This window comes from Petromyzon marinus, chromosome 46, assembly GCF_048934315.1.
Source record: "Petromyzon marinus isolate PM22_M1 ecotype Great Lakes invasive population chromosome 46, UKy_Petmar_22M1.pri1.0, whole genome shotgun sequence".
Lineage (NCBI taxonomy): Eukaryota > Metazoa > Chordata > Hyperoartia > Petromyzontiformes > Petromyzontidae > Petromyzon > Petromyzon marinus.
This window is the reverse complement of record NC_133712.1, coordinates 7710410-7844771: the sequence shown is the minus strand read 5'-3', so window position 1 is coordinate 7844771 and position 134362 is coordinate 7710410. Positions and strand designations below refer to the sequence as shown.

Genomic DNA, 134362 nt, shown 5'->3' with positions numbered 1-134362 from the left:
TACCTGGTAAAATAAAATAAAAAATAGTTTTAGTTTAGTTTCAAAAGTCACCTTCAGTTGTTTTTGTTATGTGAATCACTATTATGTTTTGCGCGTGCAGCTCTTCCACACCCAGGCACGAGAACATTGGTGGAGCATTTCAGGGGTTAATTTGTGCGACGCTGGGTTCGCGCGGATTTCCCAGTCGCTCCTATCGTTCCGCAACAGATGGCGGTGGCTTTGTCTATTCCGACAGGGGGGAGAACAGCCCAGCAAGCTGCAGCTCGACGTCCCATCGCTGTGCCGTGTCCACCTGTCATCCTCCTACTACTCTTCCCCCCTCCCGTGCCAACCATAAACCCACTGATCATTAAAACACACCGCGCCTGTGACCAAATCACCCAGAACGCGCCAGACCTCGGCAGACCTCCGCTGCTAAGCAGGCTTTGAGCCTGCTGCAGTGCTGCTTGGGACGGGCAACTGCCACCAAGCGTAACAACGGATGCCGTGGGGCTGCTGAGAGTTGGCGCGGATCTCACACAAACGCTGGAAGACTTCCCTTCCCGTGGGAGTCGAGGTTGCCGTACCCTGGCTTGCTAGGAGAAGGCGATACACAGCAGGCGTGGACTCATCTCCATCTGTTACATCTGTGTGGGATGGAGCGTTGCCCCCCCCCCCCACCCCCTTCGCGTGAGTTTTCTCCGGACGCTCCAGTTTCCTCCTGCACGCATAAGCATCCATTGATTGGCCGATAATTAACACCTTCACGTATAAAGGACCGCAGAGCTTGGGTGAGAGTTTGGTGCCAGCTCACGGGCCTTCCTGCTGCTGCCTTTCCCGCTCGACTGCGGCTCCTCCTCGTGCTCACCGAGTCATCCTCTCTCTCCTCGAGAGCGAGCGGACGCGGTGCTACTTGCGGCGACGGCACGTTACAAGCTTCCGTTTTTATTGAGGGCGGAGCACAAACCATGACTTGTCCCATACCCAAGTGCGCAAGGATTGGACTGGCACCAGGGCTGTAGCGGGTCCATGTACTGCAACCAGCGGGCGCAACGATCTATTTCAACGTGGGGGGCAATGCAAGATCCGACTGTGGGGCCCCCTGCTCTCTCCCGACTCACTTTGACTGAAATAGCTACAGGATGTTTTTTTTAACCCGTATACAATAATGTTAGGCTATAACTATATTTTAATATTATACTGGTAGGAACGAAGTTGTAAACTGAGTGTACCAGCCTGCAATAGATTAATGTGTCCGTCCGTCCGTCCCCTTTCAATACTTTAACGAAGTGAAATCTCGTGCTGTTGGGTGTAAAATCAGCAATAGACAGCGCAGAGACTTGGTATGTCTTATTGCACCCAACATTTGGAAGTCGCATTATCTCATTTGCGAACTTCTACCAGCCCACCCTGCAGGGACCTGTTTTAAGCTGCACCGTATATTGGGTTTAGAGGAGGACAGTCCCACAGTGACAGTATTAATTATAGGATTTGCATGTACAATACTCACCATTAAGTTATCGGTCGTCTTGCCTTCATGCGCATGTCAGTGATCAAGCAAGCCTGGCGGTCCTCAGTGACAAGCACCAGCAGGAGCGCTCCGAGATTTTACGCTGGGTGCTTTTCGGCAGGCGCAGTTCGTCCACTCGGGGCGTTAGGGTGCCGCCCCATCAAGCAGCTGGAGATGGGAAAACATTTTTCTTATAAATTGTTTCGGCCTCGCTGTGCGCTGCGTTGCATCACAATCCGAGTAGTTAACCTCGCATTCAATAAACTTTCAGAGCCAGGGTGAACAACCCAAGCGAATAAGCTACTGTGGTAAATAAGGTCACTTTGTGTAATCACCATACTGCAGCCCAAATGTACAGCACTGCACATAACACTGAACTGTGGATGAGATACTTCTTCATCCTTGCTCTCAATAATGCATTAAAGTTACATGGGCACAAGTCTGGCTTGACTTATCCAACTACAAATAACATTCACAATAATGCAAGTGGCAGGCTTCGTTGTTAACTATTCCTCATATTCATAATAACAATTTAACAGCATCATAAAGGCATTTACAGCATTATAACGGCAATCCTAACATAACAGCATTCCCAATACATACTTCGCCTGGAATGGAACTTTCTACAAACAAACTGAGGGCACCCCAATGGGCTGCCCCCTATCACTGGTTGTAGCCAACGTTTTCATGGAGAAATTTGAGACTGACGCCATCCAGACTGCCACTCTACGCCCAACCTTATGGAAGAGGAACGTGGATGACACTTTTGTCATCTGGCCATATGGCCGGCCTGCTCTAGACCAATTCCTCGACCACATCAACTCCATACACATAGCCATCAGATTTACCATTGAAGTCTAAAAAGATGGCAAGCTACCTTTTTTGGATGTCCTAATAAAAAAGAGACCTGATGGTTCAATGAGCCACTCTGTCTACAGGAAAGCTACCCATACGGATGCTTACCTAAACCCGGATTCCCACCACCATCCATCCCAGAAGAATTCCCTCATCAAGACTCTACACCATAGAGCTCAATGCATCTCCGAACAGGAACACATAGCTAGTGAACTCAAGCACGTACACCAATCTCTCAAGGTTAATGGTTACTCCGACTACACAATCCGCAAAGCCATCACTCCAACCATGAAGGACCCTCTTGAGGAGCCATTCAAAACCATCACCTTACCCTACATTGCGGGGGTCACAAAAAATATTTCCAAAATTTTGAATAAACACAAGAGCCAGGTCCGATTCAACACAGTACATAAAATCCGTGATCTGGTTCCGTCTGTAAAAGATGTGGTTCCAGACACACAGTACCCGGGCGTCTACAAACTAAGTTGCCTCTGTGGTAGCAGTTACATTGGAGAAACCAAACGACATGTCTCGGACCACATCCGTGAACATAAAGCAGACCTAAAACACGGTAGGACCAACTCCTCAGCCGTGGAAAACCACTGTTATAATTCAGTGGGCTCACATGACATTGACTTCTCTGCAAGCCATCTGGCTACCATGAGAGATTCGTTCATGAGGCTATCCACATATACAAACACAGAGACAATTTCAACCGAGAAGATGGATTCTGGCTTAGCAATCATTGGAAGGATTTGATACACCATTTCGGGTCTTAATTGATTGTGTTCACGCTTACGGTGACTTTGAGACCGCATTCCATTCTTTTTCTATCTCCCCCCTCCTCCGTTCCGAGCATAGATGGACTCGTCCGTCTGAACAACCGCCAGTTGCTGTCCGTGGTGCTAACGTTAAGAAAAAAACCGCCACTTTTTTCAAATTTTCTTGCTGTGGTTTTCACACCTGATGATGATTTCTTGTGTTGCAATAGAAACGTCGTGAGAATTGTGTTGTTTTATTTGTATTATTTTATTATTTCCCTTCTACGTGGCTTTACCAAAAGAACCCAGAAGATGAGTGTTATATCACTTTCACGGGATGGCCAATAACATGACGAGAATTTTCTTAATTAGAACACCATATATTCAGAGCTCACTCACAACAGCCCCTCCCCCCCTAGTGGAAATTTCATGAGCTGACACTGCTTTTCGGAAGAAATTTTATTTTTTATTTGTAACAACATTAATTTTGCCATTTATCGTTATGTGTTGGAATTTTTTTTGGAAATTTTTTTCTGAACATTTTTTGTTACTTGTTTATTCGGGCCCCCCCCCCCCTGGTGGCCGAATGGGCCCCTACGCGTCGCATAACATTGCTGCATACCCCCAACTATAGTTGCACCCCTTACTGCAATCTAAGGCCAGAGCATTGGTTCAGGGCACAGGGCGAGCTGCCGGAACTCCTGTCACCAGCCACACATGGCTGTTTCACATATGCTGAACCTCGCTGTACCGTATTCTGCTTCGCGTTGGGTCCGTTCAACTCGTGTTGAAATGCACCGTCCGCAGATGCGGTACGTAACGCGCAAAATGTTGCGCCCATGACTAAATGGTGAGATGCTTTAAAAGCCAAGCGGGGTTGAGCCTGCATAGTGCTCCGATGGGTGACCAACGTGAATAAAAGATGTTATGGACTGCGCTGTTTGGTCTTCAGGTGAACAGTAAAGGGCAGTGCAGCAAAATCCATCCTTGTCATTTGCTTCCATGCTCACCGCTGCCACCAACCGCTCACTGACCATTGATTCAATGTTTCTGCAATCGATTAAATCAGCAGTGGTGAAGTATGGTAAAAAAAACGCACACGCCAAACCTGCACGTTGTTGTCGCCATTTCACTTTCACGTCGAGGGGCAAACGTTGGTCTTGGTTATTATTACGATGACTCATACCATCGTTGCCAAACACAACATTGTTGAGGCCATTCGACTGCAGTACGGCACATTTGCTGAACGCCCCTCCTTCATATGTGCGCAGCTGCCGGCATTGGCAGCGGCGTCATTATTTAATGAACCGCACGATGCCTTCCCGCCTCCCAAACCCGCGCCTCCCCTTGTAATTGTCGTCACCCCTTCGCCGCCATCTCCACAGATCGTCTTCCACACTTTCGTCTGCCTCCTAGGCCAAGGGGGTCAGCAAACCTGCGGCTCCGGAGCCCGCGGGCGGCTCTCGAAGGGACCGTCTTCATGTCGTTATTCTATTCAGGACCACCACCGTGTCGTATTCACCATGTTCATTGTGGCTCTTGAATATTTAGGGGGTTTTTTACCGAATTGTAACAAAAAAATGTCTGTTCTGATTGTTTTCGTTTCCGACCCCTGCTCTAGGCGCGCGGCTTCATCTGCCGCGTCCCAAGATCTATTTTTCATGCACGGCTTTTTGGTTGCTCTTTTTGCCCTGCTTGACTGTTAAAACTATAATTGATTTATTTCTCTCTCATCTCAGCCGCATTGCTCTTTTGGCATTCTGCGGCTCCCTCTCTCACTTCGGAGCAACCTCAATGCCATCATCTCGTGGGCCGCTTCTCGTATCCTCTGCTTGCCCGTCAGTGCCGTCTGTCCGTGTTGTCCGCTTCTGTGAATGAGCAGCGGCTAAAATACGACCTGTGCGGCCACACGTTTAAATTAACAGAACTGAAACAAGCCGAATTAAGTGAAAACTCACTTTAAATGTGAATCTCGTAGGGAAGTCGTTGCTCATCAAGCTGAGACCAACTCTCACTTCACCTCAAGAACCTGGTTTAACCACGGACAACCGAAAACCTGGACTCGAATCCGGGTTCTCAGCGGTTGCCGGCTCAGTACCTCTATCACAGTATCAGTACCCTGTTTTTTGCGGCAAACTTTTGAATCCAAACGCATGGACTAAAGATGCACAGCGAGACTCGGTACAGAGTTACAGTACTTACATGCACACACAACGCAACGATCCCATGTAAAGCCTTATCATACTTCATAGAGGTTTTTTTTGGGTTAGATCGATCTAACCCAAAAAAACCTCTATTGTGGATATTGGTCGCGAAAGCATTCGTGTTAAACTAACCTTATCATACTATAGGAACAAGTGCTGTTAGCGAGCACCTATTAAGGCTAGCACGGCACACCAGGAAGTGGGTGAACAGCACCACGCTCGGCCGCCTTTGTCTCCCTACTGGCGATGTTTACACACCGCAACAGGCACTCACTTGAGGCTGAGACGATCTAGGGGGAGGCCCTAGGACCGGTTCGGATAATCGTCAGTGGTGTTGACCGTGAGCGGGAATCGCCGGAATTCGTAGCGCGGTGCCCAAACGCTGCACCCACCGCTTCCCCAAACTCGCACGGTTTATAACCCCGTATTCTTGTACAGGGAAATCGAGTTTTCAGGTCCATACGGAGTACAGCCGTTTTGTGGACGGGCTTTGTAGGATGAACGTTGAGATTTATAAGGGGCACGGGGTGACCAATAAGGTCTGAATTGGTCTGTAAAAACGTAGGCACTGGTAAGGGGTTGACAGGTATGCTGTACACTACACTATACACTACACTATTATACCCTACACAAAACACTACACTATACAATACCTGTCAACCCATACGGTTTACCCGTAACCTTGTACAGGGAAATTGAGTTTTCAGGTCTATACGGCGTACAGCCGTTTCGATTGGGCTTTTTAGGATGAATGTTGAGATGTATAAGGGCACGGGGTGACCAATAAAGATTGAAATTATGTAATAAGGTGGACACTGATAAGGGGTTGACAGGTATGAACTTATATGAGAGTCCATATCTGTCCAAAGTGTGAAAAACGGTTAAACTTGGGTGAGTGAAGTCACGAGCAAACTCGACCACTCAGAGCTCCGCTGCTAAGTCGTCTTGCACCCCTTCTGCCGCAGTCTTCATCGTCCCCACCAGCCGGTCCACCTCCATTATTCACCAGGGGCTGTTTAGGGCCCCAGAGACACCAACACACACAGTAGCGAGGCATCGCATTGCCAAATCCATCACTGCCCCACGATGGAGGTTTCTCATTGTTTTAGCAGCAGTCCTTCGGAATAGAGTAAGTAAACTAAACTATTATTCAACTGAAACGAAACTTATGTTGTTGTTTTGTTTTGTTTACCAAATGCGGCCCACTGAGCTGGAAAGCTCTTTTTCAGAAGCGACTTGGCGATCACAATTGAGGGCTCGAAGGAGCGGTAGTAAAATACTCTGAACGAATGTCGATTCTACACGTGGAGGGGAAGAACCGGAGGACCCAAATAAAACATTCCACGCGGCCACGGGGGGAGAGACATGGGGAAACTATATCTGCATAACTAATGTAACGACAAAGTTTGTCGAGATACAACCAATGTACGCAGACGCAGTGAGATGGTGAGAAACAAATACCCGAGGGTACGCCGCCGTGTTACTGTATCATTCCGCGTTGCCGCATCACTCCGTTCGGCCGCGCAGCTCAAGAACGCAGTTCGACGTCGACCGCTCAGAGACCGCGTTGCAACGGGGTGCGCGGTCCGCGTTATAACAGGCGCGTGCCGCGTTGTGCCAAAAGTGTTCCTTCATGGAAGAACCGCATTGTAGTGAAAACGCGTTATGTGAACACGCGATAAGTGAGGAATCACTGTGTATATTTTAGGGCACTTTGTCAATCCACCGCTTGGTTACGAGGGGCTCCCCGCACGCAGTAGTACCAAGTTATTTTTGGGGGTGGATTGACCATATCTCAGCAGACCGGCCAGTGCAGTTGACTAAAGAGTGATGGACGGATGGCGCAGGACCCGTTCAGATATCGGTCGCCACTGAAGTTTACCGTGGCCGGGAGTTGAACTTTGGGTTTGCCAGGTTGGCAGTGCGGTACGCGCTCGATTAAAAAACCATCAAACGCTCTACCCATATTTAGATTCAAGTCCAAGCGTGTTCACCGTGTACGTGGCTGTGGCAGCATCCCAACTCCAACCGGCAGTGCTGTGCACGTACAGGCGTTCCCCCCGCACCTCCGATGAGCACGTGTGGCTACGTTAAATGTAATGTCTGCGACGTGATCTATCTCCTCCCTATTGTACAGCAGGCCGAGGTGAGATATAGAACGGGCACGCAGTGTGGATGGTAATTGTGTATACGCGCATACTAGCGCTCGTGCACAGATGACGCCGCTCCTTGGCAATGCTCCCAGAATGTTCCGTCGGTTTATCGGCGACGTTTCCATCCATCTTTCGATTGGCGCGGTTGGCTACGTACGGCGAGAAAGAAGTTAAACGTAAATTCTGCCACCCACCCCTCCAAATAAAAGATGTAGGTATACATTTTAGCAGGCTCTTTTGCGCGTAAAAATACTTAACCACAGCATTGGATAGTCGGATAGAAAGAGGGAGGAGTGGGAGAGAGATGGAGGAGTGAGAGAGAGAGATGGAGGAGTGGGAGAGAGATGGAGGAGTGGGAGCGAGATAGGAGTGGGAGAGCGAGGGGGGTAGAGATGGAGTGGCAGAAAGATGGAGGAGTGGGAGAGAGGGGGGGAGTGGGGGAGAGAGGGATAAGCAGGAGAGAGATGGAGGAGTGGGCGAGGGGTGGGAGAGATGGAGTGGGAGCGAGATGGAGGGGAGTGGGACATATACTAAGGACATATACTAAAATTGGAACGATACAGAGAAGATTAGCAAGGCCCCTGCGCAAGGATGACACGCAAATTCGTGAAAAAAAAGGAGAGAGGGGGGAGGAATGGGAGAAATGGTGGTTGTGGGGGAGAGAAGGGCAGGAGTGGGAGAGAAAGGGTGTAAGGATTTAAACCCTGAAATGCAATGAATTATCACGATTCAGAGCTCTGATTTCATTCAAGAATTAGCTTTTCGTCTCATTTCTACTGCCTCGTTTGTTTTGTTCCAGTCACGTTTGTACCATTTTGTGTCGCTCTATTAGGATAAATTTAATGTAATATAGTAGTCATCATTGTTTACCATTCATGTACATAGATAGCTATTTCTCAATCCACTGCCGGATGAAGGCATCCCTACGCACCTCTCTCCATGTGTGAGCGAGATCGGAAAGGTGTGCGATGGGAAGAGCATTGAGACGCGTGGATGGCGGTGGAGTGGTGGGGGGAGGATTGGGAGAGAGAGAAGAGAGGAAGAAGCGGATGTGGACCCGCGTTGTCGGCAATTGATCGGTGAGCGCTGCGTCCGTGTTAAGTGGGCGGTGGTGCAATATGTCGTGGGAGGGCGGGCGTGATGTGATGTCACGGGGATGCTCAGCACCAGTCTGGCGGCTGGCGGGGTGGGGGTGGTAGTGGCGGAGAGGATGGAAGACCCCACCCTCGGTTGTCATAGCGACATCCATCTCTCCTCCCCTCCTGCCCCCCCATCTTCACACGTGTGTGCATGTGTGGGTGCGTATGTCTGGGGAACGGGAGTGTAGCGGTTAGCGCGCTGCGCTACGAAGCCGACGACCCGAGTTCGATTCCCGCTTATGGCCAACACCGGTGACGATTATTTGAGCCGGTCATGGGCCTCGCCCCCTAGGTTGTCGCAGCCTCAATATGAGTACCTGGTGCGGTGTGTAAACATTGCCAGTGGGGAGACAAAGACGGTCGGGCGTGGTGCTGGCGACCCACCCCATCTTGTACCGTTCTGGCCTTTATAGGTGCTCGCTTCAGCACTTGCCCCAACAGTCTGTTAAGGCTATACGGGGAATCTTTGTCTTATGTCTGTCTGCATGCCGCAGCGATAATTAGCGAATTAATAATAGTGATATTCAACTCGTAAACATTGTGATTCTTGAATTACGCAGCCGTTTGTAATGGTACAAATATAGTATATCGTGTTGTTCCCGCATTCTCCGGATTATTAACACACTTTTTGACCCCTGTATGTCAAGCAACACTTGGCCGGAGTAGGGGGGGGCTTATAACCTCAAACTAAATTCGAAGCTTTCGTGACTGCAGAAATTACTCTTTGGTTCTTTCGGTAAAGTCACGTAGAAATAAATTAAATAATAATAATAGAATACGACGTTTCGATTGCAACACAAGCAACCATCATCAGGTACGAAGGAGCTGTCCATAAATGACGTCAAGCGATTTTGGACTATTGTTTTACCCCCTCCCCCCCATCGTCACACAATTGTCATTGTAGTGCGTATTTAATATGCCGCTGCACTCTGATGTAGGAGAAAACATTTATTAAAAAGTCTATTTAAGTAGAACGTGTTGTCTATATTAATGTAAAGTTGCGCATTTTAATGTGACGTAACATTTCTAAACCCCCCCCCCCCGTCACACATCTTCACAAATGTCTGACCCCCCCCGCCCCGGGTGCGTGACGTCATTTATGGACGGCCCCAAATTATTGTTTTTCTTTCTACGTGCTTATAACCTGGCAGGTGTCTGTCTGTGCGTGTGGGAAATAGACCATATTTGGACACAGGGACTCCGATACTTACGAACTTTCAGAGACACGAACAAACACGTCCGCATGTCCAGTTGCTTGTTCGGACCGAGAGGCGTAAGTTCAAACCCCGCGCAATAGATGGCGGTGGTGGCATTTGCATCTGCAGAGTAATAACCAGTGGCATCGACATTCCCAGTGTTTCGTGTACATGCCGTACAACATGTTTGGAATCGTCGGAAATAAAGTGGGACTGCGACTTGTGAACAGACCCCTGGAGTCCCCTGTAACATTCTTTGACACTGGGCACAAGTTTGGGGTGCGTCTTTCCAGAACGCAGAACAATCTGGAGAGGACGCCCATCTAAAATAAGGCTCATTCCTCAATCGCGCCCCTCAATACGCTCGCAGTAGTTCATAGTTTAGTTCATAGTTTCATTTATTTGGTAGAGCCCTGTGAGCCATTCGACTCTTGAATCGGGTGCAACCGCAACAAACAAAAAACATGAACAAGAAAACATCTTAAAGTGATTATGTGACTGTGCAAACAGAAAATCCAGGAAAAAAAATCAAAATATTCCTGAAATAGCACCGTACACCAACGCTGTGTGCAAAAATCCCAGTGGGATGCAAGTCAAACAACAACAACCACAAGACAACTAAGATTAAGGCGTGGCGAAAGCCCGCGATTAAATAAATGCTCAACGCGAGGCCCCGATCTTGGACGCTGTCGCGTTTGTCTTGGACTGCGAGTGGCAGCCAAAACCCTTGGTGGGAAATTTTTTTTAAAGTGTCGTTTATCCAGATTCCACAGGGTTGTAGTGGGTTTGTTGTTGTTGTTTAGATAAAATGCCACATGGCAGTCCTCGGCATCCATTTCTACCAGTCGTGACGAAATTCACGAGCTCGCAGGAACAATGAAAGGAAAGAGTGCGGTAAATTAAGGCTTTTGGTCAGCAGTAGAGAGTTATATTACAACTATAATAGCCCAGAAGTGTGTGTGTAACGCGCGTGACGTCACTCCACATGCCGCACCCCCCGTCATTAATAATAAAATAATCATGAGCGGGTGGATTTTTACACTCACGCGGAAGAAGGTCGATCGGAAATAATTATTTTTTTACGCAAATTCGCTTTAAATTTGACGTTTCTTTATTGAAATGTAATCAAATAAATATTTATACGCAGCAAAATTTCTTGCTGTGGTTTTCACACCTGATGATGATTGCTTGTGTTGCAGTCGAAACGTCGTGAGAATTTATTTTTTATATATTTTTTTTATTTAATTGTTTCCCTTCTATGTGACTTTACCGAAATAACCAAGAATATGAATCCTTGCAGTCACGAAAGCTTTAAATCAACATTTGTGTTTGGTGTATTTATTTCGTGAGCACGTAAAACAAAAGGTAAGTCAAATTTTTGCTTCTAAATTATTATAAAAGTAGCCTATAGCCCGTCCAAGGACGGGTGTATTGCAGTTCATCTGAAATATTCAATCGAAAATAATAACCCGCTCTTGATTATTAATGAGGTGGGGCCGGGGTTCACATGGGTGACGTTATCAGCTCATGATTATTGATGAGGGGGGGGGAGCTCCATGTGGTATGACGTCATCTGCTCTTGATTATTAATGAGGTGGTGGGGCCGGGGTCCACATGGGTGACGTCATCAGCTCATGATTATTGATCAGGGGGGGGAGCTCCATGTGGTATGACGTCATCTGCTCTTGATTATTAATGAGGTGGTGGGGCCGGGGTCCACATGGTGACGTCTTCAGCTCATGATTATTGATGAGGGGGGGAGCTCCATGTGGAATGACGTCATCCGCTCTTGATTATTAATGAAGGGGTGGGGGCGTGGTCCATATGAATGACGTTATCAGCTCATGATTATTGATGAGGGGGGGAAGCGCCATGTGGAGTGACGTTATCTGCTCATGATTATTATTGAGGGGTTGGGGGCGTGGTCCATATGAGTGACGTCATCAGCTCATGATTATTGAGGGTTTGGGGGCGTGGTCCACATGGGTGACGTTAGCAGCTCATGATTATTGATGAGGGGGGGGGGGAACTCCATGTGGAATGACGTCATCCGCTCATGATTATTATTGAGGTGGTGGGGCCGGGGTCCACATGGGTGACGTTATCAGCTCATGATTATTGATGAGGGGGGGGAGCTCCACGTGGAGTGACGTCATCTGCTCATGATTATTAATGAAGGGATGGGGCCGGGGTCTACATGGGTGACGTTATCAGCTCATGATTATTGATGAGGGGGGGGAACTCCATGTAGAATGACGTCATCCGCTCATGATTATTATTGAGGTGGTGGAGCCGGGGTCCACATGGGTGACGTTATCAGCTCATGATTATTGATGAGGTGGGGGAGCTCCACGTGGAGTGACGTCATCTGCTCATGATTATTAATGAGGGGGTGGGGCCGGGGTCCACATGGGTGACGTTATCAGCTCATGATTATTGATGAGGGGAGAGAGGTCCATGTGGAATGACGTCATCCGCTCTTGATTATTATTGAGGGGTTGGGGGCGCGGTCCATATGAGTGACGTCATCAGCTCATGATTATTGATGTAGGGGGGGAGCTCCACGTGGAGTGATGTCATCTGCTCATGATTATTAATGAGGGGGTGGGGCCGGGGTCCACATAGGTGACGTTATCAGCTCATGATTATTGATGAGGGGGGGGGGAGCTCCACGTGGAGTGACGTCATCTGCTCATGATTATTAATGAGGGGGTGGGGCCAGGGTCCACATGGGTGACGTTATCAGCTCATGATTATTGATGAAGGGGGGGGGAACTCCATGTGGAATGACGTCATCCGCTCATGATTATTAATGAGGTGGTGGGGCCGGGGTCCACATGGGTGACGTTATCAGCTCATGATTATTGATGAGGGGGGGGGGGGAGCTCCATGTGGAATGACGTCATCCGCTCTTGATTATTAATGAGGGATTGGGGGCGTGGTTCATATGAATGACGTCATCAACTCATGATTATTGATGAGGGGGGGAAGCGCCATGTGGAGTGACGTTATCTGCTCATGATTATTATTGAGGGGTTGGGGGCGTGGTCCATATGAGTGACGTCATCAGCTCATGATTATTGAGGGTTTGGGGGCGTGGTCCACATGGGTGACGTTAGCAGCTCATGATTATTGATGAGGGGGGGGGGGAACTCCATGTGGAATGACGTCATCCGCTCATGATTATTATTGAGGTGGTGGGGCCGGGGTCCACATGGGTGACGTTATCAGCTCATGATTATTGATGAGGGGGGGGAGCTCCACGTGGAGTGACGTCATCTGCTCATGATTATTAATGAAGGGATGGGGCCGGGGTCTACATGGGTGACGTTATCAGCTCATGATTATTGATGAGGGGGGGGAACTCCATGTAGAATGACGTCATCCGCTCATGATTATTATTGAGGTGGTGGAGCCGGGGTCCACATGGGTGACGTTATCAGCTCATGATTATTGATGAGGTGGGGGAGCTCCACGTGGAGTGACGTCATCTGCTCATGATTATTAATGAGGGGGTGGGGCCGGGGTCCACATGGGTGACGTTATCAGCTCATGATTATTGATGAGGGGAGAGAGGTCCATGTGGAATGACGTCATCCGCTCTTGATTATTATTGAGGGGTTGGGGGCGCGGTCCATATGAGTGACGTCATCAGCTCATGATTATTGATGTAGGGGGGGAGCTCCACGTGGAGTGATGTCATCTGCTCATGATTATTAATGAGGGGGTGGGGCCGGGGTCCACATAGGTGACGTTATCAGCTCATGATTATTGATGAGGGGGGGGGGAGCTCCACGTGGAGTGACGTCATCTGCTCATGATTATTAATGAGGGGGTGGGGCCAGGGTCCACATGGGTGACGTTATCAGCTCATGATTATTGATGAAGGGGGGGGGAACTCCATGTGGAATGACGTCATCCGCTCATGATTATTAATGAGGTGGTGGGGCCGGGGTCCACATGGGTGACGTTATCAGCTCATGATTATTGATGAGGGGGGGGGGGGAGCTCCATGTGGAATGACGTCATCCGCTCTTGATTATTAATGAGGGATTGGGGGCGTGGTTCATATGAATGACGTCATCAGCTCATGATTATTGATGAGGGGGGAAAGCGCCATGTGTAGTGACGTCATCTGCTCATGATTATTAATGAGGGGGTGGGGCCGGGGTCCACATGGGTGACGTTATCAGCTCATGATTGTTGATGAGGGGGGGGAGCTCCATGTGGAGTGACGTCATCTGCTCATGATTATTAATGAGGGGGTCGGGCGTGGTCCATATGAGAAACGTCATCAGCTCATGATTATTGATGAGGGGGAAGCACCATGCGGAGTGACGTCATCCGCTCATGATTATTAATGAGGGAGTTTGTGATCCGCGCGTGACGTCACTCCGAATGCCGCGCCCCCCATCATTAAGAAGGTCGAGTGGAAATACACTTTTTTCGCAAATTCGCTTTAAGTTTCAAGTTTCTTTATTGAAAGTGAATCTAATAAATAATTCTACGCAGCAACAAAGTGGATTTGGGGTCTTTCTTTTTTTCTTCAGCACTTGAGACAAAAGATAAGTATAATTTATGCTTCTACATTTTGGTTAAATAGACATTTCTCGGTGATTTTCCAGATATTGTATTGGAATCCAATTTATTTGAACCCCAGCGACCGAAAGCAGAAGAGAATAAGTATCAGAGCAGTGAATTAGAACAAATTGAAGGTCAGTTATATACAGTGCTACAGTGAAATGCAGTGAAGTGTTTGATGACGTAGTTTCGTGCAAGATTCACTGCCATTCAATTTACACAAGATACAATTAAGATACTCTGCTCATTGTTTTCGTAAATATTACAGCTTCCGTCCTAGGACGGGCAAAGAAGCTAGTTGCACATAATAGTACATTCTGTACTCAATGTCTGCATCATGAGCCTTAACAATCCTTGTGCAGCCCTTTGATTAAATCCACAGCTGAAGGAAGGCCTCCCCTCACCGCGCGGCTCGTGGGGGTTTATTTGGCCATACTTCATCATGCTGGTCAGTGCGAGGTTTTGATTAGCACAGTTGGCTACGTACGGTGCAAAAGACGTTCAACATACATACAATTATAATGTGCTAGCTTTACTACCAGGCCTACGCGGAGGGTGGGGAGGCGGATGCGTGACGTCAGCAGGCACACTGCGTCACGCTGCCGCGGTGACATCACGGGTGACATCACGGATGTGACGTCACTGCTCACTTGCCGTGCAAAATATATCCATTATTGCGCCCCCCCTCCCCCCCAAAATACCAAAGTCTATTTTTATACTTTTTGCATTGTGTAAAGTCTGGAAGCTACCCACATGCCAAATTTCAAGTGTATTGCGTGTTGGGAAGTATGCTAAACATTTTGAACAGAATTTCGATTTAAAGCTTTCGTGACTGCAATGATTCATCTTCTTTGGTCTGGTAGGACAGCGCTGTCCTACCAGACAGTCTCGTCCCTTCACCTGATGAAGGCCGCTTGTGTTGTGGCCGAAACGTCGTGAGAATATTATTGTGTTATTTTATTTTATCAATTTATTATTTTATTCTCACTCTACGTGACTTTACCGAAAGAACCAAAGAAGATTTTGAACAGACACACATAATCACAAATTTCCCTTTTATATACTGTATATAGTTTTGTCTGCTCGTGAGATATGTATTGAATGATTCGTGTGAGAATTCTTTTTTGTTTTACAATTAATGCAAATCATATTCAACCGTTAGTGTCGGGGCAAACAAGACGATACGTGAGATGCAACGAATGGGAAGCAATACAAATGAGAAAGTAAAAATGAAGTTGAAAAGGCAATTCATGAATCAAGTCGTGACCCTGACTCCCCGATCTAATCGCTGGGTTCGCTGTTACATGTCAAACCAATCCAATTATTATACAGAATTTTTTTAAAAAACGGTAACATTTTTATATTCATGTATACTTCAATAGTGCTATCTAGATTTGAAGTTTTCGTGACTGCAGGGATCCATACTCTTTGGTTATTTCGGTAAAGTCAATAGTGCTGTTTATTGCTGGCCACTTGACATCTTGGGCCTCTGCTGAGTAAATGTGATTTTTTTTTTAGTAAATGGACAATTTCACGAAAAAATATTATTTACAACACACAAGCATCATTCATGATCAATCCACTGCTGGATGAAGGCAGCCCCAAGCCGTCAACATCGCCTCCTGATCCCATGATGCAACAATGCACCCAGCACCACACACACACACGATATGATTCCATCGCTCCATGTACGCACCAGACGTCACTTTGGACTTAATCCATCCCTCGGCTGCCACCCATGAGAAGAAAATTATTTAGCATTGCTAATAGCTTCAACAACACCAAGTAAATCACATTTTTATTATTACTTTTATGTAGGCTGATCTGAATATCTGAAATTAAATAGAATGCATACCTTTTTGCAGTTGTGCTACTGTGCATCCGATGCGTGTTTGGTTGTACCGGGTGCTGTTAGGCACGGTGTCCGACGTTTCGCTCTGCGTGCCGGGACCTGCAGTTCCGGAGAGCTGTACAGCACGTCCGCGAAAAACATACACAGCGGGAAGCAAAAACCGTGTGGTTAGGAGCTCAAATTACTCGGTTGGGATTATGCACAGCAATCAGCGCCCCCTACTGGCAGGCCAGGTGCTGATTAACCTTGTGCCACACAGAGACAGCTGCCACTAGGGGTGCCCTAGGTTAGACCACACAGCAATCGCCCCCTACTGGCAGGCCAGGTGCTGAGTCACCTTGTGCCACACAGGGGCAGCTGCCACTAGGGGTGCCCTAGGTTAGAGCACACAGCAATCAGCGCCCCCTACTGGCAGGCCAGGTGCTGATTAACCTTGTGCCACACAGGGACAGCTGCCACTAGGGGTGCCCTAGGTTAGGCTACAATTTTCACTCAACGTGTTGGGAGCTTCTTTTGAAGAAGCTTCCAAGGGTGTGGAGCAAAACCGTCGGACGTCATCGCCGAACGAGGGTCCAACCCGCGCGCACGCAGCGGAGAGCAATGCATGAATTGAAACCCGCTCTAAAACGTTGCATTTAAAATTCCGTGGGGACGGGTAAACCCCTTGGTGCCACTCTTAGCTCGAGATGTGCTAATCGAGACCTTGCTTACCTGAGGCTTGCAGTGCCACATCACTCTAATTTGAGGGTGGTTTACTCTGAGCGATGGGATAATTGTGGTGTTCCATCACATGCAAACGTGCCAAAAGCAATAACCACATGGGTTGTTGTTTGTATTGATGTGTTAATGTCCAGTAACGTAAACAACGCCAATTTATTGCACATGTTACAGCCTTGTTTTGCCATGCCGCTACTAAATGAAGGCCTCCACACGCCCTGCAGGCCCGTGGTCTATGCGCGTTGGTGAAGGTCGGGATCATAGTAGTTGGATCACAGTACAGTACAACAATGGCGTTGCCGCACTGCCCGCTGCTGGAAATGCAGCTCCGCAGCCACCTATAACACCCGTTTTATACACGATGGTTGCCTCATTAAATACATACATCATTGTATTATTTTACACACACACACGTATGCATAATTAAAGACCGTGGACTTAAAAAGCACAAGAGGCTTGCTTTCATTTACATGTCCCCCCCCCAAGGATATTTTACACCCACGTGGGGCGTTTAATTTTGTGCCGTGCCTCGGCTTTCATCATCGCTTGTCGTTAGGGCCTCCGGTTGCCATGACAACAAGATGTGATTCCCCCCCACCCCCTATCCGCCCTCACTCGATATTGCTTCGTACGTCGATATACCCCCTCCAAGGACCACCGCCCGTTCCTCAGCCTTCCCTATTGGACCACGCAGGTTGCAGTTGCAGTCTCCTAGCAACCAGTGAGAGGATGGAGAAATGGCCACGTGACCTCAATGACCTGCGCAACCCTGCGTTAGAATATCAACGTGAACTCTGCTGCGGTTGAACGCCCCTGATCCCTCGTGTCGCACAAATTATTTAAAATAACAACAACAACACATACTTGGATAATTAAATACCCAACATAGAGACATTCAATTTGGAGTTGTGGAGAGGGGTATTAGTATCCCAAGTGTATAGGAATAAAACTACTGTATATATACAATATATTTTTTTACTCTGGTGGCATTATCTGCCCATATTAATCCAGTGTTGCCAAAATATTTTCCAAATGACACAATTCTTCTGTTTAAATCAAATGCCCATCAGAAATAAGATATTTTGCATTTGTAATGGTTGTGGAAAGAGGGTATGAGTGGATACGTGTGCATGAAGAATTGTGTAAAAAGAGTATTTGTAATATTTTTTTAGCTCTCGAAGGATGGCCTGCCCCCTAATCCTATGTGGCACAAATTTTTCCCGAATCACACAATAATTTGAATCATCAAATGCCCAACAAAGAGAGATTTCAATTGAATTGGTTAACATAAGTGGGGAGATAAAAATGAGTGGTTATAAAGTGTGAACGTACATACTGTGTTTGTGTTTTAGTCTTTGGGTGGATTGGCGTACTGTACCCTAAATCAGTGTTTTCTAAAAATCTTCAAGGTGAAAATTAATTCTGTTGCTCATCAAATTTCCCATCACGGAGAGAGAGAGAGAGCACGTTTTATCTTACTGTAGATGCAGGGAGAGAGGGATGGGTGTGTGCAGGACAATATTATATAAATATATACTGTATAAAATGTATTTTTTTATCTCTGGTCGGGCTGGTTACCCGTAATCCAGTGTTGTTCTCAATATTTTCAACTGAACAAATTTATGCTCATAATCAAATACCCAAAAGAGTCATGTACCCTTCACTTCAAGTGGTGGTGAGAGTGTGTGAGTGTTAAAAAAGTGTGCAGGAAATTCATGTAACATGATTTTATTGGTTTTCCGTTTTATTGTCTTGGCCCATATTTACCCCACAATCCTGTGTCACACGCAAATCTTTTCAATAGAACGCGATTTTGGTGGCAATCATCTGCTCATCAAAGAGAGGGAGTCTCTTGCTTGCTTGTGATGTTGGTGGTGTTGGAGTGAGGAAGGAGTGTGGAGGAAGGTGGTTTTGAATAATTCAGTCCATTAGCGATGATTCCTTAACAGTGGCGAATCAGGTTGTGGTGGAACAGCAACGGAAAATCACTGGGCAGCGTTATCGGCGCTGTGGACTGCGTGAAGTGTCCCTTTGTCAATTAGGGATCACGAGAATGACTTATCAGCTGAGAGGGGAGATGGGGAAGATGAGGAGGTAGATAGGGAGGGGGGTGGGAGAGAAGGGTGTTCCTCAGTTATGGAATAATAAAATTGCATGACCGTGTAAGAATGCTGACTGGCCCATACAGGCTCAGGCAAAATAATCAGAATCAGAATCAGATAAAATACAAACTCGAGAAAATATTATCATGACCACTGCAGTACGTGCTCCAGTTCACTGGCTAGGTGGTGATGGTCGGAAATACATCGAGCTCTATGATGTAGAGTTTTGATGAGGGAATTCTGGGATCGATGGTGGTGGGAGTCAGGTTTTCGGTCGGCATTCATATGGGTGGCTTTCCTGTAGACAGAGTGTCTCATTGAGCCATCAGGTCTCTTTTCGATTTAAACATCCAAGAATAGTAACTTGCCATCCTTTTCCACCTCCATGGTGAATTTAATGGCTGGGTGTATGGAATTTATGTGGTTGAAGAATTGGTCCAGAGCTGGTAGGCCATGTGGCCAGATGATGAACGTGTCATCTACATATCTCTTCCACAAGGAAGGGCGTAAGGTGGATGCCTGGATGGCATCTGTCTCAAATTTCGACATTAAAACATTGGCTACAACTGGAGATAAGGGAAAACCCATTGGGGTACCTTCAACTTGTTTGTAGAATGATGTGGCGGTGGCTCTTGCCAAGCTCTCTCCGATTTTACATTTACATGCAAATTTCTTACATTGACATGCTAATCACTCACAATACAATGGCCACCCCCACAGCTTCGTTGCCGTGGGTATGGCTCAGCTCTCCGATCTTATATTTACATGCAAATTTCATCTCTAGCTCCACCCATTTACCTTTGGGCGACACCCATCTCAAACCTTTATAATATTCTGCCTTAGCAGCTCTCCCGCCATATATTTTTCCTGCCTCAGCAGCTCTCCCGCTATATTTTTTCACCTGATGATGATTGCTTGTGTTGCGATCGAAACGTCGTGATATTGTTATTATTTAATTTAATTATATATTTTTGTTATTTGCTCTATTTACGTGGCTTTACCGAAAGACCCAAAGAATATGAATTCCTGCAGCCACGAAAGCTTTAAGTCAAGATTTACTCTAGTTGTGGTCGATTACTCGGTCCCTTTTAATAATGGTGGCCGCCCCGACATCCTGGATGGCGAAGGCAGGAAACCCCCTACAAACCACACCCAACACGACAGAGATGATGATTACGTCACTAAGCCAAGATCATCACCTCTCGTCCAGCGGCACAAGTGAGCACAAAGGTTCGATTCCTTTTTGTTTGTTGTGTTATCCAACTGTGCAAGCAACCAAACCAATAAAGGGTAGAATAATTGATGACTACAATAATTAATTGGATCGCCCGGGAGTGCATTCCTCAATGGGCAGAAGGCACTCCTGAGCGCTTTTTTTCCTATTGAACGACCTATTGGCCCAGAGCGCATCATCGTTAAGGAAGAGCTGCCTTGCCCGAGCGTTAGGTCTGCGTGTCCAGTGTTCGCCAATTCAAAGGCGATTGGCTCAGCTGGGCGTGTGACATCACCCCCTCTAATAGAGTTATTTTTGGTTTAGATCGCGTAAATATATAAACGTGTCGTTAAAACCCGCCACCACCCGATACAGCCAACTAGTCAGGGTTGTCACGTAAACAGAACGTGCCAATTCGTCACTAATACAGCACACCGGTGTGTTGGAGAGCCAAGCCGCAACATTTACAATCTGAGTACGACGTTTCTCCAGTAATTACAACTAGCTTCATCAGGCGACAGCCAGATTTGTGGAGAAGTCTAACTGTTTCGTTTTTTGTATAGAGGCGTAGATGTGGTGACCATGCTTTTGTGCTCTTGCGCCACGTGGGGGGGGGATTACTGAGGCAACGTACATTACGTCCTTCCTGTCTATTGTCTGTATTAAAATAACCGTACCAACAGTAATCCCTATTGAAGTAAGCTGCCCTTTGTAGGTTTGCATTTAAATAATGTATTATTTGATTATTCTCTTCCATGCAGCACTAAAGCGGTAGCTATCTGAACAGTTAAAGTTATTTTTATTTCTTTCAATTTCGATAGATTCTCCAATTAGTCTTGGCCAGTAGTAGCTAGTTTCGCACACTTCAAGATCAAAATCAATTGAGTGTCCTTGTTGGCACGCGTGTTCTGCTCCTGCTGACAGTTGTATTTGGGAGAATTTAATATTTCTCTGATGTTCTTTTAGTCTCGTGCTGATCATTCGTCCTGTTTGCCCAATATAGCATTTACCACACGTGCAGTTAATCCTGTACACACCTTCTGTTGATAGCTTCGTGAATACATCTTTTGTACCAGATATTAATTTCTATATTTTATGCACCGTGCCAAATCTGACTCAGATGTTTTGTTTTTCCAAACATCTGGCTAGTTTATCAGTTACTCCCGCAATGTACGGTATTTTGATCGTTTTAATTACTTTGGCAGTTTCACTGCTCGTGTTATTTGATTTTGTTTTGGCATTCAAATGCCCTGTTGATTTGTGCATCATTGTAACTGTTCATTTGCAGCGCTTCTTGAACATGTTGAATTTCACTTCTCACCCCCCCTGCCGTACGATAAGAGCTGACGGCCGCCTCGTAGCGCGCCACGGCAGAGCGCTCTGCTCGTTGAACGCACACCACCCAGAGCTGCACGGCAGGAATTGTATAAAGCGACATCTTGCCTCGCTCGTTAAATGTTCATTTGTAATCAGCCTGCAGCCATCATTATACAATTAACCCCACTGTGGAGCACTTAACGCAATTGTTTATGAATTTTTACAGTTTTGCAAAGCTCTTAATTGAAACCTGCCTAAACGATTAATTTTACGATCAATTTAATTCAGGGGCAGCAACATTATAATAAGTTATGTATATTTATTTTCTTTTACGATTTCATGTGGAACATTTTGAGTCAGGATGAGAACAAAACAAAACGGAAATGACTCATTGGTTTTGCGGTAAAGTCACGTATGTAGAAATACAATAAAATTATATTAAAACAAAACAATCACGACGTTTCGATCACAACACAAGCGATCTTCATCAGGTGTCAAGAACAAATGAGTAATTTTATGCAGTCACGAAAGCTTTCATACTTTATTAAAACGGAAATGGTTCCCCGGTACGATCACGGAAGGTTCTCCAAGCAGAGAGTTGTTGCTGTGTTCCCCGGTATGATCATCCGGAAATCACTGAAGGTAATTTGAATGTCAAAATGATAGCCAAGTTGTCAATCCACTGCTGGATTAAGGACTCCCGAGCCATGTCAGTCACAGGGATTCTTTAAACATATGTAATGGGTTCAGCTGAGTCGCAGACGTAGACTTGGAAGCAACACATTTATTAAGTTCCAACACACGGGGTAACTTTCCCCTTAACAGAATAACAATCTATGGTGGTGACCACCAGGCTAACTACACTAGTTACAACGTAACTGCTACTATGGACCGGGACCAACAGCTTGGGTCCAGGTCCACGTGTTGGAGACTCGTTGAACAGAGATCATAGATGAAGGGTTTCTTCCAGGATGAACAACAACCCTGGTCCCTCTCGGGACCCGGCTTTTATTCTCTTTGGCGTGGCCGGCTCCGCCCTTGGCCACGTCCACCTTCCAGAATCCTCAGGAAGGATCTGGGTCCCAATCACGTGACCACCCTTAGTCCCTTCTTGGGGCCCCTTTGTTGACTTAACTGGTCACGTGTCCTCCCGGGTCAACCAGAGTGCCATGGCCTCGAGTAACCTCATCTTTCGGCCGGCACCCACACACCCTGTCCTGTCGGATCGGCACGGCACGCAAAGCGTGGTGCCATCCAGCGCTCTCGTTCAGCGCACGCCGTGCCCCTCTAGGGCCGGCACTGCACCCAGCATGTTGACATACAGTGATGTCACTACACATACTTCATCACGCTGGTCACTGCAGGCTGTAGAAGAGAGTACAAGCCAAAGACCGGTTTAGATATCACTCACCACTGATGATAGCTGTCGTCAGGCATCAAACGTGGTCGCTGGGTTCATAGCTCCCAGTCCACTAACCACGACATCACCGAGATGGAGTGAGACAAGAGAAGAGAGAAGCAGACAAGATATATTAATTTAGGGTATTGTAGTAATAGGCTACTGGGCATTTGGAGGCAGTCGCCCTCCAACAACCAAGGATGGCAGAGGAGCGACGCTCACAACAACGAGCGGAGTGCCGGGCGGCAAAAACACAGCAAGTTGTCACAGTAGGTAGCACAGGTGGTGGTGCATCAGCCAGTCATCTCTATCAGTCAACCCATGGCACCTGGGTCTGTCCCGTGACCTTCCTGCCAGCGGGCGTTCGACACTTCACGCGGCCTTAAAGTGCACATTGCCTGGTACAAGTACCGTGGTGACGTGGCTAATGGCGGTTGTTGTTTTAGTAATGAATCAAGTCAGAGTTCAACCTATTTTTTTAGTAAGCTCGTGTGGTTGCCTACAGTAAAATCGTCTTCAGCCATTGTCAATCCACTGCTGGATGAAGGCCTCCCTGAGCCAGCGCTAATGATCCTGTGATGTAATAACCCACCTTGCTCCTGCATACAGACTGATGTCGCCGCTCCATCTCCTCAGCAGATATCATCTCCCAAATTACTGCATCTCAATGGTCATTTTAAGTGTATTTGTGTTAACCAGGTGAGAACTCAAGAGTTCCGGAATAGGCAATTTGCAAGAGTGATCCGTATCACCAAAAGTCCAAAAGCAAAGTAAAACATTTAAGCAAATTGCATTAAATTGTAATGACATTTACGATGTATACCCGGATTTATCGTTTGCATTCATGCCAGGTGTCTTATTTCCAAAGGGACACCATCGTCCCAAGGCACCATCGCCTGATAAAATAGCGGCTGCATGGATGGATTGATTTACTAGTGCGTGGTTGAGGAACTTGTAGTGCTGTGGTAAAAATAAAAATATCATAATATGGGTCTCTCTGTTGTTCTACAGCAGCTCTCTGTGATCACACTGAAGGTCACAGGGGACAGACGTGTCAAACGGCAGGCTTGGCAGAGCGGGCCGAGCTATGATTTTTCGCAGAAAATGAATCTCGATGTATAATCCGCGCGTGTGTCTGTGTGTACGTGTGTCACTTTGTGTCGCGGTTGGTGAGCTACACTACGAACCCCGCCACCCGAGTTCGAATCCCGCTTACGGCCAACACCGGTGACGATTATCTGATCCGGTCCTGGGCCTCCTCTAGGTCTACTCATTCTCATAATGAGTACCGAGTGTTCTGTATAAACATCGCCATTGGGGAGACAAAGGCGGCCGGGAGTGGTGTTGGCCCCCCCACCCACCCCCTCGTATGCCGTTCCGGCCTTCATAGGTGCTCGCTTACAGCACCTGCCCCAATAGTCTGTTAAAGGCTATGCGGGAGATCTTTGTCTTCTTTACTGCTCCATGCACTTCATAGGTGCTCGCCAACTACACTGGTCGCAGTATTTTGGTCTGTGTGGCTCTACAGACTCTGTGTGAAATGTGAAGAAGGGTTCATTGCCCGAAACGTCGCCTATTGTATACATTTTTGACATACCTTTTTTATTTTTAAAGCCACTGCATTATCACCGAATGTATTGAGTTTGTTGTTGTTAATTGTGCTTGTGCACCACTGCCAACGCAGCAGCGGCATCACCAAAGAAATAGTTTCAAGATACAGACAATAAATGGAGATCTCGTGAGATGCAGACAAGGGAGAAATGCAGACAAGGGAAAGATGAGAGATAATTGCATTGGCTTGTGTTCGCTTACTTGCATTAGGCGTTAGGATTACATGAATCTGGGGCTCCCTTAGCTACTTGGGGTTCTAAGTTCTTGCTAGGTTAGTTTATGCCTAGCGCAGCCACTGTGCATATATATTCTTGTAGGTAGTGCAAATGAATGTTTCCACATTTTATGAGGGTGCATGTGCCCGTGTCCGCGAGTGTGCCTGTGCATAGAGGCAATGCAATTTGTCTTGTGCATCCATGCTTGTGTGCGCTGCGAGCACACTTATGTGTGCGTGCATGGCTGTGCATGTGTGTCTTTGTGTATGTGTAGTGGGTCTAACAGAGTCGCAGACGTTGTTCCTTTTAGAGGCAACACTTTTATTTGTAACACCGTAACACCATAACACAAAGGGGTAACTGCCCCTTTACCAGACTACAGCGAGTTACTGCTACGAAGGGTCGATCCCTCATTCGGGTCTCCGACCACGTGGTTGCCTCGTAGGACGGAGAGCTTCAGCTTGAGACGTAAAGCTTCCAGCTTGTAGATGTTGAGCTTCCAGCTTGTAGGTGTTGAGCTTCCAGCTTGTAGGTGTTGAGCTTCTAGCTTGTAGGTGTTGAGCTTCCAGCTTGTAGATGTTGAGCTTCCAGCTTGTAGATGTTGAGCTTCCAGCTTGTAGACGTTGAGCTTCCAGCTTGTAGATGATGAGCTTCCAGCTTGTAGATGTTGAGCTTCCAGCTTGTAGATGTTGAGCTTCCAGCTTGTAGGTGTTGAGCTTCCAGCTTGCAGGTGTTGAGCTTCTAGCTTGTAGGTGTTGAGCTTCCAGCTTGTAGGTGTTGAGCTTCTAGCTTGTAGGTGTTGAGCTTCCAGCTTGTAGAGTGCAGCGGCCCCGGTCCCTCCCAGTGACCCGCCTTATATCCCTCTACGGTCGGGGCCGCTCCGCCCTCGGCCCCGACCACCTTCCCGAACATTCTCGTTCCCTCTCAATCCTTCTCAAGAACTCTCTCCGGACACGTGATCACCCACTAGCCCCTCCACCTGGGGCCCCTTGTGTGGACACTCCGGATCACGTGTCTACGGGGTCAACCAGAGTGCCATGGCCCGGGGCAACCCTGCCCCTGGGCTGACACTCACTCCCTCCCCCCGGGGGAGCCCCCACCACACGCTGTGCGTGGTGCCCGCACTATCCCAGTGCTCGCCAAGCCCCGCTAAGGCTGGTATTACACACAGCCACCCACACGGTGCTGTCCACGATGTAGGAACAACGAACAGCAGGACCCTTCCGGGCTGGCACCATACAGTGACATCCCTGATGTCACTACATATGCATTACTATGTTTGTGTATAAATATATCTGATGAAAGTTTCAGGAAATAATTACGTCATCGCTTGCAGCTGGGATTAGCATCGTCTCCCTCCTCCCTATGCCAAGGGGAAATAATGGGTGAGATTTAGAACTGTGGCTCATGCAGCTGAAATGGCTGCTTTGAGTATGCGTTTCAAACCTCCCCAGAGACTCTGGCTGACAGAGAAGGTGTTCCGACGAGCTGAGAAAAATCGACAGGCCAAATCCCACCGTCTACAGCATCCCACACCGGAGAATGAGGCTTGCCGCAGCCTTCGTTTGGAGGTTCTGAGACCTGTGCGGCGCTGCCAAGGATGGCTGGTGGTCGCGGATTGCCGAGGAGATTAAATCTGTCTAAGTAGCCCATGATCACAAATCACTCTTGAATTCCATAAAAAAAGTAACTTGCAGCACCACACCTATCACCATTCTAAGCAATAGAACGGTGGTGCAGTGGCTGGTGCACCGTGCCATGAGCCCAGTGAACTGAGTTCGACCAGCGTGGTCAAAATAACCCCCATGACCCGCATGGTGTGCGGAGACCATATTTTAGCTGCATTCATTCATTATGCATGCCATGCAATACTTGCAACCCTATCGATTGCAGTGCTGGGCTGACGATTTTTTGTGTTGGTTTGCCACGTACCGATTTTTCAAAGCTAATGACACTACTTTAAATATTCTAGTGACTTTACCAAAATAACCAGAGTATATATACTTTAAATGTTTTGTATTACGAACAAAACACGTTTCAAACTACATTTGCATTGAAAACAGGGTCCGTGGTAAAGGAAGCGCTACCTCTTAACATCGGCAGCCTATCGCGTTACATCGTCCGTGGAGTTGGCAAGTAAGTCCGTGTTGGCGGTGGGTTGGCAAGAGGGATTGCTGTTACACGTGCACTGTGATGCCGCCGGCTGACCAGTTAGCACCACCCGCCGATCTCACGTCCTCTCTTTATCACCCGGTTGTTACGATCACCAGGGGCCCAGGAAATGTGGGCATCGACGCACCATCAAAAAGACACGAAGATCCCCCGTATTGCCTCAACAGACTGATGGGGCAAGTGCTGTTGACCAGTAGCACCTATGAAGGCTGGAACGGCACACGAGAGTGTGGGGTGGCCAACACCACGTCCGGCCACCTTTGTATCCCCAGTGGTGATGTTTACACAACGCACAAGGTACTGATTTGGGACTGAGTCGACCTGGTGGGCGGGGAGGCATGACCGGTTCAGATAATCCGCACCGGTGTTGACCGTTGAACTCGGGTCGCTGGGTTTGTAGCACAGCTCGCTAAATGCTCCCCTACCCCCCCCCACTCCACCACCGTCCCAGCCAACAACCAGCACCACCAGCACCTCCGGCGCCACCGCCACTCCCCCGTGCCGCAGCTTGCTCTGCAGATCGAGTAATAATAGCCTGGTTAGGCCACTGGCTCACCACTGTCATTATCTAAAAATAAAGCCATGGCCCCGTTTAGAATTATACACGGGAACATGACCATATGTTCCTTTTGAGTTGTGCCAGGACTTTTCAAATGATCCATTGCTCATTGCCAGTTGCCCGGCTGGTGAACCTCATACACCCCGTTTACGCGGGCGATTTAAAGTATGGGCGGTATACGTCGATATGTACACAGGTATTTTGAATGTAACGGTCCTTTTGACAAACCATTCCTGAGTGGCAGGTTCTCTTCTACCGTTGTCTCCGGCCCTGGTTGTATGTATGTATGTTGAACTTCTTTTGCACCGTACGTAGCCAACCGTGGTAATCGGAGGTGCTGTTGTATTCCCAAGACATCAAACGTCCCGGTGTTTGTCCGCTGTGTACTAATACACCATGGAAGATGATGCAATCATATGTGTTCATCCTCTCTACCGGTAGTGCGAGATGCTCTTCTTCGCACAATATGTCCTGGGTCTGGTCTTGTTTGTCCCCAAAAGGCTATGAGGGTCATTGGGGTTATTTGACCATACTTCACTATGCTCGCCAGTGCGGGTCGGTGAAGGCAAGCAGCAGAGATGTGGGGGCATATATGTGCAGTACAACAATGGTGTTTGCTACACTGCCCACTGCTGACAACCGTGCAACCCATCCAAGCACGATCCAGGATCGAGATATGATGATATTGAGGACAATCCGCGATGTTTGGCCAATTCCTAATGAAATAATTACTGCAGACCAGATAGGGGCAAGCAGGGTAGATCAGCTGTAAATTCAATGCTGAGTTGGATCGGAGTCAGAGCGCTGAGCCGGCATTCCTGCAATCCTGGCTTCTCATCTAGACATCTGCTGGTTATTAAACCAAATGTAATGAGTTGATGGGCCCAACCCGGTAACCAATGAATGAATGCAACAACAAAAAACATCACCTTCTTTGGTTCTTTCGGTAAAGTCACGTAGAATGAGAATAAAATAATAAAATAAAATAAGACAATAAAATTCCCACGACGTTTCGGCCACAACACAAGTAGCCTTCTTCAGGTGAAGGAACAGAACTGTCGGAACGACAGCACTTCAGTGAACGCTGCTAAGATTCGTAGCGTCTTTTGAGCTAGGTGAGAGAAGTAAATTGCGTTGACAAAGGAGTTTACATATCAAACAGGAGAATTTAGCATTGAAATAGCTGAATGATTAGCTTGTGACGTCCCAGAAATAGCTATGTTAAAGTCAAAGTTTACATATCAACAGAGGCATTTAGTATATGGACGCTAAAGGGCTGCAACTACCCAACTATCATACAGTAAACCGATGTGAAAAAACTAAGTAACCATGGTGTGAGAGGTATTAAGAGGCAATGCCAGCGAAAGAGCTGCGGTATTAAGGTCACCGTAAAATACAATTAATTAAGAACCGAAATGGTTTAAAACATCTTTCCAATGGTTACTAAGCCAGAATCCATCTTCTCGGTTGAAATTGTCTCTGTGCTTGTATATGTTGATGGCCTCATGAACGAATCTCTCATGGTAGCCGGTTGGCTTGCAAAGAACCTCCGTCTTGGAGAAGTCAATGTCATGTGAGCCCACTGAATTATAACAGTGATCTGCCATGGCAGAGGAGTTCGTCCTACCGTGTTTCAAGTCTGCTTTATGTTCGCGGATGCGGTCCGAGATATGTCATTTGGTTTCTCCAATGTAGTTGCTACCACAGAGGCACTTTAGTTTGTAAACGCCCGGGTACTGTATGTCTGGAACAGCATCTTTTACAGATGGAACCAGATCACGGATTTTATGTACTGTGTTGAATCGGACCTAGATCTTGCCATCTTTTTCGACCTCCATGGTAAATCTGATGGCTGGGTGTATGGAATTGATGTGGTCGAGGAATTGGTCTAGAGCAGGCTTGCCATGTGGCCAGATGACAAAAGTGTCATCCACGTACCTCTTCCATAAGTTCGGGTGTAGAGTGGCAGTCTGGATGGCGTCAGTTTCAAATTTGTCCATGAATACGTTGGCTACAACCGGAGACAGGGGGGAGCCCATTGGGGTGCCCTCAGTCTGTAGAAAGTTCCATTCCAGGTGAAGTATGTATTGGTTAAGCAGTGTCTCACAAGGGGGGGTACCTCCGTATGTAGTCCTTGATGAACCAGGTCTTCAATGATAGCGATGGTGTCAGGTACCGGAACTTTGGTGAATAAGGACACCACATCAAAACTGACAAGCAGGTCGTCTGGGGACAGGGAAATGCCTTTGATTGTCGATACCAGGTGAGTAGAATTTAGTACCGCAGAGGTGGGTTTTTCCAGTGAAAGGTCGCAGTATATCAGCCAGAAAACGTGCCAGTTTATAGGTGGGGGAGTTGATATTAGAGACGATGGGACGAAGGTGTGTATCTTCTTTGTGTATCTTTGGAAGGGCATATAATCTTGGTGGTCTGGCAGCAGAGGGTTTCAACGAGAATTGTTTGGTCTGATCAATTAATGCTATTGAATCAGAGATGATTTTGTTCGTTTTGGTAACCAGGCTGTTGGTGGGATCTCTTTTTATTTTTGTATAGCTGCCATCGTTGAGTAGTTTTTGAATTTTGTTGTTATATTCTGTTTTGTCCATGATGACAGTGGCATTGCCCTTGTTGACTGAGAGGACGACAATATCATCTCTCTTTTTTAATTGAGATAATTCAAAGCGTTCATCTTTGTTGATGTTGCTAGGTGGCATCATAGCGTTTTTGAGGGTTGCAGCGATTTCAGATCTTGCTACGTCTGCAGAGATGTGACTCAAGCCCTTGAGTGCAACGTCGATATGGGCAATGATATCATTAACTGGTATGTGTCTCGGTGTGACAGCAAAGTTTAGCCCTTTAGCTGAAACGGATTTCTGGCCATCAGAAATGGAACTGTTACTGCGATTAATTACGACTTTGTTAACGTCTATCTTTTCGGTGTGTGGATCCGATATTTTGTTGGAGAGGCGATTGAATTTGGAAATCAAATTGTCCCTACATTTGGTCGACATAGTGGCAGCGGACGAGGTAGTCATATTGTCTACATGTTCCCAATCCGATGTAGACATTGTTGCTGTCAATGTTAAGTCAACGCGATTTACTTCTCTCACCTAGCTTAAAAGACGCTACGAATCTTAGCAGCGTTCATTGAAGTGCTGTCGTCCCGACAGTTCTGTTCCTTCACCTGAAGAAGGTTACTTGTGTTGTGGCCGAAACGTCGTGAGAATTTTATTGTCTTATTTTATTATTTTATTCTCATTCTACGTGACTTTACCGAAGGAACCAAAGAAGATAAATCCTTGCAGTCACGAAAGCTTTAAATCGAAAAAAAACATCACGTTAAATTTTGTTTTCTACTTAGTTCAACTAAATTCTGGCTGTGGAACTTAAAATTGTTGCTTTGATTGAGATGCGACAAACACTCTTTGCATGGCATATGAAAGGTGTTCCTCCCGAGCGATGCTAAAGAAGCCCGTTGAAGTGACCTCAGAAGTCGTCTGTGATGTCATCTTCCAGCGCCGGTTCTCGAACGGGCTGTTGCACTGCGAGCTGCAGAGTTACGAATGGACATTTCTTCATCTCATGCACGTAACCCCCGATAGCACGATTGCAATATAATTGGGGGAGTTGAAACAAACAAAAAAGCAAAACATTTAAAACTAAATTCCATGTACTGTAGATTCAAAGCAAACATTCTACAATTCTTTTGCATCTCACGGTCGCGAGATGTTAACTACCTCGCTTGGTATACAGAAGGTCGTGGGTTCGACCCCGACCCTGACACCTGCAGGTTCTCCTTGTGGTCGCGTGGATTTTGCTCTGGTCCTCTGGTTTTTCCCTTCATATTTAAAAACGTACGTTTAGAGTATTTGGCTGATATACATTTCCACATGACAAGCCATTTCGTTGAGCTATCATTTGTGACCAGGACGCTTCTGAAAAAGAGCTACATATCTCGGTGGGTCTTACCTGGTAAAATAAAAATGTTTTGTTTAAATCAACCTTCACAATAGTTTTTACATTAACTGTTTTGCAAGTGATGCAAGGACTTAGCTTAGTATTCACCAACCATTCCAAGTTTGGCTGTTCTACCGCGGCGACGTGATTACGGATGTGACAAATTGATAATATAGATTGTGGGTGGCCGATACAAGCCTGCTTAGAACAGCAGAATACGCTACAAATTGTCAATGGCATGTCACAGGTGATGTGGTTCGATGCGCTAGGATATAGCGCTAGGCCAGTGTTCCCTCACCGACACAAAGCGTTGAATGATAATTATCGTTCACATCTGCCCGTTGTTGCTGTGGATCTGTTGTTAATGATGTAGTGACGTCGCCTTCAGGTAATACCAATAAGCTCTGTGGTTGCGCGCTTATTTATCGTGAAGCCCTTTATATGCCTGGCAAAGCCTCACCAAGTCTCAAGGACGGCGTTTTAATGGAGGCGTCCTGTCACATTGTAATGTAAAGCCAATTCCATTGTTTGGCTTCATGTGGGAGGAGAGTGGAGAACGCTGGTTAGTACGGATTGACCCGCGCGGTGAAGTATGGACTGTGAAATATACATTTTTTTGGGTTAAATCGCGTAAATATAAATGTACTGTTATACCCGCCACCACCCGACAGCCCAATAGTTAGGTCTGTCACGTAAACAAAACGTGGCAATTAGCTACTAGTTCAGCACACCGGTGTATTGAGAGTAAACCCACAGCATTTACAATTTGAGTAGGACGTTTCGCCGGTAATTACAACCAACTTCATCAGGCAACAGCCAAAATTGATTTAACGACACATTTATATTTACGTGATGTAATCAAGAAAACCCTCTATTATAGATATTGGTTGCAAAAGCGTGGTAAACTGACTGTAAAATAGTTTTAAAGCATGATAAAATGTAGCAATAAAAAAAAAATTTAAGTGGCCGGGTGGCTTAGAGGTCAGAGGAATGAGTTGGCACCATTGAATGTAGGCAAACGCCTGGGACTAAACCCCAGTACAGAGAGTTGTTGGTCTCAGCCCATTCACCAACAACTTCACAACAACAACAACATCACATGAACTTCAGGTTTACACTTGACCCGGCTAAATTCTGTCTCTGAATAACAAAATATTGGCTCGACTGGCATGCGACGAACATTGCTGTAAGTGGCAAGGCAGGTGAGGAGAGTGCTGCTCCCTACTGTGTGGACTAGATGTCACAGGAAGGGATCTCAGAGGCAGCTCTGTGGTATCCGCTTCTGTGGGGCGGTTATCTAACCCGAAGAGTAATATACGGATACCTCGTCTCGTGACATGACGTTGGTGGCACACTCGGGAAGAATTTGAGGAAAAAAAGATAACGAAATATAATGTAAAAAGTACTTTGGAAAATGGGCAAATTAAAATAGAGTAATAAGCTCTTTACAGTTAATGACTCCACAAACTGTGGGGTCAAACCAGTTCAAGTGAAAATGGTAATCTGCAATTCGTTGAGTCAGACGTAACCTGCAAGTCGATTAGGATACGCGTACAGTCAGCTGCCATGGTGTAATAGTTCGTGATGCTTACTGCAGTAAGATACCAGTATTGCATGTTCAGTCTGTGGTCATCATTATGAGCCACAATGGTTTATCCACTGCTGTATGGAGACCTCCTTGGTCAAGCCTACCATATGTAAAGCATATGTATACAATATATCACACTTTAGAATACCCCAATTACTTCGCTGAGTCGGTATCTCTACTCAACAAGTGGGATTGTGTGATTGCAATGATTCTGCTTGTACTATATATTGAACTTCTTTCCCACCGTACGTAGCCAACCGTGATCATGAGAGGTGCGGGGGAAGGACAGTTTCAGTTTATTTATTTTGGTATAGCCCTGTGAGCTATTCGACTCTTGAATCGGGTGCAACCACAACAAACAAAAAAACTAAAAACACGAACAAGAAGGCATCTTAAAGTGACTGCGTGACAACACACAAGTGACTATGTGCTAACACACAACTAAACGCAACATGCAGTTCCAAATGATTGAGTTTTCAATTTATTTTTAAAAGTGCATCGCTCCGGTGGCTTCTCAATATCGGAAGGAAGAGCATTCCAGACGGCCACAAAAGCGCATGTGAAAGCGCGCGATGCGGTGCCTATTTTTGTTCTGTGGCTCGCCAAAAGCCCCTGCGAGGATGACAGGAGTTTGTGTAATGGTGTATGTTCCTTCAAGAGATCAGCAAGGTTTTATGGTTCATTTACGGCATGCACTTTTTGTGTAATGAGTGCGTTCGGCAACCGGAAGCCAGGGCAGCTCGGTAAGCACTGGGCAGACAATGGCCTGATCTTGCAGTACCCGTCACGACACGTGCCAAACACTTTTGTACACGCTGTCGCTTGGAAATATATTTTCCAGACGTCCCGTAGAGTAGTGAATTGCAATAATCGAGCCTTGCCCATATATTATGCAACACGCCGCCGTGTTGGCTTTGTCACGACTCAGTGGTCGTCGAATGTGTCGTAAAGCCCTGATATGAAAATTGCAGGACCTGACTACATTTTGCACGTGGTAATCAAGTGACATTCTGGTCGAGTATGGTTCCGAGGCTCTTAACATGCACGTTTTGTTGCTTTTCTTGTTTAAAACCTCGGGGAAGCAGCCGGTGAATCCGGAGGAAACCCATACAGAACAGGGGGCAAAGAACAAACATACTCCACACACAGACGGGACTCTGACCAATTCACCCATCATGCAGATGTAGTGGATAACGCGCGCGGGGTTTTGCAAACAGTGTGCACGCATTGTGTGAGCCGCGGACAGTGAGGTCCCATCAAGGCGAACAGGTGCTGCGAGAGAAAGCAACGAGAGACTTTTAAACAACTTTTATTGCCGCCAGCAGCAACAGCACCGGAGGCGATTCCGATATGAAACACACAAAGTCACCAGCAACACAAATACACACAAAGTCACCAGCAACACAATCGCTATAAATTCTCGCGCTGCGACGCTAAATGCACCGCGCACAACACGAAAGAAAAGTCACGTGGTGGTGGTGGTCATCGCGCACGTCACGGTGACGAGCGAGCGCTTCAGAAGGTGAACACGTGGGGTGGTGCCGTCCACGCTGGTAACAGAGAGGGGCTTGTCCGGCTCCCCAGCGTTCGAAGAAGACGTGCACATCACCGACACGTGTGTGTGGTACGTGGCGTGCTCCAGCGGGAGCCGCGCCTTGAGCAGGCCCCTGAACACGAGAGACAACCAATAAAGATGCAGAGCCGTGATTGGCTGGCTGCAAATGCAGGCGCGGGACAAGCGGCAGGTTGGCGAGAGATTGAGGCGATAGCAGCAGAAGCCACGGGAGTAGGCCAGCTTAATTAGGGCGTTTAATGAGGAGCAGGATAAATAGGGCAAAGTGTGAGGCAGACAGGGAGACTTGCAGTGAAGAGAAGAGGGGAGACAAGCTAGCAGTAGAGAGGCTAGCGGAATCCTAAGTGTGAGTGCGCGAAGGCTAGCAGTAGAGAAGCTAGCAGTGGAGAAGCTATCAGAGTGTGTAGTGATAGGCTAGCAGTGGAGAAGCTAGCAGAGTTTATAGTGAGAGGCTAGCAGTGGAGAAGCTAGCAGAGTGTATAGTGACAGGCTAGCAGTGGAGAAGCTAGCAGAGTTTATAGTGAGAGGCTAGCAGTGGAGAAGCTAGCAGAGTGTATAGTGAGAGGCTAGCAGTGGAGAAGCTAGCAGAGTTTATAGTGAGAGGCTAGCAGTGGAGAAGCTAGCAGAGTGTATAGTGAGAGGCTAGCAGTGGAGGGGCTAACAGAGTGAGAGAGAGACAGACTAGCAGTGGAAAGACTAGGAGAGTGAGAGAGAGGAGGCTAGCAGTAGAGAGGCTAGGAGAGTGAGAGAGGTTGCACCGAATTGTCGGGGCCGCTGTCCCCCGACTCCCCCGTTATGACCTCGCTACTGCGGGGGCTGCTGCCCCCCGCCTCCTCCGTCCTAATCCCGCCATCCCCGTCTCCTCCGTCGCAGTCATACTACTACCCCCCGACTGCTCTGTTGGGTTCGGGCTACCGACTTCCAACTCTTCGCCCCCCTGTGCCCCCGCCTTTGCTGCTGCCCGCGTAGGCGTGCTTCGATCGGTAGGGTCGACGGCTTTACGCTTACGACGCGCTGCATGGGCTTAGTAGTGGGCGTGCTGCGGTGAGCGCGCTCGCGAAGTAAAACCCCGTCTCGTGCGCGAACGAAAGGGTACAGCGCGCCGACGCGTGACTCTGCGGCCGGCGCTTAGCCCCCGGGATCCGTTCGCACACACGCCCTACGTGCTCTGGCGCTAACGAACCCGACTCCGCTACCTGCCCGACTCCGTACCCCAATCACACGCGAGGGACTTGGGGTCAGGGGTTAGAGGGCAGGGGTACCCACCTTGCGCACGCCACTGATTGGAGGGAGTCACTCCGCCCCGATTTAAAGACCGTTTAAACAGCCACGTGTGTGCGCGAACACCAGACGCTACACTCTCCTATTTGCCGTAAACGGCCGCGTATGCACGCGAACACAAAGCACTCCACCCCCCTATTCGCACTCACAGCGACCACACGACACAGTTTTATCCTCTACCGGTGGTTTTATTCCCCACGAATAACCCGCTAAACTACGTGCGTTTGTGTGAGTCAGCAGACACTACCTAGCCTATACCTTCGGGGATTCTGGGCTCAATTTATCCTGCCTGGAGCTCCACTTTCTACCCTCGGATTAATTAGCTCAAACTCACCTCTCTCTTACTTACGCATACTTCCACTCTGATGCGCCGGAAGCTGTAGAAGGGCGATGCTGTGGGTTGTCTCCATGGAGGGTTGTGCCTGGCTGCGTTGAAGCTCGTCACACGGACGACTCGAACGGCTGACTCCAACACCCCGCAGCTCTTGATGTCTTGAAGAACTCTAGTCTTTACTGCCTGAATCACCCTCCTTTTATCCTACCAATAACAAAAGGCATTCTGCTGCGGCACCCTCTTTGGCCTCCTGTCCAATCAGAGGCCTGGATTTTCCCGCCCTTTTGATACTCGGATCCCAGCCCTGGTGACGTCACCGCAGTGGTTCCCTCGACGTCCGCTTTCTGTTCTTCCCGCTATCAGCCTACTGACCCGTGTTGTGTGTGTGTGGTTCCACTCGCGGTGGCTCAACAGCCCCTGCCGTGACCATGCAATTACAATACCAGGTCACGGCGCCGCGGTGCACGTCAGCCTCGGGGGTAGGTCGCCCAATTTCCCGGCCGCAGGAAACCATGAAGCTTGATCCCGTTAGGGGCTTCTGGATGAAAACCTGTCGGCCAGGTGACCTTCCCTCCCGGCTCTACGTGGGGCGTGCATTCATGTGGGGGGCGCAGCGTCGGCGTCGTCACTCTCCGGTGGCGGCGTCACGGCGGTGGGCACGGCCCCGACGGAGCGGCTCCGCTGCGGCGGCACCAGAAGGTTCTGCGGTAAAGTGGAGACAGTGGCGCACCAATACGTGGAGTGCAAGAGCCTGGACTCGTCGTTCAAGGTCCTGAGAAACATCCTCCTAAGGTTCAGCCTCCACTTCTCCCCGACGGTCCTCATCTTTGGATACCCGAAGGGCGACAGACCCCAACATCTTCAGGGGCTGGTCAACGTGCTCTTCGGCTACGCCAAGCTCGCCATATACAGGGCGAGGAAGGTGGCCCTGGAGGGGAAACGTCCGGCCAGCAGCCTGGGCATCTTCTGCGCTCTGGTCGGAGCCAGGGTGTGTGGGCTGGAGTTCCGGCATGTGCGGCTGACCCACGCCATGCCGGCCTTCAAGGAGCAGTGGGCGCTGGAGGAGGCCGTGTGCTCGGTGGCAGATGACGGAGAGCTCTACGTGCAGATATAAGCTACCCGTCGGAGGCCGTTTGACTGTGAGGAGGGCTGCGTGCAGATGCAGCACTTGTCGTAGTTATAAAAAAGCGAGAGAGCGAGAGCGACATGGAGTAGGAAGAGAGGGGGTAGAGAGAGAGGGGGGGGCAGAGAGGGGAGTAGAGAGAGAGGGAAAGGGAAACAAAAATAATTTTGGGTCTTTCATTTAAAAAGGGGGGGGGGGGGTCTACATAAAGCAAAGCATAAAAAAACAAAAAAAACCGAAATGATGAACGGAGCAAAGTGCCGACTACACCAAGCATCTTTCGTGTTTCCTCTGATCGTAAAAAAAGAGAGAGACAGGCTAGCAGTGGAGAGGCTAGGAGAAAGAGAGCAGGCTAGCAGTGGAGAGGCTAGCAGAGTGAGAGAGAGAGCAGGCTAGCAGTGGAGAGACTAGGAGAGTGAGAGAGACAGGCTAGCAGTGGAGAGACTAGGAGAGTGATAGAGAGAGACAGGCTAGCAGTGGAGAGACTAGGAGAGTGAGAGAGACAGGCTAGCAGTGGAGAGACAGGCTAGCAGTGGAGAAGCTATGAGAGTGAGAGAGAGCGCAGGCTAGCAGTGGAGAGGCTAGAAGAGTGAGAGAGAGAGACAGGCTAGCAGTGGAGAGACTAGGAGAGTGAGAGAGAGACAGGCTAGCAGTGGAGAGGCTAGGAGAGTGAGAGAGACAGGCTAGCAGTGGAGAGACTAGGAGAGTGAGAGAGACAGGCTAGCAGTGGAGAGGCTAGGAGAGTGAGAGAGAGAGACAGGCTAGCAGTGGAGAGGCTAGGAGAGAGAGAGAGACAGGCTAGCAGTGGAGAGACTAGGAGAGTGATAGAGAGAGACAGGCTAGCAGTGGAGAGACTAGGAGAGTGATAGAGAGAGACAGGCTAGCAGTGGAGAGACCAGCAGAGTGAGAGAGAGCAGGCTAGCAGTGGAGAGACTAGGAGAGAGAGGGAGCAGGCAAGTTGCGACGGAGTCACGTGGTGTTGAACGCGAGGAGTTCTGTTCGAATAAAGTGACAGGAGAAAAAATAGTTGTTCGTGTGAAATAACGCCACGACACAGATATTAGCCAAACATACAAGGAAGGCTATTGACGCGATACGAACCAATGGGATTACTCGATCCATGGATCGCGTAGCAACTAATCGATGCAGTGATTAACCTTGGATTAGTCTGTGATTCAGAGCCTGCATTCTGTGAGTGCATACTTAGCAATGGTGTTCTGATGTCCGTTTTTATATTAACCTTGATTCTGTGAGTACAATCGTATTCTGATCTTGATTTAAAGCTTTCTTTCTCCTCTCTGTGTTGCAATCGAAACGTCGTGATCTATTATTTTCTATTTACGTGACTTTTCTGAAAGACCCAAAGAGTATACAGGGTATACAGGGTGTTTAAAAAAAGATTGACCCGATTTGAAATCGCTGCAACCACGAACCGCCCATGAATGAAACTCTTACCACTTGAAAGGGCGTGGCATAGAGAGGGCGGGGCAGAGAGAGGGTGGGGCATAGAGAGGGCGGGGCATAGAGAGGGCGGGGCAGAGAGAGGGCGGGGCATAGAGAGGGCGGGGCATAGAGAGGGTGGGGCACAGAGTTTCAAATGATGACCGCTCGATGCCTCTCCCAGCGCACAAACAGCCCCTATCCTCAGTCATTCGCAAGACACGCTGCCTCAACGTTGGATAGGTCCCACGGGACCCCAAGACTGGGCGCAACACTCTTGACTCCCTAGATCCCCAGACATCACCACACCCTGCGACTTTTTCTTGTGGGGATACGTCAAAGGCTCGTGGTGTTTTTGTGCCACCATTAGCGACTAATCTGGATGACCTCAAAAACAGAATCACGGCAGCGGTGACTTCAGTGGAAGAAGACTTCACTTTGAGAGGCGTTTGGGACGAATTCAACTATCGTCTCGATGTTGTCCGTACAGCAGGTGGAGGGCACATAGAGCATTTATAAAATGGTTAGTAAAAGTTTATAACTCGTGAAACCGTTTGTAACTTTTTTATGTAATTGTAACATGTTGCCATCGTGAAATATACTGCTTTGAAATTGGGTCCATCTTTTGCTGCTCAGTAATTTGATTGGCTGTCCAATTTTATTCAACGAGAATTTTGGCAGCCTATGGCCTCCCCCGTCGCCCCCACTGATGTCCTCTTCCCCCCCCCCTCCCCATGTGTGCAGATACTACCGACTAAAATGTCGATACTACCGACTCTATTGTCGATACTGCTGACTCTATTCTGTATGTAGGGTGCATAGGCATATATGCCAACAAAATGTATTTTTTTTGGATGGGGTGTCGACAATTTTTGTAAACCTGTTGGATCAACTTTTTACCCCCACATCTGGTGGTGGTTCCACTTTCTATAACTTTTTGACTCAGGCCTTCTGAAAGGCTCTTTTAATTTAGTTGACAGACAAACGGAACACCGGGCTTATACAATAGATGTACAGTAGCATTAACGTCTCGCCCTTTTGGTGTAGTTTCGCAAACACGTCGTCACATTATTAACGCCGCTACCTGATTTGCGTCGCCTCAACCCCACACGTCGCCGACAGCATCGTCGTCCGTCCTTTCTCGTTATCCGCCGCCTCTCTCAGCCTTCGCCTCCACCACCGTACCCTGTGCATCGCTTTGACGTCGTTTCGATATGCGTCGTCGTCACACCTTTCAGGAACGCATTCCCCCCCCCTCCACCCTCCCGACGTTAACCGGGGTGGGGTGGGGGGGGTGGACAGTCGCCTCGCGTCTTACGCACGTTTCCGTGATGCGATGTTTAAATGGCGCGTTACATTAATATAGTTTCATTTTGTTGTTATGCGCCCACTATTGTTGAAGTAACGTGCCCCAGCACGTTGGCCACGGTGTGTGCGGAACGCGTTCAGCAGCGGTGCTTCCCGAGGTGCAGCGGCAACAACCACAAGCGCGGGCAGCTGCATCAGTCGGCATCTCCTTGTCGCGTGCCATTTTGAAGACCTGGTCCGCCTGCCCCTTGTCTTGTGCACACATTTGCCTACCAAAGTCCAGGAAGCAGCTCACGACGTGTTAAAAAAAATATTTGAGTTTCACTTTATTTACTTACTATATTTATGTAGGGGTGTCAGGGGAAGGATTCCCACCAATAGGAGGGCTGGTGGGACGGTGACAGGAGAAGGGGGAGGGGTAATCGAGGAGATATAAGGAGAGAACTGGCAGGAAGAAGGGGCCTTGGGCGGGAGAGAGATTGAGAGACGGCTGGAGAGACGTGTGGATGACAACAAAGGAATAAACACCGGACCCCCTGCAACCCCCCTTGTGTCCGCTCTCCTTTACATTTATTTAAGTAGGCTGTTACCATACCTGTAAACCCCTTATGAGTGTCTACCGTATTACAGACCAATTCAGACCTTATTGGTCACCCCATGCCCTTATAAATCTCAACGTTCATCCTGCAAACTCTTAGGGGCCGTCCATAAATGACGTCACGCGATTTTGGACGATTTTTGACCCCCCCCCCCCCCCATCGTCACACGGCGTCACAAAAGTCAGACCCCCCCTCAAATATGACGTCACAAAGCTATGCCCCCCCCCCCCAATAAAAAAACATGCTTCAAATCGCTTTAAACTATTGTCATGGTAGTTCGTATTTAATGTGGCGCTGCACTCTGATGTTGTAGGAGAAAATATTTATTATAAAATCTATTTAATTAAGTAGAACGTGTTGTCTATATTTATTTAAAGTTGCGTATTTTCATGTGACGTCACATTTCTCACCCCCCCCCTCGTCACACATCGTCACAAATGTCTGACCCCTCCCCCCCTCCTGGGTGCGTGACGTCATTTATGGATGGCTCCTTATCATATGGGAGAAACACAAAAAATAGACAACAAAAATTGCCCGTAAAAAAAGTTTTTTAAACGGCTGTACGCCGTATGGACCTGAAAACTCAAATTCCCTGTACAAGAACACGGGTAAACCGTATGGGTTGACAGGTGTGTGTTACTATCTCGAATACGTGTATGGTAGTATTGTAAATGTTACTTTAACCAGTGAAATGTGTAGACGTAAGAGTGAGGTTCCAAAGCGTGCTCTCCCAACCCCCCCCCCCAAACCATTTCCTTTACTTCTTATGGTGAACATTTTACCTTTTATATTTACCTTTTATATTTTACCTTTTAACTTACGCGATCTAGCGAGTTACGCCGTGAGTCTTTCAAGAACGCAACCCCCCTCCGCGTAAAACGAGTGGTGAACCCACCCCCTCTCCCTCCATCACAGTGGGGACCCACGTGGGAATTAAATCGCCTCTACCGACGTCACAAGCGGATGGCTGCCCGCTCGCTCGCTCGCTGTGTTTGTGCCGACGGATGCACGCCGGGCTGTAGGGAGGGAGGGAGGAAGGGGTAGGGCGTCGAGGCAAGGCTTCCGTGGTGACGTTGGGAAAATAAAAAAAACCGAGCGATAAGAATTTGGCATCCAGCGCACGGGCGACAGGGGTGGGGTGGTTTTGAGGGCGGATTAGGGCGACGAAGCGGTGGCGAATTCGAGACAGCAGCGTCCTCATACACACGAAGCGCGCACACTGCCCACACAGCCACCCACTGCAGCAGCAGCAACAACAACAACCAGCAGCTATGGATGTGAATCAGGTGGGATTCGATGGTTCCGTGCGATACAGTCGCAGCAAATGTAACGCGTGGAAGGAAAGAGAAAAGCTGAGGCAGAGAGGATGACGAGGGATGGTTGGAAAATAGGATTCGGTTTTTGTGTAACAGCAGTAGTGTCAGCGGTCGTTTCTGTGATGTTACCGCAAATGTGCTGCGTTGCTGCAGGTTTAATATACTTACATGTGTGCGTGCGTATGGAAGCTCTAGCCAGTGGTTGGATTAATATTGTACGGTGTTTTTAGATTTTAAAAAATGTTATTGTCCGCTCGATAGATGTGTTCGTATGTGAGATGGTGACACAATGCAGCGCCGTTCATTGTAGCTACGGAGAGAGGATCCTTTGGCCAGTCTAAAGATATTGAATGGCTGTTGAATTTTTTTTTGATCACGTATACTAAGGCTAAGCGACACAAATTACCACGTGATGTTTGACAACGTCGATGCAGATCTTTTTTTTCTTATATCTGCAAGACCAATAATCATCAATATTATGACACGCATTGGTTTCCTTATTCGATATTACAACATGCAATGTTTACTTAGCGCAATCGGTTCTATATTTCTCTTGGATGGTTGCAGATGATTAAAAAAATGTTATCGATTCACGCTAATAATTGTAGCGACGTAAACCACCGAATTGGATCGTTGTAGATTTTAATGTGTACAGTGCACACATTTATTGGACTATTATATGCTAACTACTGTTATCTGTGTTTTTTGCCTTGTGTCTTTAATTGTATAGTTAGTGGCTCAGGGTCGTTTTCGAATCATCAAAGAACCCTTGGGTTTTATCAAGGTCCTACAATGGGTGAGTCCAAATCATATTCCTCTTGTTTATATTTACACACACACATTGTCTTAATAAATTGCAGGATTAGGAGTTGAGTGTAACAGCAGTCGAGATAAAAATGTCCTTCATTCGCTTCGTCGTGGTGGCAGGCAAGCGTGACGAGACTGCCTTCTACGGGGATGTGTTGAACAAAGCAATTAAAATATTGACGACGACGGAACCCTAGCAAGAGTCCGCGCGAGCAGATGATGTTTGTCGTGTTCTATTCACTGGGGACGGATGGAATTGGACAGGTTTGTGTGGAGGAGTGAGGATGATGTGGCGTAGTTGGCGGTGGTGGTGATGGGGCGTGGTAGTGACGGTGGTGATGGTCGTGGTGATGATAGTGGCGGTGATGGTGGTGATGGTGGTAATAACGGTGGTGATGACTAGTGGTGGTGGTGATGATGATGGTGGTGGTGATGGTGGTAATAACGGTGGTGATGACTAGTGGTGGTGATGATGATGGTGGTGGTGATGGTGGTAATAACGGTGGTGATGACTAGTGGTGGTGATGATGATGGTGGTGGTGATGGTGGTAATAACGGTGGTGATGACTAGTGGTGGTGGTGATGATGATAGTGGTGGTGATGGTGGTAATAACGGTGGTGATGACTAGTGGTGATGATGGTGGTGGTGGTGATGGTGGTAATAACGGTGGTGATGACTAGTGGTGGTGGTGGTGATGATGATAGTGGTGGTGATGGTGGTAAAAACGGTGGTGATGACTAGTGGTGGTGGTGGTGATGATGATGGTGGATGCCAGATGCTGATTTCCTTGCTGCACACAAAAAATTCGTTACTCCGCTGCGTGGCCATCCATGCCTTGGGTGCAGAGCATTTTAGTAGGGCGGTGCAGAATGGGGGGGGGGGGGGGGAGAGGGTGCAGAATGGGGGGGGCGGTGCAAAATGGGGGGGGGTGCAGAATGGGGGGGGTGCAGAATGGGGGGGGGGGGTGCAGAATGGGGGGGGTGCAGAATGGGGGGGGGACCTTCATCCAGCAGTGGATTGATCGGCGCTGATGGTTATTTTGATGGTTGCTGCTGCACACATCCATCGCTCACATTTGTTGAGCTCATGGTTAAATTCGATTGGTTTTCGGCGTCAGACTTACACGAATACTATTTCACCTTCACCATCGGAGTATGTAGTCGTGTTTTTTTTTCAATAATAACACTAAGAATTTCCGTCTCTAATTTGTATGATTGTATTACTGCGGTAATACCCGTTATGTTTTGGGGAAAGGGGAGTGGTGGCACAGTGGTTGACGCACTGCGCTATTAACCTAGCGACCCGAGTTCGATTCCTTGTCACGGCTAGCGTCAGTGGCGAGTGATATCTGAACCGGCTCTGGGTTAGCCCGCCTTCAACCCGCATTGGCCAGGGTGGTGAAGTATGGTCAGGCAGTAGATTGACAGAGGGCTGTGAATGAGCGTCATGAAGTGTCACGTTTTTTTAAACATTGATGTCTTAGATTTGTTCACTCTTGCGTCAGTATTTTACAAGTGGAGATCCTTCACTCGATTGCATTTGGACGGGATACCATGTCCGATGTTACATTTGTTACAGTACAATAGGTATTTTTGTCAGTCCACTGCTGGATGACGGCCTCCATACACACCGTGCTGGGTCGTCGGGGTTATTTAACGCCATACTTCACCACTCCTGGGTCCGGTGCGGGTTGAAGGCAGAGAGCATAGACGTCGGAACATAGCCATACAGTACAGCAATGTTCATTAGCTGTTCCTTGGGGTCTAGCCACGTGGCCGCCGCCTGTTTTCATTGACTTCAAAATTTGGGCTGTGCATATTAAGAATATGACGTCAAAGGCACACAATGGGCGACACCCCATTTATGATGACGTCATAGTATTTAATGTCCCCTGCACAGCAAATGGAGCACGCTTTGGTCATTTCCATGCAAACAATTGCTAGACCAGACAAAGATCACCCGTGATTGCCTTTAACAGACTCTTGGGGCAAGTGCAGTTTGTGAGCACCTATGAAGGCCGGCACGGCACACGAGGGGGTGGGTGGGCAGCACCACGCCCGACCGCCTTTGTCTCCCTAGTGGCGATGTGTACACACCGCGCCAGGTACACATTTTGAGGCTGAATCGACGAAAGGCCCAGGAGCGGTAATCCAACCTGGATTGTTGGGTTCTTTGCGCAGCGCGCTCTCCGCTGCATCACCACTCACCAGACACGCACAACAACATACAAGTACTACTCTATCATAATAATCAGCAGGCATGGTTTATCCACTGCTTGATGAAGGCCTCATGCTGTTTTCATCATAATGAGCCGTTGTCTTATCCGCTGCTAGTTGAAGGCCTCCCCAAGCATTTATCATCTCACAGTCCTTACGATGTCACAATCCATCTCCGCAGGGGACATCCTCTGGGATGTGATCTCACCTGAGGATGTCATCTCAGTAAACACGTGGCTGGAACCATCATCCCTGTCTGGAGCCCACCCCTTGTAGCAATATGTTCTACTTAATATTAAGTCAATTTCATGTAATTCCAAACACACCTCTCCAGATTGTATAAACTGTAATACAGTAACGCTGCACATGAAATATGAAACCCATATACTATTCCGAGTGTGTACAAGGGAAATGTGTAGTTTGACACGTACACTTTACTATAATTGTATCCAATGTATTTAACGTACTGTTTAAATCTGTACGCATGGTGCAATATAACAGTTCCTTACATCTGCCTACCCAGCCGCATTGCAGTATTTTGATTAACATGCACTCCTATGCATTGTAGGTGTGGCTTACAAATTCCTATCTAACAAGCAAAACTGGCTGCCAATTGAGGACAGAAATAAACACCCTCATGGTTGGTCTACGTCTTTTAAAAGCATAGATGCCAAGGTCGTACTGTGTAGTGGGCAGCATTTATACTATAAATGTGAACCAAGTCTCATCACGGCGGTTTGTTGTGTGGACATTGGTAGCCGGTCTAAAACCATCAACTCCGATACACCTGATAAAGAATCTGGTTTGATCGTGAAAAACTGAACAGTAACACCGCGTAAAAGAAAAAATATACATGCTGATTTTTTTTCGCACAGTACGTAGGCAATGGTGCTAATGTACAAGAGGCGACGTTTCGGGCAGTGGTTCTCCTTCAGAGCTCACGGAAAGCCCAGGGGAGTGAGTAAAAGGTCCATTGTCCAAAAACTGTCGCCTCTTAATATACTTTTTTCTTTCCAAGGCCACAGCGTTATTGAAGAACGTTGTTGTGGTGGTTGTTAATCGTGTTTGTGGACCACTGCCAATGTAGCAGCACTAGCAGCAGCATCACCAAATTATTCTGTTTGGTTTATGGATGGATTGGCTTAAACCCGGACTCAAACCCATATACTACCAGCAGTGCTGGCTCGGTGCTCTGACACAGTTTGCTCATCAGAATCCGAATATTTATTTGTACCGGATGAATCCGATGAGCTCTAAAGCTATTTTTTACAGATGTCTAGTAGAGAGGGGGGGCAGATGGGAACATTCCATGAGCAGTCAGAGTTTGCCACCACCTCGAAGCCTCCTAGGATCACGTCATTAACGACAACAGAGTATTTTACATCAAGTGAATGTTGCTGCATGGCAAAGATTGATTTGATGCCAGCATAATAATAGTTGTGCGTTGAATGTGTGACGTTGGCTGTCAGCTGGTAAAAATGTTTAAATGAATGAACATTTGAATACACAGCAGGAGAACAGCTACATCAGCAGTCCTCCTGCTGTCTTTGTTTCACACCTGATGACGGTTGCATGTGTTGCGTTCGAAACGTCGGGATCTATTAATTTTTCTACCGACGTGACTTTACCGAAAAAAAGACAAAGAGTATGGATTCCTGCAGTCACAAAAGCTTCAAATCAAGTACTAGCATAATATACAAACCCCTCAACACATTAATCAATAACACTGTGTGTGGCCTTAAAATGTATAATAGGTGACGTTTTGGGGAATATCCCTTCTCTAATAGCGCGTATATACCCGTCCATCATTGATTTATGTGCGATGGGGAAGGGATATTACCTGCATCGTCGGTTATTGTGTATAAGTATATTTTCCTCTTAAGGCCACGGTGTTATGAACGAGTGTGTTGATTTTTGTTGTCATTTGTGCTTATCCACCACTGACAACGCAGCAACAGCATCTCCAAATAGATGCGTGTGGTATACAGTACTGTACTGTGCCTTATCTGGGGGATGCTGCGGTGGTTCGATGGTGAGCACACGCTTGACATACAGCACAGAGTTTGTTTGTCCTTCCCCCGTACCTCCGATTGGCTACGTACGGTACAAACATAAGTTCAACATACATGCATAGAGACCTATAGAATTACACAGAAACCCATAGACTCATCGGACGAACCCATGGACTGGCACACCCCATCACGCACTTTCGGATGCGTTTCTGCGGCCATCTGGAACGCTCTTCCAGTATTAGGAAACCACTGGGAGCTTTGCACTTTCATATCATCGAGATTGACAAACTAATTTCTTTAAAAATATATATCTTTGTGTTTAGTTTGTTGTCCTTCCCCCCACACCTCCAATTAAAGACGTTCAACATCACCGGTTTGAACCCATCCCTCCTCCATCCTGACCCAGCAATTGAAGCAATGGGTGGCAATTCTCTTCAATGCCTCCCTTGCACTCCCAGCAGTAGGTTTATAATAATGTGGACGCACCACGGTGAAGCCAATCGGCCAGGTTTACGTTGCAGTGGGGTCAATTGTGGGTATTCCTTACCCCCTTCCAAGATGCTTTGGGCAGCATTGAAAGTAAGTGTAGGGCCACAACAAAAATACCCTGCCTCGAAATCTGTTGTAAGAGCGCCTTCTTCTGCGAGCATTGGCCTGAGCAATACCTTAATAATCCTCGATTACCTGCCAGCAGTGGCCTGGGCAATACCTTAATAATCCTCTACAGTATATATGACCTTCCACTGCAATGCGGCAAGGTATACAATACTCTATGATCTTGTGCACACGTGTGTGCAATTATTAATCCCATCGCAGGCACATTTTCAAACAATGCGTCCTATGCCGTGCATACCACCGATGATTTTTTGTTGGGCGTTGTATCTCTGATTTATGAAATTTGCAGTGCAATATACAACGTGGCACTGTCGATTCTGCATTATAGGACTGCATTGTTAATGCAGTGATGGTATTTGTTTCATTAACAGTACTGTGTGTGTGCATCTACCAGTCATCTAAGTCGGCCAACCCCACAGCACCTGCAGGGTCTGTCCCGAGACCTCCCGTCAGCGAGCCTTCGACACTTCACTTGGCCTCAAAGTGCACATGCGCCGTGGTGACATCACCGTCACTTAGTGTCGAATGGCAGGGTATTGATATTGGTTATACTGTATACAAGTTGTGTTTTGACGGCGTGTATTTTGAGTGAACCATTCCGCGACGCTGCACGTGCGTACAGTCGTACGTAGGGCTAAGTCAAGGTCTTGCCGATACACGTGCGTGGTTGTAATCTTACCACTGCGCATTAACATGCACGCACAATGTGTCACCGTTTACAGATTTCGCCCCATTGTGTTGGTGTCCAAGGCGAAAGATACAGTAAAAATCATTAAAACAGATACAGTAGGTAGTTTAATGATTATTATGGAGGACACACCGTTAGATGGAATGATGATGGCCAATGGCCAAGACTGCAGCCAAATGGAGCAAAACACACCCCAGAGGCCTTCATCCAGCAGTGGATCGATGGTGGCTGATGATGAGAGTACAGTAATACTGCAATGTTGTACACCCATAATGAGGTCTCCTTTGCAAATGTTAGTGTCTGGGATAGATTTTAAAAATGCCATTGTTAAAAACGTGACATTTGCTGTAACTACTCTACATAACACAGTACTGTTAGACAATCATGACCGATTTAAATGATCATGTCATCGAAGGACTTGAAAGCTTAAATTTGTCACAAATACTCTATTGTATGATATATTAAAATCTGTCCTGTAAATTTGGAACATCTGAAAGGCAAACATTTATAATTTTGGACTCCCAATAATTATGGTGTAGAGGTTGAGTGGTTTCATTTATAGGAGTAACCTAGAGTACACTAGTGCATTTAGTGTCATGCTAAACACTTACATATGATCCCACATGATCAGCAAACCATGTAATTGAACTCCCACGTGAGAGTGGCCCTAAAGCCAACAGAAAGCAGACAAAGCCTGCGAGAAGTTACTGCACCGTATAATAGTAAAGTCTCGTATAATTCATCGTCAGCCATCGTCAGGAAAGTGCCAGATGAAGATTTACCCAAGCCACCGCCATCCCTCGTGATCCTGCGATGCAAAGAATCCAAGCCAACATCTTAGGCCCAACCTCATTTCATCGCTCCGTGTCAATAGTGCGTAACTGTCGTACACATTATAAAGTATAGATTATAACCTTAAAATGAAATGTCTGTGTCACCACGGCGTTACAAATTGCACACGAACGGATGCAATGAATATCACGTCGCGCTCTGCTGTTCGCTTGCAAGTTTCAGATTTACTGCAATACACCCGTCCTCGGACGGGAAAAAGGCTAGTAATAATAATAACAACAACAACGCATTCAATCGAGCACTCTGAGGTGTGGAGCCAAGTGCTGCACTATAAACATGGTGTCCTGGTGCTGTTCACCAGCAAATTTAGTTTTTACCTGACTACTGCACGGCGATATACAGTACAGTATGTATAATGCACAATGCAAGATAAATAGCCGGTTCCTATTACCCGCGGGTAATCCGCGGTAAAGGATGTCATGTCATTATTCTTGTCCGAAATGTTATCGTGGATAATTAATACTGTTTTCTGCGGGATCATCCGTGATTTCTCTTACCCCGTGGATAAGAGGGGTAATATCACGGGATAACCCCGCGGTTTACGGGAATCCGTGATACTGGTCCCCCCCATATCACCACGGATAAGAGTTGTTCTCTTGCACTGTACATGTACTTCACGCCATAAATGACTATACTGCATAGTACATTTAATTTAGAAATCGTGTGGTCGTTGGATCTCTATTCAAAAGACTTCTTGCGGAACAACATCTTGAAATGCAGTTTAATTTCGATGATAAATATTGCGAAGTAAATTTTGCACTGTACTGTATTGGTGCAGTACTCCAGTATAATTAACAGTGCATTTTGTGTGCCTCAAAACCATTGCCTGCTACAGGAGTAATATTTGACAGCACACAGGGGTTGTGGTCCACTGCCAACCATGCAGCTATGGCTATCGTGACTTAGGGGTGACCTCTAGAAATGAGGCATTGGGCTGGGTGGCTTGGAGGGATGCCTATTGAGGATTTTTTGCAGCCGCATTGACCGGATCTTGACCACAGTGGATTGGCACTTGGGCCACAGCCGAGTTATCAGTCAGGCCAAATTGATCATTATAATTATCCGTCTATTTAGTGTTAAATAAAAAAAAATCCCATTGTTTTCCCGGGACAATCCTGGTTTCCGCAAATGCCGTGCCGGTGTCCTGCAGATTTAGCGGGGGGGAAAAAATGTGGATTTCGTCCTTGTGTGATATTTTCTGGCCTCGTGATACAGGCAGGGCCACCATTGTCAGCGCTGCTCCACTATGTGGGCAGCGCTGGTGATGGAGTGCATTGTAGTGCTGCGGTTAGCGCTACGCTGCACTACGAACCTGGTGACCCGAGTTCGATTCTCGCTCACGGCCAACGCCGGTGGCGATTATATGAACCGTTCCTGGGCCTCCCCTAGGTCGACTCAGCCTCAGATGAGTACCTGGTGCGGTGTGTAAAAACATTGCCACCAGGGAGACAAAGGCACCCGGACGTGGTGCTAGCCACCCCGGCCTTTGTAGGTGCTCGCAAACAGCACTTGCCCCAACAGTCTGTTATGGCTATCGGGGGGATCTTTGTTGCTTTGTAAAAGTGGATGGGGGTGATGGATGGAGGGAGGGACTGGCAGCTCACCAAGCTGTCCTGGTTAACCCTCCCAAAAATGTGTGCTTTTGCTCTTTAATGTGTTTCTCTTTCTCCTTGGCGTATCATGTTCTGTATGACAACGTGAACGTGCACTGAATGTATAAAATGATAAGTATAGAATTGTACCACAATACTCTTTCTGAATTATTTGTGTTAGTGTAGTCACATGGTAAAAAATAGGCATGTAAAACGTCACCCTGTGATTTAGATTCAGCATGTTTGGTCACATAAACCATTACAATCCGTACGGCAAGGGCAGGCCCTTATCCAGCAGTGGATTGACAAAAAGGCTGTACATTAACATGTTAATATCATATTGTACTATACTCCCAAATGTACTGGTTTACCTGGGACAGTCCCAGTGGTTTCATAATGGCTGTCCCACTATCCGCGAAGCATTTGTTTGATCCTGCATTTTATCCCGGATTTAAATTGTATGGTCGACTCGCCAATACTTTACTCGCCAATATTTGACTGACTCACCAACTGAGTCACAGACGTTATCTTAGGGGCAACACTATTTATTTACAAAACGGCTCATGACATAACACAATCTACACTCGGGTCTCGAATGCCCATCTAACCACGCTACGGTAGAACTATCCCGGTCCGGACCACAAACCGGGTCCTGGGCCGCGTGGCTAGAGGCTTCTTCTCCCCGACGTGGATCTTCGTAACACCAGCACACGAAGAGCCTCGAGCTCCTCACGGGGCCCTCCTTATATGCCCCCGGGCTGGGGCTGGCTCCGCCCTTCGCCCCGCCCACCTTCCAGGTCTCTCGAGCTCTTTCTCGAAGGTTCCCGAGAGCTCTTTTATACCACGTGACCGCTCCGCAGGCCCCCGTCCACCGGTAGCCCCCCTCCAATATCATCCGGTCACGTGACAGCAGGTCAACCAGCGTATCATGCCCCAACGTAACCCTGGCTGGCTGACGCTCACTCACTGGGAGCCCGCACCGCACACTGCTCGCGGTGCCTCTGCGCTGACCAGCGCTCACCCAACCCCCGCTAGGGTTGGTACTACATCCCAAAACCCGGGCTGCCCATAATGACAACACATTACCCACCGTGGCTTCGTAAGCCCCGGCACCATACAGTGACAAACACAGTCACTACACATGTGTAGAGTAGTGAAATACGCGGTGCGCACAGTTAACCGAGGACAAACAGGTGCGCGGGAGGTTTGCACGGACAAACCGCCAGTTGTAAGGGGCGAAGCAGGTCCAAACGGAGTCGACCGGTTGTGCCTGGAGGTGTTGCCAGAGAGACGGGAGATGACGGTTGATTGATGGGTCAACAGGCGCCAGCTTGGCGAGAGCCTAAAGAGACGCACGGGAGGATTCGGATAATTAGCAGAGGAATATACGGGCGTGTGCGTGAGCGGAGCAGAGAGTTGTTGCCGGGGGCCAAGTGTGAGGACATCTCGCTGCTGCCGCTCCGGCCGTAAACGAGACCTCAACCCTCACGCCGTCGCTGGGGGGGTGTTGGCTGATCCCCCCGCCGGGACAGACGGGTGAGCGGGTCAGAGGGAGCGTAGGTGAGGACAGCGGTGGAGATGCAGAGACGCTGAGGGCGAGGACGCTGTGTGCGCAGTCGCCGAGTGCGAGGACGCTGTGTGCGGAGTCGCTGAGAGCAGACCTGCTGAGTGCAGGATAAGGGAGGTGAAAGGTAGATAAGAGTGGGGAGAAGTTACACATAAGTGACCATGTAGCTAGTTATAGGAGTGCCTACAACTGGTGCAATAGGTGAATAAAGTGTAAGCAGGTGACTTGTTACAGTGTGTCAGTGTGAGTAATTTTTGAAGACACTATACATGACTCACCAATACATGACTCACCAATACTTGACTGACTCACCAATACTTGACTGACTCACCAATACTTGACTCACCAATACTTGACTCACTCACCAATACTTGACTCCCAATACTTGACTCACCAATACTTGACTCCCAATACTTGACTGACTCACCAATACTTGACTCACCAATACTTGACTCACCAATACTTGACTCACCAATACTTGACTCACCAATACTTGACTGACTCACGAATACTTGACTCACCAATACTTGACTCACCAATACTTGACTCACTCACCAAAACTTGACTCACCTATACTTGACTGACTCACCAATACTTGACTCGCTCACCAATACTTGACTCACCAATACTTGACTCACTCACCAATACTTGACTGACTCACCAATACTTGACTCACCAATACTTGACTGACTCACAGTACTTGACTGACTCACCAATACTTGACTGACTCACCAATACTTGACTCACCAATACTCGACTCCCAATACTTGACTCACTCACCAATACCTGACTTACTCACCAATACTTGACTGACTCCCAATACTTGACTGACTCACCAATACTTGACTGACTCACCAATACTTGACTGACTCACCAATACTTGACTCCCAATACTTGACTGACTCACGAATACTTGACTGACTCACCAATACTTGACTCGGTCACCAATACTTAACTCACCAATACTTGACTGACTCACCAATACATGACTGATTCACCAATACATGACTCACCAATACGGATAATGAGCGAAGCTTACCTGAGTATTGGGCGGGAGGTTTTTCAGAGGAGCAGATGGGGCCCAAGGTCACAAAGAACGAGGGCCCCCTCACGGCGTGGCGCAGTGCTAGCGATTGGCTGTCCTGTTCACCGCATTGAACACGATGGTGAATGGCATGCAATCCCTACCCTCTCCCTGCCTTGCCCATTGCACTCTGGTGTTTGCTCCAGATTTACAACACTGTGCTGATCTCATTAAGGAGCATGAAGCATCACGCGAACTCCAGTCATCTTTGCAACGGCTGTTTGCTAACCGTCAAACAAAGACGGCCACTGCATCGTGCGCTTTCAGATGCGTGTCTGCAGCCGTCTGGAATGCTCTTCCGATATTAGAAATTCACTGGAGTAATGCACTTTTAAATATAAATTCAAAACGAATTTCTTTAGAACAGTTTTTTGCATTTAGTTTGTTGTCATTCCCCCGCACGTCCGATTAGCACAGTTGGCTACGTATGGTGCGAAAGAAGTTCAACTTACATACATATATTACCGTATTGCTTGTAACTTACAGATGAGTAGCCACCAGAGCTGTTGGTTGCCTCCATTAAACATATCTGTTTATTCTTCATCATTTGCTTCACGCTTTCGTCAAAAACGAATGCACAATTTGAAAGAGGGGGATTCTGTATTTGCCTATCATTGGCCATTGCTCATCCGATGGTTCTCAGGCACGTGGAATTGAAGGACAAGCATCTGTCAATGCATCGGGTTCTGTTCTTGCGCATGACAGCAGCAATGTGTTCAGGAGCTGGATGCCAACGTCGATGTCTGCTGGCCACGACGAGAGGGCTTCAGGAGCGAGAGTTGGTGTAGTGTTGCTATTCATCCTCCGTTGGACGAGCGCAGACTACAGTGGTTTATTATACGAGCCATAGATTTGATTGCATGGCCACATATTCACTGCGGTTTGTATAGAATTTTCCATTTGTTATATCGAGAGTACAGCGACATGGTTATGGGCATGTATGAACAATAACGGCATTTAATTTCAAATGCACTCGGATGCCCGCTTCCAGTCTGAAGCGCTCGCTTGCATAATCAAGCCATGGCCCGGAGCGCAGCCGCACGTGACAGTCGCCATCACGGTGCAGGCAGAGCGCCGCGCACACGACTCGGCAGATGCGCAATGTTAAGGACACGCAATCGCACGGCCGTGCATGAGCAACCCTTCCATGTAGGGCTATTCTAAGACGCTTTCGCGCAAGCACCGCGCACACGGACGCGCGGTGCTTTGCGCGAAAGCATTTCGGGGTCGGTGGAACGGTATTTGCGTCCGTACTAACGAGCACCCTCGCCAGCGATTGAGAAGGAGACAAGGGAGCCATTGGGAGCCGTGTTGGGAGCCGTGTTGGGCCACACAATACGACTTCCATTTTAGAGCGTCGCAAGATATTAATTGGCTGAACATTTAGTGTAAATCCTGCCGTGCGTTCGTTTTTTTTTTCAAGAACAGATCTTGCCCTCGCTCACAATACCCACTCACTCCCTCACCACTCACTCCCTCACTCACCCACTCATTCACTCACCCACTCATTCACTCAACTACCCATCCGCTCACCCACCCCACTTGCTCACCAACCCACTCGCTCGCGCTCACCCTTCACTTACTCGCTCACCTTGGCGAATGCGCATATTTAACATAATTCCACTGCATATTGTTTTGATTTTTGAAACAGATCTCTTCGTCGGTGCTAAATGCGCTAAACCGTGTTGGGAGTTCTATATCTGTGAAATGTATTTTGCATCCTCTGGAATGATCCTTAAAAAAATACAGGACGATACATTTACAGTGAGGGAAAAAAATATTTGATCCCCTGCTGATTTTGTACGTTTGCCCACTGACAAAAAAATGATCAGTCTATAATTTTAATGGTAGGTTTATTTGAACAGTGAGAAACAGAATAACAACAAAAAAATCCAGAAAAACGCATGTCAAAAATGTTATAAATTGATGTGCATTTTAATGAGGGAAATAAGTATTTGACCCCTCTGCAAAACATGACTTAGTACTTGGTGGCAAAACCCTTGTTGGCAATCACAGAGGTCCGACGTTTCTTGTAGTTGGCCACCAGGTTTGCACACATCTCAGGAGGGATTTCGTCCCACTCCTCTTTGCAGATCTTCTCCAAGTAATTAAGGTTTCGAAGCTGATGTTTGGCAACTTCAGCTCCCTCCACAGATTTTCTATGGGATTAAGGTCTGGAGACTGGCTAGGCCACTCCAGGACCTTAATGTGCTTCTTCTTGAGCCACTCCTTTGTTGCCTTGGCCATGTGTTTTGGGTCATTGTCATGCTGGAATACCCATCCACGACCCATTTTCAATGCTCTGGCTGAGGGAAGGAGGTTCTCACCCAAGATTTGACGGTACATGGCCCCGTTCCATCGTCCCTTTGATGCGGTGAAGTTGTCCTGTCCCCTTAGCAGAAAAACACCCCCAAAGCATAATATTTCCACCTCCCATGTTTGACGGTGGGGATGGTGTTCTTGGGGTCATAGGCAGCATTCCTCCTCCTCCAAACACGGCGAGTTGAGTTGATGCCAAAGGGCTCCATTTTGGTCTCATCTGACCACAACACTTTCACCCAGTTGTCCTCTGAATCATTCAGATGTTCATTGGCAAACTTCAGACGGGCATGTATCTGTGCTTTCTTGAGCAGGAGGACCTTGCGGGCGCTGCAGGATTTCAGTCCTTCACGGCGTCGTGTGTTACCAATTGTTTTCTTGGTGACTATGGTCCCAGCTGACTTGAGATCATTAACAAGATTCTCCCGTGTAGTTCTGGGCTGATTGCTCACCGTTCTCATGATCATTGCAACTCCACGAGGTGAGATCTTGCATGGAGCCCCAGGCCGAGGGAGATTGACAGTTCTTTTGTGTATCTTCCATTTGCGAATAATCGCACCAAATGTTGTCACGTTCTCACCAAACTGCTTGGCAATGGTCTTGTAGCCCATTCCAGCCTTGTGTAGGTCTACAATCTTGTCCCTGACATCCTTGGAGAGCTCTTTGGTCTTGGCCATGGTGGAGAGTTTGGAATCTGATTGATTGCTTCTGTGGACAGGTGTCTATTATACAGGTAACAAGCTGAGATTAGGAGCACTCCCTTTAAGAGTGTGCTCCTAATCTCAGCTCGTTACCTGTATGAAAGACACCTGGGAGCCAGAAATCTTTCTCATTGAGAGGGGGTCAAATACTTATTTCCCTCATTAAAATGCAAATCAATTTATAACATTTTTGACATGCGTTTTTCTGGATTTTTGTTGTTGTTATTCTGTCTCTCACTGTTCAAATAAACGTACCATTAAAATTATAGACTGATCATTTCTTTGTCAGTGGGCAAACGTACAAAATCAGCAGGGGATCAAATACTTTTTTCCCCTCACTGTACGTAGCTACCCTTCTGATTTCTAATGACCCTCTGTTCTCTAATACCCTCAGCTTATGCATCATTGAGTGCTGTAAACAACTCATGCTGACTGTTTTGGACAAAATTTACCAGGCTAGTGCTGATTTTATAAATGTATTGCGATCAGTTGAAGACAAGCTCTAAAGGAGATGATGTTGTTTTCTCTGTACTGTACTGTAGTTTCTATCTACAGTACTATTTTAGTGGGGTCATCTTTAAATGGATCAGCCTATACGCCGTGTCACTGTACCTGTTAAATGCAAGTAAACGTAATAATATTGGAGATGATGTAAGTAGAAGAGATCTCACCCGGACGTAAATTGAACAAGATGCTGAGTGTAAAATTAGCTTCGAAGCAAGTATGATTTTGCGTAGTATGTTATAGTGAAATGAAAAAAAACCTGCCTAAATTTCTGCCAATTCTCTTTCGCCCAAATGTTAGTCGTGTGCTGCAGTGTTCATTGTGTGAAAAATGGATCCGCAAATGGCTTCACTCAGACCGCCGTGGACTTTTTACTGCATTCTGATATCACGCTGCGCATTTAATCTCTATTTTTTAAATTATATTCTTTGGGTGTTTCGCTAAAGCCATGTAGATAGCAATTTTTTTTTAAATATCACGACGTTTCGATCGCAACGCAAGCAATCGTCATCAGGTGAAAAAAATATTATTTCATGACGCATCACGAAAAAAAGTGCCAATGACACGCCGTTTCAAATGTGCCATTGATGAGTCGTGTAAAATGGTGCCTCTCTTGACATTGCAGATCTATACAGCTATACCCTGCAGTATAATACTATAATATTCGTAATTTAAAGCCCTTCATCAATCCACTGCTCGATGAAGGCCTCCCTGCAGATGAGATTTTAAAAGAATATGGATGATACACCGTACTGTCATGTCTATTTTATCAGGGTCCTTTATCTAACCTTAGAGTAATCGATAATCAGTCTTTTCCATACATGCAAAGCCGTTTTTGTTAATCCACTGCTGGATGAGGGTCTTCTATCGCCGTGCGGGACATGATGGGGAGGGGGGGGGACCATTCTTTTTTCACGCTGGTCAGTGCGAGTTGGTGCAGACTCAGCAGGGGGTAGGTTGGAGCAGGTCCGTTTCAAATATCACTCGGCCACTGATGTTCAGTCGCCATGGCGACCGCGACGTAGGGCCGTACAGATTTGAGGCATTCGAAGTCAACAAGCATCTTCCGTTACACGTGAGCAGTGGGATGCAGTGTAAGAGTACGATAACAGAAGAGATGTTTTTTTTTACAATAAATATGTGGTGGATTTGAGATGCGATTACTTATTCATTATTACTGGGGTCGGTAGGGCTCATGAGCAGGGGAAGGAATGCAAACATTTATTAGCAGTCGACTACAGTACCCATTTACTGGTTTAATGTGTGCATGAACCCGGTGAGCCGAGTTTGATTTCGGGCCACGGCCACTATCAGTGGATAGTGACATCTAAACTGGTTGTGGATGTCCCCCAACCTCAACCAACTTACTCTTATCAGCTTGGCGAAGCATGGTCTGGCAAAGATCCCCCGTATAGCTTCAACAGACTGTAGAAGCAAGTGCTGTCAGCGAACACCTATGAAGGCCGGCATGGCCGGTGGTCAGCACCATGCCTGGCCGCCTTTGTCTCCCGAGTGGCGATGTTTCCCCAGTGGCGATGTTTACACACCGCATCATTTGAGGTTGAGTAAACCTATGGGAGGCCCAGGACCGGTTCAGATAATTTATTGTCACTGGTGTTGGCCGTGAGCCGGAATCAAACTCCGGTCGTAGTATGGCACGCTACCCGCTACACTACCCGCTACACTACCGCTCCACCCATCCAGCAGTGGATTTACTCAAGGCTGTAGATGTAATCTGACTTGTGTGCAGTGTAGGTTTGTCAGAAGGATGTTTGTTCAAAGGATCGTAGCTGCTTTTGAGTATTTTCAAAAGAGTCAATAACCAATGAGCAATTACACCAGGACATTATAGAGCAGTGTTATTCACTCATTTTCAGAGGGCGGGGCACTTTCAGCCATAAGACGTTACTATAAGGGCCGCCACACATTTGAAACCTTTGAGTTTGACAGCACTATGGGTATTTTCACATTTGTCTATTGTCAGGGGCCGCACTAAAGGCCCCCACGGGCCGCCAGTGGCCCGCAGGCCTTGCAATGAAGAACACTGTGACAGGGTGTGGTGTTTATAGCAATGGCGTTATAATTCTGTAAGGCGGACACAGCACATGAAAGGGATTGTATGGCCAGTACCACCATGCACACCTGGCCATCTCTGTTTCTTCCACCATCGCTGGTACACAGGAGGTTCATGGGTTCGATCCCTACTCTGATGCCTGTATATATGTATTTTGCATGTTTCTCTCACCGTGGTCATGTAGATTTTTCTCCAGGTTTTCCCCTCATTTATAAAAATGCGTTTTAGAGTATTTGGCTGCAATACATTTCCACGTGATAAGCCACTTCGTTGGGCTATCATTTGCGGCCAGGTCGCTTCTGAAAAAGAGCTACATAGCTCAGTGGGCCTTACCTGGTAAAATAATAGTTTAGTTTCAGTTTAATGATGATCATACCACCACAGTCGGTAGTCTTTTAAGGCCGAGTTAGCCTATCTGTAGGCCAGGATAAGGAAGCTATTACCATTGCTCGTTTAATAGATAATTAAACCTGGGTTAGGAATTGAAGTTGGTTTGCGGTGTCGTCTGTGCATTGCTGCTCAGCTGCTCCCACGCATTCGCACCAAACGAAAGCCACCATATTTCTGGGAGGCAACACGCAGCTCCGGAGCCGCATGCTGGCTCTTTGGCTGCCCCCTTTCGGGCTCTTTGGCTGCCTCCTTGCGGCTCTTTGGCTGCCCCCTTTCGGGCTCTTTGGCTGCCCCCTTTCGGGCTCTTTGGCTGCCCCCTTGCGGCTCTTTGGCTGCACCCCTTGTGGGCTGGCGTTTTTTTTACTTAAATCTTAAACGTAATTATACATAACGATAATTTGTTTAAATATGGCAGGGAATGGGTCACTATGGAATTTCTTGGTGAAAAAAATGTACAGCAGTCAAACTGTGTTGTTATAGAATAATCAAGGGTGGGGGGGGGGGCGAACTAAATAGATGCAGTTCATTCCATCACCTATTTTGTTTGTTTAAGTCAGAATGTGTGTTGTCATCTGCTGTGTATACCTGCTGTGTTTGTGTATAAGTAGCTCTGCGTGTGATGCGGCTCTCAGAACAATTTTGGTCAAAGACAAACAAAATGGCTTCTTCTTTAACAGGTTTCATCTGACCCCCTCTTATAGATGGTATTTTCGTCCACTCTTCCATGCTGGCCAAACGTCTTGGAGTGGGGGAAGGATACGCACTTAAAGCCTCACTCGACATGGCGACTGATATTGACAGTGCTGTTTGTTGCTGGCCGCTCACTTGTTTTTGGGCCTCTGAGCCTGTGCTCAGCAACAGGGTGAGAATATGTTTTTGGAGTGGCTAAAATAGATTATTTCGTGTTTAATGTCCCAGAATAAGAGGGCGCAAGCTTGCCACGAGCAGGGCGCCATGGTGGCGAGAGTGGGTGCCGCGGTGGCGAGATGTTAACTACCTTGCCTGGTATATAGGAGGTTGTGGTTTCAATCCTGACCCTGATGCCTGTATATTTTAAGTTTGCATGTCTCTCTCTTCACCCGGTCACGTGGAATTTTCTCTGGGTCCTTCGGTTTTTCCCTCCACATTTAGGATCAACATGCATTTAGAGTATTTGGTTGCTATGCATTTCGACATGATACGCCACTTCGTTATGATTGCTAGGTCGCTTCTGAAAAAGAGTTGTATATAGCTCAAACAACTCTTTTGGGCCATACCTGGTAAAATAAAATTGCTTCTAAATTGTTTTAAACAACATGGTGGATCGACGCGGACCCAGGTTCCCCGGGTGCGTGAGGCCGCGACGCGCGCAGCCAGTGGCGGCCTTGCTCCCTCTTAGTCTCGCCGCGTCTGGCGTCAAGAGGTGCCCACTCTATTCGGGGTGCGTTGTGAAATAATCCGAGCCGGTAAATGTGCGTCACGAGTCCTGCCGGTCGACCGTGAGCTGCGGCAAAGGGCCCACTTCCCTGTGCTCGCGCTGCCTCGTGTCCACAAGCCCATCTTAGGTTTCCCCCACAATGAGCGCAGAGATTCACCTTTGCGCAGCTTGATTAGCGCACGGATGTTGTTCCGGCCTCCCGGCTTTTTTGGTTTATGTTTAAACAATTATTTTACTTCACGGAAGCCCTTCCAGCTTATGCCAAATTCCAGCAGCTTAGTCGAGTCCGGCTTCTTAAGAGGGTTTACTGTACCTCAGTTTAAACTGCTGTCATATGAATCATTAAATACTGTGAGAAATTATTAATTTCAGACAGCATGTGGCAATATTTAACAGAAGGCTTTTGCAACCAACATTATCCATAATAGAGGCTTTCGCGTAAATATAAATGTGGTGTTAAATCCGCCACCACTCAACAGCCAATTAGTAAGGTTTGTCACGTAAACAAACATGCCAATTCGTTACTAGTACAGCATGCCGGTGTGTTGAAGAGTAAACCCATGACATTTACAATTCGAGTACGACATTTCTCATCAAGACGCTCGTACATCGGGCTGAAAAAGTGTCAGATGGTGAAAGTCTTGGGAGTGAGATTAAACTTTGGCCTAAGCAAAAGGCGTTTTATAAATCCAAAATAGAATAGACTGTTAAAGCGCTGCAAGTGAATGGTTACAGTGATGCACAAATCAACAGGGCACTGAATGCCAAAACCAAATCAAATAGCACAAGTGTTGAAACTGATCAAGCAATTTAAACTATTTAAATACCATACATTGCAGGAGTAATTGATAAAACTCGCCAGATTTTTGGAAAAACAAAACATCCGAGTGAGATTTGGCACGGTACATAATACACAAAAGTTAATATAAGGAATTCCCCCACTTTCATTGAGCACATCAAATTTGATTAATTCCGGGGTAAAAATAATGAATTTTCTACTTTTGAGTGCAAATAAAAGGGTGTGCATTCAAAAACGTGTGTTTTTTTCACCAATTTTTGTGTCTACTTGTTGCTCTCGCGCTGAGGAAGAGGGAAGCACAGTGGCCGCTCTGGCGCCATGACGAGCGGCGATATAAGCGCTCCTTTCATTGGTTATAGTCTGGTCAGCAACAGCTGCTGTCATTGGACCAGGCATTTGCCATTGTAGGTGGGGGCGACGATTCGTTATTTCAAAAAGGGGCGGTAAATATAGGATTATTAGTTATACATTTTTATTCAAATACATTAATAGGACCACGATGGGCGAGACCTGGACCGTTTTTTTAAATGAAATCTTGAATTGTCATGCGAGGCAAGTCTGGTTAGAAAGTTTCAGCTCGTTAGGCTTCGTAGATCTGAAGATATTGAGTGTCAAAGTTTCAAAATAAATAAAAACATTGTAAGTTCAATAAAAGTGTGTAATAAGAATAGGCTTCACCCCTTCTAGCGATAAAACAGGTGTTAAGATGCTCAAGTGCCAAATAGATATCTATTGCAAGGCATCAAGTCTGCATTAACCACACGTACCTGCAGTAAAACATGCAAACAAACATGCTCTGATAATATATGCGTTGTTTATTAATACGTTGATATTTGAATTGCCTTTGTACTGTTCATCTTTTGGCGTTCACTGGTCTAACACTGGTGGTGAGACTAGGCCACAAAGAAGGCTGTTTCTGGTGCAGGCCAATCAGTTTCAAAGACGATGCATATATTATAAACCATGTTTATTTGCATGTTTTGCCAGAAGTACGTGTGGTTAATGCGAACTTTATTCCTTGCAAAAGGTTTCTATTTGGTGTTTGAACAACTTAATGCCTGTTTTATTGCCAGAACAAGTAAAGCCTATTCTTATTTTATCATCATTACTTTTACCTTTGTGGATACCTTGTACGCACCTTAACTCGTACACACAAAACGTAACATGCGTACATCTTATTTGCAATAAGACCTCATGCACGTGCATATTGTATTCATTAAGCTGTGCATAATTCATCGTTTGATATGAATTAATAATGCAAGCGATGCTCAAGTTCAGCACTCGCGTGCCAATTAGCATGCCAGCAGTGCTCTCTCGCTCTCTCCTCTCCGTTGTTGCTGGAGTATCAACGCAGCACAGCTGTGATTTATGTAACGATTTCCTCCTCTCCCCCACTAGCCCAGCCATTCAATGAATTGTCGACAATTCGAGAGTCACATTTTGACTTCGAGAATCAATTTGTGCTGTTTTCTCAATTTTCATTGTCTCGTTTGCATTGTTTACGGACACTTGCATGGGTTTGTCCGGTCCCACTGCCTTGCGTGTAACATTAGCATATCAGGTCTTGGATAATGTTCTTGAGCCATTGGTACAGTAAATACAAACACAGCTACCATTGGTAAGGCACTGCCTTACCAATACTTCACCTGGAATGGTACATTCTACAAACAAAATGAAGGTACCCCTATGGGTTCTCCCTTGTCGCTAGTGGTAGCGAATGTTTTCATGGAGAAATTTGAAACAGATGCCATCCTGACATCCACCCTACGTCCTTCCTTGTGGAAAAGATACGTAGATGACACGTTCGTCATCTGGCCACATGGCCAGACAGCATTGGACCAATTGTTTTAACCACATCAATCCCATACACCCATCCATCAAATTCACCATGGAAGTAGATAATGATACCAAGCTACCATTCCTGGATGTTTTGATCGAGAAGAGACATGGTGGCTTTTTGGGACATTCTGTCTACAGGATAGACACCCACACGGATTCCTATCTAAAGCCTGGTTCCCACCACCATCCAGCCCAGAAGAACTCCCTCATCAAAACACTACACCATAGGGCACGTTGCATCTCCGACCAGCACCACCTAGCCAGTGAGTTGGAGCACGTACACCAAGCCCTCAAGATGAATGGATATTCAAACCGCACAATCTGCAAAGCTGTATCCCCAACCATGGAGAGAGAGCCATCTGAGGATGCAATCAAAACCATCACCTTTCCATACATAGCAGGTGTTACCAAAAATATTTCCAAAATCTTGAACAAACACAAGATCCAGGTTCGATTCAACACAGTACACAAAATCTGTGGTTTGATCCCATCTGTGAAGGAAGTGATTCCTGACATGCAATACCCTGGTGTCTACAGACTAAGTTGTGTCTGCGGTAGCAGTTAGATAGAGGAAATGAAACGACATGTCTCAGACCGTGTTCGCGAACACAAGGCAGATTTGAAACACGGCATAAACCAATACCTCTGCGGTGGCTGATCATTGTTATAACGCAGTGGGCTCGCACGATATTGTTTTTTTCAAAGACCAAGGTACTCTGCAAACCTTCGGGCTACCATCAAAGATTTGTTCAAGAAGCCATCCAGATATATAAACACAGACACAATTTCAACCGAGAAGATGGGTACAAATTGAGCAATCATTGGAAGGATGTTATTAACCAGGTAAGTCATAATTTGCTGTGATGTTTACATCCTTCCTGCTGTTGTTTAGCAGATATTACCAACTCTCTGAATTCTCACTGGCACGGCCACCGTTACGGTGATTCTCTTGCGTTGATACGCTGGCCTCTCACTGTGCAGCAGCGAACGCCGCAGCTTGTGTTGCCCACGAGGTGGCGCTATGCCCGGTCCTCTGACACAGACACGCTATCTTCACTAACGTAGCCACCGCTGACCCCTTTTGTCTCGATGTCACGGTAGCGCTCGCTGTTCAATAGGCTGTATGTCTCTCCTATTAACGCAGCTGCTGTGCGTGCGTACAGCAACGGGACTCCTTTCCATCTCTGACCCCGCCTACTTACCCTTGGGTGACACCCACCTCAAACCTATATAGCCTCTTGTTGCAACAGCCCTTTCTTGTTCAGCAGTTCTACTGCTGTATCTTTCTACCTGATGACGATTGCTTGTGTTGCGATTGAAACGTCGTGATTTATTATTTATTTTTCTACCTATTTGACTTTACCGAAAGAACCAAACAGTGGATTCCTGCAGTCACAAAAACTTCAAATCAAGATTGACCATTGATTCTGTAATACAGTATTGGGGAAAATCAATGTCTGCGTTTGGGTAGTCCTTAAGCAGTCCTAAAGAAAGTGGTGGAAGTTCCACATTCCTATGGCGGGTACCAGAGTAACTGCAGAATAACCAACGTTGATTCCCCCACTAAATGGTCCCCGTTTTATGAACTTCTGAGTAATTATGGGATGAGTCAACCCCAGATAGGATGTGAGCTTGCATGCTTGCCAATGTGAGTCACAATTAGAAGTGCAGAATAGGTAAAGCACTTTACCTACATATAATTTTAAAAATATTAATTACCCTTGGTATACTCTTAATTGCTAAACAGAAGACGACATGTAGATTTTTCCTCTGGCATCAAGGTTCTGCCTGAATTTAGGAATTTAGTTTATTCCATTGTGGGGTGCAGTGGCACAGTGTTTTGCATGCTCTGCTGTGAACATTGTGAGCAGAGTTAAATTCCCAGCCGGTGGCTAACAACGTTGAGCCAGCCCTGGGGCTACCTCCCTTTACCGACCTGCTCTGAACAGGGTGGTGAAGTATAGTCAAACAACCCCCTTGACCGACATGATTGGTGAAATGAGAATATATAATTTAATTCCCGATGTTCAACTCAGAATAGGGAATTGAGATGAGATATCTGATGACATGTGACCTTCAATACAATCAGAACAATCAAAGCTTTGTCACCCGTATAGCCTTAACAGACTGTTGGGGCAAGTGCTATTAGCGAGCACCTTTGAAGGCCAACATGAGGGGGTGGGTGGCCACCACCGCGTCCACCAGCTTTGTTTCCTGGGTCACAGTGTTTACACACTGCACCAGGTGACCTAGGGGAGATCCAGGACCGGTTCAGATAATAATCACCAGCGTTGGCCGTGAGTGGGAATCGAACTCAGATCCGCCGGGTTCGTAGTGAAGTGTGGTAACTGCTGCACTACCGCTCACCCCACCACTCACCCCATGCACAATCAGAGCCACGCCATCCCCACACAGGGTGCTAAACAAAGACGCCAAACGGCAAGGCCACCGCCCTGCGCTATTTGAAGCGAGCGAAGTGTTCGCGACATCAGGAACACGTGGCTGCGTGCGAGATGGTCGCATTTGTGCACGTCCATAGAAAACGACAGTCACGCCACACAAAAGCCACTGCGAGCAGTGAGTTGGTCCGATCAGAATAACGATGGCCGGATGCGTGACGTTGTGCCTGTGTAAACGAACGAAGGTAATTGTCGTATCTGGAGGTTAGTTGTGGTGGTGGCGGCATCGTAGGAGGTCTACGTTCATAGTCGGAGCTGAGCGTGGAGACGAAGCGGTGCTGTCTCGTGGGTTCAGTCAAACTTGACGTGGAGTAAGAATAAGGAGGCCCCCGCTGGTCTGGCGCACTGCTCTGTATAAATGCAACGACCTGAGTTCAATTCCCGGCCACGGTTAATGTCAGGCAGCGAGCGATATCTGTACCCCCCCCCCGCCTTCACTGACCCGCACTGACCGGCGTGGGGAAGTACAGGCCCTCATCCAGTAGTAGATTGACAAATCGCTTTACGAGTATAATTGCACTGTTTACTGCGCAGTATTTTAATGGGTGCCCGCCCTGGCGAAAACCGAATTTGGGTATTTTTTTTCAATTCTGGCCTCAGCCCTTTTTATGTTGAAGTTAAAATCGTAACTGCCTGGCATGTACGAGCAGCGATGCGGTGATTCGTCAAATCGCAGTCGATTGTACACGCTGATGACGCTTGCTCGTCCAATGAAAAGTATTTATTTTTACCGTCTTTCCGTATTTCGTACATCAGCGTTTCTAAGCGGTCCCTGCATCCACTAAGCAGTGCAGCCTTGATCTATTCGCTTCTGGATGAAGGCCTCCTCATGCTATCTTCAGCGTGATGAGCCATTGTCTATCTGCTGCTGGATGAAGGCCTCCCCAAGCATTTCCCATCTCATGGTCCTGCAATGTCACAATCCATCTCACATGTGAGCCGATTTCGTGGATCCATCTCCACAGGGGACATCCTTTGGGATGTGATCTCACCTGAGGATGCCATCCCAGTAAACACGTGACTGGAACCATCATCCCTGTCTTAACATTACCCCTTGTAGAAATATGTTCTGCCCAAGCTCGCTTAATATGCTTCAGTCAATTTAATGTAAAATATCCATAAGGCCTCCTCCAGGCAACCGCCATCTCACGTGATGTCGTGTCGTAACAATCTGGCGAGCTCCCGCGCACGATGAAGATGATTTCAATGCCCTCCATCTCCACAGTGAACGTCCTCCCAGGCGTATTGTCTCTTTTTGGCTGTCATTCCATCGTGAGTCTGCGCCGCCGAGAAATAGATTATTCGTATTAATTTAAATAACTTGGATGTTGTCTTTAATTTATTTCGTCCCAACCCATAAATGGGGGTCCGTTTGTAACATGACTTTGCGATGCTGCCAGCGGCAGCGGTCGTAGCAGAATAAAATCTAGAATATGACCGTTGGCAAGTGTCAAACTGGATATCCATCCCGCTCAACGGCGGACCATTGGGATAATTATTGTCTTTAGCCAGCCCAGTGTACGGAGGCGGGTTTAAACGTCACGTGTAATCCACACGTGCCTGGTCTATCTGATGTGGTACACGTATCCGCATGTACCACAGTGTAACATCTGTGTCTAGTTGTACACGGTGGTTGAATTGTTATTTATTACTGCACCTCCGATTAGCACAGTTGGCTACGTACGGTGCGAAAGATGTTCAACATACATTCTTGTTGTTGTTACCGTAGCTTACCCAAGAAAGCCCTACTGAGCCTCAAGACTTTTTCAGGAGGGCCCTGCCAAGTGTTTTTTCAGGAGGGGGCGATGCTGCTAAATGTCATCCCAATTGAGTACAGTCATCTGCAGGTAATGTACCGCGTGTTTTTTCAAGCATTGGGATGTTTTGGCCAATGATTGGCCAACATCAGTTCCATTGTATGATTTTTTTTGTATATATTTTAGCGATGGAAGGAAACTAGAGAATCCGGAGAAAACCCATGCAGAACAGGGGGGGAAACGTACAAACTCCACACAGAAAGGTGGCCCCGAGTCAGGAATCGAACCCAGGCCTCTTTCGCTGTAAGGCAGTGGTGCCACCCAATCGCCCTAATGTAACTGTAGGAGTTCCCGCTATGCAACTTATTAGTCCCGCTGCAGCCCACGCTCACTGCCCTTTCCCCTCTGCGGAAGTATTGCAGCACAGGCATCGAAGTCATCCTGAACAGTGCCAGTGGGACGCACGTGGGCTGCTGTTGCTGCTGCTCTTCTGAGAAGTGCCGCTATGATGTACCGTCGTATACTGGCACGCTTCCACCAATGGATATACAGGAGAACTCCGCAGCCCTATGACCTGCGAATCCTATTATTTATGGCAGCTGTAGGGTATGTGAAAACCCCGATTGTCTGCAGCCCTATTTATTTCTAGTATCCACAATGTTACCCATGATGCATTGTGAAGTTGCTTCCTAATACTCACAATCATTTTGCGTGTATACAGTACTGTATGCAATATCAAATATGCAAATCTCTATTCATCCAGATGTGGATCGATCACGGCCGTTGACGATGACGATCGATGATGTTAATAATAAAAAAAATCGACGTGACGGATGATGCATGATGAATCTCGTAAAACCCGGCCCCATTTCTCGGTCATTTGGACACCATCCACGGAGTATGCGGGGAGGAGGGGGAGTGACCTCTCAATACCATGAATTATTCACGTGGCTGTCCGGGATTGTATTACTATTTTTTTATTTTACCAGGTGAAGCCCACTGAGCTATATAGTTGTTTTTGAGAAGCGACCTGGCCACAAATGATAGCTCAATGAAGTGGCTTATCACGTGGAAATGTATCACAGCCAAACACTCTATAAATACGTGTTTATTCTAAACGTGGAGGGGACAAACCGGAGGACCAGAATAATAATCCATGTGACCATGGGAAGAGACACATGTAAATTCCAAATATACAGGCATCAGGGGCCGGGATCGAACCCATTGCCTCCTGTAAACCAGGTGAGGTAATTGACATCTCGCCACCGTGGCGCCCTCATGATTAATTTCCATTGCGTTACTTTCACTCTGGTGCGACACGCACTTCCATTTATAGTCCTCGAGCCCAGATGCAGATACTCGCTCGTTGGTACCACCTGAGCTACATGGACAATTTTGATTTAAAGCTTTCGTGACTGCAAGGATTCATCTTCTTTGGTTCTTTCGGTAAAGTCACGTAGAATGAGATAATAAATTAATAAAATAAAATAACACAATAAAATTCTCACGACGTTTCGGCCACAACACAAGCGGCCTTCTCATTCTATGTGACTTTACCGAAAGAACCAAAGAAGATACATGGACAATGACAGTGAAATCCGCGATAACCGTTTTAAAGAGTGGGTTAACGTCACGGGATGCATTCCTGAATGGTGCGACGATGAATATCGTCAATCAAAGCGAATTGCAGGCTGAGAGGCGACGGATAACGAGAAAGGATGAACGACGATGTTGTCAGCGACGTGTGTGTGGGGTTGAGGGCAACGCAAATCACGTAGGGCTGTTAATAATAAGGTGACGACGTGTTTGCGAAACGATGTAAAAGGAGGAGACATAAATCGGTGTATTACTGTAAATAGATGAGTACTACTAAAATTTGAAGCTTTCGTGACTACAAGGATTCATACTCTTTGGTTTTTTCGATATCTGTGTCCACAGGTATTCTGTGTCCACAGATATTATGTGTCCACAGATATTCTGCTGTGACTATTCCACCTGAAGACAGGAGCTTTTGTTGCCTCCGAAACGTCGTGATTTAATTTAGTTGTTTTATTTTATTTTACCTACGTGACTTTACCAAAAAAAACAAAGAGTACTACTAAAATGTTACTACCCTAGCTGTTACCAATTTCTGCTCTGGCACATGGAATATTATAAAAGATGAGCAATTTCTCTCCCATAATCACCGTCAGCCGTGATAAATCCAATGCTTGGATAAAGTCCTCCCTCAAGCTGCCACCCACTCTCACGATGCTGCGATGTCATAATCCTCCTGGCATCTGCATACGAGTTTATTTCGTCGCTCCATCATCTACTTGCTGGACATGCTCTTGGGACGCGTTCCAATCTCCGTCCGTCGGCCATCGTCCCTTCTAGCCGTGACACGTCCTGCCCAGCCACACTCACCTCTTTTAACAATTAAGAGTGGTGAAGCACCATGGTGGAAAGATGTTAACTACCTCGCTTAGTATGCAGGAGGTCGTGGGTTCGTCTCCAAGCCCTGACGCCTATATATTTGGAGTTGCATGTTCTCCCTGTGGTCGCGTGAATTTTTCTCGGGGTCCTCTTGTTGTTCCCTTTAAATTTAGAAACATGCATTTACAGTATTTGGCTGCCATACATTTCCACGTGATCAATCACTTCGTTGAGCTATCATTTGTGGCAAGGTCGCTTCCGAAAAAGAGCTATATAGCTCAGGATCAGCGCGGAGGAGGCTGAAACTTCTCAACTGTGGATTGATCAACTCACACTCCACAGTCAACAAGACTGTGCTTACCCAGGATCTCATTAATGATTGTAGACTGGACATATTGGCCATTACCGAAGCCTGGGTATATGATGACTCACTGGACGTAATTAAGCGTGAGGCTGCACCTAACGGATGTGCTATTGTACAGCGGCACTATCGCGGGAAGCCTAGCACCGGCAGCCCGCATGGTGGTGGGATCACACTGATTCACCATGGAAACATCCGTGTGAAAATCCTGAGAGACTCATTAACAATCACGTCATTCGGGCTGCTGCTCGTCAAAATAACGGAACAGCAAGTGGGGGCTTACAATCGCTGTCATCTATCGACCGCCGTCTTCACCGCTGTCGGAATTTTTTGTTGACTGTAGTTCACTTGGCTCTTGCTACATCATTTGTGGTGACCTAAACTGTCTCGGACCGACTGGTTCCTGTGGTGAAATCAACAGTGATCTCGATAATTATCGACAGTCACAGTTTTTATCAAGCACATCAGCGGCGCAACATGTCGTTTGGGAAAATATACACATCTTCAGATCTGCCAATGCCGCAACTGTGACTGACGTTATCGAATACGTAGGTATTTCAGACCAATCTCGTGACATGTAAAGTGGCATTACTGATTATTTTCCCCACCTATCAAAACATTATCATACAGAGACTGGAAACGACTGGACCACGATGCTTTCTGTCAAAAGATCCGGTCATTGTTGGCGTGCCTAAATCCTGCATCGACAGTCAATTAATTTGCAGCTCAATTAGAAAATTACATCACTGCTGCTCTTAATTAATTATTGCCCATCCGAATAAGCACAATGTGGACGGGGACAGCGGCGCAGTAACTGGCTGACATCCGAGGTGATCGCTGCAAAGCAGACGCGCGGAGGAGGCTGAAGCATCTAAAGGGCCTCGGCAACATACTCAACCAGAATATGTTTCAAGACTGCTCGACTTGTTTACAGAGTGGCCTGTAGATCTGCCAACCGACTCATTCTTGAGTGTCACAGATCGTTCTTTGCTCCGCTCGTCAATGATTCAGCTCGCGACCCCCGTGCTCGTGATGCATCGTGAAGGCTCTGCTGCACTCCAACCACAGTACTGGCAACGTTCTTCCGCCAATAAAATAGTGATGATCAAGAAGGCAGTTTATAACTTGAAGGCAACGCATTCTCCTGGTCTGCCATCTGAATTTCATCAACCTGGAACCAATGCAAACTTGAGACCCTGGCACCAACGTCAGTGGCAGAGGTGTCGATGTTCAGCACATAGCTGCCAAATACGACATCCCCGCTTGACTACATCCACACGTCGATTCTCAAATCATGCTCAGGCGTGCTTGCACCGCTGATTGTCCACGTGGAAAATACTTTGTTCAGCGAGGGCTGTTTCCCAGACTGGTTCAAAATGGCGCAGGTAACACCGCTCTGAAAAAAAGTTGGCTTGAGCCATAATGACCCTGCAAACTATCGCCCAATCTCAAACCTGAGTTTCGGTTCAAAGGTCATCAAGCACCTGTATCTGAAACAGTTACTTTCCCACTTTGCGACCGGCAGATTCAACCCGTTGTAATCGGCATACCAGAAGTTACATAGCACTGAGACGACTCTACTAAAGATCACTGATGACCTCTACAAGATCACGGATGACCAGTGTGCCGCATCTTTAGTTGGCCTCAATCCCTCAAGCGCCATCGACATCATCGACCACGAGATACTCACCGGGCCGCTAAGGTCAAGGTTCGGTGTATCGGGTGCGGCACTGGTGGGGTGGATTGCGTCATACCTTCATGGTCGATCACAGTTCGTCAAGCTGGGCGACGAACAGTCATCGCCTATGCCGTCCCTAGACGGCGTACCAAAGGGATCCATTCTCGAGCCCTTCCCATTCTCAACATACATCTCTCCAGTCACCAATGTCATCTCATCACGTAACATCAGGTTCGATCAATATGCTGATGATGCACAATTGTACTCCGCAGTGAAGTCAGTTAGATATGGAGAGCCTCGGTAACCTCGAAGGTTGGTTTGCACAAAACGAAATGCTGCTTCATCCAGAAAAATCGGAGGTTCTGTGGTGGTCGCAGACTCCACAATTCATACTCAACCAGAATATGTCGTTTAATGCAAAATGTAGTAAATGTCTTGCAATTTTCATGTCAGGACTCTACGACATATCCGATCACTATTGAGTCGTGCCATCACCAACACAGTGGCGCGTAGCATAGTATCGACAGGGATCGATTATTGTAACTCGCCACTTTGCGGGACATCTGGAAACAAAACATTACCAAGCTACAAGCTGTAAAAAAATGATCTGCCACGTGTTGTGACGGGCACTGCAAGAACCGACCATTGTCCGTCCAGTGCTCGCCGAGTTGCCGAACCAATACATTGTGAGGTCACACTCATTACACACAAAGTGCTTGCCACAAATGAACCACACCAATACCTTGCTGATCTCGTCATGGAGCATACACCATCGCGCAAACTCTGATTGTCCAAGCAGTGGCTTTTGGCTAACCATCGAACAAAGATGGTTACTGCATGACGCGTTTCCAGATGCACTGCTGCTGCCATTCTGGAAGGCTCTTCCTTCAGATATTAGCAAGCCACTGGAGCTATTAACTTTAAAATCTAAATTGAAAACGAATTCATGTGTAAGTGATTTTTGCGTTGAGTTTGTTGTCCTTCCCTGCACCTCTGATTAGCACGGTTGGCTACGTACGGCGCGAAAAAAGTTCAAGATTCAGTGGGCCTTACCTGGTAGAATATTATTGTGTTATTTTATTTTATCAATTTATTATTTTATTCTCATTCTACGTGACTTTACCGAAAGAACCAAAGAAGAACAATACAAATAGTTGATAGTTTTAGTAATTTGATGTCATGAACCTGCGAAGTATCTAATCCGCGTGTTCCCCTCTCTCCATCTCCTCGTGTAATCAGAATCAGAGTATTTATTTATACTGGAGGAATCCAATGAGCTCTAAAGCTCTTTTTCACAGATGTCCAATAGCAGCAGGTCAGAAAGTAAAAATCGTGATGTCAAGCGTGCAGCTCTCTCTTTCTCCCCGCTTTTCTTCATTGCTCCCTTGATGTCAATGGAGATGGTGACGCCAAGGCTCTCAGGAAAGCATTTGCTTCCCACCGTCGCTTCTGTTCAAGTCACGGCCGTGCGGCATCGCGCGTAAAGAGCCGTTATCCCGCGGTGGGGTAAATATAACGTGGGTAGCCGCGATTTTGGTTGTTACAGTGATACATTTCGGATACTGCATTTTGTGGTGCTGAAGAGTTTGCTTGACCGAATAGATTTTTATAATTGATATACTTATTCGTTTTACACAATGTGTTTAATCACCAAACCAAAAGATCCCCCGTATAGCCATTAACAGACTGTTAGGGCAGATGCTGTAAGCGAGCATCTATGAAGGCCAACACGGCACACGAGGGGGTGGGTGGCCAACACCACGCCCGGCCGCCTTTATCTCCCCAGTAGCGATGTTTACACACCGCACTGGGTACTCATTTAAGGCTGAGTCGACCTAGGGGAAGCCCAGGACCAGTTCAGATAATTGTCACTGGTGTTGGTGACTGTGAGCGAGAATCGAACTTGTGTTCGTAGGGCAGCACGCAAACCGCTGCACCACCGCTCACTACCACTCGCCACACATTGTTGCTTACGGCACTAAATGACGGTAACGTCACCACGGCGCCTGTGCCAGGCCAGGTGCACTTTGAGGCCACGTAAAGTCTAGAAGGCTTGCTGACAGGAGGTCCCGGGACAAACCCAAGTGCTATGGTTTGACCGACTGAGATGACTGCATATGCACCAGCTGTTATTCCCCCTTCTGTGTCAACTTGCTGTATTTTAAACGCCCGGTGCTCGGTTCTTTGTTGTGAGCGTCGTTCCTCTGCCCTCTGTTCTTGTTGGAGGGTGACTGCCTCCAACTGACCAGTCGCGTCCTTCACGATACTGCTCTTTCCGCTTCTTCCCTCGCACTGCTGCTCTTTGAAATTCCCTGTCCCATCGTCTTGTTTCCCCCTAAGCTCTTTCAGCAACCGTGCTCAATTCTTGGAATGGTACAGTATTAACTCTATCAGTTGCACCTTCTAAAGTGCTGATTGTTGCTGGACACTTAGGAGTTTTGGGAATTTGAGGCTTGTGCTCTGCAACCATAATTGAAATAATACAAAAAGACAAACATATTGGCAGTCGTGAAATATGGGAAAATGATCGACTTTCCTTGGTGAGGCCTTCGTCCAGCAGCGAGATCGATAAGGGCCCGTGACTTATTGTCAATGTGAGCTAAATTTGTTGGCTGCATATTTCTACAAAGAGGAGGGGGACTCTTTGTTGCTCGCCGGAGAGGTGCCATGTCACATGGTCAGCCAATGTCACATGCTAAGAGCTCATGTCACATGTTAAATTGTGCACATTGGTTTTGCGGGCATCGAACGGAGCCGTGTGGTGGTTCATCATGTGATCTAAAAGTCATCTGTTTCCTCGATCGCAAACCCTTGAAGGTGGCTGGGTGGCTCAGGAGACAGGATGCATGGCCGGCGCCGCAAATATTAATTATATTCTTGGCTCTTTCGGTAAAGGTCACGTAGATAGGATAAAAGAAAATAACAAAAAAACTACGACGTTTCAATCGAAACACAAGCGGTCGTCTTCAGGAAAAGGAGGTTTAGCTTCCAAGGCAAACTGTTTATAAGAGGTTTGAAATGGGCATAGCCCAAATATCAACAGCCAATGATAATGTAAGTGGTGGGCAGCCAACCTGACGGTGGTTGGTTTTCCACCAATCAAAGGGCTGCCGGGTGAAAATTAGCATGTTAAAGAGAGATTAGCATGTTAATGGCAGATCGCAGAGCCGCGTGCAAAGTGACTGTGAAAGCGCCAGTTTGAAATGGGCGTAAAGCACAACTAACATCGGAAGGTGGTAGGATGGGAACATCATAGCCAGTTATGACGTAAACTGGTTGAATCTACTGTATCTACGTGACTTTACCGAAAGACCCAATAATATGAACTCCTGCAGTCACGAAAGCTTTAAGTCAAGATTCAAATATTAATTAATTACACAATTTTCCCCTCCAGGACAATCCCTTGAGATGGAACATTTCGCTTGCGAAGGTTGTCCCGGCCAACGATTGACACTTCCATTGAAGCAGCAACACGTCATGACATTTATACAAATGTTATAAAATAGACAATATATTCTGGGATCGAATGCAGGTTTCAGCCGCCCTGTAATTAAACCAGTCACCAATTACTGCACAAAAACATTAAAACATCCTATCAAACTGTTTTTTTTCCCAAACAGGTTAACCTGCTGTTAATGTTTTTGCAATCTATGTGGCCTTTGACAACCATGGGGGACACGCAGATAAGATGCTCCCTCTTCAAGGGATTATCCAGAGCGTGTGTCGTTTGTTACGCGTTGTGTCTAGCGTTTCACGTTTGTGCTGACTTTAACGTTGGCTGGCTTGCCTCCACCCGAGTTTCACGCTTAAGGGGTCATCTTAAATCCTCGATATAATATTTTATTTGCGAACACTGCCCGTCCGTTCCCATCCGTCACGAGCGCCCCACTCGCGTCCCTCAGCTCCGACCATCACTGACATTCGTATTATTCTGCGCGTCAGGATCTCCTTGAAAAAAAACCTTTTGGCCGCACACGGAATTTGGAGGATTTTTTGTGTTTAGTTTGTTGTCCTTCCCCCGCACCTCTGATTATCATGGTTGTCTACGTACGGTGCGAAAGAAGTTCAATGCACATACAGTTTGCTCTCCTATAACTCATGTTGTCATTACGTGAATTGGATACAACACGATGGATGTGTAGTGTAGCACAAGTCAGAGACGAGGTAGTTGCAGGAGGCACCTTCTTTTATTGTAACACCCTTCGGCCGTTCACACACAGGATCACCTCCCTCTCCCACTCCAGTTGCCGTACAGCCCAGCCTAGACATAACCCTAATCGCCTTTGCACCGACGGCGTCGACGGAGACAGCTGACAACTGTCCGGCCGCGCAATTATCGAGTGAAGGCGGCAGCGATGAAGGCGGTGAAAACGACAGCGACGACGAGACGAGTCCACTGCCAGAACCGGCAGCCCGGAGCTCTCGCTTCCCACTGCTTTTATTCTACTCGGCGCGGCCTGGCTCTGCCCTGGCCACCCCTCCCTTCTCGAACCCACCAGAGGGTTCCAGGGACTTCCCGGTGAGGTCTTCCGTGACCCTTGCCCCAGTTCCTCCGCCCTGCCGGCACACACAGCCGTGTACGTGCTGGACGGTGTGTGCGCTAACTGTCCAACGCAGTTGCCGCTGCTGGACAGCAGTCGGCGCTATGTCATTGCAGATGTATTAGGGAATACATTTTTTCTAACGCTAATGCGAATTGCATATAATGCGATTGAGTGAACAGAACTACGTCACGCGTGAGTAGGAATAAGTGGTTGTACGGTTGTCTCAGCGTAGCATCACACAAGGCTTGATGCTGCTGGATGCTTCTAGATGCTACCCACGCACCTCCATCTTTGTTCAGCCTGCATACCCATCTCACGTGTTATGGACTGATTGTTCCATGACGTGGCGTTCTTTGGTAACGCAGCTACTACCGCATACTTGGTGAACAAGACTCTTCATACATTCCCACTCTTCTTCTCGATGCGGTTTTTATTTCTGATGGAAAGCGGATGGGAAACACCCTACGATGTCCACACCCCCCCCCTCCCCCCACCATCACCACCAAGCCGCGCCGTCGCCCATCGTGCTGCACGCGTTCCACCTCCGCCCGTCGCCCTGACCTTGGGCGAAACAGAAATAAAACAAACGCGGCCACAATTCCTGCCACGGTGCCGTGGAGCCGCAGTGCTGCGGAGCTGCGGTGCTGCGTCCGCTCTCGGCCTGACATCACGCCGTCCACCCCGTGGCATCGCTGCCCAGCGTGCAGCCGGCGCGGCCGCACCAGGGGAACCACAGCCCGAGAAGGATTTTTGGGCCAATGTTGGCCCGACGTTGACTGGGTTATTGCCTGTGTGTGTTTGCTTTTATGGCGAGTGGTGGCGCGGCATTTAGAACGTTGCACTACGAAACTCGGCGACCCAGGTTCGATACCCGTTCGCGGCCAACGCCGGTGACGATCGTCTGAACCGGTCCTGGGCCTCCCCTAGGTGGTGTGTAAACATCGTCACTATGTGCGTGGTGTCAGCCACCCAAACCCCTCGTGTGCCGTGCCGGCCTTCATAGGTGCTCGCTAACAGCACTTGCTCCTACAGTCTGTGAAGGCTATACAGGGGATCCTTGTCTTGTTTTATTTTATTCCAGTCACGTATTCGCAAATCGCCAGAGTTGCCTGCTGTCTGGTTTTGACCCAGACAGTCAGTGAATTAGCATCTGTGGTCAGGTGCAGGAATTGATCTATACCAAGATCTGGCACCGGCATTGCTGCATAGAACTCCCTTGCAGTTGACTGCACAGCGTTGATCATAGACTCAGTGCCAACTGACAAATGTGTCTGGGTTTGGTCTGCATTGGGCAAGGTGAGGTGATCCCACTGCCAGCGCATGTGAGTATACTCTTAGAATATGCACAACAAAAACTGTTTTTTGTATCTACTCGGCCGTGAATGATTTTGGGTCCGAGGCTTGGGGCCTGCTGCGGATTATCGGGATGCATATGGAATGTGTAATCTCATTTAAATGATGAGCCCCTCGTGCGATGTCTTTGTGACGGGCAGGGCCCCCTGCTCCAGCCCATAATCCCCACGCTCCGTATGGCGCCTGTGCTCTCCGGTTTGAAACCGGGGCCTCCTAACCTCTCCTCCTCCCCCGCCCACCCCCAGGCTCGTCCTTTGCTCCAATACACACACACTGAAATATATAATGAAATATGAATGGGCCCTCGCATTTTTATCTTCACATGAAATAACAGACCTTGATTTCACTCGGTAATTGCACTGCACTGTAACTTCGGGGGGGTTGCGGCCGTGGTGCCACGGTTAGAATGCCAGACGTGCAATAACCGAGCGGTCGCCAGGCATGATCTCTCGGCGTAATAATAATGGTGTGCAAGTTTCTTAAATCCCTCCACAGAGCAAGTACGCATTGCATTAAATATGCTTAGCATTCTTACTAGGACTTCCACACGTATATAGCGAGCTTAAGAATCTATTCATCGTTTATTTGCCGGCTGCTGATCATCAATCCACCAATTTTTTGTCATGGCAGAAGGGTTAAAAGGTCACCGGGGGAAATCAATTGGTGTTTATGCGTGTCACTTGATCCACCAGCCGAGGAACACAAATGATGTGCAAATGGGGCGGCGATATGGCCGACCAGTTGCGCGTTTCGCCGCTCGTTGCAGAGGTTTGCGGGGTTTCGAATCCAGCGGCTGCTCTGGTTAACACTGCCGGTGTGTGAACTGGAAATGTATGAGCGCACCATCAGCTTTGTGGTGCACGGCACAAAGAGCACGCGATGTCACGGCATTCAAAAAACAAGTAGGCCACTACCGCAAAACTTAGCAGAACCCTCCTTAAATAGAGTCTCGAGACTCGGTGAGGCTTTTCCGGGAAAACATCAAGGTCATTAATCAAGCACAACATAACACACGGATATAAACCCCATCATATTCAAATTGGTTCTGCACATGACTTGTGCGAAGCAACTATTTCTCTCGACAGCAGGGCAGGGGGGAAAGTGGCCACCCCTTGCTGTGTAAATGCAGTGCCTCTAGTGGCTGCAGGGGCCATGTGATGGGCAACAGCCGTACTTCACCACGGTGGTCCGTGCGGATATTTCTAAGGCGGTGGGGGGTACCCAGGATTGGTTCAGATATCGCTCGCCACTCATGTTCGCCGTGGCCGGGAATCAAACTCGGGTCGCGTGCGGTTCACAGGGTGGTGCGCTGTCCACTTTGCCACCGCCCTCCACTGCCTCGTAACACAGAAAGAGCCATGTAATGGGCTGTCCTTGGGTTGAATATGATTATTTATTACAGGTGTGTACCGATGCTTTGATAAATCCGTGATTACATGCATCGAATACAGTAGTTGTGTGTGTGTGTAGGAATTGAGATTGTATGCTAATCAAAAGTGAATAATACGTGACAATGTCACTGTTACATTTAGTCTAACCGAGTGGACTCCTAATAAGACGAGAAATAGAAGAGACATCGTATATAAACGGGACGTTAAAATGTGATGAGAAAGGATAGATTTTTTTGTGTGAATCAGTTCCATCCGTGAGTTGTGACCAGTTGGTTTGGTTGCTATGGGGAAGCGTTGCATATCCATGCCTTCTCGATTTCAACCTTCTACTCCAAGATACTTAAACACATTCATCAAGAACACTGTGTGGCCTTACAGGAAAAAAAAATATTACATGCGACGTGTCGGGCAATGTCCCCTCTGCATGACACATAAACACTCGAAGAGCCTCACAGAGTTCAAATGCATGCATGCGATGAGGTGTTTGTGCCCCAAATGTATAAAGCTGTTTCCCCATTACATACAACGTGTGTGGCCCTGTGTATGGTTATCGTGTGTGGGTCCCGTGTATAGGCCCCATGCATAGGCCCGTGGATGAGACTGGTGATGTAACGGCGGGCAAATAAGGAGAGAACACATCCCAGAGGTCGGCCGCTGTGGAGGTGGAGCGATGAGATCGGTTCACGAGTCAGGGGTGAAATGATGCTGGTGGTTGGCTCGCAGCACTGGACCATCAGGGATGGCGACGAGAGCATTTGTTGGAGGCCTTCATCCAGCAGTGGAATATCGTGATGATAGATTATATATAGTTCAATAAATATGAAATGCGGTGGCTTAACATCTACAACAGCCGGTATTCACCACTAAGGGTCGGTAATGTCACCATGGTATTTGTGCCAGGCGAGGTACATCTTGAGGTCCCGTAAGGTGTGGGCGGCTCACTGCTGGCAGGTCACGGGATAGGCAGACCAAGGTCCCATGGCAGATGCACCACCTGTTCTGCCTCACAGAAAGACAAAGATCCCCATATCGCGTTAACAGACTGTTGGGGCAAGTGCTGTTAGCGAATTGTACTTATGAAGGCTGGCATGGCACACAAGAGTCACCACGCCCGACCGCCTTTGTCTCCCTAGTGATGATGTTATATATATATATCATAGCAGGTACCTGATGAAGGTTGAGTCAACATAGGGGGAGGCCCAGCACTGGTTCAGATAATTGCCACTGGTGTTGGTGGCCGTGAGCAGGAATCGAAATATGGTGACTGGGTTCGTAGCGCACCGTGCTAACCACTACACTTCCAGTCGGCACATTAAAAACACACACACGTACAGCAATACCCCGGGTTAGGTCGGGGATGCGTTCCTGAATGGTGCGACGACGAATATCGAAACGGTGTCAATGGAAGCGATGTCCAGGGTACGGTGGTGGAGGCGAAGACCGAGAGAGTTGAGACGGTTAACGACAAAGGACGGACGACAACGACGCTGTCAGCAACGTGGGGGTTGAGGGCAACTCAAATATGCTGGCGGTGTTCGTAATAAAGTGACGAAGTGCTTGCGAAATGACGTAAAAGGGGGAGACGTAAATCGGCGTATTGCCGTACACACAAAAACCTGTTGTGCCTTCATGGGGAGTGGCATGCGCTGGTGGTGGGGGGGGGCTGAGCCTCGCAGAAGCGGCAAGGTATGCGGAGAGACAACAAAATATCGCAGTCTCGGGGTCTGTGAGCCCCCTGCTACGCGAGAGACCGGCAACTTGCACAGGCGAAGAGAACAGCCGAGAGAGACGCAGAGCGGCCGGGAGAGACGACCACAACGATGGAGACGGAGCACTTCTTCTTCTCACTCACCCTGCAGACAGCACATAAAAGATCCAAGTACTGTTACCGTGCACCTGTGTAGGCCGGCACGGCACACGAGGGGGTCAGGGGTCAGCACCACGCCCGGACGACTCTGTCTCTCCAGTGGCGATGTTTACTACACACCGCACGATGTACTGATGTGAGGTTCCCCACACACAACGCACTCTCCGACCCACACGCGCACACCCTCAGGCGCAGACAGGCCGGTCCGACATTGCGACGTGCTTAAAGCCAGCCCATTGTCCTCGGCAAAACATCCAAAAGACATCCATTCCACCCGCCCCGACGGATGGCTTGTGAATCGGAGAGCGCCACGGGCGGCCCGGACCGCTTTCACGCTCAACTTGCCCCCCACTTAAGTCGTTTTACGCCACTCAGCCCCCCGCCACTTTGCCTCTCCTTCCCTCCCTCCCGTTCCCGCTCGTCGCTTGCGGTGGAGTGAGTCGGTAGACGACGATGACGTTTGCGTGCTGCGTCGACTTTCCGCCTCTCGCGTCAATGCGCGACCACTCTTGTTGCCTCTCATTTAATGCGAAAGTTTGATGGGGGTGGGGGGAGGGGAGTTCGTCTTATTATCCTGTAGGTGTGTGCTGTACGTGGTGGAGGGGGAAGAGTGGTGGCACAGCGGTTAGCGAAGTATTCCTGTAGTGGCAAATAATCTTTAACTGTCCCGGGCCTACCCTAGGTCGACTCGGCCTTAAATAACTACCCGTGTGCTGTGCCGGCCTTCCTGAAATGCCCGCTTAACAGCACTTTCCCCAGCAGTCTGTTAAAGACTATACAGGGTCTCTTTATTTTACTCATTGGTTTTTTCGGTAAAGTCACGTATGTAGAAATACAATAAAATTATATTAAAACAAAAAACAATCACGACGTTTCGATCACAATGCAAGCGATCTTCATCAGGTGTCAAGAACAAATCATGGAGGTAAATACAACAAAAAGATGAGAGACGAGAATTCAGCAAACCTGAAAAAACATTATGTGAAGCACATCCAGTCAGGCCAACAACACAGTTAGACACTTCCTGGTGGACCACGAATTTCAGAAAAGTGTTAAATTTCGTGTTCAACCTTTGGATTGCACATACCAGCATAGATAGAATGAAAAAATTCGAGGTACACGGTCAGTAGAAATACATATACAAGTCCACCAAGAGGTAAGGAGGGAGGAAAGACGGACAGGGAGGCAGAGAGAGGGGGGGGGGTGGCCGGAGGGATGAACAAAAGCTTAAATAGGAAATACGGTTGGAGGGGGGGAGGGGCCCGAGCGAGAGCGGCAGCTCAAACACGCACATCTTACACATACAAAACGGCAGCTCAAAAAAGGACCACCTCTTGTAAATACAAAACGGCAGTTTTGTATTTATATATATAAATATTTATTTATATTTATATATAAATACTTATTTAAGTATTAAATAAAAATGTATTTAAATATTTATATATAAATACAAAACTGCCGTTTTGTATTTACAAGAGGTGGTCCTTTTTTGAGCTGCCGTTATGTATGTGTAAGATGTGCGTGTTTGAGCTGCCGCTCTCGCTCTGGCCCCTCACCCCCTCCAACCGTATTTCCTATTTAAGCTTCTGTTCACCCCCCCCCCCCCTCTCTCTCTGCCTCCCTGTCCGTCTTTCCTCCCTCCTTACCTCTTGGTGGACTTGTATATGTATTTCTACTGACCGTGCACCTCGTATTTTTCATTCTATCTATGCTGGTATGTGCAATCCAAAGGTTGAACACGAAATTTAACACTTCTGAAATTCGTGGTCCGCCAGGAAGTGTCTAACTGTGTTGTTGGCCTGACTGGATGTGCTTCACATAATGTTTTTTCAGGTTTGTTGAATTCTCGTCTCTCATCTTTTTGTTGTATTTACCTCCGTGATTTGTTCTTGACACCTGATGAAGATCACTTGCGTTGTGATCGAAACGTCGTGATTGTTTTTTTGTTTTAATATCATTTTATTGTATTTCTACATACGTGACTTTACCGAAAAAACCAATGAGTCATTTTACGCAGTCACGAAAGCTTTAATACTTTATTCTCTTTATCTTCACGACCATGTTTGTATAACTTTATTGACACAGGGAAAAGATTGGGAAGAGAGGGGTGGGGGTGTGCGTCTTTCTTGGAGTGCCTTATAAGGTCGCCAAGGTGGCGAGATGCTTACTCCCTCACCACCTTGTATACAGGAGGTCATGGGTTCGATCTTGACCTTGCCGCATGTACATTTGGAGTTTGCATGTTCTCCCCGTGGTCATGCGGATTTTTCTCTGGGTCCTTCTGTTTGTTCCTCCACATTTAGAAGCATGCGTTTAGACTATTTGGTTGCAAATGTCCACGTGATAAGCCACTGCGTTGAGCTGTCATTTGTGGTCAGGTCGCGTATGAAAAAGAGCTACGTAGCTCAGTGGGCCTTAGCTGTTAAAACTTTAAATAGTTTTGTTTACAATTGGGAGAACGCGGTCACAAATTCACACCCTGCTCTCCCCTCCAAAGATGTGGTGAGAATTCCCAGGAATGTGCGGTTACGTTTAAAAAAAAAACACTTTCTCTCGTTGGTGTCGCCTCGCTTGAGCATTGCCCTCGTGAGCCTGAAGGGAACATTCGCATTATAGTTAGCCAGGGGTGGCGGTGGTTGGCTACGCTGCACGCTGCACTCTGCACATGTCCTCCAATTCAGCATCTGTAAATTCGCACCTCCGATTAACACGGTTGACTGCGTGCGGTGCGAAAGGGGTTCTACATACATACGCTGTATGGAGGCAGCAGCGAGGGTTGGTGGGTCACCGCACAAATGTTGCGAAACTCCCCTTCCCGTGGGCGTTGAGGAGGGTGTCGTACCTCGGCTCACCATGAGAAGGCACTACAGCAAAAATGTGGTCTCCATCTGTTCCATCTATACATCCTCCCAACATGTAAAGTGCACATTAATTGACCGATAACACCTCGATGCATAGAGAATCGCAAAGATTGGGAAATTGTTGGCGCCGGCTCCACACCGCATGAGCTGCTTATCCCGCTCGACCGTGGTTCCTCCTCACGCTCCAGAGATGGTTCTCCACCTTCAAGAACCAGCGAACACTGCAGTGCTGCGTTACAAGTTTAAATTGTAATAATTGTTATTTACGTTATCCTATTGATATAATCTCTGGGGCAATGTGAATGGTTATAACAATAAAGTAAAATCTTGATTTTAAGTTTCGTGACTGCATGAAGTCACGTAGATAGAAAAATAAATAATATATCACGACGTTTCGATCGCAACAACAAGCAACCGTCTTCAGGTGAGAGAGAGAAGCATGCCGTTGTGACGAGGCATTATATAGATCTGAGAGGGGGGAGGGGAGGCCGGAACGGGCGAGAGGGTGGGGGTGAAATTCAAAGAGGGCTTTAGGTGAGACAGAAAAAAGGAAAAGGAAGCTTAGATATCAAACTTAACAGAATGTAGAAATGTAATGCAACTCAGAGAGTCTGCTAACACAACAGTTGACACTTTACCTGGTTGATCAACGTCCTTCCAAAGATTGCTCAATTTAAATTCATCTTCTCGGTTGAAGTTGTGTCTGAGTTGTGTGGAAATCCTCCCCGTATAGGCGGGTCAATCTTGCTTTGAAGCTTTCGTGACTGCAGGAATTCATACTCTTTGGTTCTTTTGGTAAAGTGACGTAGGTAGAAAAATAAATAATAGATCTCTGTCGCCTGATCTATTATTTATTTTCTTATCTACGTGATTTTACCGAAAGAACCAAAGAGTATGAATAAAATAAAGTGGTTGTTTCGTATGGCATCGTCGTTCATGCAAATTTCATCTCACATTCGCTGAAGTACCACTTAGCTGGCACTAAGTGGCACCAACGCAACCAACAGTGCTACCAACAATCGCCAAACCTCTGCAGGTCTCTCATTAACATGAATATATTTTCTGCTATTGAACGAGCATTTAAACATATCAGAGGAAACCGGAGCACTCGGAGAAAACCCACGCATGCGAGGGGACAACGCTCACCCTTACAGAAGCGACAGATGATGTCAATCTGCACTTTGCTGTTCCATATTCTACTGGCGAGCCAGGGTATGGGCACCTCGGCTCCCTCCCTCTCTCTCTTCCTCCATGGAGGCCACGTGAGCAACCACCACCGCGACAGCCCGGCTTGGTTACACGGTGGGTATGGATTTTAACTCTCGCTCCCCCCCCCCCATCCTCTCTCCGCTCCCCGTAGATCTTCTCCATATTCGCGTTCGCCACATGTAGCGGCTACACGGGGGAGCTGGGCATCACCGTCAACTGCAAGAATCGCTCCGAAGCCAACCCCAACGTCATCATCAAGTTCTCCTACCCGTTCCGGTAGTGGAAATTAACAAAACGCCACGGTCACAGCGTGCACTTGAACACGCATGCAGAACGGACGACCTGAATGCATTCGTCAGCGAGTTGAGTTTTCGCTCTGGAGACCCGGGGGGCCGTTGATCGGTGTTCGGTCGCCGGGCTAATGGTGGCACTGGTCGTGGTTTCTCGCCAAACAGAGGAGGGAAGCCATGTGCAGGCGACCATCATCCACTCTGTTAATCGATAACACTGGCCTTCGAAATGAATAACAGGCGATGCTGACCCCCATACCCCCCTACTGGACAGCTGTGAAAGAGAGCTTCATAGTTTCAATTTAAAGCTTTCGTGACTGCAGGGATTCATGTTCTTGGTTCTTTCGGTAAAGTCACGTAGAAGGGAAATAATGAAATAATAAAAATAAAACATAAAATAAAATTCTCACGACGTTTCGGCCACAACACAAGTAGCCTTCCTCAGGTGAAGAAACAGAACTGCCGGGAAGACAGCATTTTATTGAACACTGCTAAGCTTAGCAGCGTATTTTAAGCTGGGTGGGAGGAGCAGAGCGCCTTGACAAAGGAGTTTACATATCAACAGAAGAATTTAGCATTGAAGTAGCTGTGTTAATGTGATAGATAAGCAGGATGTTAAAGTCAGAAATTAGCATGTAACTGGGAGATTAGCATGATGTTAGTGTGAGGGATTAGCATGTAACTGGTCACAGAAGTAGCTATGTTAAAGTCAGAGTTTACATATCAACAGAGGTATTTAGTAAATTGATGCTATATAACTGCAACTACCCACCTATCATACAATAAACTGATGTGAAAGAACTAAATATAAACTATATAAATATAATCAATGTACTCAATATATTCTCCAATAAGCTGAACTATTAACATAAAGTAACTGGGTATACACTACACTATATAATGAATACCATGTAGTAAACTGATACAAAACTAAAATATTAAGTACATCAATATTATCAATAAACTCAATATACTCTCCAATCAGCTGAGCTACTAACAATAAGTCATTATACATTACAATTCTACATCGAAAAAAGTGGCGGTTTCTTTCTTATTTTTTTCCTCAACGTTAGCACCACGGAAAGCGACGAGCTTTGTTCAGACGGACGAGTCCATCTATGCTCGGAACGGAGGAGGGGGGAGAAAGAAAAACAGCCACGATGCGCTGCTCTGTCCTGTGTTGCGTTACAACTATGCTATAAACTAGACTACTATACATTACAATATTATACCTTCCAATCTAAACTACATTGACCGTCGTGTGAAAGTTACTAAGAAGCAGTGCCAGCGAATGGACTGCGGTCTGAAAGTCACCGTAAAATACAATCAATCAAGAACCGAAATGGTTTATCACGTCTTTCCAATTATTACTAAGCCAGAAGCCATCTTCTCAGTTGAAATTGTCTCTGTGTTTGTATATGTGGATGGCCTCATGAACGAATCTCTCATGGTAGCAGGATGGCTTGCAGAGAACCTCCGTCTTGGAGAAGTCAATGTCATGTTAGCCTACTGAATTATAACAGTGATCTGCCATGGCTGAGGTGTTCGTCCTACCGTGTTTCAAGTCTGCTTTATGTTCACGGATGCGGTCCGAGACATGTCGTTTGGTTTCTCCAATGTAACTGCTACCACAGAGGCAACTTAGCTTGTAGGCGCCCGGGTACTGTATGTCTGGAACCACATCTTTTACAGATGGAACCAGATCACGGATTTTATGTACCGTGTTGAATCGGACCTGGATCTTGTGTTTATTCAGGATTTTGGAGATATTTTTTTTGTGACCCCCGCAATGTAGGGTAAGGTGATGGTTTTGAATGGCTCCTCAAGAGGATCCTTCTTCATGGTTGGAGTGATGGTTTTGCGTATTGTGTAGTCGGAGTAACCATTAGCCTTGAGAGCTTGGTGTACGTGCTTGAGTTCACTGGCAATGTGTTCCTGGTCGGAGATGCATTGAGCTCTATGGTATAGAGTCTTGATGAGGGAATTCTTCTTGGATGGATGGTGGTGGGAATCCGGTTTTAAGTAAGCATCCGTATGGGTAGCTTTCCTGTAGACAGTGGCTCATTGAACCATCAGGTCTTCTTTTAATTAGGACATCCAAAAAGGGTAGCTTGCCATCTTTTTCGACTTCCATGGTAAATCTGATGGCTGGGTGTATGGAATTGATGTGGTCGAGGAATTGGTCTAGAGCATAAGGTCGGGTGTAGAGTGGCAGTCAGTCTCAAATTTCTCCATGAAAACGTTGGCTACAACCGGAGATAGGGGGGAGCCTATTGGGGTGCCCTCAGTTTGTTTGTAGAAAGTTCCATTCCAGGTGAAGTATGTGTTGGTTAAGCAGTGTCTCACCAGGGGGGGTACATCAGTATGCAGTCCTTGATGAACCAAGTCTTCAATGATTGCGATGGTGTCAGGTACAGGAACTTTGGTGAATAAGGAAACCACATCAAAACTGACAAGGCGCTCTGCTGCTACCACCTAGCTTAAAATATGCTGCTAAGCTTAGCAGTGTTCATTGAGACGCTGTCTTCCCGACAGTTCTGTTTCTTCACCTGAGGAAGGCTACTTGTGTTGCGGCCGAAACGCCATGAGAATTTTATTTTATTATGTTTTATTTTTATTATTTTATTAATTCCCTTCTACGTGACTTTACCGAAAGAACCAAGAAGATGAATCCCTGCAGTCACGAAAGCTTTAAATCGAAATTTAACTGCCTCTACGGGGAGGGATACCACATAACCTTGAGATCCTTCAACAAACTCCGGGATAAGAAGACTCAGCTAATCGAGTCTCTCACGTTTCTAAAGAGATGCCGCGACTCTAAGGTAATACCAACCGCATTTACACTAACATCTGCTGCTGTAACTTCTTCTAATGCAATACGAATTCTATCTAGAACTAGCTTAGCTCTTATCTCAGAAATAATCAGACTTACGCGCACCGAACTAGATCAGTTAGACAAGACACTCTACAAATCACACTTATCATTGACGGCAATAATGCCCGCATCGGATTGGGAACATGTAGACAATATGACTGCCTCTTCAGCTGCCACTATGTCAACCAAATGTAAGGATAACTCGATTTCCAAATTCAATCGCCTCTCCAACAAGAAATCGGAACCACACACCAAAAAGCTAGACGTTAACAAAGTCGTAATTAATCGCAGTAACAGCTCTCTTTCTGATGGTCTGAAATCCGTTTTAACTAAAGGGCTAAACTTTGCAGTCACACCTAGACACATACCAGTTAATGATATCATTGCCCATGTCGACGTGGCTCTCAAGGGCCTGGGTCACATCGCTGCAGACGTAGCAAGATCTGAAATCGCTGCAAACCTAAAAAATGCTAAGATGCCAGCTTGCAACATAAGCAAAGATGAGCGTTTTGAATTATCTCAATTAAAAAAGAGGGATGACATTGTCATCCTCTCAGCCGGCAAGGGCAATGCCACTGTCATCATGGACAAATTAGACTATAACAACAAAATTCAGGAACTACTCAACGATGGCAGCTATACAAAAATAAGAAGAGACTCCACCAACAGCCTCGTCACTAAAACCAACAAAATCATTTCTGATTCAACCGCATTAATTGATCAAACCAAACAGTTATCGATGAAACCTTCTTGCGGCCAGGCCACCAAGATTATATGGGCTTCCAAAGATACATAAAGAAGATACACCCCTTCGTCCCATTGTTTCTACTATCAACTCCCCCACCTACAAACTGGCTCATTTTTTGTCTGAAATCCTGCAGCCTTTTACTGTAAAAACTACCTCTGTGGTACTAAACTCTACTCACCTGGTATTGACAATCAAGGGTATTTCCCTGTCCCCAGACAACCTGCTTGTCAGTTTTGATGTGGTGTCCTTATTCACCAAAGTTCCTGTACCTGACACCATCGCAATCATTGAAGACTTGGTTCATCAAGGACTGCATACTGATTTACCCCCCCTGGTGAGACACTGCTTAACCAACACATACTTCACCTGGAATGGAACTTTCTACAAACAAACTGAAGTCTGATTTTTTTCTGAGATAAGAGCTAAGCTAGTTCTAGATAGAATTCGTATTGCATTAGAAGAAGTTACAGCAGCAGAGGTTAGTGTATATGCGGTTGGTATTACCTTAGAGTCGCGGCATCTCTTTAGAAAGGTGAGAGACTCGATTAGCTGAGCCTTCTTATCCCGGAGTTTGTTGCAGGATCTCAAGGTTATGTGGAATCCCTCCCCGTAGAGGCAGTGAAATTTCGATTTAAAGCTTGCGTGACTGCAGGGATTCATCTTCTTGGTTCTTTTGGTAAAGTCACGTAGAAGGGAAATAATAAAATAATAAAAATAAAACATAATAAAATAGAATTCTCATGACGTTTCGGCCGCAACACAAGTAGCCTTCCTCAGGTGAAGAAACAGAACTGTCGGGAAGACAGCGTCTTAATGAACACTGCTAAGCTTAGCAGCGTATTTTAAGCTAGGTGGTAGGTTCATCAAGGACTGCATACTGATGTACCCCCCCTGGTGAGACACTGCTTAACCAACACATACTTCACCTGGAATGGAACTTTCTACAAACACACTGAGAGCACCCCAATGGGCTCCCACCTATCTCCGGTTGTAGCCAGAGAAGTTTGAGACCGACGCCATCCAGACTGCCACTCTATACCCGACCTTATGGAAGAGGTACGTGGAAGACACTTTTGTCATCTGGCCACATGGCCGGCCTGCTCTAGACCAATTCCTCAACCACATCAATTCCATACACCCAGTCATCAGATTTACCATGGAAGTCGAAAAAGATGGCAAGTTACCCTTTCTGGATGTCCTAATTAAAAGGAGACCTGATGGTTCAATGAGCCACTCTGTCTACAGGAAAGCTACCCATACGGATGCTTACTTAAAACCGGATTCCCACCACCATCCATCCCATAAGAATTCCCTCATCAAGACTCTATACCATAGAGCCCAATGCATCTCCGACCAGGAACACATTGCCAGTGAACTCAAGCACGTACACCAAGCTCTCAAGGCTAATGGTTACTCCGACTACACAATACGCAAAGCCATCACTCCAACCATGAAGAAGAATCCTCTTGAGGAGCCATTCAAAACCATCACCTTACCCTACATTGCGGGGGTCACAAAAAAGATCTCCAAAATCCTGAATAAACACAAGATCCAGGTCCGATTCAACACAGTACATAAAATCCGTGATCTGGTTCCGTCTGTAAAAGATGTGGTTCCAGACACACAGTACCCGGGCGTCTACAAACTAAGTTGCCTCTGTGGTAGCAGTTACATTGGAGAAACCAAACAACATGTCTCGGACCGCATCCGTGAACATAAAGCAGACTTGAAACACGGTAGGACGAACACCTCAGCCGTGGCAGATCACTGTTATAATTCAGTGGGCTCACATGACATTGACTTCTCCAAGACGGAGGTTCTCTGCAAGCCATCCTGCTACCATGAGAGATTCGTTCATGAGGCCATCCACATATACAAAGACAGAGAGAATTTCAACTGAGAAGATGGATTCTGGCTTAGTAATAATTGGAAAGACGTGATAAACCATTTCGGTTCTTTATTGATTGTATTTTACGGTGACTTTCAGACCGCAGTCCATTCGCTGGCACTGCCTCTTAGTACCTTTCACACGACGGTCAATGGTATGGTTTATAGCATATTGTATAATAATAAACAGTATAACAGTGTAATGTTTAACATAATTCATAAGGCAATATATAGTGAATATACAGCAATGTGGTAGAATAATACATAGTGTAATATTACAAGTCTAATACTTTTATAGTATAAAGTATAGGGTAGTGTATAGTAACGCAATGTATAATTCAATGGTGGGGTTTGTCTATTGCAGTGTAATATTGTAATGTATAGTAGTCTAGTTTATAGCATAGTTGTAACGCAACACAGGACAGAGCAGCGCATCGTGGCTGTTTTTTTCTCTCCCCCCTCCTCCGTTCCGAGCATAGATGGACTCGTCCGTCTGAATAAAGCTCGTCACTTTCCGTGGTGCCAACGTTGAGGAAAAAAGAAAAAGAAACCGCCACTTTTTTCGACATAGAATTGTAATGTATAGTGACTTATTGCTAGTAGCTCAGCTGATTGTAGAGTATATTGAGTTTATTGATAATATTGATGTAGTTTATATTTTAGTTTTTTTTATCAGTTTACTATATGGTGTTCATTATATAGTGTAGTGTATACCCAGTTACTTTATGTTAATAGCTCAGCTTATTGGAGAATATATTGAGTACATTGATTATATTGATGTAGTTTATGTTTAGTTATTTCACATCGGTTTATTGTATGATAGGTGGGTAGTTGCAGTTATTTAGCATCAATATACTAAATACCTCTGTTGATATCTAAACTCTGACTTTAATATAGCTACAGTGAGGGAAAAAAGTATTTGATCCCCCACTGATTTTGTACGTTTGCCCACTGACAAAGAAATGATCAGTCTATAATTTGAATGGTAGGTTTATTTGAACAGTGAGAGACAAAATAACATCAAAAAAATCCAGAAAAACACATGTCAAAAATGTTATAAATTGATTTGCATTTTAATGAGGGAAATAAGTATTTGACCCCCTCTCAATCAGAAAGATTTCTGGCTCCCAGGTGTCTTTTATACAGGTAACGAGCTGAGATTAGGAGCACACTCTTGAAGGGAGTGCTCCTAATCTCAGCTTGTTATCTGTATAAAAGACACCTGTCCACAGAAGCAATCAATCAATCAGATTCCAAACTCTCCACCATGGCCAAGACCAAAGAGCTCTCCAAGGATGTCAGGGACAAGATTGTAGACCTACACAAGGCTGGAATGGGCTACAAGACCATTGCCAAGCAGCTTGGTGAGAAGGTGACAATAGTTGGTGCGATTATTCGCAAATGGAAGAAACACAAATGAACTGTCAATCTCCCTCGGCCTGGGGCTCCATGCAAGATCTCACCTCGTGGAGTTGCAATGATCATGAGAACGGTGAGGAATCAGCCCAGAACTACACGGGAGGATCTTGTCAATGATCTCAAGGCAGCTGGGACCATAGTCACCAAGAAAACAATTGGTAACACACTAGGCCGTGAATGACTAAAATCCTGCAGCACCCGCAAGGTCCCCCTGCTCAAGAAAGCACATATACATTCCCGTCTGAAGTTTGCCAATGAACATCTGAATGATTCAGAGGACAACTGGGTGAAAGTGCTGTGGTCAGATGAGACCAAAATTGAGCTCTTTGGCATCAACTCAACTCGCCGTGTTTGGAGGAGGAGGAATGCTGCCTATGACCCCAAGAACACCATCCTCACCGTCAAACATGGAGGTGGAAATATTATGCTTTGGGGGTGTTTTGGTGCTAAGGGGACAGGACATCTTCACCGTATCAAAGGGACGATGGACGGGGCCATGTACCGTCAATTCTTGGGTGAGAACCTCCTTCCCTCAGCCAGGGCATTGAAAATAGGTCGTGGATGGGTATTCCAGCATGACAGTGACCCAAAACACATGGCCAAGGCAACAAAGGAGTGGCTCAAGAAGAAGCACATTAAGGTCCTGGAGTGGCCTAGCCAGTCTCCAGACCTTAACCCCATAGAAAATCTGTGGAGGGAGCTGAAGGTTCGAGTTGCCAAATGTCAGCCTCGAAACCTTAATGATATGGAGAAGATCTGCAAAGAGAAGTGGGACAAAATCCCTCCTGAGATGTGTGCAAACCTGGTGGCCAACTACAAGAAACGTCTGACCTCTGTGACTGCCAACAAGGGGTTTGCCACCAAGTACTAAGTCATGCTTTGCAGAGGGGTCAAATACTTATTTCCCTCATTAAAATGCAAATCAATTTATAGCATTTTTGATATGCGTTTTTCTGTATTTTCTTGTTGTTATTTTGTCTCTCACTGTTCAAATAAACCTACCATTAAAATTATAGACTGATCCTTTCTTTGACAGTGGGCAAACGTACAAAATCAGCAGGGGATCAAATACTTTTTTCCCTCACTGTACTTCCGTGACCAGTTACATGCTAATCCCTCACACTAACATCATGCTAATCTCCCAGTTACATGCTAATTTCTGACTTTAACATCCTGCTAATCTATCACATTAACACAGCTACTTCAATGCTAAATTCTTCTGTTGATATGTAAACTCCTTTGTCAAGGCGCTCTGCTCCTCCCACCCAGCTTAAACGACGCTGCCAAGCTCAGCAGTGTTCATTGGAACGCTGTCTTCCCGGCAGTTCTGTTTCTTCACCTGAGGAAGGCTACTTGTGTTGTGGCCGAAACGTCGTGAGAATTTTATTTTATTATTTTCCTCCTTTACCAAAAGAACCAAGAAGAAGAGCTTCATAGCTCATCGGGTTCCTCCTCCAGGATAATGAAAGATTCTGATTATGATGCCTTGGACAAAGGCACATCCTCACAGCATGACACTTTTTTTTTACTTTTAAGGGCGCGGTGTTGTTGATGAATGTGAGTTTGTTATGTTAATTGTGCTTGTGCACGGCCAATGCAGCCATGGCAGCAGCATTATACAATAATGTATTAATATGCACACAGAAACAAATATATTATACAGTAAATCCTCGTTTAGCGCGGTAGATGTGTTCCTGAAAAGCGCGAAAAGCTGAAAATGCGTTAAGCGAAAACAATTTCCCCATAAATAACGTAACGACAAAGCTTGGCGAGATGCAATGTAGTACTATAACGCGCACACAGTGAGTTGGCGGGACAAATCGCTGAGGGCACGCCACAGCATTGCCGTATCATTCCGCGTACTGTACCATACCGCTCAGCCACGCAGCTCAAGAAAGTAGTTCGTCGTCAGCAAGTTACATCAACAAAAAATGCAAGAAAGGATGCAAGAGTAAGATAGAGAAACATTAAGCAAGGCAATAAGTAAATACGTATTTATATGGCATGGAAGGGCAAGTACATACATTCCAGCATAATTGTCAACACCAATGCAAGCTTGGACAAGGCAGAAAAACGACAAAAATCCAAGACCACACCAAGACAATAAGTCAGCCCCTCAATTACATTGCACTTTATAAACTATTAAACTCTCTTAAAACTTTTAAACTATTTTTATTTTACCAGGTAAGGCCCACTGGGCTATATATACTCTTTTTCAGAAGCAACCTGGCCACAAATGATAGCTCAATGAAGTGGCTTATCATGTGGAAATTTATGGCAGGCATATAATCTGAACGCACGTTTCTAAATGTGGAGGGAAAAACCAAAGGACCCCAGAAAAGTCCACATGACCACGGCGAGAGAAACATGCAAACTCCAAATATACAGGCATCAGGCATCAGGCAAGGTCGTCGGCATCTCGTCACCGTGGCGCCCATCCAACTATCGGTACACGGGCAATGTTCATAGCATAACATTTCAGTAGCAAATGTTATGAAGCTAGCAAACAAGGCGTTTTCTATCAAATCGGATTAAATCCCAAATCCCATTCCTCCATTTCTAAAGCAATCGCTTGTTGGAACACCGACATGGAAATTAAAATATCGGCTCTCAGTGGTCTCAGCTGTGATACAAATTTAAATTTAATTTAATTTTTTCCCCGTAATGTTTTTTTTGTTTCTTCTAAGTTTTATCTCAGTTCTGCTCTTGGCATTGTCCATCATGAGATGAAACAATCCGTTTTAGTGTCTTGCATTGCGCAGGTTTGCAACGATGGTCCACTGAAGGAGATATCACAGAACTACTTTTGAAATCGCTTGCCTCATATCTGCACTTACAGGGCATATTTTTCGCGTGCAATTCATTAAATTCAAATCCAGGTTCTCGACGGGTTGCTGGCTCTGACCACCTTCCTCCTGACAGGAGTCATTCATGGATGCGCCAAACACTTTGCATTGGAAAAATAATTTTGCATTGTTTTCTACTCCAAAAAAAAACAAAGAGCAGCATACTGCAGGTTGATTTTCAGGGGGAGGCAGTGATATGCCACACCATGGAGATTCAATTAATTATCCAGCTTCCAACGTTTTCCGGCGGTCCCAGGCCGATCCGGGGAAACCGTCAAAAACCGCTCCGAAGGCTGTTACCAATTCAGCGATTGGCACCGTGTTCGTAAAAGTAGCTTTGCTTGATTTCAGCATCAAATATTATATACAGCACATTATACACCACGTACCTTGAACAATGAAAATACTGCACGTGTTTCATGACTAATAACTACAGTAATAAAAACAGAAAATATACAGACTGCGTGTAATTCGGCATTCGCATCAGTCCAGTGATCGTCACACATCCAGTTGTTGTTGATACTCTTTGGTTCTATTGGGTAAAGTCACGTAGGTGAAAATAAAATAACAAAAAATCACGACGTTTTGGCCACAACACAAGCGGCCTTCATCAGGTGAAGGGACGAGACTGTCTGGAGGACAGCGCTGGAGTGGAAGAAGCCACGCTTAGATCGCGACCTTTAAGCTGTGTGAGAAGAAAAAGGCCAAGTGCCTTGAAAAAGGCCAAGTGCCTTGACAAAGAAAAAGGCCAAGTGCCTTGAAAAAGGCCAAGTGCCTTTGTCAAGGCACTTGGCCTTTTTCTTCTCACACAGCTTAAAGGTCGTGATCTGAGCGTGGCTTCTTCCACTCCAGCGCTGTCCTCCAGACAGTCTCGTCCCTTCACCTGATGAAGGCCGCTTGTGTTGTGGCCGAAACGTCATGATTTTTTGTTCTTTTATTTTCACCTACGTGACTTTACCCAATAGAACCAAAGAGTATGGATCCTAACAGTCACGAAAGCTTTAAATCTAGAATTCAGTTGTTGTTGAAACAAGAGCGTAGTAGTAGTACATACATCACCCCATGCAGGGTGTTTGATATTGGAGTGGTAAGTATGGTACAGTAAATACGGTAAGGGGCCGTCCATAAATAACGTCACGTGATTTTGGACGATTTTGGACGTCACAAAAAGTCAGACCCCCCCCCCTCAAATATGACGTCACAAAGCTCTGCCCTCCCCCCCTCCCCCAAAACCATATTTCCATTTTGAAAATAAAACATGCTTAAAATCGCTTTAAACTATTGTCATTGTTGTGCGTATTTAATGTGGAGCTGCACCCTGATGTTGTAGGAGAAAACACGTATTAAAAGGAGGCGTTGGAAAGCTTAAATTTAGCATAAAATTCACTTGAAAATATTCAACGTCTAACTAAAACTACAGATGTTCAGAATATATTGAAATTATCTTATAATTAGAAAATATTAAAAGTAATTATAACTATAAAAAAATACTTGAAACTTTGTAGTATAACGAAGCAAAATGGAGAGTACAATTATAACAATCATACACTGTATATTCATTCCACAGAATGAAAAGCCCTGGTAGAATCATTTGAATAAAAATGTTTAATAACAATCATTTTTAAAAATGTTCAAAATGTATGCTTCTCCATTCTCCCATGGAGAAGCAAGATGCTCCTTCATGGAATAAATAAAAGATTACCTTTGTAAATATAAATAATGAAATAGTTCATCATGAAAATCAATCAAAATTAGTGTTGTCATAACAATTCTATATTTATTTAAAGTTGCGCATTTTGATGTGACGTCACATTTCTCACCCCCCCCCCTCGTCACACATCGTCACAAATATCTGACCCCCCCCCCCCCCAGGTGCGTGACGTCATTTATGGACGGCCCCTAACTTTTTTACATTAGGATATTTATTTGTGTCTATTTGTATATGTATTCATGCCAATTTCATATAGTAAACACATTTAAAATACTAAAAACATATACATAAGACATGTTATGCAAGAATGTGCAAAGAAAAGCTATTTTTAATAATGATTAGTGATTATCCAGCGTTTTTGGAAATCCGGTCTGGATAATCGATGGTCCACTCTATATTATTTTTGTAACATTTATGCGATTGTGGCGCCCTCTTGTGATTGCATGATTACATGATTACATTAATCCATTACATACGCGTGGCTCCATTCCCTTTCCTCCCTCTTTTCCCTATCGTCCCTCTTATTTACCATCTTCACTATATCCCCTCTCATTCTTATTTTATTTCCCCCTCTTCTCCCTCTCTACCTCCCATTCCATCTTCTCCCTCTCCTCTTCGCCCCTCTCCCCCCTTGTCTCCTCCCCTGCCCCGGTCTCTGCCATCCCTCCCAGCCTGCACCAGGTGTTCTTTGACGTGCCGGCGTGCAAAGGCGCGGAGGTGGAGCGCCTCTACCTGACGGGCGACTTCTCCTCGTCGGTCGAGTTCTACGTCACGGTCGCCGTCTTCGCGTTCCTCTACTCCCTCGCCGCCATCGTCGTCTACATCTTCCTGCAGCAGAAGTACACGGAGAACAACCGTGGACCCATGATTGTGAGTGATTGACCGTGGACCCATGAGCAGCCGGCAATGTATTTTTATTGTGGGGGAAAGTGAGCAGCTTCATTCGGTGCCTAAAAAAGCTCCCAGCCCACGGAGCGGAACGTCGGAAGTCGTGTCGAACACCACGCGGCACAACTCGAACGCGCATCGGAGAGCGACGCCAGGCTTTATCTTGTCTTGGCGAGACCGGGGTTTAAACTCGCGCTGTGCACCGCAGCATGCCCATCTGCTGCTCGCTAAGTCCAGCGCGGCTGTCTTCGTGCCCCCATTCGATCGTCTGCCAAACACAAAAGCACGCCCCTAATCCTTCCAGCGCTGGATTTAATATCTCGTAATGCCCACGCAAAGGGGGCACTGCTGGGAGCCTGTTCACGACCTGCACTATTCCACTTAGATGCGGCAGGCCATATACACAAACAAAACATTTTTTTTATCAGTCTTAGCCTAATGCAAACGATCAAACTGCACAACCGTTTGGTGTGGCATATAAACAGATGCTGGACGACGTATCAACGCCTGCACACGCTATTGGACGTACATCTCGGACGCTTTAAATCTTCGGGTGGTCACTCGGTGCGATTGTAAAGTGGGGTTTTGCACGGCCATTGGACGGCAATCATTTAGGGCTGTCGTAAATAAATAATGTGTCCACCTTTCTTGATATGCATGAGAAATAAATAGCACTGTGGTGTCAGACATGCTGGGATAAAGGGACTATGACTCGTTCCAGAAATCAGCCTTAATTTAAAATTGTGTCCTAAACGTATGTCCGAAATTGTGGAATTTCTCTGACATGAATGATGTATATTGATCATTGATAATTACAATGATGAATGATGATGATAACGACATTGATGATGATTAAGACGATGACAATGACAGCATGACAGTGATGAGGATTACATGCATCATAATGACCAAGACGACAACAACAGTGCAAATAGGGATGATTTTCAATTATTGATAACGGCAATGACGATGATTGATGATGACGATGGTTCGTGGTGATGACGACAATGATGATGGCAGTGACATTGCTGATGACAATTATGGTGATCCAAGGACTGCAACTATGACCATGATGTTGATGTGATTACGACAGTGATGATGACCAGTGACAGTTAGGATGATGATAAGTATGATAATGATTATGACAATTGACAAGGATGATAATGATGACCGTGCTCATGCTGTGAGTAACCCCTCCTCCCCCCCCCCCCCCCCCCACTTCGACCTCTTTCTTTCCCTATTCCATCTCCTTATCCGATGTTTCTTCCCTCAGGACTTCATCGCCACTGTCGTGTTCTCCTTCCTGTGGCTGGTGAGTGCCTCTGCCTGGGCTAAGGGCCTCTCGGACGTGAAATCTGCCACGGACCCCGAGGAGGTGATCTTCCTCGTGGCCGCGTGCCAGGCCGCCGTGCCGCTCGCCACCTGTAAGGAGGGCCTCGACCCCGTGACCTCCGGCCTCAGCGTCTCTGTTGTGAGTTTCGACGTCTCTTGCCCCACGCTCGCGATCAAAAATGTCGGGATGCTGCTGCAGAGAGGCAGGGAAAGGCAGACCCGGTTTGCGATGGCTTGCCCAAACCCCGACGTATTTCTCGATGGACCTATAGGTATATTGAGACCGCAGTATGGCGTGCCGAAAGAAAATTAAACACGATACTTGGTATCAGAACTCGATCAAAAAAAATTCCTGCCACACAAACACAGATGGCAATTTCTGGACTGTCTGGGTTAAACCTGGGCAGGTGGTAACAGTGAGGGGGAGAGCATGCTGCGATGATTTAGGGGAAAGGTAAGCTTGTTTGTGAAAAAGTGGTTTAAATCACAACGGTGGGCAAGACAAACGACCGAGTGGCAACCAAAGGGGAGGGGGAAACACCTCTGAGAGGATGAGGGCCTCTCGAAACCATCCCACGCAGTCCCACAATGCCACACTACGGAGCGCCTCTACACGTGAGCTGACTCCATCGCTCCATACTCACGAAGCGTGTATGAGAGAGATCATTATTTCTATGCGTAGACTTTCGCGATTCAATGTGATTTGTAATTGGATACTTTGGGGTTAGCTTGTGTAAAAAAAATCTGGGTCATAAACCCCTCCTCCACCCAACACAGCCAATTAATAACAAGGTCGCATGAATCAAACGTGGCCAAATACGTTCCTGCTTTTGTTACTGGTTACTGATTCGCATGACCCTGTTATTAATTGATTGCATTGGGTGCAGAAGGGTTTATGATGCACATTTTTACACGACCTAACCCAAAAGAAGCCAATTATGAATTAGGGATAGTTATGTTTTGTAAACAAAACTTGATTAATGTCAAAAATGTTACAGAAAATAACACATTCCCATTAACAATTTTCCTCGCTTTATATTTTTAAAAATCGTATTTACTTCTCTAAAATGCCTGAATTGTTGCTTATTTTTCTTAGGCCGAGCACATGCCTATCCTTGCCTAGATCCTCTGCCGGGCTCCCAGGGCTGGGTTAATCAGGCAAAAGGGGAGGGTGAGGCTCAGGCCTCCTAGCCTTGACCATGTTAGGGATTAAAGACCTGGGTTTCTCATTGCATTTAATGGCACATTAGTGTGAAACTGTTACATCAGTGTGAAACTGTTACATCAGTGTGAAACTGTTGCAAAACAATGAAAAAACACAATTTTGCTGTTTAACTTACGATGTTTCGCAACATTTTAACATATTTACACACTGGAACGTTGCACAATTTAATGTCAGCGTTACTCACAAGCACCTGCCATTTGGAACCTCATTCTTAGAATTCACTCACAGGTGGTCGGCCACCTCATTATCACGCTTCTATCTCTAATTCCATGGTTACTGTTCCCATGAACTTGTATGCATGTTTGTTGAACTTCTCACTCACCCACTCACTCGCCACACTGCAGGTTACAATTACTCACTCGCTCACCCACCTACCCACTCACTCACCACACTGCAGGTCATAGTAATTCACTCACTTACCCACCCACCCACTCACCAAACTACAAGTCACAACACTTCCCTTGCTGCTCCTTCAATGCACTTCTACACTTTGTAATTCCCTCCTGTTGTCTCTTTTTCCCACGCTCTTTCAAACCTTGCTTAAGTCGAGAAACGTGTTCTCTCTTATCCATTACACGTTCAACAGCGTTGTTCGTCGCTGGCCACTGGGCGTTTTTGGGCCTTTGGATGTGTGCTCGGCAGTTGTAGCGAGTAAAAAATGGTATAGAAATAGTTATCAAAAATATCCTTGGCCGTATGGTCTGACGCTCGAGCGCCTAACTGCCACGTCTCGTCTGCTCTCAGGTCTTCGGCTACCTGAACTTCGTGCTGTGGGCCGGCAACATCTGGTTCGTGTTCAAGGAGACGGGTTGGTCGGCGGGCGGGCAGCCGGCCGCCGGAACCAGCGGGCCCATGGCCGCTGCGGGACCCGGCGCCATTCCGCCTGCAGCTGCCAAACCTGGCCTGGGCGGCGGTGTCGGCGGCGGCAGCAGCGACGCCGTAAGCTACGGGCAGGACTCGGGCTACGGGCAAGGTGGATACGAGCAGCCCGGCGGCGGCGGGGCAGGAGGTGGGTACGGGCAGTCGGCCGGATATGGCCAGACTAGCCCCACCTCCTACGTCAACCAGATGTGATGTCGCCCAACCGCACGCTCTCCAGATTTCGTACCGCGGGGGCAGGAAATTAAGAGTGGTTCATAACCAGAGGTTGCTTTCAGTGCAAACGGTGTGAGCATGTTTTAGAACGAGCAAGCGTCTCTCAGTTGAGTGTCGCCCGATTGGAAGCGATCTTGCAATAGGGCGACGGATTTTTGTTGAATTTTTTTTTTCGGCGGACGTGGTGATAGGCCGCCCCTGTCGGGTTCAGGGATTTTCCGCTGGGCCCAACTGCCGGAGGAAATACTTTGCTCGCGAATTATGTTTTCTTTCTTCCGTCGGAAAGCAAAGGTGGTTGAGTGTCACGTTATAACGCATGTCGTACAGACGACGTATTTATATATTTCGTTTCTTCCTTGCTTTCGTCAACAAATTGACCTCATGGACCTCGAAGTATCATTTTCAATCAGTTTTATGAGTTAGATTTTCTTTATATATACTTTATGTTATTTCGGCCATCGACAAACATCACGAGTGGTGGTGTAATTGTCTTTATTTAATATTTCAAGTTCTGGATGTGACTGATAAAAAAAACACACACACACTTCTAACTCTGATAATTTCCTGCCCTGGCTTTAATTTTAGGCATGTCTATACAAAAAATCATGATCATGTTATGAATAATACATTTTAAGAAGCAACATAAGTCAGAAGCAGCTTTTCCCTCCACTATTAGGCAAAGGGCACTGCATTTTTAGCCACCTGTCCAATGTAGCGTCATCCGTGTGTAGACGAGGTGTGTTGGAAGTGACAGTGTGATGACGGATTCTAGTCTCTGGATGTTTTAAAAATCGATCTGATCCAAACACAGACAACTCATGGGGGACATCATTCACAAACCGTGCGTAAAGATCGCTGCCCTGTATTGGAAATTACTGCAGGGTTCAATGCCCAAATTAATAAACACATCGTAATTTACATAAGGTCAAAGAAAGAGCACGCTAAACTCCCCATCAACCTCCAAACGTGTGTTTGGTGTAGAAAAATGTTTAAATCGCGTTACCACTATGATAATGATTTTGTCAGATGTAAAAAAAGAAAGTAAATCCAGACTTTATTTTACACACGATGTGGTTGTTTAAGAATGTGCCACGGTTTTTGTGAATGTTTTGGGTTATACCTCGCAAATGTTGTTTGTGTGTACACAAGTGCTTTTAAGATTTTCGTTCATAATTTCACAATGGTGGACAGTTTTAAGTTACAAATATTTGGTGCAGGTTAATTGTGGTCGGATCACTCTGTCTCGAGGTATGTGCTGGTTGTCTTCATGGAAATCTGTGTCTTAACATTGAAACAAATATTTCATCACCTTACGTAGTAAATACTCACCTTGATAAAATTTCACGTGGTTTTCCAGAATGTATTTAGAGAAAAATCTTATATTCTTTAAGGAGTATACTGTTATGACAGTCGCCACATCCCTTTGATAATTTCTGGAATCCTTGTATTTATTTTCTATCGCTTCCTACAATAGATAAATATTATAAGACGTTGCACAACGTAGGCAAGGTTATTAAAATTGCATGAATATTTTTTCTCGAATTTATTTAATCTCAGCGCTCGAATTAATGGCAAAAAACGTAGCATTATTCCACATCACCATGGTGGAGCGAAAGTCACATCATAATTCTGGAGAAAACATTTGGTTTATTTTTTCGCAGAGATGAGCAGAGGTATGTACAGCCGTTTATTTTTTACTTCATCGATGGGTTTTGTCGTTCCTGTCTCGTCCAATGCCTCTGAATGGTGGAGAATTGAGCACGGCTCATACAGGGTGAGCCATTTCTAGACACCCCGCTGGAATAATGGAGAAGCCGTGTGTTATCAACACACCGTGTTTTAATCTGGAGCCTCTGAAATGCCTCCCAGTGATCTCCATCGCAACTGAATTGTTCGCAACAGTGGATGAAGATGATGATGCGTATACCGAGGTCATCGATATCTCGCTGTCTCGTCGCGTACGCATGCCGTCTGGGACATTGAGCCCACTGGGAACAATGCATGAGGGGTGGGGGGGTGGTGATGTTATGTCTGGTTAACGAGGGGCCCACGCGATTGTCATGTGAACGCGGGGGGCCCACGTGACTGTTCCGCCTCGGCCAATCCAACACGCAGGTAACTCCTGTTGATCAATCACACGCGACACAAGGCCATGGTGGTTAGCGATCAGTGGGGTGTCTATGAATGGATCACACTTTGCAATAGGTACGTGTCCGCCCACTCGTGTGTGTGTGTGTGCCCCTTGGCCTGTTGGTTTTGCCCGTCGGTTTTGCCCGTTACTCTGGAACCCCGCACAGATGAAAGCCACCGGTCAGTCTCTCGTCAGCTACTTTCGCTACGCCGTTCGGGTTGCAGAATTGTAATTGTTCCGTGGTAACGGATGGACTCAGTCTGCGTTTGTGCAAAAAGGCCTCGTGCTTTGTGGGTTATCCCTGGACCAAACTGAAATTTGTTGAACATATATACACACACGTAATGTTTGTTGTGTATATCTGGCATTACACAGGCTTGGGTTATTTCAAATTTCATTACATTTTTATTTAGGAATATAGCAGAGAGCGCCTCGTATCCGTGACAGAGTAAGCCACGGTGCTACTAGAGCAGCCCTTTTGTTCCCATCGTTCATGATTTTGTTATGGATCAGTGGAGTAAATTCGTGGATAACACGTTACATGATATTCGTCACCCCCACACATCACCACAAATAAGAGGTGATCTCCTGAACTTTAACATTCAACGGTTGAACTTAATACATGTTTATTTTACTCTCATTAATGATGCACTTCGGGATTACGGATTGTATTTAATTATTAATGAAAGGCTCAGCCTCAAGGTCAATACAGAACGTTGACTTGCGCTTGAGTTGTTCTGCATCAATAATATAATAATTTACTTACATATATACTTATTCTTCAGGTACATTTCTGACACCCGTAACGATGTATTTATTTGAAAACGTTAATTTATGGCCGCCCATAAGTTGTGTAATGTATACATAAAAGTAATATGTGCGATGCATTTAGTGTAATATAATTCGTCGCACACTGTTGTTGTGTAAAGTACGCACAGATTAAACAATCGCCCCACATCAAGACTTATGTAAGATTTAAGACGCCCTGCGCAATTGGAATTAAACACATGCGTGCCGCCCCTCCAGGTGTGAATGAGTGCTCCCTCTAGCGCTGCCAGATGGCTGCTTACGAGGCACTTTGACAGGAGCAGAATATGCGTCAACAATTGGTTTATTATCTATAGTAAAGGTTTTGGATTTAGGTTATATAGCCAAAATATAAATTTTCCCTGGACCCACTACCACCCGACAGAGAAAATCAGCAAGGTTTGTCACGTAAATAAATGTGGCAATTCGTTACTAGCTCAGCACTAACCGGTTGTGTGTTGGGCAGTAAACCCACTGCAACATTTACAATTCGAGTACCGTGACGTTTCACCGGTAATGACAACAACCAGCATCATCAGGCGACAGACAGAGTTGTGGAGAAATCCTCCTCCTGTTCTGGTCTTAAATAGACGGGGGATAAATGTGATGTCGTCACTTGTGAGCCAATCAGGTCCAAAGACCAGAGCGGGGGGGGGGGTTAATATACTCGTACAAATTACAAAGGATATCTATTAATGGTTGGGTTATTCACATTTATATTTATGCGGTATAACCCAAGAAACCCTTTTGTGGTTAATATTGGTCGTGAAAGCCTCCTCCTACGACTGCGTGTTCAACTGGGGTTTGTTACCCTGAGGTGGTACCAAACGGTGGCCACAGTGAACCGTCACAGAGGGCCTGTCCTAGTGAAGTGGCCCCTGAAGTACACGGTGGCAGTAGGCAATGATGGCTATGTTGTACTGATGACTCCTAACGCGCGCGAAGCCAGGGTGTACATTGTTCAGCCGCAGTCTTTAAATATGAATAATGAGATGGTCACGACTCTGAATCTTGGTGGCCTCACACAACGCCGTGTGTACGGCGATGTCACGTGGCATGAAAGGCATGCTGGTAGGACCGATGATGTTACGGTCACACGGTCGGGCCTCTTTGCCGTCTAGAAATGCCCTCGTTGCGTGGATTATAATTACCGCGACTCGTTGCGTGGATTATAATTACCGCGACTCGACTCTTTGTTTCCCAACCTGCACGCACCTCTTCGTCTCACCGTTTACAGAGAGCGTTGTGGAAGCGGTTTTGACGTAAGCTGTTACACCACGGGGGGTGGTGGGCGGAGGGGGGGGGGCGTTGATGCCAGCGTTGTGCGATGTGATGTCGCGAGTGCGTGTCCGTCCGCACAGGGCTGTGGGGTTCGTGCCGGACGTGCGACAATTCACTCCCCCTGCCCCCCGCCCTCTCTCTCCCCGCCACCTCCACCCCGACCGGCACCGCCACAAGCGCCACGAGGAATTGTCGTGATTTGAGAGTCGCGATTTCGATTTGTGAATCGATTACAGCAATACCCCGATTTACGTTTCCCCCTTTTACAAACATTTTGCAAACACGTCACGACATTATTATTAACACCGCCGCACGATTTGCGTCACCTCAACTCACACATTCATGTCACTGACAGCATCGTCATACGTCTTTTCTCGTTATCCATCGCCTCTCAGCCTTCGCCTCCACCACCGTACCCTGCAAATCGCTTCGATTCAAGTCGTTTAGATATTCGTCGTCGCACCTTTCAGGAACGCATCTCCAACGTAAACCGGGGTATTGCTGTGTTATTGTTTTTGTCCAGTTTGCACGGTCTCATTGGCATTGTCCGCCCCCGTTGTGTTCTGCGTCGTGCGTACCGTATCGTTCGTTCCGTTAGCCTTGAGGGAACGTTGAGCAAAAATGTTTTGCAAAGTTTTTTTCCTGGAGGATAACCGTAGATTTTTTGTCGATGGTTCAGCTGGACTGTTTACGCGTCCAGCATTGTCGGGATTCACGAATGTTTTTTTTTTGCGAGCACAGTTGGCAGTTTTGTCGCTACAGGTTGAGGAGGCTACAAAGTCAGGCTGGGTTTTCCTGGTCCCAGCTGGTGACATGTGCGGCATGGACTCGTTTATAATTGGAGCACAAAGGCAACGTGTGCCAGCGATGATTAAAGAAGGAGTCCTGTTCTCTCTGCCCAGCGATTCCGAACGTCGCTTATACCCAGAGCTGCCCCTAGGGGTACATGGCCAATCGGGGCGACCGCCCCGGGCCCCGCACTTTGGGAGGCCCCCCGATGCGCTTGGACGTCACGGTGTGAGATGTAATACCGCACTGCCCCCTGTGGACGGGCCTGCTGCTTACGCGTTGACTTTCGCTGCCGTCATCACGGGAGGGGGTGCACCGCAAGGTCGGTGGCATCAACCCACTTTGGCCATGGTGACATCTTAATGTGATGATGAAATCAAGAGTTGGAACGTCGAAGGGCTGCATCTCCCATTGGTGGGGGGGGGGGGGGGCTATCGTCCGGTACTGGAATAGAACGATTAAATCGGATACCCGACGAAATCTCCAACCAGAGATTCTCCCCCCCCACCCTCCCTCGGAAATGTGACAAAAGCAGTCGTGGCGTTAGCCAAAGGAGAGTGTCTTCGTCCATATTTATGGTCATTGTGGACCGTGAATTGAGGTTTAATTTTTATCGATTCACCTCGGTGGATCCGGCAGTCGCTGAAAGTCGATTGGGCAGCCATCTAGAAAATGTCCTAGCGATACAGTGGATCGAGTCGTCGCGTGACACACGCGCCCCCCCCCCCCCTTTTATTTGATTGGCCAATATCAGCGAGATTGGTGATTCCGCCGCAGTCCGCCTTGATTGTGACCACAGCGCTCCGTGTGCATTGACGGGGGGGGTGGGGGGGGGGCCCGGCTCGTGTTGCGCGCCGCTGTCGGCGGCATGCAATCAGAGACATTGTTATGTAGGCCGATGAGCAACGTGGCTCTTTCTCACGGATGTCCAGTACGGGTGGTGGCGCGGGGTTCAGAGCGTTACAACAAATAAACAGTATGGAACAAAAACGATCGGAATGCAAAGTATAGGAAAGGAAAGCAAATTGCCGAAAGTAAATACGTAAAATAGATCAAGTATATACGTTCAAATTGCATAAGTACACCGATTCCCAAGCTTGGGCAAGGCAGAACAGCAGAAAAACCAGTCACAGACCACACTAAATACAACACACAGTTCCTCAATAAAATTGCACATTAAAATTCGAACGATCAATACATGGGTAAGGACAAATGTTATAAAACGGCATTTGCAAAAGCAATGCAAAGGGGAATGTCGGTGATTCCAGCTGGCGCTCGCCGGCTCAACACTGAAGCGCGGAGAGAGACGCTTGCCAGGAGTTTACACTGAGGCATAGGAATGGATTTGGAGAGCGCCCTATGCAGGTTAATGACATCAATAAATCTTGTTGCGCGTGGGAAGGACGCGCTGCCCGGTCGGACTCGGACCCGGTGTTGAGGAGTAACGATGGAGCGGCCGCCAGGGGTTGCAGGGGAAAGACGACAAACTGAACACAAAAAAGCAACTCAAACAAAATGAGTTTTCAATGTAGATGATTTAAAAGTGCTTAGCTTGAGCGGCGTCCTAACAAAGGAAGGAAGAGAGAAGCGGCGATACTGGTTCACGGAGGAGAACCAGCGGTGGAGTATAGCTCGTCCCGCCATTGTAGCTAACGAGGTGATGGAAGGGACAGACCACGATGGTGATGGCGACGCACTAACTCGGAGTGAAAGGCTCCCTCGAGGCGAGGGCGAACGAGGTGGAACGACCGAGACGGAACACTTAATTCCAGCAATTCAAAGCAGGCGTATACAAAGGCCAATTGAGGCAGACGTCTTTAAATTGAATCAGACAAATTAGACCAAAGAGAATCGATTCTTGAATCGGAATCGTCACCCCCCCCCTCCCCCCCCCCTAAAAAAGTCCGAACAGTTTCAATGGATCATGTCTGGAGGGGTGAATCGATACGCGTCTCACTCGTCGCCGGCTACAACCGTATACTACTGTAGGTACTGAAATGTTAATTACGTGGCACTTTCCTGGCTTGTGTTCAGTGTATTTTGTCTCTGTGCTCAATGGGTATTAACACCCCCCCCCCTTTGTTTCTGTGTGTGTGGGCGTGCGTCTTGTGTGTTGATATACGGTGGCACAATGGTTAACGCGCTGCGCTACGGACCCGGCAACCAGATTTCGATTCCCGCTCACGGCCAACACCGGTGATGGTTATCTGAACCGGTCCAGGGACTCGACAAGGTCGACTCGGCCTCAAATGAGTTCCTGGTGTGGTGGGCAGACATCGGCACTGGGAAGACAAAGTCGGCCGGGTGTGGTGCTGGCCACCTGGCCCCTCGTGTGCCGCGCCGGCCTCTATTGGTGCTGGCTAACAGCACTTGCCCAAAAGTGTGTTACGGCTACACGGGGGATCTTTATCTTTGCGTTTCTTCTTCAAATCGTTGTCGTACACCAGTGGGTCTTCATGGTTCCGTGTTGAGGAGGCTTTTAGTCCATGGACTAGAGCAGACATTGGCACCACCTCAGATAAACAAGACGTAAGCAGTAGCGGTTTATTTCTACGTGAATTACGAATGAATTACTTGAGAACTCGCTTCAAATGATTACGGCATAATTCACTGACATTGAACATGTGAAGAAAATGAAACTGCTGAAGCGATGCCACCCCAGGTGGTAGCGACAAGTTGAATACCTGGTCTGCGAGTACCTAGTCTGCATTTATGGCCTCCGTAGAGTCCTAGTCTCAGTTGATGAACGCTTGCAGGTGGACTGATCGATAATTGGAACACGGGCGATGTGTGTGGATTTGGTAATGGTGCACCGATACTGGGATCCCTGTGTGATTCTGTGGTTTATGTGCAAGTCTATTGGACTGATGGATCATTGGAAACACAGGTAATGTGTGGAGTTGGGACGCTGTGTGGGCCGAGTGCACCCCGTTTGCTGGAAAAAGTGCCGATGAAGGCATGACCAGCACATTGCAGTTTCTGAGAGGGGTCTCTATGTGAGTCTGCGCGTCTCCTGAGAGTCTTTGGGACTCAAAGTGAACATATGTGAGAGTCGCCGGGTCTCCTCGTGAGTCTCCGGATCTCCTGTGCGAGTATCCCACTCGAATGCGAGTCTCAGAGTCTGTTGAGACTCTCGAGCACGAGTGATGAAGCCACTGCCAGCGCAGGGAATCCACCTGCACGCGTCATCACCTGCGCATCCGAGATGGAAGCTGTAGCCTCAACGTGGACCCACGAACCGCCACCTCGTTGTGTACCCACAAAGAGGTCTAAGAGCAGCGGAGACCAAGTCACCGTTCGGATCTCTCGCAGAACAGTGCGTGTCATCCGTGCTAGAGGATGGCCCACGAAAGCGGATACCACAGAGCTACCTCTGAGATCCCTTCACGCGAATTCGCCTCCATGGAGAGTACAGGACAGCGCTTTCCCCAGCCGCCCTGCCACCACCGAGAGTAGTATCGCGTTTGTCACATGGCAGTTAGAGCAACGTTGACCGGAGGCGTTGCTAATGTGTCGATGCAGTTTATATCCACGGTGCACCGCGACCGTGTCTGCTGGCTATGTCGGGCGTCCCGATTTTGTGCATGTGGTACGCAGGGGGTTCTTACGTTTTGTTGTTTCGTCATATAGGCAAGACTGCGGTTTGTGACAAAAGACCCTGCCCTCGACCCTGAAAAAACAGTCTCAATAAGGCTTTCCTGGGTAAATAATTGGCATGATCGTCATCATGATAATGATTGGATTTTTTTTCAATTTCAAAAGTGCATTCTGCGACAAGACGCTGAAAGTGACGTGGGGGCAGGAGAGCGGCTACTGTGTCCATTGCTGCTTAACTCGCGGTGGGTCGGTTTTCCCGGTTATGTAATTGGCATTATTATACGTCTTGTGTGTGTGTGTATGGGGGAGCGGTAGTGTAGCGGTTAGCGCGCCGCGCGACGAACCCGGTGAGCCGAGTTCAATTCTCGCTCACGGCCAACACTGGTGACGAGTACCTGTACCGGTCCTGGGCCTCCCCTAGGTCAACTCAGCCTCATATGAGTACCTGGTGCGGTGTATGAACATCGCCACTAGGGAGACAAAGGCGGCCGGGCGTGGGGCTGGCCACCCACCCCCTCGTGCGCTGTGCCGGCCTTCATAGGTGCTCGCTAACAGCACTTCCCCCAAACAGTCTGTTAAGGCTACACGGGGGGATCTTTGTCTTTGTGTATTTTGTTGTCCTTCCCCGCACCTCCGCTTTTAGCGCACGGTTCGCTACGTACGTATGTGCATACGCGTGGCTTATTTCTTCTTGTTGTTGTCGTCTTTGCAAACAAACGCCACCGATCGATGGGTGGGCGGTAGCTTGGGGGAACGCGCCGTTCCGTGGGATTGGGGGCGAGCCTGGAGAGCGTGGAGCGAGTGCCGTGTCCCGCCGCCGTGGTCGCCTTGGTCCGTGGAGGTGTCGCTGTAATTCTTTTCCCACCCCCCACGTGAGCACGTGCACAAAACAACAAAAACTCTCGAAAAAAAATGTATCTGTATAGTGTGATTCCCTATATAACTTCTATTGACATGAATGTGGAATAACTTTTCGTGGAAGTGATGAACTATTTATTGTAGAATTCCAGCTTAAATGTGCAACCAGTGAGTGCGAAACTATACTACTATATGTCGTGTAAATATGACTCTCGCTAGATGTACATTGCCAAGAATGTGATGACCTCCCCACCCTGCCCCGCTATCCCCCCTCCCATCCCCCCCGAAACCCCTTTCAAAAAGATATCACGTAATAACGTATGTGAATGGCAAGACGTTACGTAGCTTAAACATTGTGGTCGTAGAGAGTTGTGTGTGTGCGTAAAATGAATCAAACTCTTCTGTTGGAGAACGTAATTCTTAAATATTCAGGAAACGCTATCGTGACATTTTTTTTTGCAGCCGTGCGCAAGTGTTTTGATTCGTGAAACAAGAGAAAATCTATTTAAATACACGCACACACACGTATATATATGACTGCAGTATACACGCACAGGCAAAGAGTATATATATGATGTCTACTACCTTAGATGCTTCTCCACTGACACGTATTGCTGATGCTACTGCGTAGGGTTTTCGCGGTTCCGCTGCAGCGCCCTCCGATGTTGCGTCGCGTCGTCCCGCGCGGCGTTCAGCGCTGCGTCCGATACGGGACACGGAGTTGCCCTTGCCTACCTCTCTACTCCCGTCTCCCTGTCATCTCTCCCCCCTCATCTCCCTCTACTCTCCTCCATTCACTCTCCTGCCTCTCATCTCATTCTACTCCTCTTCACATGCTCCCCTAACATTCGCACCACTTCCAATCCGCCACTCCCCTACCTCTCTACCCTTGTTACTCTACTCACACCTACGCATTCTCTGACCTCCGGCCTCATCTCTCTCTCTCTCTGTACTCCCCTCCACGCATTCTGCTATCTCCACCCTATCATGTCTCTCTCTACTCCCCTCCACGCATTCTGCTATCTCCACCCTCTCATCTCTCTCTGTACTCCCCTCCGCTCTCTCTCCACTCCGGCAACCGACGCTTCCTGTCGTCGGAGCATCCCCCCCCCCCGGGTCGAACCCTCGCTCGGCAGCTGCGAGGGTCGCTCGTCCTCCAGGCCAGGCGCGGTGCGACCCGAGAATGACGTCGGAGGGAAATCCGCGCTGCCGATGTGTAATGAACTCCCGCCGTACTGGTTATGAACAAAGCCATCACTCCGTCCTTGGGTTGTGTTGCCTACTCGCCCCCTTCCTCTCGTTCTGGACGTGCGTGCGCTGTGTGATGATGACGATGCTGATGATGACACGGTTCTCCTAACCCCGTTTGTGTATTACCCCCTCCCCCACCTCGTCGTGTGTCGTAATTTGCGAAATCTGAATAAAGTTTCCAAAACCAATGAAACAAAAACGAATTTGGGTTTGTTGTTTTTCTCAAGAATTTTCACTTCCTGAAGAAGCATGTGGCGCAAAACGTCGGACGTCGTTCCCGAACAAGGCACGGTGGTGGCACGACCCTGAAAATGCATCGGAGAGAGAGCCACCATTGAATAATTACAATTATAACTGGCAGCCCCTTTCTCAATCCACTGCTGGATGTGAAGGCCCTCCCATATGCCCCGTCATCTACGGGGGTCGTTTGAACCCGTACTGCACCGCGCTGAAACCAGGTAGATCCACGCTCGGATATCGCTCGCCACCGATGCCGGCCGTGGCCGCAAATTGAATTCAGCGCGGTGCGGTAAACCACTGCACCCACCGCATCACCGGGGTCGCTGTGTCGCTCACAAGGTTGTTACCGCGCTCTCTTAGGCGACCGTTGGACGAGTCTTCCTGGGAGCTGCTTGCACATTAGCAGCGTTTGTTATTTTAAACGTTATTTAAACGTTATTATTCCGCTCGTTGCTGTCGGTGCCCTAACCCTAGCGAGTAAATTACATAACCGTGCACTCATTGCTCTGACCGATGGCCACAAGCCTCACCTCCAATTTTTCATCAACTTCTACTAAAGCTTGTGGCATTTATTTATTCATTTGATTTGTTTACAAATTACATTTTCTCCAAATCCCTTAAGCTGCCGAAAACCTGCAACCTTGCGCGGACCCCGTTGCGTTCCTCATAGTGGCGTTGTTCCCGAGCGTTTGAGTCGAAGCGATTACCTCGCCACACAACGGGGGTGAGGGGGTGGGGCAAACCAAGAAGCTTAAACAAGAAAAAATCCACACAGCGACCCGCGGTCAGTCGTATAAAATCAGTCGCTGCGAGTTTCTTAACTCACTGGGCTGGAGCCACCAGTCATCGCGCACGCACGCAGGCAGACTCGCATACAAACAGAAAAGCAACGCATACAGGCAGGCAGGCAGACGGACGGACAGGCAACGCACGTTCCCAGAGACGAGTTGCCTCCCACCCACCAGGGTTCCACGCGATTCGGGTGCCAGGGCTGTCTCGAGGTTTTCTGGGGCAAAGGCGGTCGGTCGGACTGCGGACAATCCGTGTGGTGGGGACCGATAGGCCAAGGGGGTCGTGTCGAGCCGAACCGCGCCTCTAACCCCGCGGTGTCTTCTCCTGGACCGCCACCGTTCGGCGGCGTGTTTTGCGGAGGCAGTAAGAGCCACACGCGTTAGTGGGGTGGTCATACGGCAAGTAGGTTGCTGACCTGCCAGTCCTGAAGAAGTGCAAATAACACTCGGAGAGAGTTTCTCGTCTAAAATAAAGGCCACATGTTAAATGCAGGACATTATTGTTAAATGTATTTACTGACAAAGCGTTTTTAAATAAAGTGCGTTATCACGGTATTGTTAGAGTGTTCGTCCCACATTAGACGTGGGAGATTTTTTTTCCAGGAACGCTCAAATACTGAACGCTCCATACATCTCGAAGCAGTAGCGTCCAATTCTCTCGTTTTTTTTGCAATTATCACAATTACAAACATTGCCAGCAGCAGCACTATCATCATCGTGACTCATTATTATTATTGTCACGCACGAGTGTGGGCGGAAGGTTCTGGTTGTGCGGGGCCCCCTTGTGCCCCCCGCCTCCCCCGCGTAAAATCGCGGCCATGAACGGCCACCGCTCGTCCAGCCGCAAGGGCAAGGTGGAGACGGCCGTCTCGTCCCTCATCGAGGTGTTCCACCGCTACGCCGGAGAGGACGGGGATGACCTGTCGCTCAGCGTCACCGAGCTGCGCTCCCTCATTCGGCACGAGCTGCCCACCATGTCCCAGGTGAGCACCCGGCCTCGCACGGAGACCCATAGACTCGCACGGAGACCCACAGACTCGCACCGAGACCCACAGACTCACACAGAGACCCACAGACTCGCACGGAGACCCACAGACTCGCACGGAGACCCATAGACTCGCACGGAGACCCATAGACTCGCACGGAGACCCATAGACTCGCACGGAGACTCACAGACTAACACGGAAACCCACAGACTCGCATGGAGACCCATAGACTCGCACGGAGACCCACAGACTCGCACGTAGACCCATAGACTCGCACGGAGGCCCATAGACTCGCACGGAGACCCATAGACTCGCACGGAAACCCACAGACACGCACGGAGACCCACAGACTCGCACGGAGACCCACAGACTCGCACGGAGACCCACAGACTGGCACGGAGATCCACAGACTGGCACGGAGACCCACAGACTCGCACCGAGACCCACAGACTCACACAGAGACCCACAGACTCGCACGGAGACCCACAGACTCGCACGGAGACCCACAGACTCGCACGGAAACCCACAGACTCGCACGGAGATCCACAGACTCGCACGGAGACCCACAGACTCACACAGAGACCCACAGACTCGCACCGAGACCCACAGACTCACACAGAGACCCACAGACTCGCACGGAGACCCATAGACTCGCACGGAGACCCATAGACTCGCACGGAGACCCACAGACTCGCACGGAGACCCATAGACTCGCACGGAGACTCACAGACTAACACGGAAACCCACAGACTCGCATGGAGACCCATAGACTCGCACGGAGACCCACAGACTCGCACGGAGACCCATAGACTCGCACGGAGACCCACAGACTCTCACGGAGACCCACATACTCGCACGGAGACCCACAGACTCGCACGGAGACCCACAGACTCGCACGGCGACCCACAGACTGGCACGGAGACCCACAGACTGGCACGGAGACCCACAGACTCGCACCGAGACCCACAGACTCACACAGAGACCCATAGACTCGCACGGAGACCCACAGACTCGCACGTAGACCCATAGACTCGCACGGAGACCCATAGACTCGCACGGAGACCCATAGACTCGCACGGAAACCCACAGACTCGCACGGAGATCCATAGACTCGGACGGAGACCCATATACTCCATAGAGACCGATAGACTCACATGGAGAACAATATGCACACTGGTGTAGCCAATAATGCTGTAAATTATAATAATTCAGGGTATTTGTGAGTCGCGTCATTCTCACACCGCAAGGCTACCATGGAGTCGCTTCTGTTTCACTGACAGGTGGAGTCTTCCAGTAGGGGTGTGATGTTGCGTGTTTTTCCGAGTTCAGTAATTTGCGGTGTAATGTCAAGTGAGCAAGTGAGCACGCCGGTGTTACAGGTGAACACAGGTGAGCAAGTGAGCACGCCGGTGTTACAGGTGAACACAGGTGAGCAAGTGAGCACGCCGGTGTTACAGGTGGACACAGGTGAGCAAGTGAGCACGCCGGTGTTACAGGTGAACACAGGTGAGCAAGTGAGTACGCCGATGTTACAGGTGAATACAGGTGAGCAAGTGAGCACGCCGGTGTTACAGGTGAACACAGGTGAGCAAGTGAGCACGCCGGTGTTACAGGTGAACACAAGTGAGCAAGTGAGCACGCCGGTGTTACAGGTGGACACAGGTGAGCAAGTGAGCACGCCGGTGTTACAGGTGAACACAAGTGAGCAAGTGAGCACGCCGGTGTTACAGGTGAACACAGGTGAGCAAGTGAGCACGTCGGTGTTACAGGTGAGCAAGTGAGCACGCCGATGTTACAGGTGAACACAGGTGAGCAAGTGCGCATGCCGGTGTTACAGGTGAACACAGGTCAGCAAGTGAGCACGCCGGTGTTACAGGTGAACACAGGGGAGCAAGTGAGTACGCCGGTGTTATAGGTGAATAGGTTAGGTGTGCGTGCGTACACAAAAGCACGGCGAGTTTAGGTATGACACGTTGCAGCATGATGTGTGCGTAATGTAGTGTACACGCGTGTGTGTTTAATAGGACGCATATTCATGTTGGCAGCGTGATGCCTAATTGTAAACCGTATGTCCACATGTTCACATCAACATTGCCTGTTAACAAACGTGGGCTTGGGTAGATCAGAATGGATGATGGCCAATGGTCGAGACTAAGAAGAGGATTACAGCTAAAGCAGGGATGGAAGGCACCCGAAAGGGACCTCCACCTTGGAGATGGAGTGATGAAATCGGCTCGTGCATGTGCCGGATAGTTTGTGTATCGCAAAAACTTTCAGAGATGGCGACGGCATTGGAAAGCCTTCATCCAGCAGTGGATGGATCATGGATGAAGATGGGAAGCGGTGGTGTAGCTGTATTCGGCGTCCCGAGTTCGATTGCCGCTCACGGCCAACACCAGTAAGGAATATCTGAACCAGTCCTGGGCCTCCCCTAGGTCGACTCAGCCTCAAATGAGTACCTGGTGCTGTGTGTAAACATCGCCACTGGGGAGACAAAGGCGGTCGGGCGTGCCGGCCTTCATTTGTGCTCGCTAACAGCATTTGCCCCAAGAGTCTGTGGCGATGGGGGATATCTTTGTTTTTCGACATTCATCATCTCATATGCAGTCAGGCTCGCTTGAACCAATGCGGGTGAACTGCCAGATGTTTACGGGCAAGGGACCACTCTCCTAAGCCATCCAACAGTATCGTGTGACGGCCAAATCACACGTGCCAGACAGAACATGCTCATGCGAATTTCGTAGGTCACAATTCATAGGTTGACCGTGTATCACGCGGAGTTCCACAGATCTCTCTCTCTCCCTCTCGGGTCCGCCGCTATTTGGCATTCGCACGCTCCCACTGGGTATTGCCGATCGGTCCGCACGAGGCAGTCCTACCGTTGCCACTCCGCTGCATGTGGGACGTGACAGTGCGCGACTGTGTCACTGGTGGCCCCAGCGAGGATGGGATGACGCCTTATCCGCCTTCCTGTAGCTCAGTGCAAGCCAAACGGTCCGACAGAGCAGCAGCTGGCCAACTCGCAAACGTTTGTGCTGCAACTCGGCTGGCTTGGAGGATAATGCAGCCAGCCAAGGGGCGCCACGGTGGCGAGATGTTGTCTGCCTCGCCTGGATACATGAGATCGTGGGTTGGATCCCAACCCCTGTATATTTGGAGTTTGCGCATCTCTCTCCCCGTGGTGGTGTGGTCCTCCGATTTTTCCCCTCTACATTTAGATTCAACATCACGCGTTCAGAGTATTTGGCTGCTAGAAATTCCCACGTGATAAGCCACTTGGTTGAGCTGTCATTTGAGGCGAGGTCGCTTCTTAAACAGAGCTACATAGCTCAGTGGGCCGTAACTGGTAAAATAGAAAATTAAAATTTTTGTTGTTTTATAATGCCTTGGCGGACGTCACCTGCCACAGTGGTGTCGGACGCGGAAAGCGGATCCCGCTCGTTGTGAGCTCTGATTTTGAATAATCTCAGTAATTACTCTTTGGTTCTTTCGGTAAAGTCACGTAGAGAGAAATTTAATTAAATAATAATAGAATACGACGTTTCGATTTCAACACAAGCAATCGTCATCAGGTAAGAATAAATGAGAAAACAAACTTAGTAATACATTTTGATTTAAAGCTTTCGTGACTGCAGTGATTCATATTCTTGGTTCTTTCGGTAAAGTCACGTTGAAGGGAAACAATAAAATAATAAAATATATATAAAACAATACAATTCTAACGACGTTTCGACTACAACACAAACAGTCATCATCAGGTGTGAAAACCAACGGCAATAACATTTGAAAGAAGTGGCGGTTTGTATTTATTTATTTTTAAACGTTAGCACCACGGATAGCGATTTGACAGTTTGTTTAGATGGACAAGCCCATCTATGTTCGGAAAAGAGGAGGGGGGAGATGGAAAATTAATGTATACTGTCTGAAAGCCACCGTAAGCGTGAACAATCAATTAAGACCCGAAATGGTTTAACAATTCCAATGATTGCTAAGCCAGAATCCATCTTCTCGGTTGAAAGTCTGTGTTTGTATATGTGGATAGCCTCATGAACGAATCTCTCATGGTAGCCAGATGGCTTGCAAAGAACCTCTGTCTTGGAGAAGTCAATGTCATGTGAGCCTACTGAATTATAACAGTGATCTGCCACGGCCGAGGTGTTGGTCCTACCGTGTTTAAGGTCTGCTTTGTGTTCACGAATGCGGTCCGAGACATGTCGTTTGGTTTCTCCATTGTAACTACTACCACAGAGGCAACTTAGTTTGTAGACACCAGGGTACTGTATGTTCGGAATCACATCTTTTACAGACGGAACCAGATCACGGATTTTATGTAATGTGTTGAAACGGACCTGGATCTTGTGTTTATTCAAGATTTTGGAGATATTTTTGTGTTCCCCGCAATGTAGGGTAAAGTGATGGTTTTGAAAGGCTCCACAAGAGGGTCCTTCTTCATGGTTTGAGTGATAGCTTTGCGGATTGTATAGTCAGAGTAACCATTAGCCTTAAGAGCTTGGTGTACGTGCTTGAGTTCACTGCCTATGTGTTCCTGGTCGGATATGCATTGGGCTCTATGGTGCAGTCTTGATGAGAGAATTCTTCTGTGATGGATGGGGGTGGGAATCCGGTTTCAGGTAAGCATCCGTATGGCTAGCTTTCCTGTAGACAGAGTGGCTCATTGAACCATCAGGTCTCTTTTTTATTAGGACATCCAAAAAAGGTAGCTTGCCATATTTTTCGACTTCCATGGTAAATCTGATGGCTGGGTGTATGGAATTGATGTGGTCGAGGAATTGGTCTAGAGCAGGCCGGCCATGTGACCAGATGACAAAAGTGTCATCCACGTACCTCTTTCATAAGGTTGGGCGCAGAGTGGTAGTCTAGATGGCGTCAGTCTTAAATTTCTCCATGAAAATGTTGACTATAACCGGAGATAGGGGGGAGCCCATTGGGGTGCCCTCAGTTTGTTTGTAGAAAGTTCCATTCCAAGTGAAGTATGTATTGGTTAAGCAGTGTCTCACCAGGGGGGGTACCTCAGTGTTTAGTCCTTGATGAACCAAGTCTTCAATGATTGCGATGGTGTCAGGTACAGGAACTTTGGTGAATAAGGAAACTACATCAAAACTGACAAGCAGGTCGTCTGGGGACAGGGAAATACCCTTGATTGTCGATACCAGGTGAGTAGAATTTTGTACCGCAGAGGTGGTTTTTCCAGTGAAAGGCCACAGGATTTCAGACAGAAAACGCATACATTAATTTTTCATCTCCCCCTCCTCTTTTCCGAACATAGATGGACTCGTACATCTAAACAAACTGTCAAATTGCTATCCGTGGTGCTAACGGTTAAAAATAAATAAATACAAACCGCCACTTCTTTCAAATGTTATTGCCGTTGATTTTCACACCTGATGATGACTGTTTGTGTTGCAGTCGAAACATCATGATAATTTTATTGTTTTATATATTTTATTGTTTTATTGTTTCCCTTCAACGTGACTTTACGGAAAGAACCAAGAATATGAAACTTAGTAATCTTAGAAATAGAACGCAATACAACACAGAGATTCGGCCAACAAAACAGTCAACACCCTACCTGGTTGATTACGTTCTTCCAAAGATTGCTAAACTTGAGAGAGACAAAACACAGACACGGAAACACATAGACAGACACATAAGCAGAGAGACACACATAGAAACACACACAGAGAGAGACACACAGACACACAGAGAAACAATGCCTCTGTGTTGAGGCCTTAAATAGAGAGAGGGGGGGGCAGAGAGAGAGGTGGGGGTGTAGAGAAATTAGCAAGTCAATGAGAGAGTTGTGTGGAAAACTCCCCGTAGCGGCCAGAGGAGAGAAAACGGACTTTTAAACAAACGAGCGTGGCAAAATTTAGAGAGAGAAATAGCAAGTTTGAGAAAAGAAATAGTCAAAATTGGAAGTGTAATGCAATGCAACACAGAGAGTCGGTTAACACACAGTTAACGCATAGCCTGGTTGATTACGTTTTTCCAAAGATTGCTAAATTAGAAGTTAAGTGTGAGTTGTGTGGAAATCCTCTCCGTAGAGGCGGTTCAAACTAGATTTGAAGCTTTCGCGACTGCAGGAATTACTCTTTCTGTGCTTCCATCGCTCGCTCGATGGAACACGTGAGCGACACGTGAGCGGCGCGGGGTCGCAGCGCCCTCCTCCACTCCGACCAATCCACCGCGGCCTCCCAGCAGATGCAGAAGTCGCTGGTTCAATCTCCCGGGCATGGCAGGTGAGATAAGGGTGCAAGTTTCCTAACTTACCCCCCACCCCCTACCAGCACAATCACTTCCGTCTACCTGGCAGTACGGAATGGGTTACAACCACCAGAGCTTGTGGATCTGGCAGTTCGCGTGTGGTGGGGCAAAGTGTGGGTACTCCCCATCTTCATTTCGAGACGTCTGGCAGCCAGCATGGAAGAGTAGGCCAAAAACTCTGTGATTAGAGGGTCTCAAGAGCCACCTCTCCCGGGGGCGTGAGCGAGCGATTTGCGGGGCTGCACCTTTTAACCCCAGACGGAGGTGTTCACGCGACAGGGACGCCGTGTGAAGCATGCTGCTGCTGTTTGTTGTTGTTGCTGCTGCTATTTGTTGTTGCTGCTGCTGTTTGTTGTTGTTGCTGCTGCTGCTTTGGGCAGCACTGCCAGTCCCAGCAGGCCATGGACAACCTCATGAGGTCGCTCGATGCCAACGGAGATGGCACCATCGACTTCAGCGAGTACATGACCTTCCTCAACAAGTTCACCATCCTCATCGACGACTTCTACATCCGCTCGCTGCTCCGCAACCAGGCGTGCGTGCGGCTCATGTGTGTGTGGCTCCTGTGTGCGTGCGGCTCGTGTGTGTGTGTGGGGGACTCGTGTGTGTGTGTGTGTGGCTCCTGTGTGTGTGTGGTGCTCGTATGTGTGTGGGACTCTGTGTGTGTCCGGCAAAACAACCCCCTACCACCTCGCGGTGCTGGACGGGCAACACTGTCGTGGACAGTGCTGTGGGGGGGATGGCCAATTCCGATTGGCTGCTCCCCTCATGGCGTCTGTGACCACCACAGTGGCTAAATGGGGGCTCTGGACAGGTGCGAGGGGCTGGTAACCCCTCCACCTTCAATAAATTACCACTAAACCACGACTTAAGTATCTAACTAATTAGCTTGTGCCGAAGGCCCCGGGGGGACAGGCGTCTATGACGTCTCATGGCCAAACCCCATCTGGCGGAGCCAGGAGATTGAATCTTTACCCTCGGGACTCCTCCAGAAACAACGAAAAGCCACTACGTGTGGCCACGTGGAATGTTCGAACGCTCACTGCGGAGAAGAGGCAGCCTGGATCTCTGTGGCATTCAGGAGGTCTGGTGGACCGGCTCTGGCTCCTGCCACCATAAGGAGTGGACAGTCCTCTACTCGGGGCAGGAGACTGCCAAACAACAGGGTGTGGCTCTTATTCTGAACAAAAGAATGAAGGGGGCGTGGGAGCATGGCGGTGAGGTGTGGGAAGCTGTAAGCCCCAGGCTACTTTGGGCCCGCCTTCCCATCAACCGGAGGCAAGGAGTGGTGGTCGTGGTTACTTATGCCCCCACCGAAGACGAACATCCGTGGAGGGATGCAGACAAGGCCAATGAGTCAGTTACCTTCTATGACCTCCTGTCACAGGTGCTGGCTAAAGTGGCCCCTCGGGATAGAGTCATCTTGTTGGGTGACTTCAATGCCCGAGTTGGTCATGATGCTGGCACCTGGTCTGGAGTGATTGGAGGGCATGGGCCAGATCAGCTTAATAACAACGGTAGGAGGCTGCTAGATTTTTGTGCAGCCCATGGGCTCATAATTACCAACACACTGTTCCGGCATCGGCGCATCCACACAACATCATGGATGCATGCCGGGTCCAAGAAAGAACATCTGCTGGACTACATAGTGACGGACCAGCGGATGTGAGCCCATGTCCTTGACACCAGGACCTACCATGGAGCTGATCTGCCCTCTGACCATTGACTAGTCATCTGTAAGATGCGTCTGCCATTCTTTCACTCCGGTGGTAGGTGTACACCCAGGACCCCATTCCAACCTAAGGTGGCCTGGTCTCAGCTAGCTGATGACAGTTGCAAGTGAGAATTTTATCATCGCTTGCGGTTGGGGTTGGCATCGTCCCCCACTCCTCCTGATGTCGAGGGTAAATGGACGAGGTTTAGAACTTTGACTCATGCAGCTGCAATGGCTGCTTTGGGTACGCGGTCTAGACCTCCCCAGAGACTCTGACTGACTGAGGAGGTGTTCAGGATGGTTGAGAAAAAACGACAGGCCCACTCTAATCGTCTACAAAATCCCACGTCAGAGAATGAGGAGGCTTACCGCAGCCTTCGCTCGGAGGTTCGGAGAGCAGTGAGGCGCTGCAAGGATGGGGGGTGGTCGCAGGTTGCTGAGGAGATGGAGCCTGCCTCAGTGACCCGCGATCACAAATCCTTATTTAACTCCATCAAAAAAGTAACCTGCAGCACCACACCTATTACCATCATTAGGGGAAAAAACGGTGATCCAATCTCTGACCCCCAGGAACAGGTTTGCAGATTTGCTGAGCATTTCTGTGAGGTCCTGGGGGAGGGGAAATCCCCCAGCCAGGAAAACATCGTGGCACAAAGTGGAAATGACCCTGCTGAGGCTGCGGTGCCTCAAATATTGGAAGAAGAAGTCACCCCCTGTGAGTGGCTGGCTGAGGTACCATCTGTTGAGGAAGTACTGAAGGCGATCCAGAGTCTGAGACCAGGAAAGGCACCGGGCAGAGATGATCTCCGAAATGCTGAGGGAGGGTGGCGTTTTTGCACAGACTGCCCTCCATGACATCATAACAACAGTCTGGATCACTGGACGGGTTCCGCAGTGATTGGAAGGATGCCCTGGTGGTCCCCCTCTTTAAGAAGGGGGACCACACAGACTGTAACAATTACAGGGGCATCTCACTCCTCAGTGTGCCGGGAAAGGTCCTGGCAAGGATTATTCAACATCGCCTTGCTAGGCACGCTGAGGAGAGGCTTGCGGAGCCCCAATGCGGTTTCAGGAAAGGGCGGTCCTGCACAGATGCCATATTTTCTGTGCGTCTGCTACAGCAGAGGAGTAGGGAATTCCAACAAGATCTACATATCTGCTTTATTGACCTGGTCAAGGCCTACTGTATGATACCATCAGTAAGCCTGGGCTCTGGGTTGTTCTTCGTGCTTTCGGAGTCCCTTACTCTCTGCTCACGATCATTAAGGACCTTCATGATGGTGAGCGGGCCTGGGTAAAACTACGTGGCCGGGAGTCAGAGCCATTCCCTGTACACCTTGGGGTGTGACAGGGATGTCCTCTGGCTCCCACATTATTCAACATCTATTTTGACCACGTAGCTCGTGAAGCCTTCAATAGCTGTACCGGGGGAATTTTCATTTGGTACAGATATAATGGGAGGCTGATCGATGCCCGGGTGCGGTCAAGGAATGGCTCCCTATTGGTCAGCCACGTTATGTATGCCGATGATTTGGTAATTGCTGCTCATTCAGAGGAGGAGTTGGAGACGCTGCTGCTGAAACTGGAGCATGCCACTAAGAGGTGGGGCCTTACCATCAGCCCCACCAAAACTAAACACCTGCCTGGGTATTTTGTACCATCGGACACTCCACCCCCACAACTCCCAATCGGTGATGGGGCAGTTGTGGAGAGAGTGGAGAGTTTCCCATACCTGGGCAGTGTGCTTATGACTGGCTCCAGTTTAACGGCAGAGGTCTCACTCCGAATCAGTCGAGCGGCAATATCTTTTCATCGGTTGCGTAACGCTGTGTGGAAGCTACCTGGTCTGTCGCTCCGCACGAGGCTTCAGGTCTTCTCGGCCACGGTCATTCTCTCCCTTCTCTACGCTTGCAAAACGTGGACCCCCCTAATGGAACATTTTCACGAGTTAGAAACATTTAGGCTGGCCTGCCTATGATCCATCCTGGGTTTAACCAGGCTGGATTGTGTAAGGAGCTCATAAATCCTTGAAATATCTGGGAAAAGTCCCATCGGTGAGCTCCTCCGGCAGGCAAGGCTGCGTTGGCTGGGTCATGTAGCCCGCATGCCCAGCCACCGCATGCCTAAACAGCTTTTTTTCGGCCGGATAGAGGGGGCTAAACCGGCGCGGCATGGGCTAGAGAAGAGATGTGGTATGGGAGGACGTGGAGCTGAGTGGACTTGCCGATGACTGGTACCAGCGGTGTCAAGATCGGCCTCTGTGGAGGAGGCTCGTGAAGGATGCTACTGGGCAGTTGGAGGCAGTCGCCCTCCAACAACAACGGAGGGCGGAGGAGCGATGCTCACAACAACGAGCAGAGCGCCGGGTGGCTAAAGCACAGCAAGTTGGCACAGTAGGGGGCACAGGTGGTGCATCAGCCAGTCAACTCGGTCATCTCAGTCAGTCGACCCGTGACACCTGGGTCTGCCCCGTGACCTCCTGCCAGCGGGCGTTCGACACTTCATGTGGCCTCAAGGTGCACATGGCCTGGCACAAGCGTCGTGGTGACGTCACCGCCACTTCGTGGCGAATGGCGGTTGTTGTGTTGTTGTGTTGTGTGTGTGGGGGGGATCGTGAGTGTGTGTGGGACTCGTGTGTGTGTGTGTGACTCGTGTGTGTGTGTGTGTGGTGCTCGTGTGTGTGGGGGGGTCATGTGCGTGTGTGGCTCATGTGCGTGTGTGGGACTCTGTGTGTGTGTGGGGGGGGGATCGTGTGTGTGGGACTCGTGTGGGTGTGTGGCTCATGTGCGTGTGTGGGACTCTGTGTGTGTGTGTGTGGGGGTGGATCGTGAGTGTGTGTGAGACTCTGTGTGTGTGTGGGACTCGTGTGTGTGTGCGGGACTCGTGTGTGTGTGCGGGACTCGTGTGTGTGTGTGTGCGTGGCACCTGTGTGTGTGGGGCTCGTGTCTGTATGACTCGTGTGTGTGGGGGGCACGTGAGTGTGTGTGGGGTTCGTGTCTGTATGACTCGTGTGTGTGGGGGGCACGTGAGTGTGTGTGGGGTTCGTGTCTGTGTGGCTCGTGTGTGTGTGCCTCGTGTGTGTGTGCCTCCTGTGTGTATGTGTGGCTCGGGTGTGTGGGGCTCATGTGTATGGTGCTTGTGTGTGTGTAGTTCATGTGCATGTGGGCCTTACGCATACACTTGTGGACCAGTGAAAAATAATTGCCTGACGATTAGTTTTATATAGAGCCGTCGTCGTTCATGCGATTCGCACCTCGCAGTCGCCGAGTAGAAACCACAGACCAAGCTGGAAGGCTGCCAGGTGGTGAGCCGGCACCAAACAACTGCTCTGCAGTTCTCTACATATCAAGATGCTTTCAGCCAATTCGTGAGTGCTGCTACAGAAACTGTAGCACCCGGAGAAACCCCACACATGTGAAGGGGCAATGCTCTATCCCACACAGAAGAGACAGACGGCACCAGTCCACAGTTTTTGGACTGCATTCTGCTGGTGAGCCAGGGTCCGGCTCCTCCTCTCCCCCCCACGAGAGAAAGGAGTTACACGACGTTTTCCATTCGTCCCATTCCACCATCCTCGCTTGCCTCCAACACAATGCTGGATTGCAGGCCCTGCGTGCGCATCCATCACCACCAAACGTAGCATCGTCATGATCATGATCTATGGGTAGACAGCCCTGTAGGTGTCCACTGCACACGTCATCATTTGTTTCCACCTTCTTCTGCCTTGTGCAAATATGCTCAAGTAGTGCCACATCTTTTTGGCATCAATCCCGTACGTCGTCGTCAAGCCATTCTTTGTTAGGTCCTCCTCTATTTCCGGTTTCTTCCATTTTTGTGAACAACGCAGCGGCTAACACCAAATCATTAAGAGTCAGAATATGTATTTATCCTGGAGGAATCCGATGAGCTATGAAGGTCTTTTTCACAGATGTCCAGCAGGGGCGGGTAAGAAAGCTACGACAACAAAAAATACAAAACAAGATAGGAGTGCAAAGTACAAGAAAAGTCAACAAATCACCCAAAAACATACAAAATTAACGAAACCATCCCCATCCTCTGCACTCTGACCGATCTCTGTATCCGTGTGTGCGTGCGTGGCGAGCAGCATCTCGCTGAAGGCGAGCACGGCGATTGAGGAGGCTCTCTACGGCCTGGTGGAGGCTTTCCACAAGCACGCAGGAAGCTCGGGGGACCCCTTCAAGCTCAACAAGCAGGAGTTCAAGAACCTTCTGCAGACTGAGATGCCGACCCTGCACGAGGTAACGTCGGTTTGGGACATGGCCCCTGGTGCGCTGGGGCTTGCGGTCCCCGGAGGGCGTGGGTTCGATTCCATCTCCCGCGACCGAAATTGGGATAACGTTGTGGGGAAAAGATACTTTCTAAATATTTCTTGTGATTTTTTTTTTTATAATCCAGCAACCATCCAAAAGATGTTGGTGCAATCTCCTGGTGCGGGCAGATGAAATGACGGGGCAAGTTTCTTGAATCTCCTCCGGCCCACCGAGCGAGTTGCGCGGGGTGGGGTAAAGTGTGGGTAACTCTCACCTCTTCCGAGACGCCTGGCCAGCATGATAGAGGAGGCACGTTTTGTTTACGTGACAAACCTCACGAATTGGCTGTGTCGGGTGGTGGCGGGTTTAACAACACATTTATATTTACGATATCTAACCCCAAAATAATTTCCATTATGGATAATATTGGTTGTGAAAGCCGATTTCGTGTTAAACTACACATTTACCCTTGGATCATTTACATCCCTTCTGTCAATTCACCGATGAAAGCCTTCGCACTTCACGTTGGTCGTGGGGGTTCCGTGACCATACTTCACCAAGCTGGTCAGTGCATGGTTGGTGAAGGAGGTGGATGCCCGGGACCGATTCGCGTATCACTCGCCACCGATGTTGGCCATGGCTGGTTAATAAATTCACGTCGCCGGGTTCAAAGGGCAGTGTGCTAACTGCTGCACCTCCACTCTCCCCCAATAAATATTGGCTCCATAAAACATTTGTTCCCACCAGACAACATGTTCCACCTACTTATTTGAACCCCTGGGTTATGGGTTAGGTTTAGGGGATATGGGTGAGGGTTAGGGGTAGAGTGAGATGCTACATTGGATTAGATAATAGGCCATAGCTTGCGGTCAGCTGGGACAAATGTATTTTAGTTAAAATCCTTTGATATATTTTTTCCGTTTAAGATCACAGTGTTGTTGACAAATGTGTTGACTGCATGGGAGAAACGGTCTCTGTCTGTAATGTCGATGCCAATATCGGGTTGCCACCTGTTCTGGTTTGCCCAGGATCGTCTGCTCCTTAACATAGCTCTCCAAGAAAGTCTACGCATCATCCCAAGACATTCAAATTCCCAGTTGTATAGTAATCCACTACTCAAGACAATGTATTTACATGGAGCACTATCCCCTTTTCCAGAATCGTGAGACATTCTTCCCCGTGACTGTTGCTGATGGTCGCCGTCAGCTGTCTCTCTGCTCAAGCGTGACGTTGCCATGATGTTGCCTCCGTGCGCCATTTGCAGTGCCTGAAAACCAAGAGGCAGCTGAAGGATTTCATCTCGGCCCTCGACCAGAACGGCGACGGCGAGGTGGACTTCGGGGAGTTCATGTCGCTTGTAGGACGATTCGCTCGGGCGCTCAACCACACCGTCTCCAAGTCTCCCTCGTCGCATCGGACAAGCTTATAAGCGGCGTCGCAGGGGTCACGAGCGGACGTGATCACGAACGTCGTCTGAGAACGCTGCGGAGGTTGGGGGATGCAGCGGTTTGCCGAGAGGTGTTGAATGTTTTGTGGGGCGTGATGACGACGATGACGACATGTGCCAGTTGGTAGTTGACGTCACACCCTTCATGGTTAAAGATGCCAAATTTGTACAGAGGCTTGACTGGGACAATGCGGTAGCCCCTCCTTCCCCGCCCCCATTAGCTACCCCCACTCAGCCGCTAGTCCTTCCCACACAATGAGCAGCTTGTGTTGCTTGATGACAAATAAGAATGTTTTAGCCTTTCTGGCAATAAAACAGGTGTAAAGATATTCAAACACCAAATAGATACCTTTTGCGAGGCGTCAAGTCTGCATTAACCACACGTACATGTGGCAAAACATGCATACAAACACGCTATGATAATATATGCATTGTCTTTGAAGCTGATTGGCCACCCAACTGTAACTCAGCACACTACTCAGGTTGGCCCACCCTTTTCCACCTGTCATGAGTCGATCATTACCGATTTCCGCAAAAGCTTTGGGACACCCAGCATTTCTGAACCCTGGACTCTCCTGGCCAAACTAGGAATGTGGTAGTTTTGTTAACGATGCTCAGTCACTTAGCTGAAATTAGTTGGCGTGTAATGATTCGTACCCCACATTTATTACTCTCGAGATCTGAGGAGATCTCGAGATCTGAGCTCCTGTTAACAACTTGAGGATGCCGGATGTAATCTTCAGTAACTTTTATTTAAATGCTGACATCGCTCTCCAACAACAATAACAACACCAGTGATACTGCAGTGGTAATAAATTTGTGCACGTTTGCTTCACGTGACACTTTTTATTAATTGGCTATGTCGGGTGGAGGACGGTTTACGACACATTTTTTTACACGACCCAACCCAATTAAAAACAAAACCCAATTATGAATCAGTTTGAATTATGTTGAGCAGATGTCCTAATATCACAAATGCCACAGGGCACCCCTTGGTGCTCATCGACGCTCCGCGTTGCGATGAGCACGGTTGGCCGTGAATGGGGCGAAACGTCAACAGACGTGCGTACGTATATTACGCCGCTAAAATATTGAACATCATGCAAATGTTTACGTCACCACGGCCCAAGGATTAAATACGCGGCCCTGCGGCGATAAGAACCACACACGGCGCATGCGGCTTTATCCGCGTGTTCCCTTTAAGAGGGGCCAACCTGTGCTAAGCTTAAAGTGGATTAAAAGACTGGATTAAAGCAATTGCGTAGTGATTGCAATTGCAAGCATCTAGAGTGGACCGACATTGAGAGCGGCGATTGTAGTTTACATCTTTTGTTATCCGATTGCTTAAGCGGCGCAACAATCTTGTCCAAACTGTTTGAGGGATTATGAATGCTGGGTTTACATTTATCTCTTTATTGTTTTATTGTTGTGCTGTTTTTCCCCCCCCAACTTGATTACAATTGTGATGTCGCCCTCCTGTCATGAGATCAAGGGGGGTCCATTTGGTAATCTCGCGCAGCAGGGATTTATTGCAAAAGCACCCCGTGATGGAGCACACGACACATGGAAGGTAACAATACAGAACTACTTCTGAGATCCCTTGAAGCGATCTCTTGTTCACACTGCAAGGGCTGCACTTCCGCACACACCGTGCTGTGTAGATTCGTCAGAAGGGCATTGTTCAACGTTTCGGGCAATGGGCCTTCAGATATGAATTTCAAATGTATCAGAGCCGGAGCGTGGCACTTACCTATGAAAACCAAGTTTAACCCAAGTACTCACACCTCGTTGTTTTATTTATTTCATTTGGCAGAAGGGGATAAAACCTCACACAAGCAATAGCTCAAGATTAGTGTGGAATGAGAACACTGTTCAGAGCTTCAAGCTCCCGATTTTAAACATCGATTCAGACCGCAAGGTGGCGGTGGGTTCATTGCCTCTGACCGTCGAGCTATCTGACCACCGGCTCTCACACTCCAACAGCGCTCGGGGTAGATTGTAGCCCCCCCCCCCCCCCCCCCCCCGTGTACCGACCGAGCCGTTAACCATAGGCCACGGGCAAATTAACAAAATCAGAATCTACCGGCAAGTTACGCGCAACAACGTTGCATCGATACGCAACGCAGTGACGCCGACATACCAGCACCAACATCAGGTCAGCTCTCGATTGTCAGGGTGGGAGGAATCATCTGGGTTTGTGGGCTATAACCGTGCTTGCTTGTGAAAATTGTTCCGTGAAATATCTTTGCGCGTGCTCACTCGCTCACGCTGTATCACCGCCCCTCCGAGTCACGGGCCCAGTGACACATCGCCTACGTGACTACAGACGCATTAGCGGTCACAAAGCCCATTGCTTCAAACGGCGAGAGAAACGAGGAGGCACACTCACCATCTTCATGCCCATTTGTTGGTGAAAACTAAATATACGGACATATTGGCGTTACACCGGTGCAGCACAACACACCGGTCCCTCATAAAACAGTCTAAAATCTAAATTGAATCTGCAAATCTGTTATCAGTCTTTAAAAGACTCCTGTCGTCAAGTTTTATGCGATTTGAAGGTTTATTCGGTCTACTGAGACTTGCTAAAAAGAGGTTAACATTGAACGTTGATTTGGGTTCGTTGAATCGAGGAAGCGCCCGACCAAGTCTAGGGCACGAGGAGTCAAATCTGCTAACACGGAGCAGCCAATCGTCATCAGGCTGGGTGATGCTATACGTCAACAGACTGTGAAGCGTCGTGCTCAGCCGCTCATATAAACATTCGTCCTCTGACTGCTTCGACATCACGACAACTGATTTTGACGAACAACCCGCAAGATTTTGTGACCGGGGTTGCGAATCGCGGGAAAATTTTAATGAGTATTGTGAAAAATTTGCTTTTTCCATACCCCGCACCGGTGTACCGCCAATACGTTCAATTCACCGAATTTAATAAAAATGTTGCATTGTGTGTTTTAGTTTTATCCAGACCACCCGTCCGATGCCCCTCCCCAGGTAATCAAGAATTGACTGGCGTGTCATTGAATTATTGACGTGGCTGAATGTAACTTGCAATGTCCGTGTTATTACGCCCCAAGTGTAACCGCACTAAGTTAGACACTTTTTTTTTACCACCGCAGAGCTGAGTCTCACACGCGACGTAACATTGCACCTCTCTTCCGGTTAAGTTTATACGGAGGCTTTCGCAACCAATGTTCTGACTCACAACTAGCTGCTGTTGGCTTCGATCGTCGTGTGGTTATAATGCCAATTTTCAGCTGTAGCATCCACGACCCGACTGATTTCATTGGCGCTGTCGGGTGGTGGAGGGTGCAGATCAAATTGGCATTACACCCACAGGATAAACAGCAGCTAATTATGTATCTCTTATGATAAATGACAATTCCTTACCTGTCAAATTTAGATTTTCAAATTAGATTAGTGTGTTTGCGCACTATGACTGTTAAATGCTCAATTGTACCCTATTGCACAGCTACAATGCAGCTTATCGTAGGTTGAGTTATATTCAAAGAACGTATCTACTGCGTTCCAGTATTGTTTAGTTGATACTCCATTATTTGTCATTAATCGTCCTGTTAACGCTCGCTGTGTTTTCGGGGTCGTACCACGGCTGTTGTTCGGCGTCGACATTCGACGTTTCAGCTCTGCCGTGCAGGGAGCTTATTCAGGAATGGCTCAGTTCAGTTCTTGAAGCTCCGAGCACGTGGCAACAAAACGTCAGACGTGGCGTGGAACCATACGCGGCACAAGCCGAAAAACAACATCGCAGAGCTGTACAGCGGAATTGCGAAAACCCACACAGTTAATCGTTTTAATGTTCATATCGGTGTCAGCTTCGTGACGTTGGAAGGGCTGTGAATGTGTATTTACATGCTTCCTGTATCGCTTTGTAGCCCAGGTCTCCTCCGAAATGGAAACGCTTGTTCCCAATTGGCTTGCACCTGGGTGAAATAAAGGATACTGAACAAACCGCCCGTTTGAAAAACTCGCTCCTTGCATCTAAGAAAAGAAATAAACCCCGCGCACATGAAACACGGCGGGCAGTGGCACGGAAAAACGAAATCGACCTTTCGAGCGCAGAGCAACACTGCATGGTGTGTGGACGCAGGACCAGTTCAAATGTTTACTCGCCACCAATGGGAGCCATTTCTGGGAATCAAGTTCACGTAAACTAAAGCTAAACTATTTTATTTTCAGAAGCGACCTGGCTCTTTTTCAGAAGCGACCTGGCAAGCACACATGATAGCTAAACGAAGTAGCTTATCACGTGGAAATGTATAGCAAATACTCTAAACGCACGTTGATTACAAATATGGAGGAAAAACCGGAGGACCCGGAGAAAAATCCACGAGTCCAAGGGCAGAACATTCAAACTCAGTGGCGGCTCATGGCATTTCCACTAGGGGGGGTTGTTGTGAGTGACCTCTGAAAAGATGGTGTTCTAATTAAGAAAACAACCTCGTCATGTTATTGGCCTTCCCGTGAAAGTGATATAACACACACCCAGCTTAATAACCATTGCTACGGTCTACATTATAGACTGCCAGTACACTCACCAAACGTAATAACCAGGCTACAGTCCACATTATAGATTGCCAGTACACTCCGATTAAGAACCAGGCTACAGTCTACATTCGTGGGTTTTTTTGTTTGTATTATTTTGTATTCACTTTCTTTTTTATTATTTTTATTATATCTACGTGACTTTACCGAAAGAAACAAAGACTAGCGATGTAACTCTCTTATCTACCAACGGTCGGCGTTTATAAACAATACGAAACAAAACAACAAAGCACTCAAATGCTGTCCCCATGACCCTCAAGTCCACACTACACAACTCCTTTGACACTGCCAAAAGCCTAGAGCGTGTAGGCCGTGACCTGCTCTATTTGCACAGTGCCACCTCCCGTTGCTACATCGTCCCGTTACAGCCACGAGCGCCTTCTTCACTGCCACGAACGGGTCTCAAACGGCGTGGCTACAATACTAGAAGCTCTTCGCAATGAATGAAGGGAAATCTGTCACTCGGACGTCTTCACAGCCGCCCCGAGACCTCCCCGAGCCACAAATCAGAATGTGGTTGTTGCAGCGGTTTCTGATATGACCTTAAAATGTTATCTTCATAAGGCAATTCACGTTGAAAGAATCATATTTTTAAACACAACAAAACAATATTATTTGAAAAGTATTTTTTATTATAAAAAATGATTTCTCATCTCCAGCTGCTTGGTTGGGCGGCGACTCAACACCCCCAGCGGACGAACCGGGGCCCGTGCAAACTCCAAATAGACATCAGGGTTGGGGTCGAGACCCACGCGCTCCTAAAGACCAGGCGAGGCAGTGAACATCTCGCCATTGGAGTTCATAGCACAACTCACTGACTGCTGCGGAACCATTCTTAATGTTGACCACGAAGCTTGCAATTCATGCATCGTATCGCATTTGAGATTCAATGAGTTTAAATTGTCCTGTGTCCCTGGCATGCGGTGCAGTGTTGTGAAAAATATGGGGAGCGGTAGCGCAGTGGTTTGCGTACTGTACTCCGAGCCGGGCGACCTGAGTTCAACACCTGCTCATGGCCAAGATCAGTGATGGATATCTGAACCGGTCCTGGGCATCCCCTTGGTGTACCTCGTGCAGTGTGTGAACATCGACACGAGTGAGACAAAGGCGTTCGCGCGTGGTGCTAGCCACCCACCCACCCCCTCGTGTACTGTCCTGCTCTTCATAGGGTGCTCGCTAACAGTGCTTGCTTGAGCCACAGAGCGCAGAGCATACTGTGACATCACTGATTGGAATCTGTGTGGCATCTCTGTGTGACATCACTGTGTGGCATCACTATGTGTGTGACATCACTGCGTGGCATCACTGCGTGACATTACTGTGTGTGTGACATCACTGTGTGACGTCACTATGTGGCATCACTATGTGTGTGACATCACTGTGTGGCATCACTATGTGTGTGACATCACTGTGCGGCATCACTGCGTGGCATCACTGTGTGTGTGACATCACTGTGTGACATCACTATGTGGCATCACTGTGTGTGACATCACTGCATGGCATCACTGCTTACCCGTGCCATGTGATGAGATGAAGATGTTTCTACTTGAAATGGTCGCAGTTAGCAGTGTATCACCCTATGCTTGAGAATAACTCCAGCAGAAAC

General features: G+C 47.5%; 2 protein-coding genes and 1 non-coding gene across 4 annotated transcripts; all 3 read left to right on the top strand.

The window, feature by feature from the left end:
* Positions 1–7984: 7984 nt before the first annotated feature.
* LOC116952434 (U6 spliceosomal RNA) lies at positions 7985–8088 on the top strand. Its single transcript, XR_004404451.1, has one exon. It is a non-coding gene; the product is annotated as a U6 spliceosomal RNA (small nuclear RNA).
* A 33689-nt stretch (positions 8089–41777) lies between these two features.
* LOC116952301 (synaptophysin-like) lies at positions 41778–112655 on the top strand. Its single transcript, XM_032971519.2, has 6 exons — positions 41778–42024; positions 42785–42850; positions 85578–85702; positions 97874–98072; positions 99364–99561; positions 101392–112655. The coding sequence occupies exons 1-6, from the start codon at positions 42010–42012 to the stop codon at positions 101719–101721; spliced, it is 933 nt and encodes a 310-aa protein (XP_032827410.1). The 5' UTR covers positions 41778–42009; the 3' UTR covers positions 101722–112655.
* Positions 112656–112685: 30 nt separating this feature from the next.
* LOC116952244 (uncharacterized) lies at positions 112686–132163 on the top strand. Of its 2 annotated transcripts, XM_032971432.2 has the most exons (4): positions 112686–114470; positions 121139–121293; positions 126578–126731; positions 128008–132163. In XM_032971432.2, exons 1-4 carry the CDS (start codon positions 114306–114308, stop codon positions 128170–128172), a joined length of 639 nt encoding a protein of 212 aa, XP_032827323.1. In that variant the 5' UTR covers positions 112686–114305; the 3' UTR covers positions 128173–132163. The 2 variants fall into 2 exon arrangements, with proteins under 2 accessions (XP_032827323.1, XP_032827322.2); XM_032971431.2 differs by having other exon boundaries at positions 112765–114470; positions 126578–128141.
* The last annotated feature ends 2199 nt before the right edge of the window (positions 132164–134362 follow it).

Coding starts and splice junctions, on each gene's coding strand:
- LOC116952301 (XM_032971519.2), top strand. Junction 85,703..97,873: donor AAGTTCTCCTACCCGTTCCG/GTAGTGGAAATT, acceptor CATCCCTCCCAG/CCTGCACCAGGTGTTCTTTG. Junction 98,073..99,363: donor ACAACCGTGGACCCATGATT/GTGAGTGATTGA, acceptor TTCTTCCCTCAG/GACTTCATCGCCACTGTCGT.
- LOC116952244 (XM_032971431.2), top strand. CDS start 114,306: ATGAACGGCCACCGCTCGTCCAGCCGCAAGGGCAAGGTGGAGACGGCC. Junction 114,471..121,138: donor AGCTGCCCACCATGTCCCAG/GTGAGCACCCGG, acceptor TGCTTTGGGCAG/CACTGCCAGTCCCAGCAGGC. Junction 121,294..126,577: donor TCGCTGCTCCGCAACCAGGC/GTGCGTGCGGCT, acceptor CGTGGCGAGCAG/CATCTCGCTGAAGGCGAGCA.